The sequence below is a fragment of the Lagopus leucura genome, unplaced genomic scaffold (genome assembly GCF_019238085.1).
Source record: "Lagopus leucura isolate 7727_CA_CO unplaced genomic scaffold, USGS_WTPT01 Super-Scaffold_100044, whole genome shotgun sequence".
In the NCBI taxonomy this organism is placed as follows: Eukaryota; Metazoa; Chordata; class Aves; order Galliformes; family Phasianidae; genus Lagopus; species Lagopus leucura.
In genome coordinates, this window is record NW_024962291.1 from 4,014,891 (window position 1) to 4,138,344 (window position 123,454).

Here is a 123,454-nt window from a genome sequence, read left to right on the forward strand (position 1 = left end):
CAGCATGTTCTGAAGGTCTTTTTCCCACTTCTGTCCCCATGTGTGCAATGTAGCCAAGGGTAAGTCCTAGTTGTGGAACCTTGTGGGTCTTCTTCCACCATCAGGAACAAATTCAGTTTAAGGGAAGCTGAATCTGGCTTTTAATTAGTGATTCAATTCCCTTCCGTCACAAAATTAAGGGAAAGGAACATTTCTGTGTTTAAAGGGTATTCAAAAATCAGGATTTCTCAAGCACCAGGATGAAGAAGTAGTGATGCTTTTGCCCATGGTCTGATCTATGTCACGTGTTATACTGCATAGTGCTAACAGAAGCAGCAGCCTCCACCTCAGTGCTCCCCAGGATATCCATCACTGCAGTAAATTACAGAATCACAGAATTGTAGGGGTTGGAAGGGACCTCTAGAGATCATCGAATCCAACCCCCCTGCCAAACCTGTTTCACAAATGGCACTGAGGATGATGCCAACCAGCATATTCCAAAATCGGACACTGGGAATCCAGCATTTCAGTACAGGCTCTCCCATCTTGCTCCTCTCAGAAGAAATCTTTTGAGCCTAATGTTTTACATTAACATCGTAACATTTGCTGCAGAAATCGTCATAGAAACGCTGCCTTTCCAGCGGCTTGTTCTATGATGCTGGCAGGCACCAGGTGGCGATGTAATTACAAGATTAACAGCAATGTCACAAAATCATGCTGTAAGACAAGTGTTAAAAGATTATTAACTAGAAAATTTCATATATAATTATTGATGCAAAAAAATTTCTACCATTCTCCAGCAACAGCCTGATCTGATATACACTAATTGATCCTATGTGACAGGATAGATTAGACATTTAAAAGACTAAAAAGGTTATCTCTATATGGGATAACTGATAGATTTCAGCAGGAGTTTTTGAGAGAGAAAGGTGGGTTTGCTCACATTTTTATATGCACATGAGCATTTGAGTTTCACAAAGTAGGAGTAAGTTGCAAATGGGCAGGATAAACTCCTTCTGCCCTGCTCTCAGAAGTGGCAGACCTTGCAATCACTGTAGTTTGTGATGTTTCTCCACTGGGGCAGAAGGGGAAAAAAAAGAGTGCGTAGAACACGCGTGTAAGGGCTGACTCATAACTAGTGTTCACTTAATGGAACAAACAGAGGAAAGTAATAAGACAATAATGAAGATCCCAGCGCACCGACTGGAGTAGCTGGCTCAGAACTGTAGCACTAACATGCTCTTTAGCTCAGGACCAGTGGCAAACAGATCTTCGGTCTGGTTTTCCTCTCATCAGGAGTAGCACAGTACAGTCAGTAATGCTATTCTGACATACATTCCCATATCTGGATGCCAGATGGGAAATAAGTAACACATTTTTAAGAAAGAGAATGACTAACCCTTTGAAAAAAACCAGAAGGGGAAGCAGAAGATTCTCAGCCTTCTGAGCCCTAACTGGCTGCTTGCTTTTTGCAGGCTGTGTTTTAGTTCTGCAAGCTCACTGCAAGGACAGCAGCCTGATCTGTGATTAAAGATACATACTCTCAATCTGGCTTCAAGTCTTGTTAGTCTATAGTAGTCAAAGTAAATGAAGGGAGATTTGGGCCCTCTATTATTGTTCCTTAGGTTGGTGCCAGTACCAATCTTCTGGTGGAAATATTTGCAACACAATACAAAGTTCATTGTTTTGAAACTCATCTGCTGATACAATCATATCATTTGAAATTCACATTAGCTCATCTGAATTGGTTACAGTACAAGTGAATTTATTTTTCTTTTGGAATAAATATACCTTTACTCTGCACTGTGACTTTGGATAGTCAAGATTAAGCCTAACTCTCAGGCAAAATCTATGACTCCAACACTTTTTTGCTAATGCACTCCTGCTTAGTTCTACTTTCTAGCAAGCTGCTACATGCAGGTAGAATTTGCTTCTCCCTACAGTAAAGTATTGCACTGGAAGATAAAAATAATAATCACAAAGATTATTTGTGTATGCAGTTTCTTCCAGAAAGAACAAGCTCCTGTGAGCTTGTTTTTCTTGGGAAATCATATTAAAGACAAACTTATCTCCAAAAAATGAATACAGCTTGTCCATGTGTCCTCAGAGAAATATTTACCTCTAGTTGAAACATGGTGCAAGACGGACCTATGCTACTGTAACTGGCAAGACTGTTTTTGGAGAACTTCATCAGCTGATTTTTTTTAAACAAGTTTTAGGTGAACCACGTTTAGACAAATGGGTTAGATTGTGCTTACATTTCCACTGCTTTTAGGCAAAAAAGGGGCATGCCACAAGCCATAAAGGTTTGTTCTAATCCAAGTAACTCCAATAATCTAAAACATGGAAGTCCTAAGGTGTGTTAAATGGTGACATTTTATTCTTGGTGTTTCATCTTTATTCATCTTTCATTATTCATTATTCAGCTATTGCTGCAATGCATCACATTTTGATTAATGCAATGGATATTCAAATGAATCTGCCTTTATGCCAGTTAAAACTGTGTTACAGAACAATACTGGTGTAAGTATGTGAAATAATGCTTCCTTTTCCAATTACACACTCAACACATCACAGAAATACCTAATAATCTTCTTGTCTGTTCATAAGTTTCATAAATCGAGTAGATTAGAACTCTTTTTTACTGCAGTAGAGATGAAAAGCTCATTTTCTTATGCCTTTTAAATGTGTAGATGGCTATAAACAGTTTGTAAATCTCCTGTACACATCTCCAAGGCCATCGCCAGTCATCATTGCCTTGAAAACTAAACTAACCTGATCACAGAATCAGAGAACTGTAAGGGTTGAAAAGGACTTCTGGAGGTCACCTAGTCCAAGCCCCCCGGTAAAGCAGGTTCCTTAGAGTTACACAGGAAAGCATCTATGTGTGTTTTGAATGTCCCCAGAGGAGTCTCCACAACCTCCTTAGCCAGCTTGTTTCAATGCTCTGTCAACTTCAAAGTAAAGAAATTCTTTCTCACACTCAGATGGACATTTTTGTTCTGGTTTGTGACCACTGCCCCTTATTCTGTCACTGGGCATCACTGAAAAGAGCCAGGATGCAGTGGTTCAGGATAGTTCCAAGACTCCTAACTGAACTACATGCAACAAGAAAAACCACCTTTTTGTTGCTGTTTGCCAGCAAGACCATTTTAAATCACTAGGCCATTTTGTCCTCTCAGTAAAGTCACTGAAAGCATTTGGGGTCTTGTTGACTCCTTCCAAAGCCTCAGCTTTAGGATCCCAAAATGTTTGGGCCTTTCTCAATTTTGAGATAAAACAAGAATCTACATAGATGTCTTTCATGGATTAAGTAATGTTTCACAGTCAATATGGTGAATGAATTACTCTTGTTGTTTTGTAGTGCTGCATGAAATTGATTTCTGTTTTATCATTTCTACTCCTGCCTGAGCATCTGCAGGCTCCCAGGTGGTGGAACCTTTTTTTCTCTTGAACAGAATACGTTTTGCTGTTTATCTAATCACGTACCCAAATTAAGTACTTCTTCATCACATTCTCCTAGTTTTTCATATTTTTCCTTAAACAGGATTTTAAAACATTGTTTCAGATTCATATTTGACTCTATTGCACTGCACCAGAGGTGAAGTTCCCTGGCATAGGCAGATACTTCCTCTCTTTTCAGACAGTGGTACACTTATTAAGCACAAACAACCAGTTATTTCAGTAGAGCTAAGCTTAAGCTGTGTTTTCCTGGAAAAATATATTACCAAGCAGCAACAAACACAGCTGTGAGGCTTTTGTTTTGGGTCAGGTGGTAGATCTGAAATTCAGTCTCCACAGTTCAAATTCTGAATGAAGATAGATAATATGAAAATCTACTACTCGGGGAATTGTAGTATATGTTATTTTTACTGCATGCCATCTAGGGAAAAGGTTTAAGTTCTTTTACACCACTGTGAATTCATGACAGCTTTGTTCTCAGTGAGATTACAGTGCAATATATCCTGGTACACCACATTAGGATATGGCTCTATCCAAATGTAGAAGGCAAAGTGTGAAAGATGCTGATTACTTATTAACAGTTAGGCAACAGTATCATTACCAGCTGATCTAATCTGTACTCTCAACATTTTGAAGTGTATTTTAAAAAGTTTTTCAGTATATTAAAAGCTGTGTTAAGAGAATGGAAATTCTGAAGAAAGCTTCCTTTTTCCTTTCCTGTTTTATTTTATCCTTTCTACTTTAAGAAACTTGCTCAAAACCCAAGAGAAAAGCACTGTCCTGCTCAGTACAGCGTTCAATGCAATATACAGTGTGCTACCAACTCTCTCATCTCAAACCACTGGCCTAAGGATCCCAGCAGTCAGGCCCTACAGCCCAACCCGTCCCTCTCCTAACTTCAGTTTCTGATCTTTCAATTCCACTCCTTTGTTGTGTTACTTAAACTTTAAGCTGAGTAAGTACCACTGTTTGGGGCAGTTTCAGAAATGCCTCTAGTAGGGATCAAACAAAGCCTATGTCAAAATAGTTTCCTAAGATTTTCTAAGCACAGTTTCTTTAGGCAGGGCTTGCCTCCATAAGACACAGCCAATTTCTAGCTAAGCTGGCAAAGACTCTTGCAGATACTTCTTATATGATGACTGAAGGAATTTCTCTGAAAGCCATGTTACATTGAGGTGCTTTCTTCCCCTTCTTCCCACACCTCCAGCTGGCAAATGCTCTAGCCAAGTACTGTAGCACAACCTTGACCTCAGTGTATTTCTTTCAAATAGCAAAACATGTAATAGAGATCACTTGTTCCCAAGCAATAAGCAGGAGTCTGATTACAGAAGACAATATCTCTTCAACACCATCAAGTGGAGATGTGTGGTGGGACAGCAGCACAGCCCATACAGTAAAACCTTCTCCAGCACATACACAGCTGCTCCACAAGGGAATCCAAAGTGAAATTCTAGGGTGCTTTTATAGAACATCCAAGAGAGTTGTTAATTGAAAAGATTGCATTTATGCTCCAAAAATCCCATTTCCTTATTCTTCTTTCCCCTCCCTACTTGCCTCATTCTGACATCGTTCCTCCTTATCCAGTGTGTGTTAGCAGACCTAAGTCATTCTCTGCAAGGATATAAGAGAGCCATTTTTCTTACTTTTATTTTTCTTTTGTAACTGTCCCAGCCATTTTGTAGGAAAGTTCCTAGCTTGAGAGAACAGTGCATGCTTGCAGTGGATATTACATGAACAGAAATTATGTGGTTTGGATTTGTGAGAGTTCCAGGAGAAGGCAGAATGTTGCAAATAATCTCCATAAATTAGAATATTTCCTGAGCTTTTTTTAAAAATAATGCTTTAGCTGGCAATACCCAAGTAGAAATTCATGAAGTTCACTGACTCCTAGTAAGTATGTTTGCTTAAGATGTAAATGAAAAAAATATTGTGATACTGTTTAGATTTTCCATTTTGTCTCTCCTGTCCAGGCACAGTTAATTGCTGGCAACTCTTAATTTGTACTATTCAGTTTGTCATCATCCAAACAGTCCCGCTGGGGCTACAAAGTAAGTGGCTAGGGGGAGATAGGTACCAACCAGAGAACGGTTAGGGAAGGCTGGAGTGAAAGACTGGTGACATCTATAGAGCTGCGGAGTTACTGCAGTTTCCTTTGCCCTTTGCTTTCCTCAGTCATTCAGACTGATAAAAAACGACCAGACTTCACTTGAAAAGCTGTTCTGATGGTTTGTGGTCCTGTGCTGCCTCATCACCGCAAAATACTGCCTCACATGACTTATAATTTTTTCCTTAAGAAATGCTCTTTTCTGGTGTATAGCTGGACAGTGAAGAGTCAGGATTGCTTAGTTCAAATCAGTGATGAGTATTGGGTGGAAAGGAGACATTCTCTCCAATGAAATACCTGTTCCAATAAACAGGTCTGAAAAATCTAAGATAATATTGAGCATCATGCTTACCAACTAGGGGAGTAGTTTCAGAACACCTGCGTGAGGATAATTTATCTTGTTGCCATCAGTCTTTGACATCCAGAATCTTGTTGGAATGAGCTGTGAAAAGAAAACAAACAAAACTTGGAGCACAATAATAAAATCTGTGAGTTCGTGATCATTTCCCTTACTGATCTTCCCTAAAGCTTAAAGACAATAGGGGATGAACTGGGTTTGAGAGCTTATGCAGTTATAAAACTGATGATGTAAGAGAGTTTTATAGGAAGAGAACAATTGTCTGCAGTCAAATCTTCTTGTTTGTCTCTCAGGTAAGTTTTATTCCTTTCAATAAAAATTCATGTCTTCACAAGTAAGTCTTATTCAGAATATAAAATCAATACTGAGATTGTGTACCTACTATTATTTTTACTTCTATTTTTATTGCCTGAGCTGCCCTCAGAAGGTCTGGTTATTTATTTATTGACAAATGGCCTCAGTCTGATACTCTATTACAAGACAGAGAGAAGAATATTATCATCCTTGTTACCAGTAGGAACCGAGACACGTGGTAATTCGCTCATACACTTCAAAAGTCTGTGTCAGAGCTGGAATTTTAATTTACATCTCTTGAGTCTCTGCAGCACTATTTCAAACGTTTCAGCGAGAGCAGACATGAATTTCTAACACATTTCTGAAGGCAGTGGTTCTGACACAGGCCTTCTTCAGCTTCCATAGATGACTGCAATGCCTCAGAGAGTTGTTCTGAGTGACAGGAGGCACTTTCTACCCATGCTGGCAAGAGGCACAAAATGTGTTTATTATTTTCTCAACTTGTGTTTTAGAAGGTTACTTATGCAGGCTTAGAAGTTCACATGTGACTCTTTTGCACTAGTCCTCAGTCATGATCCCTACTGCTGAATATTTGTAATGCTCTTTTAATCCACAGCTTTGAAAAGAGATTTATCAGAGAAAGGGAATTGCCACAGCTGTCTTTTCTATAAGTATTTATTTATAAAACCAGATGGGAAAGGCGCCTATCCTGTGCCCTAGGCACTCCTGATGGTTATTTAAAAGCACAGCATAACAAAGACAAAACCAGCAGATGCACACAGAAGCAACATTTGCTTAGAGCCTACATTGGAAACGACAAAGTAATATAAAAAAGGAAGAATATCCAGACCTCCAGGGAAAGCAAACAAAAACAAACCCACACACTAAGAGAGAGCCATGTTCCTAAAAGCTCTAGAATGTGCTAACTCCTAAATCAGGACCAAATGACAACAGATTGGGGATTTCTTCACAGAAATGATATAAAAACAGCCAGGTGAAGCAGTATGAGCGCCACAGAACATCCAGAGTTTGGTTTATGTGTGGAAAAAAAAACCACTAATTTTTCTTGAGCACTGAGTTGCTTTTCAAGATCCTTACCCAGAATGTTTGAGCAATTTAGATATGACTGATCACAGATTTTAACATCTGCATATACAAATTCCTCTCTGTCTCTTGGTCATTCTAAAGGTAACATATATAAGACCAGAGTGACTTCACAGACTCTTCCAGTATAATCACATTTCAAACAGGATGCAACCATTTACTTGAATATCACTCTGAAGGAAAAAAAAAAAACAGCAGAAAAACAAATGTCCTTCCCACTTTGCACTCCTGAGTTTCTGAAGTTATTCAAATCATTCAGTGCTATTCATAGGAGGCTGTTTTCTGCCAGGTGGTTACAGCTGCCTTGAGAGAGTATTCCTGAAGTACCTTAAGTGGCTTTCAGAGGAAGCTCTGACAATTAGATCCAGGCAAAACTACGAAGTTTAGAACACCTCACTGGCTGAGTAGCTGACAGATGAGCACAGATACACAGCTCAGGTTGCCTTGGGACAAGGAATTAGACACCACAGAGAGGAGGCAGGAATTAAGAATCCATTTTCAAACACGTCCCAGTGAATCACAGCCATTCCACTTTCTATTCTTTTGCATTGTGCAGCTGAGTAGGCATGCAAAGATAGATTCTGTACTGCAAGAAAATACATTGCCAATTCCCTTATGAACTATGCCATCTATATTCCACTTAGGCATTTATTTTCTAGGAGATTAGTTGTTGCAAGTTGTGTACTATATTCAAGCCTTTTGAAATATTTCTGCACTTGGCATGAAGGATAATACTGGGACAGCACAAATGTTTACTGCTTTTACCTTTACTATAGCTTATATAAATATCTGCCAACTTCTTACTGACTCTTGTATACTGAGGAGAGTTTGATAAATTTATTGATACAGGTTTTGCAAGGCTTTCACCTGATAAGAATAAAGAGTGGTTTCAGGCATCATTAAACACCTTAGCCACGGGGCTGTACAGGAGTCTGTGACGTAACTGCAGTCTTCTGGGACTTTATGTTAACCAGTCTTTCTCTCCTGAGGCACAGCCATTTCATCCCATCCAAGTCTCCACACTTGTATTAGAGCTGTCCTTTCATACTTTGTTTCACAGTTGTCCTGCCACTTATTGTCCCAGAGCCCACTCTGACATTCCTAGTGTGAACATGGTGCTCAATACCGTGGATGAAGGGATTGCTTCAGCCTTCTGATGCCTCAAGGCCTGACCTTCACTCCTTTTCAGTGATGAACTTCAGACTGTTGAACTGGGTTGAAAAGTTTCTGAGTCATACAAACTTGTGTCTGTAGACACCGCTTCAGCTGTTCCTATGAACTGCAGTACGGCTGTTTGTACTTCTCTTCTCTCTCCCAGCTACCCAAGTTCTCTTGGTGATACTGAATGGAAGCAAGGTTTCACCTGATGCAGAATGCCCTGCACCTATCTGCTCCTAAGCGATTCAGAGAAATCCAGTGTGTTGGCACATCAATCCCAAATCATTTCACTGTTAAGGGTACAAATCAAGCTCAGTTCAAATCAAATTGTTTCTTTTCTTGCTCAGGAAACAACATCACAACAAATACATTTTTAGAATATAGAAATAGTTGAATTCTTCATTGGCTAAACATTATTTACTGAAACTTTCCAACCTACAGAAAGCAAAACATCGGTATTACCATGTTTGGCCCAATTCCCAATAAATATAAACTTTCAAATATCAGAATTAGATGTGGGACAGAATGCTTACATATTCTCTTACTACAGTAGTTCTCTTACTACAGAGAGTAGGAAAGAAGGCCTGAGCATAAATGTCAACTTCCAGATTCTTTTTGCTTTCAGATGGAAAGACAGAGTATACAAAGCCTGACCTCTGACTGATCCAAGTGCATATAGCAGTAAATCACCCAAATTACTTCTAGGAACCAAGAATTCTGATTCTGCCCATTCCTGCAGTGATTAGATGATATGACAGTCATGACAGAAACTAGGTAACAGGAGAAGGTAGGTGTTAAAACACCTGTAACTGGCACCAACTAAGCTAATCATATATAGTCTGTGTAATCAGAATATTTAAAAAAATACATTTGCCAACCCACACAGGAAAATTGTATCACTCCTTACTCCTACGATGCATTGTACTGTATTTCTTCCTGTTAATACCGTATCAACAGTTTGTGTAACACTGTTAGTAACACTTTCTTAAATTAGAAATAGGAAGTGAGTAAGGCAATCAAGAGCATCTCTTTTGTTATTTTTGTGCACACAGTATATTAATGGTATGTGTCACTACTCCAAATCAACATGAAAGATGTTAGATTGCTTGAATCCTGAGTTGCCTCACTTTGAAATAGAAGGTCATCCTTTTGTTGCTCTCAGGAACATTTTGTCAGTAAATATGAACAGGAGTTCCATGTTGTAAAAGTGGTCATGTCCATAGCATCAGCATTTAAATGAACGGACTAAAATGCTGTAGATCTATCAAGCAAAATGGATCTCAGAATTTACTTTGAAGTTTGGATCTGTTCATGCCTCAGCATTGCTCTAAGCAAGACTCTCACCATCACATTACAAAGGAAACTGGGAAGGGAGATTTCAGGTCATACTTCAGCAAATAAACACTTCACTTTCTTGTTTCTTAGCTATCAAACAGTTTCAATAGATACTTGAATCCAAAAATCCTTAACCAGTCACTTAAAAACATGAAAAGAGATAATAAAGCTCTAGGTTTTTTGAGACTTGATCTGCTCTGGATATAAGCAGACAGAACTTGCATAAGCTTCAGAGAGAGTAGCCCTGGTTTATGCCTCAATTGAGTCTGACCTTCAAACACATTTGTTTCATACATTAAGTCAAATATGCAGGTATAGGTTGAGAACAGCACATTTGAAGTGAGGACCCAAGGGCAAGGGGTTAAGAAGAGCATAAGGCAGGCTTTGTTAATGATGATGTCACCGTAACAACTACAAAAGATCAAAGTAGAGCACTAAAGAATTCGAGAAAGATATTCTGGTACTTAATAGTTTTGAACTATTTAGTTTTAGAAGGGATTTTTCTTACATTTTCATCTAGAATTGCAGATATTTGAATTTGCAATTACAGTAATACTGCAGTCTCAGTATCTTGAGCCTCCAGAGAAAGAATGAGAATCTCCAGGCTCTGAGGGCTTTTTCTCCCCTCCTTTGCCATCCTTTCCACAGATGAAAGTCCAGTTCTCGCCATCTAGGATTTCAGAACAATTACTTCAGTAGAGCCCCTGCCTTATTAGAGAGTATGTTTCAACAAAACATTCTGCCTGTCCTTTAGTTGTGACCCTCTGGCCTCCACAGGTGAGTATTGTCCTAATAACTGTGCAAAGTCTGGAATATCACTGAGAAGATGCAAGCACAGTCCAAGAAAGAGCCATTTCCATTCCCTTCACCACCTTGATGCCAGAACTGAGAGGCCATATGACTTCCTTGCATGGTTCAGAGCATGACGTAAGCTCTGCAAAGGAAGAACTTTGGGGAGGTCTGTGCAAGAGACTATCTAACAGTTTAGTCAGAGCAGAAAACGGCATGGAACAAGGATACTATACTACTAAGTGCTATTAACTTGTCATTTCACTAGTGTTCTGAACCACACTCAGGACACTGACTTCCCAGAACTTACTGCTATTTCCTATACTTTCTCTTGTTTTAGCTGTTGTGCCCTGTCTAGACAAGGGGGTAACATCCATTTGTAAAAGCTGCTGGTGTTTACAACTGTAGAACCCTACTAAAGCTAGCATTCAGAGAAGTGCTAGGTCAGCCCATTGAATCTCATGATTTTATCTTTGTCTGCCTTACTTCAGATTTGGTCTCATATCTCCTTGTAGCCAGTCAGTCTGCAACCATGAAAATGTCATGAAAAATAACTAACCCTGAATATTTAAGAACATTAACTGTGGTTCCTTTTCTTTTTGCTCTGTGTTTTGTTCCCTGAAAACTCAGAAGAGGAAGAATATCTCACTCATTAGCCATGACAACATTACGCACTGCCAGACCTATTATTCTGTAATGGGCTGCTGTTTCTTGACACTACCCACCTTTGAACTCTGTCATATTGCAAACACCGACTCATGGGAACACCTCTCTCCTGGTCAGCTCTCTAAGATTCCTCCCACAACAACAGCTAACCAACAATTCTAAGAAGTAAAGCTTCATCAGTGTTTCAGAGAGTGAAATGCTGAGAGGTTAATACTCAGAATCCTTCACTCTTTCCATGCTCCAGATGCAAACTTCAGTAACCTCCCAGCTCCAGACTGAGCTGCTACCTGGGCATGTTGTGTTTTTTCCCCTATTTTCTTTAGCTGACAGCATAATTTATGTTGGGGAAAAAAACAGGTGGTCAAATGACATAGGGGTTTTCAGCCTGGTTTCCTGTCTTAATCGCTGGTAAAGCCTGAGAGCACAGTGAGTCACTGAGCACCTTTTGCTATTTGTTTAAGTCTCCATAAGGGTTCCATGTCACCACAGGGAAGTCAAGCTCCAGAGCTCTGTGGATACAGAGTCTGTTGAACTTGCAGTTTATCCCACTGACAAATCCAGTCAGATGGAGACATTTCTCAACAAGTAATAGCTAGGAGGCACTGTGTTGAAATTAATTCCACCCTTTTCTTTCTCAGTACTAAACAGACAGCCATTAACAAGTCGGATAAAACCAAAAGTTTTTAAAAGCATGCTTTTAGTTAACCAGGCCTTATTTCCCTGGCAGAGCAGAGTTTTGCAGCAGGCCTTTAATCACTATTCTTCACGGGTCTGAAGCTCATTTGTTGCTTTGTTCTGATGACATTATTTTATGTAGGAAATAGATAAAAAAGATGGAACATAACTATTACCACAGAGGAACAAAGCAATAACTGAGTTAGCTCTGAATCTTCTCTCTGTAACTAGCTTATACAGGACACATTAAATAATTACATGAAAGGATGAGAAAGTGGAAAAAAAGACATACTTCCTACCTTTTTCAACATCATTACCTGGACCACTTTTAAGAAACTTTGCTCCACTCCACCTGCTCATGAATCACTATCCTGAAACTGGAAGACCGTCAACTGTGTGGGCTGCGTATCTTGAAGGAACAGCACCTTTTCTTAACCCTTACCTCCTTGCTTTGAAGGTCTATGGCAGTTCACTCTGCTTCATTTTGAGAATGTACATTAGCAGGTTGGGGATATAGACTTTTTTTGTGATATGACTGTTCATCACAGGTAATCCTTTTTTTTTCTTTTTTGTCTTAAGATAAAGCTCAACCTTCAGTTTAGGCTTGGACGGCCTTGCAGGTGCTGAATTCTATGTTTGTGTACCGTGTAGATCCTACCCCACTGATTCCAGCCTTGAGTAACACATTCATCTAACAGCGTGCATAACCAAGCCCTAAATAACAGAAAATGCATACTACTTTCTCAAATACTGTTATTAAGAAAATTAGAATTGTGTTTCTTGCAGTACATAAAGTTTAAAAGTTATCATATTTTGCATGTAGAGAGGTACTGAATTACGTGGCAGACAGCACCGTTAAATGAAAGATAAAAGTTTTTTAAAGACAACTCTCAGCTGATTAGTTACAATAAATGATCAAGTTTTTGAACGTGGACATTTATATCCCATTTTATTATATTTATATACACATTAAAAAGAATGACACTAACGGTGAGCTCCTGCACATATCTTGTAAATTGCATCCTAGAAAAATGATTAGTTCCATCCACTAATAAAGCTCTACACAGAGCTTTAAACTTGGTGTGAAGGGAGGTGGGGGTGTAACTGGGGTCACTAGAACGGGCTCACCCTTATGTAGGAAGAACACGAAGGTCAGTGTGAGGTTGGTGGCTGTGGAAACACCCGAGTATGGTCATGAGGATATTAGGGCTACTGCCTCTCAAAAGGAGGCCCAGCTCAGGAGCCTTTACACTAATGCACGCAGCGTGGGTAATAAACAGGAGGAGCTGGAGGCCATTGTGCAGTCGGAATGCTGTGATATAGTTGCCATCATGGAAATGTGATGGAATGACTCCCACAGCTGGAATGCTGTGATGGATGGCTACCGACTTTTCAAAGGAGGTAGGCGAGGCAGAAAAGGCGGTGGTGTAGCCCTCTATGTTAAGAAAGCATGTGAATGTGTGGAAATTGATGATGGTGACAATAGGGTTGAGAGTTTATGGGTCAGAATAAAACCGAAGGCCAATAAGACTGATGTTACTGTGGGAGTCTGCTACAGGCCAACCAACGAGGATGAAGAGGTGGTCAAGACATTTTGTAAACAGTTGGATGAGGTCGCAAGGTCACTCCCCCTTGTTCCTGCGGGGGACTCCAACTTCCCAGACATCTGTTGGAATTATAATACAGCAAATAGGGAACAATCCTAGAGGTTCCTAGAGTGTGGGAGATAACTTCCTGACACAACTGCTGAAGGAGCCAACAAAGGGAAGCAAAATCCTGGACCTGCTGTTTGTTAACAGGGAAGGTCTTGTGGGGGATATAAAGTTGGAGGCCGACTGGGGCACAGTGATCATGAGATGTTAGATTTCTCAATCCTTGTTGAACCACGGAAGGGAGCCAGAACTGCCACTTTGGACTTCCAAAGGGCAGAATTTAACCTCTTTAAGACCATGTTTGAAATGGTCCCTTGGGAAGTAGTTTTGGAGAGCATGGAAGCCCAGGAAGGCTGGGAATATTTTAAGGAAGCTATTTTAAAGGTACAGGAACTGACCATCCCCCAAGTCACGGAAGATGAGCTGATGGGCAAGGAGGCTGGACTGGCTGAACAGAGACTTTTGGCTGGATCTCAAGAACAAAAGGAAAGTTTACCGTCTCTGGAAGACCAGGCAAATTACTTATGATGATTACAGGTATATAGCGAAGCTGTGCAGGGCGAAAATTAGAAAAGCCAAAGCCCAGCTAGAACTGAACTTGGCCGCTAAGGTAAAGGGAAACAATATATATTTTTATCAACAGCAAGAGGAGGGCTAGGGAGAATTTCCATTCCTTGTTGGATGCTGAGGACAACTTGGTGACCAAGGATAAGGATAAGGCTGAGTTACTTAAGGCTTCTTTGCCTCAGTCTTTAATAGTAAGAATTGTTACTCCCTGGGAACACAGTCCCCTGCGCTGGTAGATAGGGATAGGGAAAAGCACAAGCCCTGCATGAGCCACAACAAGATAGTTTCGGACCTGCTCTGAAAGCTGGATGCTCACAAGTCCATGGGGCTGGATGGATTGCACCCTAGAGTGCTGAGGGAGTTCGCAGATGTGGTTGCCAAGCCACTCTCCATCATTCTTCAGCAGTCCTAACTGGGGATGTCCCGGCAAACTGGAGACAGGCAAACACGATGCCCATCTTCAAAAAGGGCCAGAAAGATGATCCTGGTAGCTACAGACCTATCAGTCTCACCTGATGCCTGGGAAGGTTATGGAATGAATTATCTCAGGAGCCATCATGGACCAATTAAAGGTCAACCAGAGGATCAGGCCAGTCAGCACAGGTTTACGAATGGTAGATCCTGTCTGACAAACCTGATTTCATTGTATGACAAGATGACTTCCTTGATGAGGGCAATGCTGTCAGTGTGGTCTACCTGGACTTCAGTAATATCTTTGATGCTGCCCCCCACTACATTCTCATGGAGAAGCTGGTTGCCCATGGTTTGGATGGGTGTTCGCTCTGCTGACTGGATGGCCAGCCTAAAGAGTTGTGGTCAACGGAGTTAAATCCATGGCTGCCAGTCACAAGTGGTGTCCCCCAGGGCTCAGTACTGGGGCCGCTTCTATTTAACATCCTTATTAATGATTCTGATGAGGAGATTGAGTGCACCCTCAGTAAGTTCGCAGATAACACCAGGGTGGGAGGGAGTGTTGATCTGCCTAAGGAAGAAAGGCACTACAGAGGGACCTGGATAGACTGTCGATGGGCCAAGGCAAACTGCATGAGTTTCAACAGGGCCAAGTGCCAAGTCCTGCATTTTGGTCATAACAACCCCAGGCAACCCTACAGGCTCAGGGAGGAGTGGCTGGAAAGCTACCTGATGGAAAAGGACCTTGATATGGACAGTCAGCTGAATATGAGACAGCAGTGCGCCCAGGTGGCCAAAAAGGCCAATGGCATCCTGGCTTGTATCACGAATGGTGTGGTGAGCAGGACCAGGGAAGTCATCCTGCCCCTATAATTGGCATTTGTGAGCCTCACCTTGAGTACTGTGTTCAGTTTTGGGCACCTCAGTACAGAAAGGACATGGAGGTGCTGAAACAGATCCAAAGAAGGGCAACTAGGTTTGTAAAGGGCTTGGAGAATGCGCCTATGAGGAGAGACTGAAGGAACCAGGGATGTTCAGTCTGGGAAAAAGGAGGCTGAGGGGAGACATTATTGCTCTCTTCCAATACCTTGAAAGGTGTTTCCAATACGTGAAAGCAAGAGTGGGGTTGGTCTCTTCTCACTGGTGGCAGGACAAGGGGAAATGGTCTCAAGTTGTGCCAGGGTAAGTTCAGGTTGGATATCAGGAAAAAATTCTTTACAGAAAGAGTTGTTAAGTACCGGAAGAGGCTCTCCAGGGAGGTGGTTGAGTCATCACCCCTGGATGCATTTAAAATTCATTTGGATGTGGCACTCAGGGGCATGATTTAACAGAGGGTTGTTAGAGCTATGGTTAGGTCATGGTTGGACTCAAGGATCTTTAAGGTCTTTTCTTATCTGAGTGATTCTATGAGTTTATGATTCTACTGCAAAAAGAGAAAAACTATCTATATAAGAGAAACATCAGAGCTGCACCAGAAAACTTTCACCTGACAAAGTCAAACGCTAATCAGTTTTTCTTCACTGCCATTCTTTATTTTCAGTATTTTCCAAATAGGAGAAAACTTAATTCATAAGCTTCCTTAAATCAGAATTCAAAGTAACTTTCAGCATTGCCTGATAAACCAGGCTTATTTCAATAGGCAGAAAGGGTGCTGCTGCTGCTGGCAGTTCAGTAATGCTAAGTGACAACGAGACTGGGAACGAATACCAACTACAAGAATTCAAAGAAAAAGCTTGAAAACAGCTTCAGGTGCCAGACAAAGCAGTCTTGCACAGCATATGCCAACTTCCTCTGACTACATGCAATATGTAGGTCCTTGGTTTCTTAATCAAGTTATTTTCAGCAAAAAGATGTATAACGTCTTTATGATACTCTGCCATGATATATACAGTTTAAAGTTCTTAGCTGATTATATTCCCTAAGATGTAATTCACCCAGAGCATCCCATCCTTCTTCGGTACACTGAAGGTATTTTGAAGATACCAGTATTAAAACTAATAAATGTATTTTCCATGGTGATAGTCTCTTATAAATATGACACAGATCTTAACTTTGCCTAAGGTATTAATCATAAGGCTCCAATTAATGACACTCCCCTGGTTTTACATTTTGGCTCACTCTATGGTGATCTCTTGGGGCTATCACTGTTTATATACATTCATACATACATTGGATATGAACACATAATACACATACCAATACATATTTCTCTGTGCAGTCACAACTGCTGGTATAATGCTGGTGTAATGCTGTAACAATGGAAAGTGCAGCAATGACAGCAGAGCAGTAAGGTCCTAGGCTACAGCAACTGAGAACTCGCTCAAACGCAACAGCCGTAAGCACAGAAAAAAGGAAAGAAGATGCTTACTTTCAGAAGGCCTCAGGTGTACAGGAATCTCTAGCAAGATCATCTTGTCTCCACTGCCAACCCTTAGGCCTGGGAAGGGGTGAATCCTGGTTCCATTCTTTCCAGTCAGTTGCACTGCATGCAGCTGAGCTCCCCTGGGCTGGCTCTGCCTTCCCACCAGGTACTCAATCACTGGTTCAGGCTGTGACTTAGCATTTCCACTACAACTGGCAATGAATAAAATTCAGCAGCAGGTATATTGATTTGTCCCAGACACGCAGAAAGCTTAGGAACTATCACAAGAATAGTTCTCTGAAGAACAGCTTGAAAATAAGGAATTCCAGATATTTGTGACCATGGCAGGACTACTTAGAGTCAGAAGATATTCTGCAGGAAACATGTTTTGCAGGGCTTTTGGATCAAATGCAAATGGCCTCTTGCTACAGAAACTTCTATTTCTGTTCCTAAAAATGATTTTTGAACGTTAATTTTTTTGAACCTGGAGCAGGAGGACTAGAATCAGAGAGATAAGCAGGTAGATATACTTAGCCAAACTCAGATACATAGATTTGAGCTATCTGAAAAGTCTATCAATTCTGCCTAGCGGCAAGGCTTGCTGTGAAATGCTTGTTTACTAATATTTGCAGGACTACAACAGATGTACAAAATCAGTTAGGCTACAGTGAACATTAAGAAAGGACAGCTGATTGCTTAATCTAGAGAGAGAAACATTGTTAGAAACACCTCTAGCTGTTTGCTGGCATGGAAATTCTCTGTAGTCAAGAGGCAAGATTCTTGGTAGTGACAGCCTTTCCTTTCACATTTGTGCTTTTGCCTGCTCTGCCACCCCTTTCCCTCTGAAATCAGGGAACTGAAGGTGGACTATGGATTTGCATATACAGGGAGATCTGGCTGGTGATCGCTGTAGTTTTTGCCAAAAATTTTCTGATTTGACTATTTCTATGTGAAGTATGCAACAGCAAAAATACAAAGTGCACACAGAGTCAATGTTCTGAATGCTGGATGTGGACGGGAATAATCCTGCAGAGGTCAAGTAAATTTAGGGATAACTGGAGCACATTAATACCGAGGGAGTTCGACATTTATTAAAGTGCAACATTTTAGAGTCAACAGGATATTTCTCATTGATTTGAGCTCTTTTGGGTGAGGTTTCCACATCAGCTACTAAGTTGTATTCTGCTTGTTGGTCAATGCTACAAACTTCCATGGGCTGTGAGTATATCTACAATACACTTGGATTGCACTGTTATTTGAAAGAAACAGAAAAACACAACAAAAAACCTGATGTCTTTTGGCAACTAAAAATACAGCCTGAATAACTTCGTGCTTTTGTAAGAGTCCCATACACTGTATTAGAATTGGAGCTTGTTGAGTTAATGTACTGCAAACGAGCAAACTGCAGGCCCCGGGAACTTACTACCCAATTCAGAAAAGATACATCAGTAAAGTATAATAAGAGAAGGAAGAATAATACAAGTAATAAGATCAAGTAATTATAGAAGCTAGCAAAATGATGTTTGATTTTAGAATTTCCCCATCAAATCTTCACACCTAGCACTTAATTGATCTTCTTTCCATCTCTTCAAAAATCAATCCTGCACCAAGTGAACAATCCTGAACTAGGAAGAGTTCCAGAAGAGAATCTGAAGTTTTAAGTGTACTGAGTTTAGGCATTTTATCTTCAGCTATTCTCCAGGACTTGACACTAACATCATACAAAATGCCTACCAACTTCTTTAAGCTGTCTTGAGCTGAGCAGTTACTGAAACTGAGCACCCCATAAACATCAGTTCTTTTGAAAATACATGCATTGCCTGTCTTATTTGTGCTCCTCCTCATTCTTTACATAACTTGTCCAAAGCTCTTTCACCTCTTATTATCAAACCATTTCTAAAGCTGTATTTTCACACAGGATCAGGGTGTACATTCTCTCCTTCAGCAAAGATATTTCTCATGCTGTAGTTGCAGAGGTCTCTTCAAATGTGATCCCTTGAAAGTGCACTGCCATCAGTATATAACTTGTCCTCAAACAAGGAACAGCAAACTGCTACTGTTTTCCTCAGCCACGTTCTTTGAAGTCTTGAAAGAATCAGAGTCAAGTCATCCCTTGCTTTTCCTGAATCTGAAGTAAGATAACCTCACAGCCTTAGTCTTAACATCTTAGATCTTTTTTTCTGACCCCTGAATAAATTGAGATTTTTACCTCAAGCAGAAATTAAGCTTCCAGGGTTTTGAATACAACATTAGCCTTCTGCAGTGCATGCTCATCAAAATAGCTGCTGGTGAGAGAAGCTGAGAGAGAGGAAACCCCAGGACACGTACCATATGTTGTCAGGGACAGCAGAAACAGCAATTACTAATTAAAACAGTTCTTGATTTCAAAATGGCTTTTCTACAACTACTGAATGATTTTTCCTTATGACTACTTAATTCGGAATAAATACAGTTCTTTCTCAACTTTGGAAGAAGTTGTGTTGTTTTTTTTTCCCTTCTGCCTTTTTTAACATTTGAAATATAAGGAATATTGTAGTAACCATGGTATCCTGATGACATAATGGTTACCATGAGAACAAAGCTGAAATAGAGTCATCAGAGCCCCTTATCCCTGCTGTGTGTTGAGTTTTATATTTAATAGAGATGGCCAGACCGCTGCCACCCAGCCTGACCAATGCTATCCTGCTTAACTCGGGTTTCAAAGCTTGCAAAAAGCAAGCCTGCCCTGTTCTGCTGCTTTCTACTCAGCACAGTTAGTTTTGCTTCAGGGAAGCTACGTCAGCAGCTTATAAGTCTGCAAAAGACAGGTAGGAGGTTAACTGTGTTGTAGCAGATTCCTCTAAGACAGTGGCATTTGTCACATCTTTAGGACATACTCCAGTACAACCTTTGTCCACGTATAAAATGGATATGCTTGCTCCTTGTCTGCCAAACAAACAAGATTAAAAACACATTTCCTTAATTATGCTAGAAGATTTCTGTGCTAACCACACAGCGTCACTGAGTGCATGATCTCCTGTGGACCAGTGCTGTCCAGAGAGTGCTCCTCTTTACGTCCAGAGCTCTGCTTGGCTTTAGGGAGCACTTGCTAAGTGCAGCGAGGCATCCCATGCAGCCAGTTACAGACAAGAGTTCTGAAGCAGGCACTCAAGACAGCACCTGGATTCAGGTTGCACACAATTTTTGAGATCTCCTGAACACTGGCAACTCAGAAATTAGTTCTGATTCTATGCTAACATCAGTGCAACAGTTGTGAATGCCAGTACTCTCCCCCCAGGATTGGTGTACTCTATGGCTACAGGGCAAACAGGCACTGCCAGAAAGCTACACCCAGAAGGCAGCTCTAGATAAGCAAAAGTTATTCCCAATTAGTTTCCCCAGAGAAGCTCTACTTTCCTTTACTGCAAGAACCACTGGACATGACTCATTGCATTTTGTTTGTTCATTTTGCTATATATATTTCCCAAACATTATTTTTAGTCACATTTCTCCCTTATGCTCCTACCACATTCACTGCGCTAAAACAACTCTAATTTTAATTTCATATTTAACCAAAACAAGCGTGGCGTAGTTCTGCTCATTTCAGTAAAGCTAAGTTGGTTTGGATTATACATACAGACACGAAGAAAAGTGGTCAGAGGGGAAGACAAGGAGGGTACTGAAAAACAGAGGAGCAAATTTACCTGTATAAAGCTCCCATATTTTGCCTGTTTAACGAAACACTTTCACATTAACACAGCTAGATTCCTGCAGATGGTTAGATGGGTCACATGTATTTGCTTCTTCCTCCAACAGAACCCACTGCATAGGTTTTCCTAAAGCTTTTGGCACAAAGCTTCCATTGCAGCTTTTTTAATTTAATTTTATTTTTTTGTAGCTACTATCTGACATTTCTACCCTGCTCTTTCAAGCAGCTCTCCTGTTTCCATGCCTTATTTTCCCTTCTTGGAAAAACAAAAAACAAACAAACAAACACAACAGTATACAAATACATCGCCAGAGACTAATTGCAAAGACTCACTAAAGCCAGAGAATAATTCAGAGCAGAAGAGACTTCTGGAGGCCATCTGGTTCAACTCCTACTAAAAAGCTGAACCCACTTGAAAGGCACATGAGTTTGCTCAGGGCAATGTCCAGCTGAGTTCTGAGCATCCAGCTTTTCTGGATAGCCTATAGCAGTTTTCAACATAGCTCTCTGCAAACACAGCCACAGTTCCTTTACATCCAGAAGGTAGCCAAAACTTTAAAAAAAAGTCAGGGAAGGGGTGGATCCTGGCTCCACCCCTTTCCAATCACTCAGGTGCATTGTATGCACCTGAGCTCCCCTGGGTTGGCCCTGCCTGCCTACCAGGTGTTCAATCACTACTTCAGGCCATGACAGCATTTCTGCTACATCATAACAGCACAAAGCTTTGCATCAGCCTCTGCAGAATATCATGATATTTGTCAGCCCATTTCCCATCATCTTGACGTCCTTCTAAAAGGCAGCCCCATCCTCTAGCCTACAGACTGCTTCCCTACTTTTGTTTCATCTGGGAAATGCGACTATATTCCATACCCTCAAGAAGGTGTTTAACAGCAATATTCCCAGGAGAAAACTGCTTATAACCAGTTACTGAATAAATTTTGACTTTTTGATCACTGCCTTTTGAGCCCTGGGACTCAATTTTTCACTCACCTGAAAGCTCATATTTCATGCCATACCTCCACAAGAGTCTATAAGGATGCTATAGGAGACAAAGTCAAAAGCCTCGCTAATGTCAAAGTAAGCAGTTACTGCTGTCCTCTTGGTCTTCGATTTTTGTTGTATAAGAGAATCAGATTAGTCAGGTACTGGTCTTCCTGAATGCTCCCAGTCACCATCTTCTCCCTTATTTGCCTAGAAATTTCTTCCAGGTGATTTTCCTTCACATGCTTCCCAAGAACTGATGTAGGACTGACTGGTCTGCAGTTCCACAAATCTTCCTCCTTCCTCTCCTTTTCACATGGGCATCACATTTGCCCTTCTCCTGGGGTCTCTCTTAGTTGCCACAGTATTTCAAAGATAGGAGAGACTGACTTTGTACTGACATAAGCCACTACCTTAGCATTCTTAGATGCATTCTGTCTGATTCTATGAACATTTATCTGCCTTTATAAATGAAAGGTATTGTAATAAAAATTACAACAGACCTAGTGGGACATAGATCAAAATAAACTTAGCTATGAATGCAATACTTCATGATTTTTTTGGAATAGATTTATAGAAAAACCAAACCAACCAAAAAACCAAACAACAACAACAACAAAAAACACCTCCATGACCAAATAACCTGATTTTGACAGTTTGATACTTGGACACAGTAAGTCCATCTCCTTCACCTCTTTGTTGCCTCACCTCAGGGCCGAACCAAGATGGTACAGGTAGCCTGAGTTTTAGGCCAAATGTAAGCTGTCCCTAATACAATTTGGAAAGGTGTTTTGTATGACCTCATATACCTGATGAAGCACTGCTGAGCTAAGATAGAAATGTTTCTTTCATCAATGTACGATGAACTTCAGCCTCTTTCTCTGTCACTTCTAGTTGGAATGAGATCTGTCCTGTTTATAAGACATATGCTGATGATCCCATGAGAGGGAAAAGAAAAGCAGGAGCCTGCCAAGTTCCACTGGACTCTTCCCACTGGAAACATAACTAATGTTTCCTTAAACTAGCAACGTAAAATCAAATGGATGCAACCCAAACTTATCAACATGGCCAGATAAATGCACCAGGCTTTGCTATTTTGAAAGAAATGAGCTATTTAGGAGAGGAAACCAGGGTTGTTGCATTATTTATGAAGAGTTACTTTCTCCCAAGACAGCAAAAATCCACTGGGAACTGTGTTATTTTATGTGATACATTGTGAACAGGACTATTTTCCTTTTTAAAATGAACAGCTGAGAGTGGCAGAAGAAAACACGAGAGCTGCAGGTGAAAAACTCATTACTCTTCTGAGGGCATTGCCTTGGCATTTACAGAAAGTTTTTGTGCAACAAAACTATTCCTTCTCTCTCAACTACAAACCCAGAAAGAGGAGAGGAGAGGGGAGGAGAGGAGAGGGGAGGGGAGCCCACGAAGGTCAGCATCTGTAATTCCCCATTACTTGCTCTTAACTCTAAGGAAAACTAGGCTGGTGTTAAGGCATGGTTGCTAGCACAGGTTATCTGCCTTGCTGAAGGTGAAACATAGGGAAAATAAGACATTTTACTACTGCAAAACCCAGGAAATACCTTCAACTTAGTGTGTTTATTGTATGGGAACTGTTGAGTCATGGCCTGAAACACTGATTGAGTACCAAGGAAAAAGACCTGGTCAGCCCTGGGAGCACAGGTGAAGGCAACTCATCTGTGTGGCTGGGAGGGGTGGAGCCTGGCTGCACCTCTCCTAGACTTCAGCTAAAGGCTGACTGCCCCTAGAGAAGGATTTCTTTCTGGAGATCTCTCTTCAGTGAACTTTTCCATATAAACCTGAAACCTGATAAGGGTGAACAATCATCTTCTCTTCCTTTATAGTACATTTCTATCATGCTAGTCTCTCTGATATCACACCTTTGTTGTAATGCCTTTCCCATCATATTCATCTGCCTAATTGCTACAGTTTATCTTGTCATAAAGCTAAAACCTGTACTGAGTTTACACCTGTAACATTGATTTACCCTTATCAACATGAAGTTAAAAAAAAGAAAAAAATCTCCGTTTCTTGCCCTTATGGCTCAGCACTATACCTGATCTCAAAGGTTGGCCCCTTTTCTTTTGAAAATGGAGGGGGAAATAGCTGGCCAGTTGATCACAACATATTCCGTATAGCAAGCAGTTGGCAGATCACAGGGAATCCAAATTTTAGGATCCCAAATTTCAAAACCATTTGAGTCATGCTATCCCTCAACTTCTCACTGCTGCTTGCCCATCGTGTAGAGCTGCTATGCGCTATGCTATGCAGTGAGTGGCAGATGGCTGGCACAGTAGCTTGGAGCATTTGGGACTCAGGAGAGCTAAATCCCTGTTCCACATGAGTCTTTCTCAACTCTAGGAGGAGTTCATGCTACTGAGTTTTGGAAGGGGAGAGCGGAGTCCAGTTTTGCCTCTTGTACCAAACTCTGATTCACCCTGCACTGATACTGACTTGCAGTACTCTCTTAATTGGGAAAATCACTGGGATAGTACTCGCTGCCAGAATTCTGGGTCATAAAGTCATTCTCTGACTCAGAAGAAGGTTTACAACAGCTGTGGCTGTGATACGTGCTCTAGGTGAGTCATATTGGGCTATTAGCACGAAGAGAAGAGCCTCATAAAACAGAAAGATACATACAGAGTTGCACTCACCCATCTAAATTATCTTGCATTTGTTATTCTATAGCAAAGGACTTGACAATGTTTTGTCATGAGCTCAGTTTTCAGGAATGCAACACTTAAAAAATGAAGTTACTGAGACATGTAGGAATCCCAAACTGATTTTGAATTTAGAGGGTAAAAGTTGGGCTGAAATAAGTTTTCTGGCAGGTGTTAAACTTGTGGGGGCATGCTGATGTGAGACGTCTCAGAACCTGATCCCAGAGTCATGGGGCAAGAGCTGTGGCACTGACTTGGTGGGCATCCACTGCCTGCATGCTGAATCCTGTGATGAACCAGCCCCATAAAGCTCATACCACAAACCAGTGCCAACAATATGGAGCATGTGGATAACTCTGCTCTCCGGCCACAGGTTGAGATGTACGTGCTTGATGAGTTACAGCCTTCTAAGAGTTGGCCACTCTGAGGACCAACCCTATGAAGTGGCTGCCCCACAGCACCATGTTATCACTGGAAAAACCAAGGGAACGTATATCTTTGGCATCCTTTCCTCCTTCCTATCACACCAGGACGAGGCCCCTCAGGCACCAGGTGTTGGGTTTTTTGTCAGTTTGGAACAGGCTGCCTTGTGCCGGAGAAGGGCGTTCATCGATGAGGAACGGGCCTCCGCGCCCACCCCTCAGCCTCGGTCAGCCCGCTCTGAGGGCCACCTGCCCGCTCCCCACGGGCGGTTTCCCGCCAAAAGCGGCTGGCAGGGGCGGCCACCTCCGCTGCAAAGCGCGCGGCCAGCCGCGGCGCCCGGAGGACGCTGTCGCCTTTCGCGCACAGGGCTGCTACGAGCGAGTGCCGAGGCGGGCACCGCGTCTGCAGCCGCGCCACATCCGCGCGGGGCTCAGCGTACGCGGCGGGCAGCGGAGGACGCGTCCGGCTGCGGGGCCTCACCGCGGCAGCGCCGGCTTGCCCCCGGCTGCCGCTTTCATTCATGCTTTCTCCTTCGCCATCTCCCTCCCTCTCCGAGCGAGTGAAAACAGGAGTGTGCGTGGGCGGCCGCCGAGCGGCTCGCTGTCAGTCAGCCGCCGCGCTGCGAAGAAGGCGAGCGAAGGAGAAGGAGGGAACCAGCTTTCCCCGGGAAGGGGAAGCTCTGTCGGCGCTGCCGCTGCCTGCCGGCCTCGCAGCTCTTCCCGGGGGCATCCGCAGAGCCGCTCGGCCCGCGCTGGGGGAGGCTGCAGGGAGGCGGCTCCTCGCCCGCTATCGGCACCTGCCCCCCCCCCCCGCCCCTGTCTGGCGGAGGGGTCCGCGCCGCCGGCGGCGCGCGCGTGTGTACGTGTGTCTGCCAGGGGCCGCCGCTGCGGGGAGAGGCGCGAGGCAAGTCGTGACGGCTTCAATGGCCGTAGCGGCTCCGGGCGGCCGCTGAGCGGCGGGTGCGGCGCGCTGCGGAGCTGAAGGCTTCGCGGGGCGGGGGGTGCGCGGCGCTCGGAGGACCGCCGACCCCGCCCCGCCGCAGCGAGCGGCTCTGCCTTTGTGCTTCCTCCGCACCTGAGGTGCGATGCCGGGAGGGGAGGTAAGGCTGCGCGGCGCTTCTCCGTCGGCCGCTTCCCGTTTCGTTCTGGGGAAGGACGGAACGCGGAGGGGCGAGAGGCGGCGGCGGCCCCGCTGACGGGCTGGGGGCTGCGGGGCGGGGGAGGGGCTCGCTCGGGAAGGAGCGGGCGGTTCGGAGAGGCTGCTCTCGAAGCGAGCGGGGCCGCGAGTTCGCTCCGGCCGGATGTTAGCAACAGCTTCGCCGCGCCGTCCCGGAGCTGGCGGGTGAGTGGCGGCGCTCAGAGCGCGGGGCCGGCGCGGCTGGTAGCGGAGCGCGGGGCGCCGGCTGCTGCAGAGGGAGGCGGCTGCGTGTGCGCCCCGAGAGCTGGGCTGAGAATTACGGCTGCGAAAGGGTTTGATTGGGCAGCGCTCGCAGCCGGTGGGTTGCGTTGCGTGCTGGGGTTAGAGACTGAAACGAAGTGCGGCCGTGTCGTCCTCTGTTCTGACATCGTAAGCGTTGCGTGTGCCGAAGAAGCGTTTTGGGGGTTGATTTGTTTTCTCAAGCACTTGGAGATGATTTTTGCTGTGTGCGTCCTATAGGGCATTCCTAGGGGGAATGGTTTTAAACTGAGACAGGGGGAGGTTTAGGTTACATATTCGGAGGAAGTTTTTCACACGGAAGGTGGTGAGGCACTGGAACAGGTTGCCCAAGGAGGCTGTGGATGCCCCATCCCTGGAGGCATTCAAGGCCAGGCTGGATGTGGCTCTGGGCAGCCTGATCTGGTGGTTGGCGACCCTGCACATAGCAGGGGGTTGGAACTGGGTGAGCATTGTGGTCCTTTTCAACCCAGCCTATTCTGTGATTCTTTGTAGTATTTTTGTCTGCGTGGATTTCTTTTTTAACTTCTCATTCTGTATTACATTTATGGATTAAGGGCTGAGCTTTAAAACGTTTTTCATTATGGTGCAGAGAGTTGTCAACTGGATGCCATGCTTGTAAAACTAGAACAGAAACCTCTAAATGACAAGATCAACAATTTCAGGGGGTCATTTTAGAAGGCACAACAGAAATGTCAACCCGAGTGTTTATAGGATGCGTCTTCTAATATGAATGTATAAAACAGGAGAGCAAATGAATGCATTCAGCTTGAACATATCTAAACTTCTTTGAAATGGAAGGGTTTTCTTTTGTGGGTTTTTTTTTTTTTTCCACTTTGGCATGCAATTCATGCTTAGGAAGAATTTTATTAGTTTTGGTTTTGTTTGTCTATGGAAAAAAAAAAAAAAAAGCCAGAAGGGGAAGAGGAGTTGCTTAGCATTTATGGATTTTTTTTATTTTTATTTTTATTTTTTTGGTGGTGGTTGGGGTTTGTTTTGTTTTCCTGGGATCTCAAAATTCCATTAGGTAGTAGTAACATCTGGAAAGGCAGATGTTGCTGCAGCAGGGGCAATTACACTGACTTGTAGCATAGGAAGGGGTGAGGAAAAAATCCTGTGACTCCTTTTGTTTCTGTATAAAACATCAGTCAAATATAGAGCTTTAAGTCCCTCAGATAGTCAGACTGTTGGAAGCAAGAATTTAGTTCTGTGGTGTCTGCTCTATTCAGGGCTTGTTAACAGAAGAGATTAGATATGCAAGACAGTTAAGTTCAATTAAGAAAGGAAGTGAAGCTAATGCACAAATTAAGAAATTTCCCTTTGCAGAATAAAATGAGTTCATTTGTCACATCCTCTGTTAAAGAATTCTACCTACTTGGTTTTACCTGTAAAGCTGTCTGCAAACCTCACCAAAGGTGATTTTTCCCAGGATTTGTTGATTGTTGGCTGCTCAACCAAATGGCTTTGACCTGTGTGCTGCTGAATCAGAAAGAAGAGGCAGTTAGAGTCTTACAGCCTGTAGGTTTTCTAGAAGAGGTTTTCTGATTGATATCTTTGTTTTTTAAAAAAAAAGTTCGCAAGGAAATCTCATCCTTGCTGAAATCACTGAGAATTCTTTGTTGCAATTCTTCCTAGGTTAGCTTATTTTTCTGCATAGACCACAGTCAAGTATGACTGATGTGACCCTAGGGTCAATTTATGATGAGATAGAGATTCTGTGGTTAATCTATGAAGAATTTATTTCTAGTTTTTGAATATAACATGTTCCTACTTCAGAGGATGTTTGAGACTCCCTGCGAATGAAACATGCAAGTGAAAGTCATGAACTGAAGACTTGTGTTAGCTTTTAGCAAAGCAAGGCCAGAGGAGATACTGAGTACATCCTTCAGGCCCTGCTTATATATTGGTTTGATAAATAAGTTCAATCTAACAGCAGGAAGTGACTCAAAATGGCAAAAAAGGAAGCAAAAATCCCTTACCTTTGAGGTATTTGTTCACCTGCTTCGTGTCAGGCAGACGGCACATGGCGGGGTTTGCATCTTTGGGTCCTTATAAGTGTAGTAGGTGAGCCATGATATGCGGGAAAGACAGTGGTCTCCAATGTCTCTGGAACACAACAGGATTTCTTAATCCTACTGTAGAGTTTAGGCAGTTTTTTGGCTCTTCACACTATGTTAATGGTATAGAACCAGTTTGACTATTTTGCTACCATTCCTATCAGTAGAAGTGTTAATGCAACCTTCAGCATTTTTATAACAAAGCTGACATGTAGATGCCACTGCATGCGTTAGCAGTAATTCTTGGTTTTGACATAATTTCATCCTTCAGGTATAAATAACTCACTTGAATTAAAGGGAGACAGTGATCCTCGTTGTAGAACATCAGATAAATACCTTCCAACAAACACTGCTGTATAATAAGTCTATTTAGATCTTTTTTTCTACAAATAATGCATGTGATGCAGGGTTTGCATAGCAATGAGTTGTGGAAAAAGTGCTAATCAAATGTATTACATTTTATGCGCATTAATTTGTTTAGGTTGTTACCTATTTTCATAATCCTTTGTACAAAGCTGATCGTTCAGATAGACCAGAGGTTTGAATGGGTTTTGAAATCTTCAGTGAAAGGTTACTGAGGGCTGCTAAATGCAGACATCCCAGTAGTTTTGCCCATAGTGATGCTGCTGAAGTATATCCGTGTGTATAAGCTATGACAAAGCTAGAGTTAACTCTCTGTTTTCTTAAATCACTCTTGTTTTCATGAATTCAAAGTTCTGAGTAATTTATATCTTACTAGAATTGTTCTTTTGCTCACTCTGTCCACAGATCATGTTTCATTAAAAGTGCTGACAAGAACCCAGAACTCTGAAGACAGCGGTTTTGTGCAAGATAAGAATGTTAGAATGTTCCTTAAAGAAGCTGATGGAGGATAGAGCTCTGGCGGTGCAAGATGACACCATAATATAGTCTGAAATTGTAAGTCTTGACAAAGGCTAGATGTCTTTAACTTACAAGAGATTTTTGCACTCAGGAAACTTAATGGTGGGTTACAGTCTGCTTTCAAGACCTATGCAGACTTGTTTGGGTTTTTGGGGTATGCTGATATGGCTATAAACAAACTAGGCTTTCCTCAGTGGGTCAGATTCTCTCTCTACACAGATGAGAACTGAATCCCTTTCCATGAGAGAAAGTAGAGTTGATTCATCCTGTTGAGCCTGAGATCTGCGCCTATCATTTTTCTGCTACTTTGTTTTTAGAGCTGCTAGGAAATCTAGGAAGTTGCTGATGTAAACTTTACAACATGGCTGAATTTATTACAGGAGTCTCCATTTCTGAAACTCTGTATTCCTAATGAACTGGTTTACTTGCAGAAGGCTGTTTGGAACCTGTAGTTACCATCAGTCATGAAATCATCAATGCTATGAAACATACAAAATATTTCATGTGAATTTTCCAAAGCTTTGCGAAGTCTTCTGTTATGACTGAGACTTTTTGCAGTATAGGGATCTGTCATTAGGGAGCAGGTGAGGTCTGGAAGATAGATTATTGACAATTACACTTAAAGTACATCACATGGTTGCACTATGACATTAAATACAAAAATAACACTATACTTCTCAGATATGAGATAGATAACTAAAACCGGGGAGGAAAATCAGTATTAATAGATATTTTCTTGGGAACTGCAAGTCCAACAAACTTAGTTTCTTTCTGTTTCAGAGAGTGGAAGTATCACATCTCAGGCTTCCATCTACTTTTACCTTCATCACAGTTCTTTTAAGAAATTTAAATGCAATAAGCAGTCTTGCAGAGTGTGTTTCTATTTAGCAGTAGGCAGAGAGCAAATCCTGTCATTTATTCACATGTGACAATGAGAGATGCAGGAAATAATGTTTTTGTTGAGAAATGGAGAACTGATTTCTGTATGGAAATTTACTACTATTAGCTACCAAGCTTATTTACTGTACGTACACGCCTTTCTACAGAACAAGATGTGGAAAACGAAATCATGCAACTACTCTTCTAGTAGTTACCCCAATTAAACTCTTAGACATAAATTATAGTGTAGCCATGTATCGTTGTAGAAGTTGGGAAAATTGTGTCTAAACCTGGAGGAAAGGGAAAAAAGCAAACAAAACAAATGCAAGATGAGTTGTAACAAAAGCATGAAAATCCTCAAAGCACGTGTGCTTTGATAAAGGTAGATATTTTTATCTGTGAAACCAGTGTGTGAAGTCTAGGTTACATGTCCTTTTAATATCCACTCCTTTGTACTGTATCTGTGTCTGGTGGATAATGGTAGAACAGTTATTTTACAGGTAGTGATGCATTTTTATAAATAATGAAGAAGAGAACTGGGAAACTCATTACTTCTTGAAATGCATATTTACTGAATTAGAAATTAGTCTACCTTGATCCTGCCAATTCTCTGTGTGCCTTTTCAAGAAGTCCAGCTAAAGGTATTGTCTGTGATGTGCCATTAAGAACTAGATGCTGCAAAACCGATGCTGAAGTAACACTAGTCTCTGATCTTAAGTCAGTGAAGTGTAAAATTGGCCTGTGAATAAAAACATACTCTCGTTGTGACTGAAATTAAACAACTTAAATGAATTCAGATAGTGAAATCATTCGGATGAATGCATACCTCACTTCAAGGAGAGCGTGAAGAGAAGTGGAATGTTTATTTTATTGCTCCTATATATCTCCCAGTCAATGCTTTGGGTTCCTTCCACTGGACTTTAGTCATGCAGATGTTTGTTAGCAGGCCAGTGAGTCCTAGTGTTTAGCACTGCAGATTCTTACCCAAGGTTGATCCCACAGCTTGTGTGCTGACTGCAGCCAAGCAAATGGAGGAAGACAGGGATCTTCGCTTTCAGTTTTGTGTCATTCACTCTGGAGGCTGTGCTCCAGACAAAAAAATCCCACACGACAAACTAAAGCCAAACACCAACAGTGCCATTGAATTCATAGCATTCCTTGCAGCCAGATGCTTCCTTCTTCGTAAGGCCTCAGTTTCCCTCTTCTCAACATAGGTCTCAAAGTTGGGTTTTACTTCTCTGAGCCAATTTGTCTTGCATATCATTTTCTTGTTTGTCTTTAGACACTTAAACATTTCACACCTCTTAGTAGTACAGCAGAAGTATTCACACTTCTGAGTCTCTGAAGGCTGAGCTTGAAGCTGCTTTTTCTAATCCAGAGCATCCATATGGTTCTGTGTCAATGACTGGAGTCTGACCTAATTTTGTCCAAGGAGGAGATACTTTGTCTTACATGGGGAAAAGTTAATGTTTTCCTGATGAGCTAAATCTTTTTCTTTTTTTTTTTAATCATTCTTCATCTCTCGTTTAACACTGATGTTAGACATGCTTGCAGACAGTCAGCTGGCAGTACGGAGCATTTTTATTGGTCTCTGAAAGGTGATTCTGTGAATAGCAAACATAACTCAACAGGAACCATAACCAATCCATTTTACACCATTCCAATTCCAATTAATGCTATTAGCAACTTGAATATCAGTATCACAGTTATTTCCCCCTCATGTTGGAACCAGTAAGCCTTGCAAGCTATTATAAACCAATGCATTTGGAAATTCAAAACATCTCTTTTGTTAGAGAACTACCTGACATTACTTCACACACAGATTTGTTCTAGAGACTTAATAACCTTTTAATGCCAAGCTAGCTACGTCTGGTGTTTGAAAGCTTTGACTTCTGGTTGGTATTTTGCCTTGTGTGCAGTGAAGGCATAGGAGAACCACTGGAGTGCTGGTGGCTTTTTAATCTCACTAGACTTAGAGACCAGGGTTATAGGAATGGCTTTGGCTACAGATTCCAGGCTATTTGTAACAAAATGTTTTGCCTTTCCAAACTGAGTCATTTGTGGACTATTTATAGGAAGCTACACTGGAAATATTTAATTCCTGAGGCTGTGATTACTACTAAATGTTATTTATGAATTCTTTCTTAAGTTGAAGTTTACTCTAATATGAAATTCAGTTGCGTGTATACAAGCCTGTCCATCTTGATGCTTTCCAAATTAGGCTTTATTGCATTTTTCCTTAACTTCTCACTCCAAAAAGTAACATTCTTAGCAGTTTCTACCGAGAAAAACACATTTTTCCCTACAGATAGTTGCTGCTCCCTTCAATGGGAGAACATGCTCTGTTTGTAACACCTGCAGTATCAGTAGTCTCTAGTGGCATGTTCAAATTTGCTAGGAAATACAAGTGCAACATTTTATAAAGATGCGAAGAGCTTTATCAGGAATTGTTGTATGAAAGGAAAACTGCTGAAAAAGTAAGCTCAGAATTTTGCATGTTGGGGAGTCTTTGTTCTGCACTGTATCTTGTAGGTGCTATAAATAAGTATTTTTTATGACAGATGATGTAGCAGAAATGCTAAGTCATGGCCTGAAGCAGTGATTGAGCACGCAGTGGGAAGGCAGGGCCAACCTAGGGGAGCTCAGGTGTATGCAAAGCACCAGAGTGACTGGAAGGGGTAGAGCCAGGATTCACCCCTTCCCAGACCTCATTTAAGGGTTGGCAGTGGAGATAAAGGAGTTTAGCTGAAGATCTCTGTGTACCTGAAGCCTTCTACAGGTAAACAGCTTCTTTCCTTTTTTTTTCCTGTGTCTACAGCTGCTGCATTTGAGCAAATCCTCACTTGCTGCAGCCTAGGACCTCTCTACTCTGCTGTCATTGCTGTTCTTTCCATTGCGTCAAAGGTGATTCGCAGTCAGTAAAAGCAGGTAATTCCAATTGCTATCTTCTTTCTCTTCTTGCTGCTTCAATGGCAGGAGATATTTAGCAACAAACAGCATTACAGACTTCTTTAAGGATGTGAGATAAGGGGAAGGCTGCATTGGAGTATAATAGCTAAACAAATAATACATAATTTTCTAGTATAATAGCAGGTTAGATACATCTGGAAGACAGGATTCAAAAAGCTGAGGTGTGTTAAAAGGACAGTAGTAACCAACTTTTTTTTTTTTTTTTTTTTGTCAGGCAGAAGCTTGCCTAATTTCAGTCTTGAAGAGAAGTTGTGTTTTGTAGCCAAGTTCCTGTGCAGACTGGTGGTCGTAAGTGTATGATAAGAGGACTAGGAGAGGAGAGGTTGAGAAAAGTAGTGAGGAACAACGCAGTCCTTTGAGTCTGCTCACTTCTCCCAGCTGTTCTCTGAAAATCAATTTGTCACAGTCAGTCCATGGAGTGTAAGCTGACAGTTGTCATGGAACAGTCATGACAACATGCAAGCACTAGAAACTTTTTTCATGCAGCTACTTTGGGAGTTATTCTTACAGTTCTGTTCTTGAGTAGCTACCTGCTCAAGAGATACATAGGAAAACTAGCCTCAGTACATTTCCTTTGTTTCTCAGTCATTCATGCCAGTCTGCATCTCTGTAGTATTTTGGGTACAGGTGCACACTTCCATAAAATGAATGATAAGGCAGATTCCTGCAGGCTTGCTAATGGCCACGAGTGTCCTTACCATGTTGAAATTTAATTTGTCTCCACTCTTGTAAGATTTAGGCCATGCTGTTTAGGTAGGGACAATTAGAAGAAGCCTGGCACCTTGGTTCAACCTCTCTGACCACTGCTCTCTCAAAGATGTTGTATGAGGTGTTCCCTTGGACAGGTGTTGCTGCTTTTAAATTTATTGTCAGTTCACTGAATTACAAACAACTAAAAAACAGAAGTGTGGGGTTTTTTTTAATATACTTGTAAGCAAACTTATTTTTTTTTTCTAGCATAACCCAGAGGCTCTGGGAAAAAAATTCATTTCTTTCTGTTGGAGAATTACATTTTTCTGAAGATTCCAGAAAACCCTTTTATTTTTAAGAACAGAGATTTGCTGCTTCCTTCCTGTACCTTGATGTGTTGAGTACAGGTAGATTTATTTATTTTCTTTTATGAAACATCTGCTATTCAGTACTCCAAAGGCATGCGTTCCAACATTTTCCATCTCAGTAATGGTGCATATTACCAGTCTGGAGCTTGGCTGTATCAGTCTTTGTTAGGAGTAAAGCATTCCCTTGCTAGTGCAGATCACAGCCACCATTCCGTTACTCTGACCAAAAAACACTTGCTCTTTAAGTTTGAGAATAGCAAACCAGAGAGGTGGAATAACTTAATTGGTTTGTTTCAGTTCTCTTCTAAATATGGTAATCAGAGCTTGAAAACATTCGTAAGATAAAATGTTGGCACAGACATCATTTCTGTGAAACTGCAGATGTGACTATATTGTTATGAAACTTGGGAGATCTGTGAATTATTGTAACAAATCCCATGACTGAAAAGAATGTAATGGCTGCTTTATTCTGCTCATGATTGTTTCTGTGCTTCATTTAGAAGGACCACATAATTAAAATAAAAACACTTTCTTTAAGTTAAAGGGGGAAACGTATAACACCTAACTTGTTCTGATACATGTGAACAGTTGGATGCCAAATTCTGTGTGTATTTTAACCTATTATTTATTGTCTTAAACTGTGTTTTCAGACCTTTTAGGGCTCTATTCTTTGTGGTAAGTTTATTGCAAGCATGTGTCATGTTTTATAACATCTCTGGGTGCTTAATTGTGTTGTTTCCAACTGAAGCAGGCACTACTATTTGTAAGTTTTCATTTATTTTGAACTTAAAACAGCATGTAAAGCAGCATATGTCCTGGACTTCTTAGGAAAAAAAGAAAAATGTTCCCTTGAATTTTCTGTATGCTCTCCAGCACCCTGGTCCTTCAAACTCTGGGTTGGAAATAATGTAGTAGAAATCTGTAGTAGAGCTTGCTGCTGAATATAGTGCTGGCTGTTTGCCATAGTTCTGCATGTTGTCAGTGGGCAGCGGATCACAAATGGAGGCTCGCTGCTGTATAGTTTTGTAGTGATGCTAGATAATGAGAGAATCAGCAATTAAACAGCAATATTTTATCTGCAGCATATTCTGTGCAGCTCGGAACATCAGTTTTCACAGTCTGTTATCCTTGAGCAGATAACATTACGTTATATTTGTATGTGTTAGATTAAATTGAGAACTGATATTCTGTGTTAATCCTGGGTATGACTTTAACATTACATAAAGGTGTTTAAACACAAAAATTGTCAGTGGTGAGATACTGGTTCAGGCATAGTGCTGGAGAGGAGACAATTACCTGTGTACCCAGGGTTTGGAAAAGGTTCTTTTCTGCTTGGAAAGTTACCTTAAAAATTGGGTCCAGATGACACAATCTGTGGCTTTAGTGTGGTTTGTCACAGCCTACTGGTGCTTGTTTATCTGGTGGATTTGTAAATCTGTACCTGTGAGATTGCTGATGACACTGGGAAGAGTAGGGAGCCCAAAGCTAGATGAAATAGTGCCTGCTGTCAGTTGGGAACTTGTTTTATGAAGGTACCCTGCTTGCTCTATGGGTTGTTGATACTGAAGTAGAAAGAGCAGATCTCCAAGCTGACTTCTTGTCCTTAGAAGTAGGCATTTTTTCCAGTGAGCTGTGGAGTCACCCAGCTGTGTCCATTAAATTTTTTTGCTTAATTTTTTCAAACTATACCAACCTCTGCTGCTCAGTGGATAGCTCTCACTCTTTCCATCTGGGTCTGTCGTTTCTTCTAGCCGTGTATTTCTTTCTCTCACAAAGAGCTCAATAAGCTTCTGCCACAAAGGTTTCAAACCAAAGTGTCTTCTTCGCCCATCTCATTTTCTCAGATTAGCAGTTTCTGTTTAATGTTATCCCAAGCATGAAGGTAGGTGCTTTTCTCTGGAAGCTGTATTATCACCTATGTTAGTAATATTTGAAGGTGCATCACATTACCAATAAATTGAGTGAAGAGCTTAGCTGGGAGTATTCTGTATTTAGCATAAAATCAATAGCAAGTGTCTCAGCAGAAACAAATAGCCAAGCTAGTGTTGGGGAAAAGTTACAATGAAGTTCAAAACCACTGGAGAACTAATTACCTGTATCAGATAAGGTAAAAATCAGAGGGGTTCAATGTGTGATGGCCAGAAGATGAACATGCCCCAGATAATTGGGAACAATATGTAATGATGTGATCTACGCAGATTATGTAGAAATTATTGCATGCAACTCCCTCAAATATATTGGTATTTTTTTCTTAGTCCTTACGTGTTGCATTAACACAGTAGATGACATGCCAACTACCCTGAATTTTGGGGAAAGTGAGCTTTGGTGGCTTTTTATAGCTAGTGAATTAAGGAAATAGCATGATTTAAATTAGGATCTGATTCTGTGGTTCTGTTTATTTCTTTAGCCCTTTTATCTACAACATGTTTTGTGTTTCTCCTTAAGCAAGGTTCTCTTCTGGGAGTTTGTGGACCTCGCTTGGATTTGGACCAAAAAAAAATCCCTTTTGAGGAGTACTTGTGTTGAACTTTGTTTTTATGACGTTCAGTATCCTTGGGATGAAACGTCTTAGAGGCTAGAATATTATTAGCAGACAATGAGCTGACTGTTGATATTTCCTTGTCAATATTGGGGGACAGAACAGGATGGAACCTGACATCTTGCTTATAAGGAACTTTATCATGAGACGAAATGAGCTGGTGGTCACCACTGCCATATATGTAAAATCTGCTTCTGATTTTTGTTTCTCTTTTGCAACTGATCCGTATGGATGTCACCCTCCCTTACTTAGCAGGTCACAGTGGCTATTCAGAATTATCTTCTTTAAGCCAGTATTGATCCAAGAAATGGTTGCAATGATCCATCCAACTATTTCTAGGTCAGTTCCTGAAATACTGAACTTACACTTTGTGTCTACTTGCTTGTGATTGTCGTCTTTCTTTGCTTCAGTTGCTGCATGATTTTAATATTTGATATTCATTAGGTTACCTAAGCTAGAGGTGAGTAGCACTGAGATCTTCCTGACAAGATGGGCTATTTAAAGCAGTTATTACAAATCATAGTCATTTACATTATAATGGTCCCTTGTCCTAGAATCATAGAATTGCTCAGGTTGGAAAAGACCTTAAAGATCATCAAGTCCAACCACAACCTAATTGTACGACCCTAACTCTAACAACGCTCTGCTAAATCATGTCCCTGAGCACCACATCCAAACAGATTTTAAATGCATTCTGGGAGGGTGACTCAACCACCTCCCTGGGGAGCCTATTCCAACGCTTAACAACCCTTACTGTAAAGAAGTGTTTCTTGATATCCAGCCTAAACTTACCCTGATGAAACTTATGGCTATTCCCCCTTGTCCAGTGTATTATCAATGAATATATAGATATCATAATTATGAAATAAGAGGGTTTTGGCTAAGAGATCCTTCCCTTCTGGTAGCCAGCTCTTAAATGGGTCTAGGAGAGGTGGAGCCAGGCTCCACCCTTTCCAGCAGCACAGGTGAATTGCCTTCACCTGTGCTCCTGTGGCTGACTCATTGCTCACCTCAGGTGATTAATCAGAGGTTCAGGCCATGAGTCAACAGTTCCTATACATCCTGTCACCAGTAAGAAGAGACCAACCCCGCTCTTGCTGTAAGCATCTTTCAGGTATTGGAAGAGAGCAATAAGGTCTTCCCTCAGCCTCCTTTTCCTCCAGATTGAACATCCCCAGTTCCTTCAGTCGCTCCTCGTAGGGATCAGGTCTCACACCTTACATAAGCATAAATTTTAAAGCTTCTCTGCTGTAGTAATCTCTTATGCATTTAGGAGATGTTAATGGATAATTCTGAGTGTTTAATTCATTTTGTTTGAGGATTTCTAAGCCTTGGATAGTCAGTCTGTCTTTGTGACAGTGGTTGATGTGGGGAATAATTTTTGGGAAGCAAAGGGATTGGAAGGCAATCTTTTGAAACCATTTCTTTCTGACATCTTTTGTGTGCATTGTTGACATGAAAAGAGCTGGAAAAGGTGAGACAGTGTCTGGTATTTCTACTCCCCTCTACACCTGCTAGGCATTCACATTTAAGGTATATGATGCAGAAACAAAGCCCTATTTTGAGAGATAGTTCCATGGAGAAGGGACTTGACAGAAATGGCGTTGCTGACCACTGTTTCTGTGTGTATGCCATATAGTCTCTGTGGGCATGTTGTCAAGCACTGAGTAGAAAAGGAAAAGTGAGAAATCAGGTCTTTGTAAGCCCTCCTTTAATTATATGGAGGTCATTATTTCCATGCAGTGTTTAGCATCTTCAAAAAAACCTTGGTTCAAGAAAATCTGAGAATGGTATCGCAAAATGAAGCTGAATTCTTGTTTGTGTTGAACATGGTGGCCGAAACACTTCAGATGGAGGGAAGAAGATTGGATTTATATGATGATGCTATGCAAGATGTAAAACATGAAGGTCTGTGCACTCTAGCACTGGTGGTTTTCTGTCTGCAAGGATTGTGTTACTCTGCTGTGGTGCAAAACCTGTTACTCCATGTTGAAGTGATTTGAAGTAACCAGAGAGAATAGAATAGTATTGGCAGCAGCTTCCTTTGCTTTGAATACTACATCTGTATATTCCTTAGAGAACTCATTAATTTTTAAGGCTGCGACAGCAATAGCCGAAGTGCATACAGCAGTGATACACTGATAATTTGTGGTGCTGCATTCACTCCTTTGGCATAATTGGTTCTGCTCCCTTCAGTGGTGTGAGGGCACCCCAAGACTGGGAGAATTCAACCCAAGAAGTAGGCTACTTAGCCTACAGGACTATGCCATTTGATAAACTAATAGACAATTGTCTGATCTCTGATGGAAATACTTCTTAAGATGAACTTTCTGTGCTGACAACTCAGCCTGTTGGAAGGAATTGTGCAATAAGATCCTGCTCACTACACTTTATGATGGAGATACGTCAATACATAAAAGGCAAAGTTATGAGTTACAGTATGATTTCTATTCAGTGATAATGAGCCTAGATGAGTGCCTTGTGGCATCTGTGATGGTTGTGAAATGTCTGTCTGCTCCATCCACTAACATTGCCTAATGCTACCTTTCCTCCTCACTACTGCAACCCATTTCCAAGAACCACAGGCTCCAGCCAATGGGATTGGAAACTGTAGGAGCTACTATGCAGTTTCTAATCAAAGAAACAATATGAAGAATCTATGAATATGAAAATGTAAACATGGGGAAATAAATGCTCCATTCCAAACAAAAGATACTTTGTGAATGAAGCTCTTATGTGTATTGTGTATTTCATGATGTTTGGATGTTATTAATGCTTATCTTCCTGACCCTGAACTAATACATATAATCAGCCCAGTGATGGAAGCAGAATAAAGCTCTGTAAATCAAGAATAGCAGCACATGTACAGGTGGGGTCCATACCCCAGGAGCAGCTACGTACTTTGACCCACTGATTTAGATGGATATTTTGATGAAGGTAGTCTGTCATTTTCTGGGGGATGCTAACCACTCGCACTTCCCACTGAGGGTAGAGCTGGGGCATTTACCATCTCAAGCCTGCGCCACACTCAGTAAGTTTTGGGATTATTTTGCTGACATATAACTAGGGATTTATAATGGTGACACAACCTTAACTAGCCTATTGCAAATGTGACATCGTTAATGAAGGGCTCTCGAGGGTGCAGTATGCTCCTTGGTGGGTGAGCATCTTAGGCATTTAATGCCAGTTTGCACATTGGCACACAGTTCAGCCTTTAGTCTATCTCATGATACTGTACAGTGGAATTCTGATTCCCATAAGACTATTTTATTTTGTTTTCTTTGAAAGACATGGAAGTAAGTATACACGTGTATCTGTTGTATCATTCTGCTGTATTTTAGACAAGAGGATGAGTCAGCTGGGGAAATCCCTGAGATACAGTCCAAATACAGATTGCTTTGTCTGTCTTCTCAGTGTCCAGTTAGTCTTCTAGAAATTAAGTAGATTATTCATAATCAGCTATTAGTAACACGTCAACTTAGTGTTCATGTTGGTAAAGATCACTTAAGTTCAGAAAACAAGATCTTAGATTCAAACAAAATCCTTCTGTTTCTGCCCAGGAGTTTTATGCAAATGGCGATTAGCATTATAGGATGCTATTAAATTTATTTCTAGTATATTTGGCAGCTAGATTGTTTTATGTCTCAGAAAGGCATTGAGTTACTTTTGTTTGTGGCGTAGTTCAGTAGTCTGTACTTAGAGGTTATCCATGTAACATCACTGTGCAATAGCTGTTTCTAAATAACTTCATGCACTGATGCAAAATAATTCTGGAATAGCTATGCTTAAAATACCCATCCTACTATACTCTGACATAATGTGCATTTGTAGCTGAGTTCATACGTCTTTACCTACCTATTGTGTACTAACTTTCAAAGTGTGACACCCTAAAAATTTAACATTTTGTTTTTGAGATGTTGGTTTTCAAATACTTTCCAGCCACTTGATTCAAACATTTCAGAGAGAACCGAACATTTTTGTAAAACTGGACCACTTGTCTATTTGCTCTTGGGCTTGCGGGGAGGAGCGGGTTCATTGAAGTGCTTCATTGTCCCTTGTGAAGCAATTTTATAGACACAAAATACACTCCTCACCAAAATTAGTAGCATTAACCATGGAAGTAGCTTAGCTTTTTTGAAATTTCAGAATGCTATCCAGAACAAAAACTTATTAGTAATGACATGTTCTTCTGTGCAGTCTACTGCAGGTTGAGTGATTTGTGAATGTACTGGACCTATGCTATTTGAACTCTGCAAATGCTAGGAGCCATGAAAATTTTGGCTACCTCTCCTCCTGCCATATGCTTTACTAGCATGATGCTTGCTCATAAGCTGATCAAGCTGTTTTGATGGAGAATTAGTGCTGAGAGATCATGAATCCACACTAATGTGTAATGGCAAAACAGTCTTCAGAGTGATTTCGTGTATGAGGGCAAAATAAATCTGAAATGAAATAGAACTCTGCAACATCTTTATGAATGGATTAAGAACATGCTGTGAGCTTACTGGATCATCTTGAGCAACGCTGTCAACCCCACTTATGTCAGGTTGTGAAGGAATACCAAGTAGTTATTGGTCTCCAGGTAGCTCATTTCATGCAGAGGGTAAAACTAGCTGGGGCAGTTAGAATCTACAGTGCAAATATAATTGACAGTTGAATGAAGTCAGGAATGCCTCTGATTCTGTCAAAGTTAGACTGCTATGGGGAGATTTGTTTGCTTCAGAAAAAAATGTCATGCAAATGAGCTTGATGCAGAGTTCTTAATGAATTTAATCTACCTATTAAAAGTGCATTTTTCTGTAGTGTTTCCACAGAACATTTGGCAAGCTCTCTGGAATTGTGTTGAATTGAGAATTACAGCACTTGGATATGGCATGTGATCTCTCTCTGCCCTTTGTTATTTATGGCCTGTACTCTGCCTTACCCAGAAGCATACAAACATTTGCTTACCTGAATTTGAATTTCATAAGCAGTGCTGCACTACTTGGATTAAAATTTGTGTGGGAGGGAAGAAGCATTATGTCATTTTAATCCAGCAGTTAGCTTAAGGGACAAAAGGAGGAGGAAGTAGTGGTTTTACAGAGGTGGGAATGCAGACCAGAGTGGAGCTGGCTAGAAGGACTGTGTGGCAGAAAGTGATTATCTTTTTCATATCAGATTTCTTACATGCAGCTGCAATATGTGTCACCTGGTGCAACGCTAATGGCTAGAAGACAGTCACCTCCTTTATGTGTATAGGAAGTTGATTTTAAGGACAAGCTTGAAAACTGGGCCCACGTGAACCTAAAGAGGTTCAACAAGGCCAAATGCAAGGTGTTGCACTTGGGTCGAGGCAATCCTGGATCTGTATAGACAAGGAGAACTCACTGAGAGCAGCCCTGTGGAGAAGGACTTAGGGTTCCTGATGGGCAAAACATGAGCCAGAAATGTATCTTGTAGCCCCAGAGGCCATCTATATCCTGGGCTGCATCAATAGAGGTGTGGACAGGAGGAAGATGGAGGGAGGTGATTGTCCTCTCTACTTTCCTTTTGTGAGGCCCCATCTGCAGTACTGCATCAAGACCTGATACAAGAAAGAAAGCTGTTGGAGCAGGTCCAGATTAGACCACGAAGAAGAGGGCTAGAGCAACTCTTCTGTGAAGACAGTCTAGGGGAGCTGAACCTGTTCAGCATGGAACAGAGAAGGCTCCAGGGAAATCTCATCGTGGCTTTCCAATACTTCAAAGGAGCTTATGATCAGGAGGAAGACTGACTTTTTACACGGTCGGATAGTGATAGTACAAGAGAGAATGTGTTTTAGCTTAAAGAGGGGAGGTCTAGGTTAGATATTATGTGGAAATTCTTTACTCAAAGGGCGGTGAAGCCAGAGAATTTGTGGGTGCCCCATCTCTGGGGATGCTTAAGACCATGCTGGATGGGGCACTGGGCAGCCTAATTTAATGGCCAGCAATTCTGCCTATGGCAGAAGTTGAAACTGGATGGGCTAAAGGTCCCTTCCAACCCAAGCCATTCTGTGATTCTATGACTCTTGGATTTTCGTCGAGTTCTGATAATGGATTGAAACCTGTGCATGCACTTCTGTGGAACTGGTATTCTTAATGCTCCTATAAGAGTCCTAGGCAAAAGAATGTAGTAATTTTGGTGCTTTCTGATTTTCATTAAATCCACTGAAAGAAATTCTCCTTATTGCCCAAAGATGGGTTGCTGAGGAGAACATTACGACCACTTGTAGCTGCTTGTTCTGCTACGTGGGAGGCTGAGGTTTCATCAGAGCAGAGAATTTAATTCCCCATTTCACTGAGGTTAGATTTTTACAGAAATATAACTCTGTGCACCTTGTAGAATCTGCAGGAGAGCTGAGCTGATTTGTGTTGAGACAGATCTCCCACACGGCTGTGAAAACAAGTGCACAAATTCAGAGGAGCTAGATGTAAATCTGAAGTAACTGTCATGAAGATTGATATTCTCTCTAGGAGTTAATCTAGATTTACATCAGTGTGACTGTGACCAGAATCTCTCAGGGTTCATTTTTGCTAGATTTTAGTAGCTTACTAAATTAATTGCTAATTAACTTGAGATGGTTGATTATAGTGGATGTTTCCCACATATTTCTTCTGTTTTACCATCATAAAACTTAAAGGCAGAGCTCCTTTAGATCAGAGTAGACCCTGTATATTCTGAACTGCTTTATAAAAGCTGTTTCCTTTTGCTAAGTACTAACCTACAGATTGCAATGAAGAGATGTTATGCCAAAGTACTGCAGCTGTCAGAAGTCCAAACTTGCATGTCTCTGGAGAATAAACATCAGAGACATCTTGTCTTCGGTATTTAAAAGTGCAAGGAATGGTTTAGGAGAGGTCCTGCAAGGCAATCCCAAAATGCCCTTGAAGGCTGGACTGGCCAGTTTCTGCAGCAAAGAGGTGCAATGTGAGACTTCTTGCTGTAAACACAGTAGTCAGTTCTAAGTGGATTCACCACTAAATTATCTAAGAAACAGCCTGAACTACCTTCCCTGAAAGCATTGCTCCCCTTGTGTGTCAGAAAGGAGTTGGATATGTGTGGTGTTAATTTTATACAAAGTAGATTGTAACATGAAGTATCTCATAGTAAAATATTTTGCAGCGCCCATAGCCATTAGGAGGGGAAGATAGAAGGGCTGCTTCTTTAAGGCCTAGCAGTATCGAGATGTCTGGAGATTCTGCTTCCCTCCTTTCCTCTTTCATCCTTGTTATTAAAAGGGCACAACTTGTATTTGTTATACATGGTGTAAGTAAAATTGGGATGCTGGAAGAATGAGATCTTTGTGAACCTACCAGGTATCTTGTTGTACTACTACTCGTGTAGTTTGGTCAAGGAGATCTTATGATAACCTTACTTGAAAACTGAATTCAGATCCTACTCCAGCTTTGAACAGAATGGAGACAGAGGAGGATAGTTAAAGCAAGCTAAGAACTTGTATTCCCCCTTAAGATGGTAAGAAGGCCTATGTTGGTGTTGAAAGTAAAACTGAATTATTCTACTGTCCAAAGAAGGTCCTTATTCTGAAAATGAACACCTTGTTATGTCCCACAAAAAAAAAGTCTAAGCAATGTGAATTTAAAATGCTGTTCTTGTCTTCACACTTACCAGCTTTCCAGACTTCGGGCCGTGCCTTGAAGTGGTATGTCTCCTGAAGTTTGTAATTTGAACTGTGAAGACCTGGTCATACCGAAGGATGAACATGCAATGAAGGTGTAAAAATACAGTGAACTGATGATCATCTTTCTTACCTGCATAAGAAGGAAAAGGCATTGTGCCAAGCAAATAGGCACATTAGATGACTAACAGAGCTCCCACACTGTCAGTGTAGGCAGGGAATATGCAATGCAGCCACATATGTGTCTCAGAACTATACTGAGTGCTTTTTATTCCTTATGTTTGGTTTTGTTTTTAAATATGATCTCCTATTCTTGAGCAGGATGTTTATCTCTGTGCACAGAAAACAATATTGGTCGTAGTTTTTAATGTGTAAGGAAGTCTTCTAAATCACCAACTGATACATCTATTACAAGTGATGTTAGAATTTCAAGCAATTGTTACAAATGTTCATTAGGGGAGCCCTCTGTATCTTACGTAACTATCCGAGTTGATTTGTTTTTTTAACTGCTTTTTCAGTGGGAAAATGGAAAACTTAGTATTTAACTGTTCTTTTTGAGGTCTGATCTCTTTCTTTGATAAAATGTGAGATTTTGACAAAAATAGCGTGCCATAACAAAGGAATTGAATTTCATTTAATACTTGCTCACCCATGGTTTTAAAATATGCATGCTGATATGACTGAGCCAATTACACAGGGAAATTCTATAAAGCCTGGTAAAGAAGATACATTTCCACATTGCATTTAAACTAATGGAGAGCTTCCATTGAAAATGGTCCCCTTTTTGTTCCTCCAATGATGACTAATCCACACTCCAAATTAACTGGTTTTCCATCAGTTTTTGAAAGCTAAAGCAGCAGCCCTATTGCTGCACAGAAGATGAATGGAGGGATGTGATGCAGTGAAGGAGAGTGAGTGGGATGAAACATTTCTTTCTGCAGCAGCGTTAGGTTAGATCAGCTTAAGGTTTGTTTCATGTTGCATTTAAGTGCTGGTTGTTTGCGTGATAGTGGCATTTAAATTCCCCAGGGAATACTGAAGACACAGTGAGCTGAGAACTCCGCAAATGTACAACGGGAGACATCTCTGTAGTTAAATCTTTAAAATAAATAAAAACGTAGACAAAGAAAGAGACAGAATTGCAAACAAAGTTCCAGTTCTGTGACCCGACAACCAAATGATAAAGCATTTGATGGAGAGATCTCGATTTGTTCCAAAAACGAATGTTTTGCCTAGTTTTTATTATACTTTTCATTTATCCCATAAGAATACACTGCTTGAGAAAGCAGGATTCTACCATTGTGGAAGTAGAGAAAAGCAGAAGTCTTTGCAGTTGATCCAAGACTTTCATTGACAGTGGCAAAATCTGTTAGTATTCTTTTAGCTGTAAATAACATTCCATTTGATGACAAACTAATTTCTATGAATTAAAGACCGGTAGTCAAGGAAGCCAGATTTTACTTAAAGCTATTTAGTAACCTGTGTAATAGTTTGGTCTCGGTTTCCTCTGTCCACATTTTAAAAATCTTCTTCTTTCTTGATCTCTATGAAAACTGGCATCTAGATCTCATACCAGTTCCTTCACTTTTACTCACAAAAATTGCAATTATTTGGACTAGCAGTTACAAGGAGATGTTAGGAATGCCTGGAATGAGAGTCTGCAAGTAGCCTGCATCCTATAAACTGTGCAGTACACTTAGCTGGTTAATTGAACTTAGTTTTCTGGTCCCAGATCAAGAAGTACTTATATGTGCACTTCATTTTAATATCATATGCCTGTTCATCTGTCCCAGGAGACTTGGCTCTGTCTTTGAGTTTCTCCATTCTTGAGGTGAAGAAAGTGAATGTAAGGACTAAAGATCAGAGAGTGTGTGACTTCATGTGGTTTTTTGGGAAACACCTTACACCCTTTTAAAAAGCCACTTGACTTTGTTGAGATATCTGTATGAAATAATAGTAATAAAAATGTTCTCTTGTCTGATACAAAGTTGCAGATAAAGAGGTAAACTTACAACACAACATCACTAAAGACTGCCTGAATGATGAGTTCGTTGGAATAGATTCTGTCCTTTTCAGAGCAAAGGAAAAAGTGAACAGTAGCAGTAAACCATTACATCATTTTGTTCCATTCTCTGGATTTGTGTTTTGTGATGATGCTCCTGCACATCAGCCTTCTTTGTTGCTTTGTCAGTGCCCACGTAGTCATATACATGATTGCTTCTGTCTAGGCAGATTGTGGCAGTTTTCAGCAAAATTTAACGTGGTAGCTTAAAAACAGGGGATCTTGATGGTACAGAGCACATGACACAGTCACTCCAGCTTCCTTGAAGTAGTCTGAATGTGCTGCTGAGTGCTTGCTACCAGTCGTTCAGCAATTGCCTATCGGTTTTCCGTGACACATCCTCTAGAGATCTCACACAGAGCAAAATGATGCACTGAATTCTTCGTTTAACTCAAAGCCTGATTTTGCTGGCACTTATGCACATAAGTAAGTGTTCCTGTGACTGCTTTTATCTGCTTGTGTCAGTGTAACAAAGGGCATGCAAGAGTTTTAAAAGCAAGGGTTTGGTTGTGCAGCTTACTGTTTCAGGTGACTAGCTGTAAAACTACTCAACCCTCAAGGTTTTCTCACAGCCATGGGCACATAGCAGAACATTTCACCTATATAACTGCAAAGTAGGTATTAAATGCTACCAGATCTAAGTATTGTTTTCACATCAGTTACGATGGTGACTACAAAATTTGCAAGGCATTTGAAAATAAGATGGTGTAAGTTTTCAGAGATAAAACCAGTTCCAAACCATCCTTGCTTTAGTAGTACTTTCTTCTAAGTGCTCACAGAATGATGGGGCAAGTTAGGCAATAGGCAGGTTTATTTCTTTCAACAGTTTAAAAAGACACATGTTCCTAAGTTATGTGATAAGAGGAAGCAAAAGATGAATGCTTCAATTCAGAGTCAGTGAAGAGAGAGGAATTAAGTGTGGATTTTGGCAAGGTGTCTTCACTGAAAGCTGACCGTAGCAGTTGCAAGTTGTTTAGGAACAGTGAACTCTTTCTAGAAGTTGCAGGATCTAGAGGTATAGGCCTTGTGTCTGCAGTTTCAGTGTTAAATCTTCATTTGGTCTCTCTGGAAATACAAAGAAAACATTTTTATACCAGCATTTGAAAACTGTGGTTAACTGCCAGCATTAGGGAAGGTCAAAGAACGGCATTTGGGACTGCTGCCATTGCAAACAGCCTTATGTTAAAAACTCAGATGTGTGTGTAAGTTGGCTCATGTCAGCTGAACCACAATGACTACACGTACATATTCTTAGTCTGCTTTTGTAAAAGTGCTAAGCAATTTTTCTTGAATTTTAGCAAAATTATTCTGTTTGCAATGAACTGAAGGCATGCCGAATGCCCCTGCACTTAAATGAAGTAGTAACTTTCTATACTGGTTATAAATGTTCAGACAACAGGGCCCTTTGTGTCAAGACAGGATAACATAAAGAGAGCTGTGCAGAAAGTATCAGTGTTTTTCATTATATTGCTTTATAGAGTTTGAGGGTGAAATTTGACCATCAGCAGTGAGTCATGAAATCCAGTTACTTGTTGGTAACTCACACACAAGTTGTTGGATTGGAATGAGTGCATTTTACAGAAGGCAGACTGACTTTTTACCCTGTCTGATAGTGATAGTTCAAGGGGGAATGGCTTTAAACTAAAAGAAGGGAAAAACCAGGTTAGATGTTAGGAGGAAATTCTTTACTCAAAAGGCGGTGAGGTACTGAAACGCGTTGCCCAGAGAAGCTGTAGATGCCTTGTCCTTGCAGGCTTCCAGGGCCAGTTTGCATGGGGCCAGGGGCCATGGGTGGACTGATCTTGTGGTTGGCAACCCTGTCTATAGCTGAGAGTTTGAGCTGATTGATCTTTAAGGTCCCTTCCTACCCAAGCCACTCTAAGTGAGTTTCCAAGTGGGCTGTGATTTACTAGTGTAGTCAGAACTAATCTTTTCAGTTTTGAGTAAGATAAACTGTGATTTCAACAGGACCTCTGTAGGATGGGTTAATTAGAGTATTTTGGCCCTTTTTATACTCCTGTACTTCAGGAGACATCCTGATTGAGCTTGTGGTGCTAAGTGTGTTGGTATCAATAGAAAGAGTTGTATTGGCTTCTGTGGGCTTCTTATGAAACCAGAGGAACTGGCTAATGTGCGTATTGCATGGATGTCCAACATTTTGCCTTGCCTGGGCCACAGTCATTGAAGAAGAGTTGCCTTGGGCTGCATGTAAAGCAAATAATATAGTTAATGTGTATAAGTAAAAAATTTTTTTTTAATATTTTTTTAATTAAAACGTAAGAAAGAGAGCAACAGAAAGATAAAACTAGTGGGATATTTGATGTTTTTGTGAAACTTCCATCTGATTTGATGGAAGTGGATGCAAGTCTTAGTGAGTTCTCAAGGTGTTCATCAGAGATATTAGAACTATTACTCTTTCTGTGATTCATCCTTGAAAACAGCACAAGATGTTATTCTCTGTTAAGATAAGTCTTATAAAAGGATACTAAAGACATATGATCAATTTTTTCTTTGAGTTGAATGTCTGGTTGATTTTTCTGAAATCTTGAAAGCTACTCTTAAATTCCTTTATCAAAACTGAATGCAAGGCTGTATATTTTTTTAACATTTAATATTTGTTCACAAAACTATGTGTAGTCAAAATATCAAAGTGCATGAAATTATTTGCCGTAACGTGAGCTTGTCATAATTTAAGTTCCATTTTGAATGCTGTTATGGTTTGAAACATAGCACAGATAAATTGATTTTTGCCTTCAAGGTGCACGTTTAACTCACTTAAATATGAGTGGTCAAATCCACCAAAAATGCTAAATCAATGAGCCATTTTTCATCTTCAGGTTCTGGAATAATTTTTCCTTTTGATTTTTATAAACGACTTGATTTCATTTTACAAATCATAAAAACTTTTTAGCATTTTACCCTGACTTAATCACCTTCCTACAGAAAAGTAAATGATGTCCCCATAATCAGTCTTAAAGAACTTCTGGAACTGGCAATGATTCAGTCCATTGGATTTCATGAAATTCACAGCTTTGATGACAATTTGCATGGCATTATCCCCCTCTACTCAGCTCTTGTGAGGCCCATCTGGAGTACTGTGTCCAGGCCTGTGGCCCCCAGCACAAAAAAAGATGCAGAGCTCTTGGAACAGATCTGGAGAAGGGCCACTAAGATGATCAGAGGGCTAGGGCACCTCCCTTATGCAGAGAGGTTGAGGGAGCTTGGTCTTGTTTATCTTGGAGAAGGCTCTGGGGAGATCTCATTGTGGCCTTTGAGTACTTGAAGGCAGCATATAAAAAGGAGGGAGAATGACTGTTTATGTGGATTGATAGTGATAGGACTAGGGGGAATGGTTTTAAACTAAGATGGGAAGATTTAGGTTATATGTTAGGAGGAAGTTTCTCACACAGAGGGTGGTGAGGCACTGGAACAGGTTGCCTAAGGAGGCTGTGGATGCCTGGAGGCATTCAAGGCCAAGCTGGATGTGGCTCTGGGCAGCCTGGTCTGTGGTTGGTGACCCTGCACAGAGCACAGGGTTGGAACTGGATGGTCATTGTGGTCCTTTCAACCCAGGCCATTCTATGATTCTATGATCGTTGAAGCTTTCACACATAAATTTTCTGTACATGTACAATGCAGGGATATTTCATCAAATGTGAGATGCTAGTGGCAATTGCATCATGTTCTGTTAATTTTATAGGTCCCTCTTTTTTTTTTTTTTCTTTTTTTTTTTTTTTTGCCAGCATTGCTGGGGTGCCATCAGTAGCTGTACCAGGTATGTTGACAATAGTTTGAGAAAACTACTTTAATGTAATTTTTACTACTTCATACAAATCAAGAGATGTAGTTATGTCTTTTAATGGCACCAAAGATGCTGTTTCTTCAGTGACAGTATTTCATAATCAATGTCTCTAATCACAAGTTGACCTATGTCTGTGGCATCAGTACTTCCATCTATTACCAAAGCATAACATTTGAAATTAGCAGCTGTACTCTCCAAATTTATCTCAGTAGATTTTCCTGTTTCTTCAGTTCATTTGGCTGCAGTCTGCTGACACAAACTGATTTTAGAACAATCCATTTTTTAAAATCAGAACACATTATAGCTGCCACACTTTTCAAACATCTCTTCATAAACTTGCCATCAGTAAATGGTTTTTGATTTGTTTTGCAATCAGATTTGCTACCACGTAGCTAGCTTTTGTAACAGAGTCTGCTTGACTTTTAAGGTTTTTAAAAAGATTTTGTTGAGATGACAGACCTTTTTTCAGTTTCACTATTTTGTCTTTACAAAGGATTCCTTGATATGAACCAAATTTGGCAGCATGTGTTTGCAGATAATGTCTTTTCAAATTGTAATCTTTGCAACTGACAGAGTTTCCTTACAAATTAACCATGGTTCCATATTATTTGTTTTGACAAAAAAGTACTCATCTGTCCATTTTTCCCTGAACGCTCTTCCTTCATCCAGGATCTTTTTGGATTCTCTTTTCTACTGAGATGCCATGGAGTAGGTTGAAATATTCCTATTGGCAATCACTGCATTTTCTCAACAAGCTGCACAAGCGCATGTCATGCATAATACACACAGAGTTCAATGTGAGCGAGCATGTGATGAGCACGAGAGGCAGAGTCTGCACTGCACCGCAGCCTCCCCATGCCCTGGATCCAGCATGCACAGTGCTGATCACACATCAGTGGCTTGATTGTTGCTGAGCAATGGGTGTGAACCCAGGGCAAGAGAGGGCCACACTGTGAGCTCTGCTGGGCTGCTTGCAGGCTACGGGTTGAACGTACATGGCATAGTGCTTTAGAAGTAAATGGCAAACTATATAAGCCTAAGAAGCAAAGCACTGTATCTTCCAAACAAAAAAATAAATACAACTCTGACCATTCTCTTTTTAGATCTTGTAAAGAAGGAAGAAGTCCTTGTAGTTTATTAGTGGTGAGTTTCTTACAACATACTTACATGATCCTGTTCACCCATGCTTTTTGCTGTGCTTTGAGTGACTAATTGTGATCTGAAGTCTCAGAGGCTACGATGGGCTACATTTTTTGTTCAGTTAAGCCCAGTGTGTGGCAAGAATGATGCATGCAACAGTCTGTAACAGTTAAGTAGTGAAGGTCTCAGTCTTGTACACAGACCTTTGTATGCCCTTAGATTTTAGTGAAATCTGTCATTATTGTGGATGCCCTCCCTGGAGGTGTTCAAGACCAAGCTGAACAGGGTTTTGAGCAGCCTGGTCTAGTGGGAGGTGTCCTTGCCTCTAGCAGGGAATTTGGAATCAGATGATCTTATGGGTCCTTTTCAACTCAAAGCATTCTACGATTATGATTTCAAGTGAAGGTTTTAGGTGAATCCCAATTCCTATAAGCAAGTAATAAGTGAACAAAGATGGATCGACAACGTGGGAGTATGCTTCATGTTTTTTTTGTGCTTCCCTTGACACCCTCACTTGCAAAAAGCTAAGCTAGTCAGTAAAACTACAGTCAAAAGCCCATCAAACATGCTTCCAGGCAGAACTGCTTTCGGGCAGTACTTCTCGCCTTAGGAGAGGTCAAAGTACAGATGGGTGAGCTCCCATTTCCAGCTGTTCAAGGGATTTGCAGTCTAGTGCCAGGCTGCTCTCCAATAAGCTGTTCCATGCAGGGGTCTGGGCCGAAGAAATGATGATAAACATGAACCATAAACACTGAAACAAACTAACAGTGCTATCATAATATTAAAGGTTTTTTCTTTTCATTGATGTAATTTCTTCTTCTGCTAGTTTCGTATCAGTAGCTTGGTAGTTTATGGGGGGAAATCACATCATGGTACTTTAGAACTCCTTTTTGATTAACAGGCTGTGTTTTAAAAAAAAAAAAAACAAAAAACCAACAACAACAACCAAAAAACTCTGATGATTCTTGAACATCTGGTAGTGTTAAAGCTCAGACTTTTCACTTATTTTTTTAGGATTCTAAGAGCATAAAGGAGGTAAACAGTAATCTTAGAGGACTGCCTGTCCAGGAGCAGACATTGGAACTGAGATATTGTGTGACTAAAAGGACTGAGTGCATGTCATATGGTAAATAAGGCAAGGAAGATCAGATTATATCACACTGTGACTTTAATATAGATAAAAAATGTCATACTCTTTCAGAACTTATCCTAAGCTTGTATAATGAAGGGAACAAGAAACCCAAACCTTAATGCAAGTTGTAAATGCTTTACAAGACCCAGTTAGCATGAAAGATATGATTTTACTACATCTTTTCATTATGGTAAATATTTATTTTAGTCTAGCTGTGGATCTCATGTTATGCAAAGGTTCCATTTGTGATCCGTTCAAAGGCTACTTGATGTCTTTGAACCTCTTTTTAACTAGAATTTCTCAGGAGGACTAAAGGATTGAGCTTTTATTGGTGGTAAGCATAAGGAAGTAGCTGTTGGATTATTTTTTTCTAAAGTGGTGTTAGACCAGTAGGTGTCCAGTTATCATGGACTTAGTTCTAAGCATATTCTGTCCCTTAGCTAGAAAGTGTTCCCTTTCTGCATAACAAAGGCTCTTTTACAAAGGCTGGACTTTCAGCCAGGAATTTGGTGCAGCTAAAACTTTATTGGTTAGAAAGCTGTTCTATTTATCTTCTGGTTATAGCATAAGAACACCTTAATGCTGTGCTGGTCCAGCCTTCCATACCATCTTGTAAGTATGGATGTTTTGCAGATTATTGCCATCCATTGCTGTTTTTATGGTACAGAAAGCAGTTCAGCTGGTGTGGGTGAGCCTTTCGAATCAACTCCACTCTGTGAAGGAAGGCCCAGCTTGTGGAAAGAAGATACTAGAAACCCTTACTGGGAAGCATTTGGAGGGCAAAAACATGTTCTAGATGTGAATGGGTTAATTTCACCTACTGCATGCTTTATTTCAGAAATGCCTCTTTATGAGCTGTGACCTATTCTTATTTTATGTAAGAACCACAAGAAGGTTTGGGTACCCTGCAAACATTTCTGCTTTGTGTTCCCATTCTCTTTACAGATTAGATACTAGCAGTCAGCTTTGACTAGCTGATAATCAATGCTCGTTGTTTATTTGATAGCAGAAAGGATATGCTTTCCTTTCTGTAAGCTCAGAATCATGCTAGTGTTATTTGCAGAATTTATGGTATGCAAATCTTGTTCAGGTCCTGTGAGGCCAAGTAAGTGGAAATCTCATTTTCTTAGGACTTGTTCACACATACAATAAATTGCAAACAGGTACTTCTTGCCTAAAAGCACTTACTCTTGGTAGCTGAGAATAATTAAAACATAACACTGCATGCTATCTCATCTTTAGAGACACTTTACATAAGCTTCAAAGCAAGATGTTAATTCCGCTGGTTGTATGAAAAGTAGATTCAAAAATTACTTTATAGAGTTGATCAAATTTATCCCTATGCTAAGATTTGGAAAGTACATAGTTAAAACATGAGTGAATTTGATTCATCTGCCAACATAGACACCACCAAGTCTATTTTTCACTCTTACTACTAGCTAGCCTTCTTACTGGGTAGTAAAGGTGTGTATTTATGGTATAACGTTGGTGTAAGTTACTTGAAGATCATAGAATCATAAAATGGCTTGGGTTGGAAGGAACATAAAAGATCATCTATTTGCAATCCCCCTGCCTTGTGTGGGGCTGCCACCCACTGTGTGAGGAATACAATTAAGATACTGACTATGTTCAGAGCACTTTAATAGTTCACTTCCTATTCGCTTTCCATTGATGTGTCTGCTTTGGGAGAACATATGAAAGGCTCTGATACGGTAATGCTTTTCTTTACAAAGTTAATATGGAGCTACACTTCTATCCCTTCTATTTTTGCTTAGGCTTTTGCATTGCCCTAAAAGAAGTTTTCCCCTCTTATTTTCTCTGGAGGTAAAGGAGGTAAAGACAGTGAGAAAGTATCAATGATAGCAATTTGAGTGACAGCTCAGAAAATGGTATACGGAATGCAAAGTGTCTTTAAAGTTGTCAGAAGAAGCTTTGAAATAAATGTTTTGAAGTTATTTTCTATGAATTGTCATAGGGCTATAGACTGACCCTATGCTTCTGGTTTGGCAAAGAAATTGGTATCATTCTGCTTGCTCACAAACATGCTAATGAACTTTCACACTGGAGAAAATGCTGTCTAGAAAGCAGCTGCAAGTTCTTAGTATGGAGTGGCAGAAGGAATAGTCATTTTGAGTGACTAGAAGGCTATTTATTTCACAGAACTGTCTCAATGCTTTATTTTGCATCTCATATCTAACGCTGCACGTTTTTTGCTTCATGCACTAAGTAAAACTGGATGGTGCTCCTGGAAACTTAAAAAGTTTTGCTGTATTGCCATGCTGTGGTACAGAGGGAAAAGAGGATGCAGATAAAAGGGATCTCATCAACCTCTGGAAACAGGCAAAATTAAGCATCGTAACTTGGAAGGAGCATGCGCTTAGGGTAGCAATTTGAAGCTGAGGTCATTGAGTTCAATCTTTTTTAAAGCAAGTTTCTTCTGCAGAATGTGTGTGAAACTCAACGTGGTAGAAAATGGAAGTGATGAAAATCTCTTTCCATCTCTGAGCAGCATCTCAAATTCAAAGAGATGAAGAAAGCAAGACAGTTTGCAGTGCCAAGGTGCACCGTATCTAAAGGTTCACATATATAAGGGCACTGATTTCAACAGAGTTAAATTTAAAATTAGTCTATCTCTGACAAGTATCAATTTGGTAAATTACTATGTGCTAGTTTTAGTTATCTGGTCCTTATCAGTTCAGTTTATCTCAGTGTTATATAAGGAGGTTTGCCTTCAAGGAGCTTCTCTTTGAGAAAGCTGCAGACGTGTAGTATGTGAGAGCATAATTGTTGTTTCATGCGGGCTAGGTTGTAACCCATATTTCTTTTGTTGATGTGTTGCACTAATAATCCTGATGAAATCAGAGAGATTTCTCACAAGAATAATGAAGGAGTGAATAAGGAAGTCTTAGTTTGATACTGTGTGGCTTATACTGCTTCTGTTTGAAAAGTAAAATATCATGATAGACTCTTAGTGGAAAGAATGCTCTCTTGGGAACATAGTTGTTTTCCTTACTGCATGATTGGACAAATACAAATTTAGAGACGCTGTACAATTAAAATTGTGCTTTCATTAAATGGACGTTCTGCGATCTTGTTGCATTTCTAAACAGTGGTCAGTATTTCATAATGAATACTTGATTTATGGTTATTGCTTGTATAGTAATGTGAACAGAGTTTTACTAACCATATGCAAATAGAAAGATGAAAAAACCACGCTATCTTTTTTTTGTGCTAGGTTGTATTTCTTCCTGTTCTACTACAAATCACAAAGAAGTGCACAGAAGGTGAAAGAGTTGAAAATGCCACTTGTAAGAAGAAGCATCAAAATAAGTTTAGCTAAGGTTACCAAGTTCAATGTTTACCAATTGTTTATTTGCATAAATTTCCACATCAAAATTCTGCTTTTGTGAAGGTCTTGAAGCAAAGGTAGTATTTGAAAAACATCTATTGTGTGGCATATCTTTATGAAGGGTTAGACAGCTTTTGCTGGACAGGCGACAGGTGAACTGTCTTTAAATTCTTCTTTCTTGTTCTGTCCCATGTATCAAATCATTTTCTGCTATATACCATGCAGGGGGTATAACTGATATTCTGACATTTGTAATTTACTGAGACTTATGCCTGCTAAGACTCATTAGTCAGAATATCAGAGATATATTTTTGTTCAATAGCAAAGATAGTACTGTATTATTCAGGCTGGAATTCCAGAGACATTGAAGGAAACTGATTATAGGAAATTGATTTGTTTTCTACTGGAGTTCTAATGGAAGTTGGCAGCCTTTGGCTATCTTTCAGTCATCCTGCATAAAACCAGAAGCATTGCGTTTCTGGGATGGTCTTGGATGACAAATTACTTTCTAAACCATTGTGGAAAGACACTGGTTTTCCTTGCATCACTATAACCATGAGATGAAAACTAGAAATAGGATAAGTGGGCATGAGTGACAAGTAAACAACTTTAGCAGGCTATCTTGAATAACAGTCTGAAAGGAGCTGTGAAGTTGGCTGGTCTCTGGCAATTCTGAAAGCTTGGTATTGTTGCAGTATGCATTTTCAGTTTTGAATTGCTATTAAGGCTTACAATGAATTTCAAAAAAGCATAGTAGGCCACATGAACTGGATATGATACAGATTTCTGCAGGCAGTGGTTTATAGTAGTGTATGTGTTGTCATCTTCAGTGTAACATGCCAGGTAACAAGATAAAATACGTGTGCAGATTGATCCAACAAAGTGTTTTGGTGCAAAGCTCCAGCTTGTGATTTGGGTTTCCACAGCAAGATATCTTAACCACTCTGCTACTGCTACTTCTCCAGTAGCTGTGAGTTTTTCCTAGATTTGTACTGTGTCTCTGCACAGTACTGCACAGGCAGGAAAATAGTATAATGACTGTAAACCACAGACTGTCACTCTCCTCCTGGGGTTATTCAGGACTATTCTGCCAGTTCTGTCCTTTGCTGTTCATATTAGGACGATCTTCCATTCATGTGCTCTTGCCTCTCTGCATGCAGAGCTTATGTTTTAACCTTTGTCTTTAAGAAGCGCGAAAGGTATATTAGGCCACGTCAGAGGGAGGTCTGAGAGGCATCATCTTGAAGGAGGCAGAGGTATATAGTCTTGAGAAGAGATGTAGTAGCCTACATGTACCAGGACAAAAACAACGGCAGACGGGACATAGTGGGATATTCCCTGGAATGGTATTTCTTGGCCTGTCATGTGGTATACCTGTGAGGTCATTTGCTTCTTCAGTGAAAGCTTGTAGAGCCAACGTTCCCTATAGCCCTGGCTAGTACTATAAGACTTCCCCACTTAGAATTTTTCCTTATGATGTCTGTGCCAAACCAAACATTCCTGCAATTTGCAGCCTGGAATGCTGGGCTCCCAGACTGCCCACTATGTAGCTGCTGATGCTTTCATGGCTGTGCAAGATTACTTAATTGTCAGAGACACATGGACATGCATTTGTGTGCTGTATTTGCAGACAAACAGTTCAAGAAAGCAAAAACATATGGTCATCAGTAGCTTGAAAAGCCTGCCAGCATTCGTTTCAAGAGCAACTGTGCAGTCTTTTCTCATTGTCTTTCAGTGTGAAATAGACTGAATGCTTTTAAGCTATTTTTGAAAAATGGAACTTAGGCCCTACTTTTGAAAAGGGATTCAAATTGTGTGAGATCCTGTCTCAGCAGGACTGTGAACTGAGGATCCTGGGAATTTCCTAGACCTATAGAAAATCTGGTTTATTGATGTTCTGAATCATTTAGGGGGTGGTGCTCAGTATCGGATTTCCCAGTCCAAAAAATAAATCAAGATCTACTGATTCTGCAGCTTTGCCTTTGAAAAATTCCATGAAGATCTCACAGTAGCAATTGGGAAATGACAGCCATAGAAAAAGCTGAACTAGATCATCTCATGCTTCAGAGTTTTGGTTCTAATCTGTAGATCAAGGGATTCCAGAAGAAAGGCGGGGAAGACTCTCCTGTAATTCTGAAGTATTTAATCTCCACAAGGAAGGAAGTTTTCAGTATACTGCTCCCCTTGCATATGCTGCCTTGTTTGATTTGAGCTACTGCCAGCTGCTGTTTTTAGTCTCCCCTCAGTCCTTCTGCCAGGCTTCAACACTTCTCCTCCTGCGGGCTTCTCTTCTATAGCCTTGTATTCATTTTCCCTTTCTCATCACATCCTCATTTCCATTATTCCCAAAAACTGTCAGCCCTTCTTTCGTCTGTGCCTTCACCTTTATTTTATCTTTTCCTTTTCGCTGCTAGACTGTTGTTTAGCTTGACTTTTGTCTTATGTTACCTGGTGCAGAGTGTTTTTGCAGGACCTGGATTAACATCATAAACAGACATTTTAGAGGTCAAAAATACTGAAGTACCTGTTTCAGGAATCTGAGACCTAAAACAGTGCAGCATTTTTTGGATCTGGCATATTATTACATATCAATTTTTTCACATGCCTCACTGTCTGGGTTGTAGACTTGTCTGAAAGGCTGATTGGACACCTGGTGTGCATTAAGCCCATCTCACATGCAGATGATGCACTGATTTATTGCAAAGTTACACATTTGGATCCTATGTGGTCTTCCACCAAAGGTAGATCCTCCAGGATTTTTGCAAGCTAGCTAGATGTGCTAATTAACTACATGCTTTCAAGATGGTCCTATATTCAAAGACATTGCATTGTGAGTAAGAGTTGCTCTGCTTAATTACTTAATTATTTCAGCAGTTTCAAGGATGGTCATCTTGACTTAGATAAAATACATATTTGCTATATGTAAGGATAAATTTACAAGGGTTTGAACAAAGGTTAGTACTTAGTGACAGCAGACTCAATGACGAATGGGCAAACTAGTCATATAACTACATCCTGAGATAAGCTAGAAGTCAACCTGGTAAAAAATTCTAGCCATTTTTGAGAATCTTGCTGATTTTTGAGGTGAAACAAATCACCCTTTGCAAGTCTAATGTCTCATATTATGGTATTTTAAACTTCTACCGCTGATTCATTTTAAGCAGTCAGAAGACAGTTTGTAATCAAAGAAAGAGCATCCATTCTGCTTTTTGCCATCAGTTAACAAAGTCTGCTTTCTTTTGTCCCTTAGAAACACTCCAATGTTGAAAAGCACAGTACTTTTGAAATCATGCTCTCTAGACTTCTGTCTTACCAGCAGTTTGTAGATTGAAATTTCATGTCTTGTTTATGCTTGCTGGTAGCTTTTCTAAACTTAGCAGGGAGAAATGCAAGAAAACTCATTGAGAAGTTTTCTAATAAGGTTAACATTAAGAAGAGAGTGGGAAGGTAATACCATCCTCAAAAATCAGAGGTATTAGTGATGGAATGATTTTTTTCATTGTGTCACAGCTCTCTCTCAAAAAAGAAACCTTGAGAACCTGAGACTTACTTTGTCTCTTTTGCATCTTCTTATCTCTTTCCTCCCACTTGTGATCTCTGATCTTTGTTAATCTTAACTTGCTTTATGTGTTCGCTGGGAGGGGAGGGACTGCAAGGACTAAAGTTAGTGTTGAGCAAGTGTTGAGTCATGCATCAACTCTTCAATAGCAATGAGGAACAGTCTCCCAACCCTGCTGCCTGAGAAGTGTTGTCAAAGTAGGGGTGGTAATGGCATGGTCTCGGTTGGTAGGGGTTTTCAGCCACAGTAGATTTCCAGCTGTAGTTCGATCCGTTTGAGACTTCAGTTGAGTTGGACCTGGAAGTTACCCATGGCTGTTTAACCACAAAATGTGCCTTCTGAGAGAGATCTGGTTGCTTTGTAAAAAGCACCTAATTCAAGCACGTCACTGAGGGAATGAACAGGAAAGAGAGTCTGTCTTGGTGCGCTGTGGTTTAACTACATGTATTTCCCATACTTATTTCCTTGCATAAATCAAAGGCGTTTTAACTTCCCAAACAAAACTGCCAGCTTATGGAAATAGAAACCTAATAAACTAAATTTCTTCTCATATGTCTTGCCATCTTAAGCATTCTGATTGGCATCAAAGCTTTAAATGCACAATGCTGTTCATGTTTTGTATTGTGTTGTATTCTATATAATTTAATCTCTGAAATGGTACCCACAGCTACAAAATGTACTTGCATTGGGCTGTGAAACTGTTTTCACTGTGGGATCTGAATGCCTCTGCACCCCATGCTGTGGTAGCAGGGTGCCTGGGTGTAACTATGTTGTGATTCTTACACTGCACCCACCAAAGAGTTGTGAGCATTTATCAGGTGTCCTTAATAGCGCGAATCTGACTTTGCTTTATTTTCAGCTGGTAAGCTAAGATAATATGCTCTTTAAAAGATAAAGCAGTTTCACCTGAAAGCAAATGCCCACAAAGAATTGTATTTAGTCCTGACAGCAGAGGCCAGTTGCTGTTGATGATTGCCATCATGGCATGCTTCAAGTAAGAACAAACATACTACTTCCCTCCAGTACACACAGACCTTTTTCCTAACAGATTTATTCATTAAGCATATGCTCAAAGACTACAGCTATTGCCGCATTTAAATAGAACAGTTTTTTCATTGCTTTTCTTAGATATAGCACCACAGTGCTATGAAAAATCCATTAACATTCTGGATTTAATTAACAAATTCTATCAAAGCTCCTTTCTGTGACAGTTTATATTACAATAGACAGATATGTATATGTATACAAAAGACGGATAAATAGTGTGTGTTTGAAACTAATCTTCAAATGATGGTCCAAATTTGCTACTTTGCAAAGTCTTCAGGAGTTTCAGTACCTTTTCTTCTCTATATGTATCTTTAACAAACAAACAAACAAACAACCACTTCTGAGCCCAGAAACTGACTGAGGTGATAAGGCTGCAGGTCTTGATCCTGACTTCCTTGCAAAGGCAGTGTTCTTGCTGAAATGGGTAAAAGGAACAACAAAAGAAAAATCATCTGTCCAGTTTTGCTGGCTGTCCTGAAGAAGGCTGATGCTCCTGGAAGACACTAAGTGACTTCCATTTTTCTTTGTCGTTATTGTGCAGGGGCTCTCAAAATGGCTCCTTTAGCAATCTGTGCTGCCTTTTACTGCTGTGTTCTTTCTGACACTGTCAGGTTCTGAATCTCTGTGGCCAGGACACAGGAGCCTGCGACATTTTCCATGGGTGCAAATGCTTGTGCAGCAGCTCTTAGATGAAGCTTCCTTTGTTCTTGAGGTTTTTCTGTGTGCTACTAAATTGCTATTTCTAGAGGAAATGTGTGAATTTGGTGATTTTATAGCTTTTCAATTGGCAAGATTATTTCAAGATCTGTAAAGGTAAAAAGTAAGTACGTAGACTGCAATGTTGTAATTACACCCCCCCCCCCCCCCCCCAAAAAAAAGAAAAAAGGTAGAACTTGAGATCTTGATTAATCTTCTGTGTCCCCATTTATCGTATCTGCTGTAGATCACAGCACTTCTGCCTAAGCCAGTCGTAAAATCTTTCTTTAAGCTCTTTAAGCTTTCTTGTCCATTCTGCTTATGGTGTTCCCAGCATAATTAATGCCATCTTCAGTAAAAGTGGTGTAAAGAATGTGTTATGCATATCTGTTACCAGGAGTTGAGAATTACAAGGGGAAAAAAAAAAAAAAGAAAAAAAAAAAAGAATCTTTAAGTAGAATCTAACCCTTGTGGAAAACAGAGTTTGAAAAGGTATGGAAAGTTCTGCATTTGTCCTCAAAGCTATGAATTCCAAGATTGTTTAGTACAGATTTTCTTCTACTGTTTGTAGAAGAAAAGAGTGCATCTAAGTGTGAGAAGAGTATGAAGAATCTGTCATCTGTTAATGCAAATGGAGTACTCTGGATAGAATAGCAGAAATACAGTGGTGTGGATGAGAAGTATATTGACACATACCAGCAGCCACATATCATTAAGAGTGCACTATGGTAGGTGATTGACTATATGTACTTCAAAATACATTAAATCCATGTTTTCAGGAACATCACAGAAAGCTGGCACAGCACTTTCAGCATTGGAACAAAACAGTGGGATGACTTCCACTCCATTAGGATATACTTGTTGCCTTTGTGATGACCTGTATTATAAATATTATGAAATCAGGAGCTCCTGAAAAAAATAAAAATGTCCTGATTAGGACATGATAAAACAAGGTTTTTGAACAGCTCAAATTTGTGTTGCATAGATGAGGTGTTTAAATGACTTGTTCTTTCATCTTCAGAATAGGGAAATGATGTGAGACCTTTGATACCTGTAGCAATGTGAGATTTTAACAGCATACCTCCTTGATAGCTCTGCCTCTCACAAAAGCATCAGGTGTTTTGCCTGCTTTTGGAACATCAAATCACATTGAAATCCTCTTCAGAATGATCTCGGTCCAAGGTAACCAAGAGCACGTCCACACTGATTGCTGGTGTACAGAACAAAACTCTATAGGCTATCTGGTACCAGCTGGAAGCAGACATGCAACATTGATGCAGGACCCAGATCCAAAATGGTGTCTTCACACAGCTTTGCTTACAGCCTTGTGGACCTACTGATTAATGTCAACTGTTGCTAAGATAGGTTGGCATGAGGCAGTGACATGTAAGGGGCTGACATCTTCTTGGATCAAACAAAACTTTGGGATGCAGGCACCTGCAAGATTTTCACTGCTTTAATTTGTTTTGTAGAGGGAGTGAAGCTCTTGACTACAGACAAGTGGTGCAAAATTCTCCCAGAATAATTGCAAAACTTATCATAAGCATGTGCTTTTTTTCTCACCTACTCTGACATAGATCCATAACAACTTGTGTGTGTGTGTTTATATATCTAGACAAAACATTGCCCTGTGCACGTTTCTATCTCAGGGAAGAGGATGAAAAGGCAAACTGTTGGGGCTTTTTGTGGGTTTTGTTAGCTGCTTAAAGCTGTGTATCTATGTGATGAGCACTATATATATACATACACACACACGCTCTTGTAGATTGAACATAAATAAACACAGTGAACTGCTACCTTCTTCTAGGAGTAGTCTTTGATTTTGTGCTGTTATGTGGTTCATTAGGAGAGGTTAATGGGACTGTTATGCATCTCACCGTGTCCCTAACTTGAAGATTCTGCAATTACAGATGTAGGAGAATACAGAACTGGAAGCAATGGCATTTGATTTTGTAGGTTTTGCATTTGTGCCCATAATGAAAGTGGTAATAGAGATAAAATTAAGTGTGGACATCCTGTTTCTAGCTGTTTGTGCTCCTAACTAACCAAGTGATTATTCTGGAGCATAAATGATAATTTCCAAATCATACAGTTGTTTCTTGAGGAAGCTAACCAGTTCAAGCATAGGCTTTTAAAATCCATGAAAGAAAGTGAAATGCAGCAGTACCCTTGCAGTAGTACCCTTGAGGCATATATAAGATTTGTGACTGAAGAGGATTGTTAAGTCTGCTCTTGATACGATTTACTTTGCCAGGGAAGAGTATGTCATTGGAATAAATGTTGAATGTGATAGTGGCTTTCCTAAACGTTTTTGCTGAAGGCTCCAGGGCATACCATTTTAGTCACTTAGTAAAGCAGGGCTGTATCTAAGTGAATGAAAAGTTAAAATCGTCGTGTCTGAACTTGGCAGGAGGCCAGCATATTGCCCAACGGCTTCAATGTCATACCCCAGAGCAGGAGATGGGTACGAGACCTATGGGACAGCAGGCTAAGATGTAGCTCAAAAGAAATTAGAAATGCAAAGTGGTATTTGCATTACAGCTGCAGAAGTTCTTTGCATGCAAGAAGAAATATGCTTTTGTGGGTAATACAAGTGTGCTAATGCCAGTACAAATGATGGTATTAGCAAAATCAAATATTTTCAGAAGTGTGTGAAACCAGAATGCACTTTTCTTTTAAATTTCTAATTGACTCTAGTACCACAGAGCTGTTTGACTGATATAAAATTATTGCAGCTTTTTTTGTTGGTATTTTGCTTGTTTTTGTATGCATTGAGGCCCTTCTAAGCCTATCGTGCAGTTCATGGGTGTTCTTATTAAAATTGTAAAAAAGAAAAAAAAAAAGAAGAGCAACAGAAACATAAAACTGGTGGGATATGGGACCTTGTTTTTATGAATCTGATGCAGAAATGTCTGATTCGATGGAAGTGGTAGCAATTCTTAGTGAGCTCATCAGAGATTTCTGATGAAATTTTACTCTTTTTGTACCTGACATGCAGAGATCAAACTCTATAGCCAGATTAAGGATATAGAGCAGGTATGTTTATTTCAGTGGTGCACATAAGCTGGGTGCAAGGGGGATAGATCCGCCTGACTTGCACATGGTGAGGAGAAAGTATGCGAAAGATATAGGCTGAACTAATACATAATTCGGATACATAGTCATTAGATTTCTGAGAACCCATTAGCATGCAGATCCTCCCCGTCCCACATGTGTACATGGGGGTCGTCTCCTGGTGGTCTTGGGATGAAGAAACATAGTCTTCCTCACGAAGGCTCGTAGTCTTTCTCACTGTAAACTTCTGACCCTGCAGGAGGGGCAGCCCCAGATCCAGTTCTAGCCTGCCCTGAGGACATCTCATCACCTCCCTGCTGGGCGTCCTGGGCTGTTCTCAAACTCTTAACTTTATGTTCTCTATCCCCCCCATTGTCTCAGTGCCAGTGGCTGCAATCATCATTCTTCTAACAACCTCTACATATTTACTTCTGGAAGCTATCTCTATCTCTATCTCCAGTTCCCGTGAAGCTCTTTTCTCATCTTTTGCTGTGGGGCCCTTCTCTCATGCTTCAATACTATCAAAAAGCAATGACATGAATAAGAAGTGATTGAGGCAGATGAGGGATGAGAAGATAAGGGGTATTTTTCTATTATAAAAGTCTGTTAAAGAGACATGATCAGATATGTTTTTTTTTAATTGAACATCCAATTGCAACTATACATTCATTTCCAAAAAAGTATTTGTCAACTTGAAATGAAGTTAAAACTTTAATGATTTTTCTGACCATCTTGTAACCTGTTCTCAAATTCTTGAATCAAAACTGAAAACCAGGCAGCGTATTTTTCACTGTTCACAGGACTATGTTTAGCCAGTATCTCAAATCATATAAAGTTATTTGCCATAACCTGAGCTAGCACTTCACTGTGCCCTCCCCGTGTCCCCCCCATTTCGGCTCATCAGCAGTGCCAATTGCACGTTCATGTTTGGTGTTGGTGAGCAATGGGTGCACGCCCCAGGGCCGGGCTGAGCCACTCAATGGGGGCAGAGCCCGTGATGGTCAGGGTTGCCATGACAGTGCAGGGTGAGTGCCCGGCTGCACCGTGTGCTGTGCTGGGCTGCATGTGGCCCATGGGCTGGACGTGCCTGCTGTGGTAAAAGGCACGAAAGCAATCATTTGGATTTGAGCTGGGAGAGTTGATTATTCTGCCTCGAAAGAGGATTAAACCCTGTGCAGCTAAATCTGCATTTTTTCTTGCACTGTTGACAGTTCTTCCCAGCTATGTTGCCCATGCAAGCCTGATCCATTAGTAGTCTAAGCAGTAGATCTTGAGCTATAGAATTACAGAGCTGCTTTGTGCATTTCAATTTTTGCTGTTAAATGGTGTTTTCTGACTGGCACACGAACTCAGCTGAAAGTCAACTTGCAGTGTGCTTGTAAAAATCCAAATACATGCCCCCCTCCCCCTCCCCACACTTTCTCCCTCAAAAAAAAAAAAAACGACATTTATTACCATGCACTTGAAAAACTTTGAAGAAAACACCATATCAAAGAAATGGTTTTTTATACATGTTTCAAAAATGCAGTCAATTGTTAAGCAGTAATCAAAAAGAACTTCTGTAAAGGGGTTAATAGGGATAAAAAGGAGAAAGCCTTGTACAGAAAATAAAAACCAACAAAAGAAGCTTTGAATAGAGCCCTGATTGAAAGATAGCAAATGCTAATTATGTGTGGGTGTGATGGAAGTTAATATTCACAGCCCCTGCCCACCAAGGGTCTGCATTCACTTTTCAAGTGCAGCAATTTGACACTATTTAATATTTTAATTGTTTTGAACCAAACACTGCTCTAGGAGCCCTAACTGCCATGAGAAATAGTATATCTTTTAACTTGACAGGTTTCCCAGGAGAAAAGGACGCTGCTTAACAACACATCCTTTCCTTAAGACCTGTGAGCTTTAGTAGATCTTTCAGGAAAGATCTCTTGTGTATTTGATTTAATAGTGGGAGTAAGATTTATGTGAGGGCAAGGGCATAACTAACTTTCCATTAGAAATTCAGAGAAACTCCCCCACTATCAGTAGAAGCATAGTGATTTATATACAGTACTGGAGGAAAATGAGACCCGAGCAGATGGTACAGTAGCTATCGTATACTTTCCATTTGGTTCCTCTATTTAACAATCCATTATTTCTGATGGTTCCTAGTGTTTCATCTTTGCTGAACTGAAAGGCCTCTCTTTCTAGAGCAAAGAGCTGATAGAGCAAAGAACTTTCCTCTCAGTCCCGTGTAAGAAGGGCTTACACCTGAGCTAGATTCTTATCAGCAAAGGGTGTTGTGAGCTGATTTGCCCTTTCAACTTCAATGTAAATGATTACAGACTAGAGATCGGGTGAGATGACCAAGAATTACCAGATGATAAATTTATCATACTAGATGGTCTTGTTATATTAAGCAGCCAGTAGCATCGTGCAGGGCTCTGCCTTTGGAAGGAGTGCTGTTTTGAGTATCTGATTTTACCTAAGGCAGGAAGAGTTTGGCAGCAGCCCAAACAAGGTTTCTGAGTCTCACCATTCCACTGCAACAAAGTCTCTGATGACAGAATGCATCTTTCCCTCTTCAGCAATGACTTCATAGACCAGAGAAACTTTAATTTATTTGAAACAACAGATTTACAGAAGCAAGGAACTTTGAGAACATTTTTGAGTTTTGCTTTTCTCTTTCGTGTATTTCTTTTCCCCTCTGTCATATTTTTTCATGAACAATTTCTCAAACCAAACGATGAGCCCATGAACTTAGGGAAGAGTTCATACAGAAAGGCGTATTGAAACGATGTCACTAAACTCTTAGATTGGGAAGAAGAAGAACCAGAAGAATTACCAAGGGCGCAAACATTTGCAAAGAAGAGACTTTCTCACAAGTGAAACAGTCTTATTTTCTCAAGCACTAGATCTGCCTTAGAAAACAAAATTATCTAATTCTTAATTTTTCTACTGGGTAGTCTGAGAATCATAGAATTATATCACAGAATGGCTTGGGTTGAAAGGGACCTCAAAGGTTATCTAGTTCTAACACCTCTGCCATGGGCAGAGTTGCCTGCCACTCAATCAAGCACTAGATCAGGTTGACCAGGGTGCCATTTAGCCTGGCCTTGAACACCTCCAGGAATGGGACACCCACAGCCTCTCTGGGCAGTCTTTTTTCAGCACTTCACCTCTGTCTCTGTGAAAAATATCCCCTTGACATCTAATCTAAATCTCTTCTTCTGTAGTTTAAAACCATTTCCCCTTGTCATATCACTTTCTATCCTTGTAAAAAGTTGATTTCCTTCCTTTTTATAGCTCCCTTTAAATATGGAAAGGTTGTAATTGAGGTCTCCTTGAAACTTCTCTAGACAGAATAAACCAAGTTCCCTCAGTCTGTCTTCATAGGAGAGTTGTTCCAGCCCTCTGATGATCACTGCGAGCTTCCTCTGGATCCTTTCCAAAAGCTTTACATCCTTCCTGACTTGGGGTCCCCAGGCCAGGGTGTAGTACTCCAGGTGGTGCTTCACAATTATCCTGGTTTAGTCTGAAAGTCGGTTTCAGAGGTGCTTTTTGGAACAACTTCTGAAACTGGATCTTCTGGGATTTTATATTTTTTTCTGTGTGACATCAAAAATTGCAGTGTTTAAAAATCCATTTAAATTAATATGGAAATAATATTTCTTTAAATGTATCTGTTTAGCTGTACTACCTAACTGTACTACCTAACATAGTACCCATACACCTGTACCCAGGATAGCAATGATAAACAAGTATCTCATCACTGGTAAGTCTCTTTTTCACACTGAAACTTATCAGAAAGTAAGTGGTGTTGACTTCTGTTGTAGCTTTCATAGAAATCAATCACAAAAAAGTGGCTAAGATTTTTCTCTTCGTATTATTCAATTTAAAGAAGAAATTGGAACTGATTGACATTTCCATGCAGCAGCTCAGCTAAAGATAACCTTCGGAGCTGGGATCTATCCAGAAGGTATTGGCACTTGTCATTGTGGCAGTTCACTGTGACAGCCAGGCAATTGCTTCGCAGTGTCTGTTGAACCGTTGAGAAAAAAAATCACAGCCATCTTGAAAAGTCAGAGAAAAGGAGGAAAGCCTTAAGTTTGATATGAAGCCCCACATTAACAGAACAAGTCAGCAGGGGCATTTAATCAGTGAGTGATTGGGAATCAGTTGAGATCTGCCATTTGTTCACTGACCAATCTCTTGTGGAAGAAGAAGAGAGAGAAGCAGTTTATGTTGCAATCTGATGTTTCTTTTCTCCATCCCTACCTAGCAGCTAGCAGGCTTGCTCACGTACATGACCCTGCAGTATTGTAATAATGGTCCTGGGTGAACATTTTTTTCTTGCTTAACCTCTTTTTTTCTCCTCCCACCCATTCCAGATGAAGTGGCAGGTGGACTGAGTGGGAGCAGTGTGAAAATGAATGCAGAGAAAATGTGTGACTCAACAGTTCAGCAGGGAGCTGCTGAGTGGAAAGGCAACTATTCTCCCTGCACACTCTGGTAGCAGATTCCTGTTCTTTCAGATATGAGAATAAGCCATTTATGGATGGAGCTTTGCAGCTCACTAGCAGGGAAAAGGCCGTGTATTCTTTTAACAGAACTTATCTCAAGTAGAGAAGAAATTTGTCTAAAAGTCATTTAAAAAGCCTTACCAGTGAAAGGGGAGACATGGTGACCTAGAAATACTCAGTTTGCTGCATGGTTTGATTGCTTTTGTGTTTGACTTTTCTCCTTGTTTTCTTTTCTTTTGATGTGTCTCTGCATTTTGGTCATCATTTTGCTTTAAGCAGTATTCTACTAACTGGCCTTGAAGTGTGCAAATCTCTTGTGCTTTACCTGACTAGTAGAAAATAGCCGTTTCCCTTTCTGCACTTCTGTCTCAAGAACTTCAGTGAATATCAGCCTTTCTCAGAATGAAAGCTACTGGCTTTTAAATGCTCTAACTACCACTCACAGGCAATCAAATGCAAAGGGAAAATTATGCTTTTTAGGGATTATCTGCTATCATGTAATGGTAAACATTTTCCCCAATGTTTGAGAGGGGCAATGCAGTGTATAAGGTTTGGGGTGTTTTTGTTTTTGTAATGGTACAGAAATGGGAGATATTTTATCATCAATTTCTGTGTTTTTCATTCAGAAGGAAGAACTGAAGCACGGTTCTTCATGGACTAAGCAATAAGAGATAGGCACTTTGTATTTGTGAACATACTCTCTACAGGCTTGGTTTGAAATCTGTGGTTTGCATAGTCATCACAGCATTTTCCACAAACTTCTCTTCTGGTGTTTGATCTTTCAAAGAACAGATGAACTCTTTCATTTTCAGCTGATGCAGGTGATGTGTGCATGCACACACACGCACACAGTCAGCCCAGCTTCATGGGGTGGTATTTTTTTGAATCTGTGGAGAACCTGAAACAGTGTCATTAAGAGCCCAGAGCAGTTTCCATTCTCTTGATGGGCATATCAAGTTAGGAGCCAAACACACCAAATTAAATACCACTGCTCTTGGTAACTTCCAGTGTGATCATTCTAGCAAAAGTGTGCATCTTTCCCACGTAGAATCCCTTGATGTTACACATTTTCAGTTGTTCCCCACTTATCTGTGAATGCCTACAGCTTGGCCCAGATAACTGTAATGGTACAGAGCAGATACGCTTAATGCAAACAAAAAGCATTGGAAATCAAAAGCTGGATTCTTCTGACTACGTAAGAGATTGAGTCCCAGTGAGCTTTCCATTCCTCTGTGTTCTGTCAGAGGTGGTAGCTACAGTTGTTTGGACCTCTTACTTGGATTTGTCTCTATAGACTCTGTCACAGAAAAGAATGAAACATGAGATTGCAGTTTGCTCTCTTTGAAGTGTTAGATAAATCTAACTGGCTTCCAGTTAGATGCAAAAGGGTTTTTGGGGTTACCTGGGTGCCTTACAGAGTTGGACACATACGTGTATCTGTTAAAGTTAGTGTTTGAGTTAAGCTGCATAGTGTCTTCCAAAATAGCTCTCTGTGTGGTTTTGCACTACAAACGTAAGATGTAGCAATAACAGTTTCATGGCAGCTAGAATTTGGACTTTTTTCCAGAGTGGAATTACAGGTATTTACTTGAGTGACATTGTTGTAAATCCCTTCTAACTCCAGGAATGCAGTAGCAGGTAATTATAAGGTGCTCTAGAGGTTGTTATTCTTTGCAGGTCCTAATTGGGCTACTTTTAGGGCCTACATGCTGCTCTTCCAGTGATTTTTTTATTCTTTATTATATTTTTTTTATTATTATTTATTTGGGAAAGATAAGAATATGAGGCACTTGGAAACACAGCAGATCAGTGATCAAATAGAGTAGAAGTATCTTAGTGGAGACGGTACAAAGAAAATCAATAATAGAGGAGGTAGAAAGAGATGCATTCTTAATATTACTACAGGAGTATGAAATAGTATTCCCACTGCTTTCAACACAGCTGACTGGATCTTGAGCGTAGTTTTTAACGTAACTTGTCAGATGACTTAAGAATGCAGAGGATGTGAAGGAAAAGCAGCCTTTCCTGCATATGGTGAATTGTATACATCTATAAAGAGTTATGACATCAGCCATTATGTTTATCTACTTAATGTGTGAGATTACCAGCTTGTAAAGAAGTTTAGTAAAAGTTTGAGTTGTAGGTTAGTGACCTCACAGCTGATTTCCTGTGGAGAGAGGAATGTGAGTACACAAGTTTTCTGCTATGTAAGTACAATACTTCTCCTTCCTCGTATCTGCCTTCTCCCGTACTATTGTAGTGCAAAAGAAATGTTTGTTTCTTGGTCCAGAAGCTTATTATTCTGTTTTCATCCTTCTCATGCATCATGTTGCAAGCAAAACAGAGAATGTCCTCTGAACTGGTATCTTTATCCTAGAGCTCTGTTTCGTGAGTGGATGAGTTGTTCTATTGTACTCCAGTGCAAGCTACATCATGTTCACGTGCACTCTGAAGCAGTTCATTCATCTTAGAAGTGTCTTGACATTATCTGGATTTCCCTGCAATCAGTGTCTCATGACTTTCAGATTTAACAGGATGTATGAAGTGCATAGCCAGGACTGTGTCCTGCATATGCCGTTTCAGTGCCTGTGAAAATGATCTTTGCTGGCTCATCTCAGTAGAACGCGTTCATTTATTATTCTCTAATTGATGGCAGGTCTCCCTAGCAGCTGGATGGAAATCTGAGACAATAATTTCAATGGATTATTGCATGTGGATACTTAAAGGTGGAGAGGCTATATGTAGATTTAGGTCTGTGATATACAGTGTTGATAATTTTGCTGACTATGAGGCATAGCCGGCACATTCGTGGTTATCAATGCTTCCTGACTCCAGACCCATTGTTCAGTGTGAATTCTTGCCAAACACAGCTGTCATGAAGATGTAGGCAGGTTTGGAGGGACATGGATCCTCCTCACACATAATGCATGCTTGGGACAGTGCAGTTGAGCTGCTTACAGCTTGCTGACTGCTGGAACTAGAGAGCTGGCAATGTAGGTGAGGCCATTTCTCTCTTCTAGTTTGCGCATCTAGGATGTGACTCAACAGTTCATTGATTCCCTGCCTATTCCTATCCTGCCCAAAGATTCCTGCCCTTAGTGTAGGACAGCACCCACACTAAGAAGTGACCCTATTTTTCTTGGTGATGTCTGCCCTGAAATAATGATTTCTTAATCATTATGAAGTACAGCCTAGATACATGATCTTGGGATTTATTTTTGGCGACTTGTACTGATGGCTGTGTTTAGGAAAAGAATGCAAGATGGATGCTTCACTTAGTTTGACTGAAAGATCAGGAGTGATGTTTAAGTTCATGGTGCTGTTCTAAAATTTTAAGTTGCTTTAATAAGCCATACACTTGATATAGATGTCTGAGACATTTTGGTTCTTCCAATTGATTTTTCTAGCAAATATAGCCCTGTGTCAAAGGAGAAGTATTGGTGGAATTTGAATCCATATTTCCATGATGTAGAAATTCATAAGGCTATCATGTGGATGTTGCAATTTGCTGTCAATCAAATCACTATCAAGTAAGGCTTAATTGTTTTTTTCTGGATGGGGTGTCATTCTTATCAGCTGTCTCAAGACCTTCACACTGACCTTTGTTGATATCTCACTCATATTACCTAAACTGTGCAGTGAAAGAAATTATAGCCTGCTAGAGAAAATAATACAGCAATATAGGATTGTGATATCAAGTTTGATAATTGAAATATAATTTAAAGCTGATACAGTTAAATCAGTACAAAATCTTAGGTAGGCATCATTATGTTTGTAAAGATCTGTGATTTGGAATTGTAATGTTTGGGGGTTTTTTGTGAACTTGAATGAATCCAGTTTTAATTCTTTGTTTGCTGAAGACAATAATCTCAATATGTATGTTTATCATAATATGTATGGATTCTGACATTTCTCCATTATTTGTGTTCTTGACTTGGTGTGTCTTTTTTTTTATTATTTTTTTTTTACTGTATTAGTGAAAGGAAACTGCTGGCAGCAGATAAACAATAACGTTTCAGCAGAGCAGGAGTCCTTGGCTCTTAGGTTCATGGAGCAGATTTCTACCTCAGAGTAGAAATGATATGAAGGACAATAGATTACTTCTATTGGGCAGCCATAAGAACATGACTCCTACAATTGTACATCTGTTGCTAGACAACACTGGAATTCTGGAAATTAAGCTTCTTGGCTCTGGAGGGGCATAGATCTCCATGATTACAGATCCAGAACCTCCCTAACTTTGACGTCTTTGTTCCAAAAGGCCTGTGGTCAAGTGGCCTTAACATCGTCGTTTAGTGTCAGGGTTCTGTTTCCAACTTAGGCAGAAGTGGCCTTGTAAAAATCTCAGGCTCTAACAGGTACGAAATGTAAAAATTCTATTTACCTGCATAACAAAGTGAATGAGGTTTTGGTCTGTTAAAAGAAAAAAAAAAGTCTTTGAAACTTTATGAATTTATAAGAAAGAGTTGAAAGCTGAGCTTGGAATCTGTGTTCTCTGGATGTCTTCCAAAAGGTATTTTATTTCTGCTTTGCAGATATTTTAGTGAAGCTTTTGGAAAGTGCATCCAACAAAAGCCATCACAAAGGCTTAGAAAAACAGTAAATTAATGGGTTTATCAGCCATGCTCATGGACTGAGGTGCATTATTTAATGCTGATGGAGGAAAAGTAGGACTTAAAACGTGTTTGGTAAAAACAGAAGGTTAGAGACTCGAAGTCACAATAAAGTATTTAGATAGACAATTCTGTATGTTTATCTTAGCCACGTGAATGTCTTCCTACATGGTTGGCAAAAATAATTTCTAGCATCAATTTTCTGTCCCCGCTAAATTTCAACTTCTAGTTACAAAACAGAATGACCATTCCACAAACAAGCAAAATCAGAAAAGAACTGACAGATAGTAACAGGGGTTTTCCCCTTTGTTCTTGTCAACATTGAAGGTGTTTAGGCAGCCATGACTAGAGACATGGCTGCTATGTTGTCATCTTGGCAGTCATTGAGTTTAGCTCTATGTGTCATGGTATCAGGGATGTTAAATGGGTAGTCAGTGTCTGTGGACAAAAAGGACTGTATCTGGGCTCTGTACGTTTCTTGGAGGGGGTGTCATCAGACTCTGTTCGTTACTGGCTGGACCCTGAGGGATGGGCACAGATTTCCCTTGACCTCTTCAGCTGTATTCCACAAACTGCCTGCTTTTTATTAACAAGTGCTACTTTATAGCTCATGTCTTCCAGCATTTGAGGTGTACAGATGAAAGTGAAGAGAAATTTACCACTGTGAGAAATACAGGCTGGAATTGTTGTTGTCTATTTTTACCTTTTTACTTTCATCTATTTCCATGTTTTATTGGCATATGTTTAATATGAAAAAGATGGTATTGGTGCTGATTGCTGTGCTGAGTCTTCCCTGGCTAATAGTCTATCAGTTAATTCCACATATACCTATGGTGTACAGCTTGTATAGCTGAGTGTGTGTATCTAGATGTGCATTTTCATACTTCCTGAGAAATACCTGCAAAAAGATGGTGAAAATAACTACCCAGAACCACTTAGACCCCTCACAGCCTTCTTAGGCTATTCCCCATCACAAACTGAGTGGAGATAGTTTGAATAGAAGAAACAAGTAACCTGATGTCTTGCATAAGTACTGGGTAGTACACACTGACGACCTTTTTGGTTTGGGGCAGCTAAGGGAATAGAGAGCATTGTAGAAAATCATTAATGTTTCCCAAGTGCCTTGTTCATTTATGCAGGGATGTCATAAGGTCTATTTCAGTGAAGGGAGAGAAAACAGCCACAGAGTGGGAATAAAAATCTCTTAGAAATTAAAAGCCCGTGTTCCTGTCCGCTGTCATGATTTAGAGATTAAACAGTGCATTTCCCTGAATCTTTGTCATACCGATGTCCAGACTGATGCCATGAATGTTTCATTTGCCTAATTAGAGTTGTGCCTCATTTATGAATGCTTTTCTGACATTATGACTATTCTGACACATGGAGAGAAATACCTGAAGGAAGCATTCAGTAGAAACCTCACCTCCACAAACCACAGGAAGGCCAACAATGTTGCCATTACTTGGGGCACTCATGGCTTGCTTTGGCTTAAGGATAATATTGTGGATAGGGCAACCTTGGGATTTTGCTCACGTGGAATGATGTAGATCACTAGTACTTACTTCAGATGGGTCTGATCTTTTATCTAATTATTATCTTAATTATTGTCTACGCATTATGTTTAAAATAATGCTGCTGAGGAGTTCACCGCACCAGTGCATATGTCCATTAAATGAAATAGCACTGCAGTGTTATCAAATAACTCCTAGATACAAATCCAGCCAAAAAGTAGGTTATTATAATTTGTCCTTTATTAGTGCCATAGGACACCTAGCCAAAATCCAGAGCTACGGAGACACATGTAAGCATGAGTCTCTATCTCAGAATTTTTTAATCACATTAGGCAAAGAGAAATAATGGGAAAGGAAGAAACTGAGGCAGGGAGGAACAAAATGCCACCATGTGGCTGGAACTAGAAAGTAGGATAGATGGTTACTTTAAGAGTAGAAAACAAAAAGGTGCAGCAATGTAAATGAGAATGTATTAACAACAAAGCCTAGGATCTGCCCCTCTGGAAAGAAAGAGGAAAATAATTTATCCACCCACACTCGCTTTTTTCTGACAAAGGCAGGTGAATACAGCTATGCTAATAGATTGTGACGCTCGCAACCCTGAGCTGCACTTAGTGATGCAGAACTGAGAGGTACCCATCGTCTTTAGGAAAACAATAGCTCCAGCAGCATTCGCAGTGGCTGCAGGGTTATGTGCTATTCATTCCCTGCACGTGTTGTTTTCATGTGAAGGTCTTTACAATCCAGCTGTGATGGAGTCAATGGGTGAAGCTCAAGAGCAACAAGAACAGCTGAACAGGAAGGAGCAGTCGCTGAAAACCACCCAGAAAACTGCACTGCTTGCTTGGGCTGCCTGGTGGAATGGATTAATGACTGGAGACAGCATGTATCTGTTTGTCCTCTCTCAGATACTGGTAAGGAAGCTTCTTGTCGCTTTGAAATGATGGGACGCTTCTTATAAGCTTTCCTGGCTTTGCAGGATTCATGGTGGACATAACAGTGGATTTAACTGTAGTTGTCTTATTTCTGCAGCCACCTGCCTCACCCTTTCTTTGCTAACAGCCCCTGCTTTGGGTTTCCCAGTCTCTTGTCTCATTCTCTTCCCTTTTAAAAATCTCACCATCTCACAACAGATGAATCTTCTGCAACTGATTTATATGAGGGTAAATAACAGTCTCATTGAAAAATGGTCTGAGTAGTGCATCCTTTTTAAAGTCTTTTGAGATAGGAAGTGAGTTCTGTGAGAGCATTAAATATAATGTTATTGCTTTTATTATTTTGTGTTAATTGTGTAGTATACGGCAACCTTAAGTGATTGAAATGAAATGCTTCAGTATGTGTGTTTTTATAGGGATAAGTATTTGGACAAGGCTATTTGTGAAAGTTTTGCATAGTGCGAGATATACATTTTAATAATATAAAAAGTTCACTGAATTCCAGTTTTGATTTAAAAGTAGTAATTCTGAAAATTCAGAAGTCAGAGGGGTCATTGCTCTTTAGAGGTACAGTCATTTTGCTAGTGTAGATCAGAGTAAGCTTTCTGTTCTCATTGATAAGCATCTAGATCATGCTGGCTGAGCATTTATCACTCATCTTTCTATTTTTGTGAAATTAGAGTCTGGAAAATACCTGAATTCTTAAAGCAACAATGATGATCAACATAAACTCAATGACAAGTAAATTAGTTAATTATGCAGTCTTGAAAAGAAATGTATAATGAGGAGAACTCATTATGTTTTTGTCTGATTGATTGCACAGCTTCTCTGCATGATGCTGTGGTACAGCACTTATGGGACCATCTCAGCAGCTCAGAATGCCTTTGACATGCTGTTTTACTTGCTTGCCCCATTTGAACAGTTTTTGTCAGATCAAGGAGGGGTAAGTGTCTTTGCTCATCTCTCTGTTGGGATGGTTGTTGTCAGTAGCCTTAGTTGATGCTTATGTCTTTGGACTAAATGTGTAATACATCTGTGTTTCTAATAATGTAGTGATTGTGCATTGTGTGTGTGTGTTCTGAAATAGTGGAAAATGTTTTCTGAAAATAGATCCGTATTTTGTCTTCAAAAAACAGGGCCAGATTTTTGGCTATGATGTTAGATAAACATAGGAATTTTTTTCCTACTGTGCAAATTATTGCAAATGAAACAAACCAATGAGAGATCAGCCTTATAATGCTTCATCTGCATGAAGGGAGAGCGTGGAACTCCTTTTATTGGGAGAGATAGAAGCTTAAATTCTTGAAAGAAATGGATGAATCCACACAAAGGATGCAAACTGTGAAATGCTCAGTCACTAAATTCTGGTTTTATTCAGTTTAAAACATATCTGTACGTGTAAAAATATTTCAGGTATATGAGGAGTACACGTACAATTACATCTACAAAGCTACCTCAGTAAAATTGCTTAGCTTCTCACTATGGCATAATGACACAGATACCAGTATGATTCATTTGATTAATTACTGGGCTAATTATACCCAGTGCAGATTTTGCTATTGTGGACAGAGCATTAATTAAGTGGTGAGCAGCTACTGACAAAAATCAGATGAAATATAATTGCCCTCAGAATGTTGAGATTCATTGTATGTAATCTTTGTAAAGGAAGCTATGCAGTACAAATAGGAAATCTTACGCAGTACCTCTTGTGGCTGAAGTACAGTGGAGACTGCTTTCTGTATTCCCTTAAGTGTTTGAGCTGCATGTCACTTGCTCTTTTTATTTAAAAGAAGTGCTTTGTCCTTTCTCAGTTGCATTTACTATGATGCATAATCAAAGCTCGTTACAGAGCACTGCTTATTTCTTATTTTCAGTCAATCTATCATTAACAATTTCTTTTTCTTGCATAAAATCACTGATTTATAAGATTTTGACTTAAAATGAATGTTCTGTGAGTTCAGCATGGAGGAAAGTGATTTGTAGAAAGCACCACAGGAACACCCAAGTGTGCCTCTGTGCAGATGTTCATGTATATCTTTAAAAATTATTTATTATAGCATTACTCACCATATAAATTTAGACTTGAAAACAGTAAGGTCAAACAAATTTGACATTTAAATAAACAAGAGCTCTTAACTATTAATTTTCTCTAGCATTACTGGTAGATCAGAAATAGTAAATTTCCTTGCACACTAAAGTTCATTAAAATCATATTTTACACATAGTACTGAGAGTAAGGATGAACTCTGATGTGCCTAAATATGACCAGAACTGTGGAGTGAATTTCACTGCAAGTGAAGTGCTGTGAATGAACCTGATGACAAAGTCCTCTGTGCCTGGGTTTTATGTAAGAACCTATAAACACAGAAGCAGTACTAAACATAGTTCAAAGCATTCTGCCAGGGAATAAAATTAAATTGACTGGGGCAATGTAACATGGATCCAGGCTGCAAAATCCAGCAGTGATTCCGAATTTCAATTTTGGGAATATATAAGGTGAGGACATGTTCATTGTTCTGCAACAGTCCTCACAGTGGAAACCACCTTAAGATGTGGTTTCAATTTGAATCTTCTTGAAAGCCTGGCATTTTTCTGTTGGTGGTGTTGGAAGCTTTCACAGATATGATTGGTCTACATGGAAAATCCAAGAATGGTAAATATCAAGAACACATATGCAGATGTTATACTGTGTCTTAAAGCACTTCATGATATCAATTCTGTTGTTTTGCAGGATCTAACTAGAATTGGGAATGTTGTGATATCATATATCCTGCTGTCCTTAGTTTCTCTAGGACTGCTACTTGTTGGATCTCTGGTAAGTACAGTACTGTGCAAGCTGTTTCATGCACTTTTTCAAGTGAGTTTTTATAAAATGTCTAGTTTACTGAAAGTTATTGATGTTATCCTCAGGATGATTTTAAGGCAACACCTTCAGGACTATTTCTATAAAATTACTGGCATGCTTTACATAGAGGAATCATGACTACGTTTATCCTTACTCAATTTCTTGATTAATTGTGGATTACAGTGATGGTTTTTATTTTCTCTATCTACAGATGGGCTGAGTGTTTTCATTTAGAATAGAAAGCATGTGGTCCAGTAAAGGAACCATCTAAAATTGCTGCCTTATGCAGAGCATCTGTTGACTGAAATGGTAGAAGGAGCTGTTGCAGAGCACCAGTATACCTACCAGAGTAATGCTTTTGTAGATAGATATAGGCCAAGACCCCAGGTGCAGGACAAGATTAGTGGCATGACCATTAACCTAATTAACTGACAACCACTGTGGAGCAGGAGGATTGCACTGCTTTTCTCCACTGTGTAAATGTCACAAAGGTGTGCATTAGATGGAAAAGCTGGGGAAAATTCTTTCATTTTAGGGAGCTATAACTAAATATGACATTTCTTATCCCTCTACACTGTTCTGTTAGGATGGAAATGCAGGTAGAAAATAATCACCTCCTGTCCTTATAGTAGAATATTTTCAGGCCACTCAGGAAGCTGAAGCCATGCAATGAGGATGCAGTTTGACTGATATGCAATACAATCAATTATATCTTAGAATCACAGGTTAGTTGGAGGGGAGATCTGGAGTTGAGTTTGCCAATCCAACATCTGGTTTTGAGACGGGGCTGCTGCCAACACTTAGTAAGGTAGCCAAACACTTTTCTACATGGGTTTTGAAAACCTCCAGGGAAAGAGATGTATCACCTCTCTAGATATCTAGATACTATGCTTTAACCATGTGGCACGCTTGGGGAAGAAGTTTATTTTAATGTCTGATCTTAATTTCCCATTCTGCAGCTTGTGGCCATCATATCTTGTGGTTTCACCTCTGTAGCTGCTCTTAAAATTGCAGTCATAACATTGGAACACAGTACACGTCCTGTGCAGTCAGAGCAATGGTCCATCTTTCCCAGAATCTTCTCTCTGATGGTGACATTAGGAGGAACTGTTCAGAGAGCATATGAACCTGGTCTCTTCCTGCTTATTATCTTGGTCTCCTCTTCGCAGGTCATGCTGAGCAGCAATTTGAAAATGTCTCTTTGCCAGTGTTTAGGGAATAAGTGTAAAATAGTCATTAGCAGAACACTGGAAATGATGTAGTGATGTACCTAAGCAGGATTTCTGAAATACTAGCCACATAGACAACAGACAGTTGCATGAAGACTGTTTTCGTCTTTGTCTCAACTAAGGATTTTTTGTTTCATTTTGCTTCTTGTTGTTGCTGTTTTTCCAGTGGTTTTTTAAGTGATGTGCTGCCTAGAAGCCTCATTGAAGAGGTGTTTTACATTGAAGAGTGCCGTTATAATTAATTTTTTTATTCCTAAATGTACTCTTCTTTCTTTATAGATGGACCTGACCCACTAGTCCCTCGCTACCATGCATGCTAGATGGCATATCAATTAAAACACCTTATATATTTTCTTATTCAGTAACTGTGGTTACTTACACTAAAGCCCTAGCAGTTACCTGGAAAAGGGAGGAGAAATGCCTGTTTATAGAGCTACTTTGTTGCCTTAATCTTAGAGCAATAACTATTGGGACACCTAACAATGCAGAGAAAAGGATTTTCAGAAGAAATATGAAAAGAACTGGGGCTCTGTCTTGCCTGTGCACATGATAAAATTTAGTTCTTTTTTGCATCGGGCAGTCTGTGACTATGATACACATGGAGCAAATTTTTCAAGAGAGTAGATCTCAGCTAAAGTTTGACGCGCTTCTCTGAGAATGTCCAGACACCAGAATGTATTGGAAGTTTACTGGTCACAGTGGAAATAACAGGCTGGGTAGCGTGCTTGAGGTTTGCGTTGGTGATGCTATCCATTTTCTACATTATGTAGCAGTCACGTTTCTCTTTGCTTTTGTAATTGCTGCTTGCTCTGATCAACTGAAACAACAGCATTGTGATTGCAGTAACTGTTGAGTGAATACTGCTTTTTTGTGAGAGTCTAACGATCTCTAAAACTCAATGTAGACAGAAGTGAAAACTTGCTTCACTTTTCATTCTGTAGACTCAGAAAAATAAGAGTATGTAAAGACACGTGAAAAAATTTCTGCTGAAAACCCTGTGCAAGCTAAAAATTTGACCTTTTATGTCGGCACATTCTCTAATTTCAACTGCCCACTTAAAAGCCATTACAGAAAAGTACAGAAGAGAACTTACTTTGGAAAATGCAACTCGTTCTTCTTAGTTTCAAAAGGGCACGTGTCTGTGCAAGACACTTTTCATGACACTCAGCCTGAATGATGCTTCTCCTGCTTCAATGCTGGAGGGATGAAATTGGCCTTATGTTTCAGGTTTTGGAATTCAGAAGTGAACTCGACTTTTTTATCCGAGGTCTGTACATAGGATTAAACAATTAAATGATAATATCTCAAAATCATTCAGCCTACCACGCATCCGTGTAAAACAATATGGTAGAATATTTTCTTAGATATACACCATTTCAAACCCCTAATTAGTATATAATACAAAATTTTAATACCGCATTTGTCCTAGAATTTCTCAGGATTTATTATTATATGACTATATCATGTTTAAATCTGACAATTACATTGCAAAACATGCCTCACTAATGGCCAAAAAATTATTTTGGTGTTCTGAAACTCAAAACAACTTGCATCAAACTTTAGACCTACAAAAAATGATGGACTTATGTATGAATTTAGACTAGACTGACAGATTATCAAAGATGCGCAGCTCAGGAAAATTGCGTTTACCTTAAATCAAGTGTATCTGCATTTTAGGTGAAAAAGAACATTAATTGAGGAGAGGTATTTGTAGTACATTCTGATTTTGCAAACAAGTCTGTGAAAGGTAAGCAAGTGAACAAAAGGGCAGTGGTGTCACGTTGGCTTGCATGTGATGATCACAAGCACATTCTGCTTCCGCTGTATTCCTGAGCCTGACCAGCTCTGTGGAAACCTCTGTGGCTGAAAGCAGATTTGAATCCTTGTAACACATTACAAAGCTATTCCTGCGTAGAACATTCCTGTCCTCTTTGATACTACCCAATTCTGATGTATTATAATGAATTGGGATGCTGTCCTTGTGACCCATCCTCTAAGCTGTGTGCAAGGACTGGCATCAACCAGAAAGGGTTTTTTTAAATGTTTATTTCCTCCAGTTTTGGCATCTGCTCAGAGCTCGTCCAGACCCCCCCTTTCCGCTCCAGGAGGACAGACGCCAATCTGTGAGCCGACAGCCTTCGTTCACGTACTCGGAGTGGACAGAAGATAAAAATGAGGATGACTTTCTAGACTTGGATCCTGTACCAGAGACCCCAGTCTTTGACTGTGTAATGGACATTAAAGTGGAGACAGATCCAGCTACTCTAACAGTTAAATCCGTGGGCTTGCAAGAAAGGTAGGGTAGATGTCCTGAATCAGGGGAATGCTTGGTTCCAGATTTTCTGGCTTAGTTCTGTGCCTAGTAGTAAGCTTTATTACCCTCATGAATGTCATTTTCAAATGTGGTTTTGAAGCTAAGCTGCTGCTTTATTACCTGTCTGTTTTCAGTCCATTCCTGAATATTAAGTGTGTTAATAAAAAATCATGCAATTTCTTGATAACACTCTACAGGTCTTATGCAGAAGTGTCACTTGTTCCCTTGGTAAGATCCATTTGTTTGATCTGTCTCTTGCCATTTCCCAAGATGGCAACTGCATAGCATGAAATCCACTACAGAGCAGTGAAATCTTTTACGACTGAAAGATGGATCTTGTTAATTCTTCTTTGCTGCCACTTGTACTGAAGGTTTGGTCTTCACTCCAAAAGCAAACCATAGTACAAACTATCTGCCCTAATTCGCCTATAAATTGGGTTACTCAAAAAGTGAATGAATTGCTTTGAACTTAACCCAGTCATGGAGTTTTAGGATGAGCTGATGTTCACTTCTTAAACCAGAAAGCAACAGTTTCTTAGAGAGATTCACAACTGGGAAAGAGCAGTTTTCAGACAAGAGGAAGACAGGAGTGAATCAGTACTGTTTTGTATTGCATTTCTCCATCTTTGCTCATACATATTCCAGAAGGGCCACTGATTTAACATGCCTGCCCTTTCTTATTCTGGGGACCACAGGAGAACTGAGTTTACATTGCTGGCAGCCTGTATTTTGTTTCTATGTTATGCTTTCAGTTGTCTTTGTGAAGCAGAATGAAGATATTTGGGATAGAAATCTCATACAGAAATTCTTCAAAGGTGATGTTATGGATAATTTTACTGCAGGGTCCAGGATAGGAAAAAATATCACCTTTCTTTATTTTCAGTTCTTCCATCTTAATTGGAGTGCTAACCCTAATTCTCATGTCTAGAATTTAAAAGACAGAACTTAAATGATTTAAAAACATATGGTAAGTTTCCAAAGGTCCACATGACACATTAAGAAAATGTTTTAGCAGAGGCTTTTAATTGTAGTGTAAGTTTAGAATGTTTTTCTCACACTTTATTTTTGTTTACATCCTTATTCCTCGAATGTCTTACTTTTTGCATTCTTCTGGTTTAAACAAGATATTCCAGTTTTGCTGTTCTTCACTATGGGCAGGATTGAAACGTACCAGTCATTTGAGCTCTGAAGTATTCCTAGTATCTTTCCATCCCTCTCTTTTTAAAAATGCTTGCATTTCTTCTTGCGTGGCAGCTATTCTTCAAGAAAGATGCTCACTCTTTCAAGGAAATCAGTGAATATTAAAGTATTGAATTACAATTAAAAATCAAGGAAGAAGAGATGTGAAGTGGGATAGCAGTTTCTTGAAGCTCTCTCAGTAGGTAGAATGTGTACACTAAGATGTAAAACAAACTTTTTTTCAACATATACAGGTGCTTGTGAAACCAGACATCATTTCAGGTTTGGGCTGTGCTCAGGCAGATTTCATTTACATCAAGCATTGGTCCCTCTTCCCTTGTGGTAGTGTTGTGTTAAATTATCTACCTACCCCTCTTTTTTTTTCTTGTTAATCCATCCTGCTTCTCCATCTTCCTTCCATCTCATTCTTAACCACCTACACCATTAAAAAGGGAATTAGTTACTAGCTGAGTTCAAAGAGCACTGGATGTTATTCTGGAAGAGACAATCTCATTTCCTATGCTGAAGTAGTACTAATATCTTTGTGTGTAGCCTCTGCTACCTTAAAAGAACTTAAAGCATTTGTTATCAAATGCAGTTATTTCTGGGGAGGGATGTAGTTAGCTGTTTAAAGCATAGGGGAGGATAGGTCAAAATATTTTGAAAAGGGCCACGAAAAGTTCAGTGTTTACCACTAGTGGTCATGTTTCATCCATAATCATTTACCCATAACTGTGAATCTTAGCAGGAGGCTGGCTGCACATTCTTTTGGAAAAACTCCTGAATCTAGAAAAGGGCTATGATCCAAGTAACAACTTCTACCCATTTCTCTGTGAGCTGGTCATCCTTGTGTGTGTACATGTTTTTTGAGCAGCTCCTGCAAACATCTCCCAAGTAGATTTTGCCAGGTGAGTGAGTCATCGAAAATAGGTCTACTGAGTGGATGTATAGAACATTAAATCCAGTAATCATTGTACTGTGTGATGTTATTATGATAAAGATGTTTGCAAATAGATTCCCTGATGGCATTTGTGTCTCTCTTTGTCTATGACATGAGATTGACAGAAACTCAGAAGTGCTTTACATATTTTCAATAAACAGTGCTGGCATTCTGACCTTTTTGTTTTGTTGTGTAGCTAACTTGCATAAATGCCACTAAAAATTCTACATGTTATAAACAGAGATGCTCTTAATTGTTTAAATACTGGGACTTCCTTTTTACCCTTCTCATGAGATACTGTTGTGGAGAGAAAACTTTTTAGATCGAATAATTATCCAATGTTATTTCTAGCATCTCATGTATTTATTCATGTTGAACTGTAATGTTTATTCCAAGATCTTACCTTGCTGATATTGTCTGAGAGACTAAGAGAAGGTTATTCAGTAGGATCTGGCCTGAAGAAAACTAATATATCACAGGTGAAAATCTTGGTCCAAATTGTCAGTCTGTTTTCAGCTTTTCAAAAATATCGTGCGATTTACACAAGTACGAAAACTTTCTGCAGTTGTCTTCTCAGTGCCTTTGACTAACAGGTTGCTTCAGTTTGGGTAACAAAATATAGTTGCCTTTTTATGGACGATGCTTTGACAGTTTGGGCTTTTGACAGTATTGACCTTCACATGCCAGTGTACAAAATGATCTTCTATTCTTATCTACGCAAGAAGCGTCACCAGTTTTTCAAAGTTACTTTTGTCAGAACTCTATCCATTGCTGATGTATACTGGCAGTGATAGGTCAGCCTATACTGTGGTAAGCAAATTGATTGCTCTGTTTTGCAGGAGGGGTTCCAATGTTTCACTCACGCTAGATATGTGTACCCCAGGCTGTTCTGAGCAAGGTTTTGGCTATATCATGTCACCACGGGAACAGTCAGCGCAAGAATATCTCCAGACAGCATCAAACATTCTTACTGAAGAAGAACTGCACAAGAAAGCTCTGGATTCATTCATACTCCAGGCAGAATTCTTTGTGAGTATCTGACTCTTCTAGGAGCATCCAAACAATAGAATGTTGTGTGTTTTTCCTGAGCCCTGCAATTATTTTCTGCGGGACTACAATAAATATATAGAAATTCCATCAGTGAAGCATTAAATGAAAACATTAAATGAAATTCATCATCCATCAAAATGGTGATGCCTGAGAGCCTGAAGTGATCTTGTCACATAAAAACTACAGAATTGATTCTGGAAACAACAGCAGAGTGTTATTTTCACCAGACTTCTTCCTTCTTTTCCTCAATATATTACTTTCTGGTGAAAAATCAAAATCAAACTTTTTCACTATATAAGAAAAGCCTAGTTTGCTATAGATGTTGCTTCTTGAAATTTTGAGTCACCTTAGGCATTAAATTAGTCCAGATGCATGCTCTCTGCTGTTGAATGCTTCGCGTGAAGCTTTGTTTTAAGTAGCCTGAACATTCTCCAGATGACTGAAGCACAGAATGGCTAGGTCAGTCAGCTAGAGTCTTAAAAAGTAATTTTTCTGCAGAACTAAAACAAGTATTTTACTAGCTGTAAAGTGCTCTGTTGGTTGCACTTAGGATTCTGAAGTATGCATGTTTCCTTCTTTCACTCTATCCAACGCTAATTGAGAGAGAACTCAGCCTTATTTGAGGGCAAAAAAAGTGTATCTACAGAGACAAAGCAAGGAGGTGCAAATTCGATTTCTGCAATCAATTAATTAGGATAAAGACCAGATATATTTCAATGTAGTGAGCATGCTAGCTTTTTGGATCATTGCATTCCATCTGCGTCTCTTCCCTAACTGCTTCAGTCTCCATTAGAGTCATTGTTTGTAGCTAACAAAATAAATGAATAAAGATGCTGCAGAGCCCAGGAGTGTTATGTCTACCCTAAGCAGGGTTGCACAAGATGGGAGGTAACCAGGACGCAGTCTGCATGCTGGGGTTTTTCAGAACATGGGATCAAGAGCTGCTGCAGCAAATGCTGCCTGCTCAAATATTCTCTTAAGCACAGAATCTCAGTAGAGTGGGAGGAAGATAATGTTTTGCAGTATAGCACCCCTTTCAGCCTGCCTCCTCTATGACTCTTCAAATGTCACTTGCTCTTGAGACTCTGAGATGAGAGAGATTGAACTGGTGTTTTAAAACAGGCTGACAGATATTTGTGGTGTATAACTTGCTTAGTGTGTTATGCAAGATGAAGAAAAGCGGCTTTTGGGTAGGCAACTCCTGATTCCTTTAAAGTAAAGTATGTTTTACTTGTTCAAGGGAGGAAATACTCACTTAGTAAGTGTATGAGTTGATGGCTGAAGAAATCCATGTGCAATTTGACCAATCTCACTATGGATTTCAAGCAAAGAAAATGATGTTAGAAGTAGGAGAAATGTTTCTGTTCTTTGACAGCTTTTGAGCGTGTTTTCCTTGTGTAGATAAAACTGCCATTTAATCACAACTTCATTTCTGTAAATAAAAATAAAAACCTAGTTTATATGGAACAGTTATCACCAGATCTGTGGCATATGTTTTCAATCTATGTCTAACCTGCTTGGTTTTTAAAGTGTAGATCCATGACAAAGCAAGTGGCTGTGTTTCACTTTGGAAAAGAAGTCAAATTTGTCATTTGCACAGCTAAGTCCTGAAATTCTTAAAACATTTGGAGTTCTTACTTACTCAGGCAAAGTTCCTTTGATTTTAACAACAATTCAAGTGGTGAATGAGTAAGTTCCAAAAAGAGACCATAAAGCTTGACTCAGGTAGATTTTTTTGGTGACTAAGTACTAAGTAACAAAGAAGGGAAAGCATGAAGACCTCATTCCCATGCAGCTCCTCAAATTGAGAGGAAACTATATCCATCAGATGTTTTATCATTAATTGCTTCTCTTTAAGGCCAAGTACGCTCAGTACTATATGAGACAGAATACAGATAATCTTCTAAAGTTTCAGAATTTAACATCTCTGCTTATCTAAATTCCCAGACTTCACCACCGGTATGTTCAGTACTACTGGCCTCTCAAATCATGTTCTGCAACTATACTGTTCAGCTCTGCTTCCAAGCTCTGTGATCTACTTTTCTGTTGAGACTGACTTATGCATCCTATCTTTTCACATGCCTACTGTCACCAGCTGACGGAAAGTCTTGTTTGTCCCTGGCTGTCAGTGGCCACATAAGTACAGAAAATGAGCACTGGAGAATAACAAACCCCTCTAATTTCATGTTTCCTTTAGAATGGCAGTATAGAGAGCAGGTAGTCTCTTAACACCTTGCTCATGGAGCTGTAAAATGTGGTGAGCAAAAAAAGATATACACCCCTGCCTAGCTCCATAGCGTCAGGTCAGTACACCTTATTGTCATAGTGTGTGTCATCTTTTGTTGCTTGTGAGTGTCACTAGCAGATGAGTTCCTTCCACCTTCAGAGAGGAAGGAGTATGAGTCAGAAAGGGTGGTGTCTGAGGTCCATCACTTTTGGAATAAAGTGTCTTACGTACCACGTTTAGCTTAGTTCTGTGCCTACACTTGCAATTCAGCTCTAATAATATGAAGAGCTAACATAATGCTGTCTCGCATATTACTTAATGAATTAGTCACTATGAGCATTTTTGTATTAAGGATTTTAGAAAAGAAAGCCAGTGACAATAAAAGGAAACATCACTCATATTTTAGTGATAAGTTGTTAGAAGTACCGTACCATATGTCCCAGTTGACTTCATCACTTTGCCTCCCTAACAGACAGGACATAATGGTTTTTTTTAAAATTCCTCTTGTGAATCTAATGACAACATACTCTGTGTTGGTTTTTTTTTTTTTTTTTTGAGCAGGAAATTCCAATGAACTTTGTTGATCCAAAGGAATATGATATTCCAGGCCTGGTGCGGAAGAATCGCTACAAAACAATTCTTCCAAGTAAGTTTCTGCTTTTTTAAGACACTAAAACGTGTTGGTCTATTCCATGTGCTGAAAGGTTTTGCAGTCTCCTTTCCAGGATACATCAAGTGTGCTGTACTGTCCAAAGGCCATGTTTATGAAGCAGCAACATGTCTTCTAAGTGTAAATCAAGTTTCAAAGGACATACAGAGCATGAACAACCTAAGACTGACAAAACATCATTAGCACTTAAGTTTTTAAGTTGTGAGGATTACATCATTTAATGCTGTTTACAATCTCTGTCCAAGAAATTGGCGTGTTTATTCAAGTGCTACTTAGTGGTTTCTTTGATAAACTCGTGTAGGAGGACTATGTTCTATCAACGTTATTTTCTTGAGCAATGTTTTTCTGAGACTCATGCTCTCACTTGGCATTTTGAAGTATCAGGAGTTGATCTGGTGGCATTAAGATATTGAAGAAAATCCAACTCTTTATTTTCTTTTACATTATTTTTATTTGTAGCCAAGAGTAGGAGTTCTGAGAATCATTCTGGTACAAAAATTTTTAAGAATCATGATTTTCCCTGGTGCGTTAGCTGAAGATGCAATTAGATGTCATGCCTCATTTTTGTTGTAAGCTGCTGTTGGAAAATGCCACTATTAGCTACAGTTACCTTTATTTGCAAAGACCAAATTGTTCAGTGTCACATTAGTGAAAATCAGTTCAGAGAAGTGAAAGGCGTGTGTTTACCTGTTGTTTTAGGCAATGAATCTGGATTGGGAATAGTTCCAGAAAAAGTGGTGGTGGGTTGGGCTTTTTGTTTTGTTTTTGTTGTTGTTGTTGTTGTTTCTTTCACTCTGGATTTACAACTCCAGCCAAGTGCAGCCCATGATTCCATGTACATTACCCTTCTGATGACTTTGTACTCCACCTTAGATCAGAAGTATAAAGCACCCAAATAGATATTTCATAATTTCTGTGCTAACGACTGAGATGAATAATTCAAGAATTAATATGCTGCTTTCTCTGGAAAGGGAAGATTGCAGAAGTTACTGGTGACTATGAATGTCCAAATATCTAGATTTTAAAGTGCTCTATATATTCTGAATTTGCTATCTAATGTGTACTTTGAGAGTTGGATCCACTTTAAATATTCTGTATTGTATTTTTAAACTCAAAAAGCATATTTACTACCGTTTTTCACAGATTCTTCCAGAGATGTAAACAGATGCCAACATACTACCATATATTTTTAAGAATGATCACTCCAGAAGTCAATTATTTGCTGGAAACTTCATCTCAGCCTTATGGATAATTGTGGCAGACAATGCTTTTGCTTTGATCTCTCCATATAACTAGTTTCTACTCTACTGTGCCTCCTAGAATTAATAAACATTCCATGCTTGTAATTTTTTTTTTTCCTGAATTCAATAACCATCAGTCAGTGTGCAATGTTATGTTCCTGTCTGTGACCAGGGGATGGCTTGTTGTATTTGAGGAGTGAAATGGGCTGATCATGTTCACTTTTATCCAACTACTTCCATTTTGAAGGATGTGCCAGTGCCAAGCATTAAAAAAAAAAATCCTGTTTATACTTCACAATTAAAAGCTGGTGATCCCACTAATTTGTTCATGCACAAGGCAGGAGGGGGAATTAAGGCATGATGAGGGGGAAGTTCAGTGCTTTTCATATTTCAACCATCCACTGACTGGTTTCTGAGTAGCCTGTACCAAAAGTAGCCTGCTCTGCCTTGTGTATCAACCTAGTGCTCCTCCAAGCTCTAGATGCAGGCAGCACTACTGGCAGGAACTGCTGAACGATTGGCAGCACAACGATCTTGAGCAACTGATTATCCTATGGAATAGCTTGATTGACAAACCAGATTCAAAAATTCAAACCCCTAATACAAAAACCTGAAAATAACTAAGATTCCTTTGCCAGCTACATATCCAGAAGCAATCTAGGCTGTTATCATTACAAGGTGAGCAGTCACTTATGATAATGATATGTTTCTTGCAACCCTCAAGATAATTGTAGTAAGTGAGAGACATGATAATAGTCTTGATGTATCAATTAGATGTAATTCATCTAATTTATATTTATTTCATAGTAAATTCTTTCTGCAGATTCTCAAATCTCACAACTGGTAGTAGAGAGAGTTAGTAGGTGACTTTTGGATGACAGAAGGATAGGTCTGGAAAAATGCCAAGCTAAGAAGGTTGATGTGGATATTTCATAAGTTCGAAGCTGCTTGTTAGCAGGCAGTCCTCTTCTGGGAAGAGCACTGTGTAATTTCCTTGAAAATTATAACTTTTCTCTAGGGCATTTGCAGGCGCTTTTTGGTCAAATAGAGAAGAGCCTTGTGACAGAATCCACTATGTGCTGGACAACATATTGCTGTTCTTAGAAGGGGGAAAATCATGCAGTCATTACCCGAGCTTGAGCAGGCTCCATAAAACCCACACAAAGATACTTTATACAACAGTCTTCACTACCTAGTCCAGTAAGATCTAAACATCTGGCAATTAGTGTTGCCTTTTAAAGGCGCAACTTGTTGTGGGCTTTCAGAAGTAGTCATTAAAAAGCAGACCATCTCCTGTCTCGCTATCTCCCCAGTACTAGGGAGGTGAATTGGGAAGGAACTGTATTTCAGAGGAACTCAGTAGTTTCAGTACTTCTGTTTTATAAAACAGTATCTCTGTTAATATATTTGTTCTGTAGATCACATAACACTGTGACTCTAGTATCTTATAATAGATAACATGAATCAGATCTGTCTGAGGACAGTGTTTATACTGAGTGTGTTATAGTATAGTAGAAACAACTGTGTGCTTGGTTCTTTTTGCTTGACCTAATATCATACCATTTTTGCTTATTTATTATTTTGTCCTGGTTTTTGAGCAGGCTCCATTTTATTTTTAATGAAGATGTTATCTGTTGTTTGTTTTTATATTCTCTTGGTGGTGCACTGTTGCTGTTTGCTAATTAGTACTGAACAAGGGAATTGATACTGCTCTAGAATCACGGTGATCACTGATTCTACAACAGGAGGAATTAAACAGGCTTCAGAGTGGGTAAAATTATCAGAAAAAGTTGAATGACTCCCAGTCACTCTTCACCTTGTTTTGCTTTAACGTTTAACATTGGATCTTTCCAAGGTCACTGACACCTGTTCTGATGACCATAAATGTGTGTAAATGTCTCTCTGTACAAAACTATCTTGTAACTCTCTTTCTCCTCTGTCAGCAAATGATAAACTATTGCTTATCTGTTTACACATTTCAGATCCTCACAGCAGAGTGTGCCTTACCTCAGCTGATCAGGACGACCCCCTTAGCTCTTACATCAATGCTAACTACATCAGGGTAAGAGCTCAGCAATCTGTCTGCCTGGCCTCTATCAGCCAATATTAATGTAAACAGATTTGCAGCATCCACTTACTTTTAAAGGCATTTTATCTCATCTGATTGCTCTCTCCTGCTTTCGTTATCTGAAAACTAAATCTCTAAGTGCAATTTTACAGGTTCATACCAGACAAAAATACAATTCTGCCCTTCTTGATGAAAACTGCTTGTCAGTTGATCTGAACTGCATGCTGAAAGATAAGCCTCAGTAAGCGTGTTGACGTGGCTAGAGTTATTTCAAGGCTCTGGACTCTCATTGCTGGAGCTATGACAGCATAGTGCTTTTGCGCTACGTACATATGTGCAGGAGAGAAGGGAAGAACTGATTTTGCAGAGTCTTTATTCCAACCAGCTTTTAAAAAATGAACCTTCAAGATTGGGAGTGGACATCGCTATTAAACGATATTAACGATCTCTTGTCGTTCTCTTGGCAGGGCTATGGAGGAGAGGAGAAGGTATATATTGCTACTCAGGGACCGATAGTTAACACTGTCAGTGATTTCTGGAGAATGGTGTGGCAGGAGCGTTCTCCCATCATTGTCATGATTACCAATATAGAAGAGATGAATGAGGTAATGGTATTACATATAGTATATATTTTTCTGTACTCTGGATGTATTTTGGCACAGATGCTAACTGAATAAGTGAACTGAACTTAGTTCAGTGGCCTCTACAATCAGAACAAGAATTAAATTCTTTAGGACTAGAGAAAATGTGGGCTTCTCCTCTTTCAGTTTAATTTACTGGAAGTCTTGTTTTTGTCTCTGACTTAACCTACTGCTGGTTTTGCCATTTTGCCTTTCCCAGTTGTCCTGAAGTCTTTCCAAACTGAACTCCATTTGCTCACTTGAAGTTTTCTTTAAAGGACTCAAAAAGGATTCTGATCTACCTCTGTTTGGTCTAGTCTTTGATCAACAGTGTCTGTGTTTTTTTTTTTCCTTGCATTTAGTATGATTCAGTGTCTATAGCCACCTTTTACACCTGTCCCTGACTTGTGGAAGTTGGTATTTATAGTAATCAACAACTAGAGCTGACGTGGACGTGGAGTCCATTTTCCTGAAACATGTCTAGGAAATAGTGTTGAAATATAAAAATTAAAATACAGAAATGTTATATTTACTTGTAGAAAGTAAAGTGTCACAATATTTCTGGTAATACGCTTAACACAATTTTTATTTGTAGCTTAAAGTGCTACTGACTTGCAACTGTTCATTACTAACTCATCTACTAAAATATTTGGCCCATAGTAGAGTGTGAGCAACTATGTGTTTGGACTTCAGTTCACAGGTTAGATGACTGATCTTCAGCCACCTTCATTGCCAGCACAGAATGTCAAACTAGGGTCTGGGTGTGTTGGACTTTACATCTTCTTTCACCTCTGGCAGTGAAATGTAGTGGAGAGATACAAATGGTGTTTCCTAAACTGCAACAGCGGTGTTTGTCAAAGCTTGGCCCTGTAAACTCATTAGGAGTTTAAATGAAAGGCTTTCTTTGGTGAAGATGCTTCAGACACTTAAAAGCCCAAGAATACAAACATACAGACAGTCTTAAGTGCAAGCTGAAAGCCTAGTGACAATCATTGTGCATTTGCAAAAACCTTTAACTTTCACCAGGTGTGGAGTAAATCACTTCAGCATGATTTTTAGGGGGGTGGGGAATAGGTGTGAACAAGACTGATACAGAGTTAACATGCTTTGCAAGTTAAAAATAAAAAGCATCCTTAAAAGGTAGTGCTGAAGTAATAACTTGCTTATTGATCAGAGTTGCCAACTTGTGGCAAATAACATGTTGAAATGTTGTGATATAATGTACCAAAACTGCTTTCAGGTTTGAGAGGAAAAAAAAAAGGAGAGGGAGACAGAGGAAACTTTATTCCTGAATGATATATTTGTTAAGAATTTCTTTCACTATAGTTTTCATAGCAAGATTGAATAGCAGGAATACAAATTCCCTCTTATCCTCACTGTGGAAAGCAGTATAATGCAGCATTGTTGCACTATATATCACAGGAGCTTGCTGCAGCCTTTATATAGGAAGAGAGCTGATGAATCTTTTCTGATAACTTTAGTGTCAAAAATTAAAAGGTGTCAAGAATCTCGACCATAAGTATAGGATAAGTCATGTGAGTGTCTCCTATGTTCACTTCCTTTTTTCCATAATGCATATTAATATAATAACAAGTTGCAAAAGTACAAAGATTCAGCACCAAAACCTCTGTTCTGCTATGGCTTTGTGTTCCTGCTCTGTTCAATGGCTTTGCTAACGTACATGTGTGGATTTCTGTATCTCAGCCCTCTGTCACATCTAATGTGAACTGACAGACAGCCCACAGAAATGAGTGGGCAATCTTACTCCATTCCTTTAAGCACAGCAATGTCTGTGCTATTGATAGCTGCTTGACAATTTTTACAATGGATTCTGCAGTTTGAGAGGAGAGGAAGTGAAAATGCAATCTGCGTAAATAATTTTACAGAAACACAGTGGGCCACATTCCCAGTAGGTTATTAACTGGATGGAACAGCACTGTTTCTCCCACTCAAATTTTGACTCAGTAATGTAGCAAGATACTTCTCTGTTGTTAGTCTTTCTCCTGAAATGGAATTGTTTCTGATGGATGAGGGCAATGTGTGATTTAACTCCCTTCAAGATTTTATGCTGTCATGTAGGAAAGGAAGCTTACTACCATCCTCTCTAACTGGGTTTGTCCAGCAGCAGGTTCTCATTCTCCTATGATAACAAGAAGTTTCTTCTTCCTTTATCACACGGGAGCCTTTTTCTTAGACCCTTCCTTGTTCATGTCATTTCTTGTCCATGAAACAGTCCCTGCACCATGTTGAGGTGCTTGTCCCTTCTGCATATTGATTGCCTTAGAGAAAGCATGTAAAAAAAAATATGTTTCAGTCCTTCCAGGGTAAAAGTAGTTACAGATTCCCATCCACTTGTGTATTTTATAAGTGCCACAATTCAGATTTACAAATGAACCAAAGTTTCAGCTTCTCTAATTGTCACTTTTTTTTCTAGATGCATCTCTGGCTGTGTTTTAGCAAAATCAAATGTAGTAGTCTAATATATCTCACAGCTATTGCATCCTTTTGGTTACTTAGCTCTGATGCAGAATTCTCAAATCATGTTCTTTTGTAGAACTCTTATGCGCACGATCATACTGAGAGAGCAGTGACCCTCCAACAAAAGTATGAAAGATGTATTTTGTATTTTCTTGTCAATTTATGCACATCACAGAAGCATAGGTGACAAGTCTGTACTGTACTGATCATAGTTACCTTAAGAAAATAACCAATCTAAAAACACAGGCTATAATAAATATAAGCAAATTGCTTCTGGTCTTTCTAGTGAAGCTTCAGAATGTTTATAAGTTGCTTAAATATAAGAGTGTATATATTTCAAAGAAATGGTTAGTTATTTGATTTGTACATTTTGTCAGGCTATCAAGCTATTATGAATGCAGCAAAAATCACTATAAATGTATTCCCTGTATAGAAATTGAAAACATGTACTTATTATAGAAACAGCTATCATTCATATTCATCTATGCATGCACGAATCCAATTTCAGAGAGGTAAAAATGAGCCTCCCTTGATGTCTGCTTAACTAGATTTATTTTTTTATTGCACATAGAAATGCACAGAATATTGGCCAGAGGAACAGATCACCTATGAAGGAATAGAAATCATAGTTAACCAAGTCATTCAAGCAGATGACTACCGTTTAAGGCTCATCACCCTAAAGGTAAATCGCTAAAATGTACTTAAAATAACTCTGCTATCTAAACTCTTAAACAGGACTGCTAATAGAGATCTGTATAGAAATCTTCTGCACAGTATACTAATGTACAAATTCTCACTTTTAATTACTGCAGCTCTGCCCAGTTCCTCAAAGACTACAATAAGTAGTGTAAGATTTAGACTGCATATATACAATCTGAACACTTCCGGGCCAATTGTAGTAGTATAGGCTTTACTCAATGGAAGAAATTGGTGGCTCATTCTGCCTCTGTCTTCTGCATTGTCTGATCACTTCTCTTATAACAGCAATAGGACCCAAAGGAACAGCACGAAGTTGCATCAGGGAGGGTCTGGTTGGGGATTTGGGAAAGATTTTTCATTAGAGTGTGGTAGGGCACTGGAACAGTTTACCCAGGGTAGTGATGACAGCACCAATGCTAGAGTTCAAGAAGCATATGGGCAGCAGTCTCAGACATAGGATTTAGATTTTGGGTGGTCCTCTGTGGAGCTAGGATTTGGACTCCATGATCCATGTGTGTCCCTTACAACTGAGGATGTTCTGTGATTCTGTAATTTATAACTGGTAATTTATAGTGATGTGTTGGTCCACTGAGAGCTTCTTACCAGCATTTGCAAGTCATAATACAGACAACACATGTGGATTTACCCACTGAACTCTTTGGTGGTGTTCTGTCGAATTCAGAGGCTTGTATACTCTTTGGTCTGTGGACTTATGCAAGGGGTTATTGATTACTAATAGGAAATTTATATTTGCATAAGATTTTATAATTTTTGTAGCAGGAGACCACTAGGAAACATTGACTGTATTTCTTTATGTGCATCATTAAGATGCTGGTAGATACCCACCAGCTGTTTTTACCTAAAATGACTTCTGTGCTGCTGACAGGATGTGAGGGTGTTGAGAACTGATAAAAAGATTCTTGTTGCCATTGTTTCTTCAGCTTCCCTCAGAGATAGGATTACTGGCCTGCATAATATATCAGTAGTGTGGCAATAACTCCTGCTGTTCACCATGGCAGAAACCCCTTAAAAATCTTTGAGCAATTTGGCCGACTTTGAAGATGTTTTAAGGGATCATACCACTCTCAGATACAAAAACTGTCCATGACCTTTATAAACACTTTTCACTATAGCATTCTATATGCTTATTTTTCTATGTGTAGTATTTTTCCAATTATTCATGTAGTTTTACTTACCAGAAACAGTTTGGTTATCTTGTGGATAGAGAGGTTAAATGGAATTTACTTAAGTGCTCAGATGCTACTTAGCCTGAAGTACCAGAGTCCTATTTTACAACTATTTTAATTGCTGGATTTTAGAATCTCAACCTATGACTTTTAATAAAGACAGTATATTTACATAACCTCTGTATATCCTTCATCTACAAAATCTACCCCTGACCTCAATATAACAATGCAATTTCTTTCCAAACTGAAAAAATCTTCCTTTTACCAAACATTTTCAAGTCTCTTCAGCCACATGCTAATAGGCAGAATGCCAGGATATGAAATCTCATGCTGGGACTGGGACTGTGGAAGATCTATTGCTCATGCATCAAGGAGAAAATCATGCTTTCCAGCAAGCAGAAAGTAAATAATAGTTACAAGTGTGTTGCAGACTTGCCCTGACCTTAAATAGAAATTATTCCAACATGCAGTGCAACAGCAAGAACAATATACAGCTTAATTCTGCTGGAATGCTGATAACTCACAAAACTGGTCACAGTTTAATTGTGTGTTAAGACAAAGGGGAAAGTTGATCCATTTGAAAATGAAGATTTAATTAGATCGCTTCTTCCCTAATCCATTTTACAGTGAAGCTATGCAAAGTTTCTCCACCCCAGGAGAAGAACGGAAGGTGGCAGTCATGGAGCACTTTTGTCATCCATTGACTAATAGTCATGGGGTCTTTAGAGTCTAGATGACAAAATCTATTTCCAGTTCTCCGTGTTAAATTTGCTGTTCTTTTCCCACCTCCACCCATCCTAAACTTATTTGGCCTTGTGTTTGAGGAAAGGTCGTGGAAACTAACACATAACTTTCTGGACTTTGTGAAGATATTTTGCATAGCCCTGTGCCAACCAGTTTATACAATGACTGAGCTGTATGTTACTGGTTGGCACCTTTAGAAATCAGGCAGAAAGACGTCACTTTGAACACAAAATCAGAAGCACTGAGTGCTACTTGGCACTCAGAACAGATAAAAGGCACATTTGCTATATTCATGTCCATGCTTGAAACACAGAGGGAAGGAATCAGAATTTGTATCTCATCAGAAACCCCGGACTGCATCTAGATATAATTCTTGCCTTCCAGTGAATCTGTCACCATGTCAAAGAGAGGAGTGTAAGTGACAGGAAACTGATAAGAGTCTGTCTGTCAGAAAAGAGAGAAAAATAATCTCCCATCTCTTATCCCTCATCTAGCTAGCTAGCTATCAAAGACAGAGATATGATTTCTGGCCCTCTGCCTGTCAAATATATTATGAAAGCAATTATGTCACGAGTACAGCTCCAGCTCTGCTGAATGAATCTGTCAAGAGGGAACAGACTGTTTTGCACACAGCTCTTGGCGCTAAAAGAGCAGAGTACTTTGGGGAGGTGGGGGGGGTTATTTTTTTCTTGAGGCAGTTTGCTGAAGTGTAGATGCAATCTTTGAAGTCCAGATTTTTGTGCTGTGTGGCTTGTCATTTGCATCTGTTGTTTCCTTTAGCATAGATTTAGTTTTCAGTATGACTTAAAATTGGAATTTTTAAAAATGGTGTTGTCCTGAAAATGTGATGTTTGTCCTAACTGCATTGCAGAAAGGAGAAGAAGTCAGAAACCTGAAACATTACTGGTACACATCTTGGCCAGACCAGAAGACACCAGATCAAGCTCCTCCTCTGTTACAACTAGTACTGGAAGTGGAAGAGGCAATGCAGAATGCAGAAGAGAAGAATGCTCCAGTGATTGTTCACTGCAGGTGAGTAAGCATTGTATGCTGCTTTGCATACAGTGGCTCGCTACAGGTGCTGTCATTGTTGAACCATTGGTCAGAGACATGCAAGAGATCTGGTCCAACTACTTTAAATTTTCTTGGAACTTCTAAAATTTAATAACAGTTTTCTGTTGCGCACAGATACAGACTGATCTGTAGACAGAAGTTGTTGTTGTTGGTTTAGTTATAAGTTACAACAACCGTATTTCGTTTGCTTTACCAGAAATATATGCATTTAATGATCTTGAAAGCACTACTTTACCAAAACTAAACACACAATGGGTGAAACTGAGTAGGAAGATGCATGCAAGCAGAAAAATGAGAACATTTAACTTAAAATAATAATACATATTTTAAAGAGGGCTTTAAACAAGTCTTGTTTTGCTAGCATTTAGGAAGATTAAATGTGATTACTTGAATACCACAACTCAATCCTCAAAACAGTTATTGCAGGTAAATAAAGGGAAGTCTGCTAAGTAATGTAGTAATGCTACCAGGATAATTTTCCATAATTTCAGTAAAAGTACATTTTGCCAAAAATGCCTTTGGAGTTTCTGTAAGGAATTTCATCTAATTCTGCATAACGTTTTCTAGGAAATGTCAGATAGCTGTTATCTGAAAACCGTGGTAAAGAGGTTATTAGACAACAGGAACTTTTTTTTTAAAGTCACTCTAGCATGAATGGTTCATAGCCCAGTGTTGTCAGAGATCCACCTATCAGCAAATACAGAGAAATCATTAATAAAATGATCATATAATGCTGCCCTAAATAGTGTTGGAATCAGATATTTTCAGGTCTTGATTGTTTGATGAATTGGATTACTTAGAATGTGCCTTTTAGTGCAGCTAATAACAAGATCATACATCTAGTATAAATAAATGGATGTTTTACTCAGGACTGATTTCCTGGAAAGAAGGCATCTCAAAAAAAAAATGACTTGGAGATTGGATCAGTTGGTTATGTGGACTCTTTGTATAATGTTGAACCCAGGAGGTCAAATACAGTCTTTCAATCCAGAAAAGGAAAGTCAGTAAGGAATGTACGGTTATCATTTCCTCTATATGTACTACTGTCTACTTTTTCTGCTCGTGTTTTAAACCAATTTTTGACAAATAGGGAAGAGTTCAGAGAAAAATAAGAAATGGCTTATAACATGGTTCCTTTTGCAATGGAGTTCCCCAGTTCAAGAAAGACAGGGAACATCTAGAGAGAGTCAAGTGGGGGGCTACAAAGATGAGGGGCCTGGATAATTTCCCTTTGAGAAAAGGTTGGAAACCCAGGACTGTTCAGTCTGGAGAACAGAAAATTGAGAGGGGACCTTACAAATGCTTGTAAATATCCAAAGAGTGGGTGTCAAGTGGGTGAGTTTTTGGTGGTGCCCAGAAGGACAAGGAGCAACGGGCAGTAATGGAAACACTTGAAGTTCAATTTGAACATGAGGAAAAACTTTACTTTGAGGGTGACAGAGCACTGGAACAAGCTGCCCAGAGAGACTGTTGGACTCTCCTTCTCTGGGGATATTCAGAACCTATCTGGATGCTTTCCTGTGTAACTGTAGGTAACCTTTTTTAGCAGGGTGGCTGGGCTAGATGATCTCTGGAGATCCCTTTCAACCCCTGCTATTCTATGATTGCATGATTCTGTGAAAACCTGTGATTCTTTAAGAGTTCGTTTGAGAAATATGGTATTTGCTGCAGGTGAAAAGTCTGATCACCACAGCACTCTTGATTTGCATATTTGCCTTTTCCTCTTATATGGTGTCATGCCCATGAATCCATCACAGTATGAGGAAAATAGGTCATTTTTATGTAAAGTAACCACAAATAGACATGGTGATGAAGCTATGAAGTATTTTGTGATAACTGAGGACCAGTGCCATTTCAGATTATCCTCAGCTGCAGGTATTTTCTCCAGGAAGGAATTTAATATGTTGCCTCTAATTGAGAGTGGTGTGTGCAAGCAAGTAATTGGGTGAGGTTTGGATTCTGCACAGTACTTGCAACTTGTTCCTTTTGCTGCTGTGGGAGATCCTCAGCAGAACCATAATCATGGTGATTTTGCCCCTCAGTGATGTTAAAAATGAGTCTGATCGTGAAGAAATTCTTAAAAGCATCTTCATTAACGGTAGACTAGGAGTCCAGATGAAGTCCTGTGGATAATGTTGAAGTCTTGGAAGAATTATGACTTTGTCTCATCCACTGTAACTTGGCCTGGGGCAGTGATGTCTCAGTGCTGTTAGATTTCTACAAAAATGAGTGTTGTTCCCTTTCCTTGCAAGATACCGAGATCTATAGAAGGGAACCTTTATACAGTAGGTATGTACTGTTTGATTATGGCACTCTGAAATGTTTGAAATTTTGATAAACAAAAAAATATATCAGGGCATGAGGCACAGAGAGTTGAAGGGACAAAATCTTTAGATCAGGTAGATACCACCATCACAGTTATTCGAAGGCTGAGATTCAGGACTAAGTTCATCCAGCAGATTTCCACTGAATTGCCTCAATCATTCTGTAATATAAGTTAAAACAATTCAAATGCATCTGATACTAGTGCAGGTTCCCTAACAAGTATAAACATTGAATTCAAAGTCTATACATACGAAGAAAAACAGTATTAAGAGTTTGCTAGCAGCAGCCATCTGTAGACTCCGTTGTTGCTTGTACATTTGTTACCAGTGTTCTTGTGTTGTGACCTGAGCACAATTTAAATGAAAGCAGGAATTCTTACAGAGAATTATAATTATTTAACACATAAGAGGGACTGTCAGAATTTGAGTTTTTTATAAGGTGATAAGAATTCACAGCTTTCATAACACTGTGCCTTTCAGAATGAAATAAATTCTGGTCACTTACAAAGACTGAATCAAATACAGAAGTGTTCAGAAAAGATGAATTTTGGTGAATTTGTTCTCTCACTTTGCTAATTCAGAGAATTAATAGACTGCAGATTGGAGAGCAAATGTAATTGTACTTGTCATATTGCTGTTAGCTCCAATAATCTAACCAAGAGTTTTTTTACTGTACACGTGAATGAAAGTAGTTTTCAAGAAGCTGTTAGGGTTAAGAATCTCAAAGCAAAGGTTGCCCTCAAAATAATGGTTGCCTTCAAAGCACATCTAACCAAGAAATACTATTTAACTGTTTATTTTGACAAGTTCAATGACATTAGGTGAGACAGTACATAGTACATTTTTATCTCTCTGTGTGCAATACAAAAAGCTGAAGCCTTTTGGTGTGAGTAGCTCACAGTGTGAATTATGTTGTTCCATTGGAGCTATTACCTTTTCCTAGTTAAGGCTTCATATTCAAGAGCACCCATCCCTCAGAGTTTGGAAGGAGGAAAAAGATAATGGGGTTTAACTGTTGGTTTAAGGGCATTTGTTTAACAAGAAAGATTCCAAAGCCATTCTAACATCTTTGCTGCCTCTCTCTCCTTTTTCCTCCCTTAGTGCAGGCATCGGGAGGACGGGCTGCTTTATTGCAACTAGTGTCTGTTGTAAACAGCTGAAGAGTGAGGGCATAGTTGACATATTGCGAACAACTTGCCAGTTACGGTTAGACAGGTAAGAAAACCCATTTCCTTTCAGAAAAATAAAAAGAAAAATGTTAATCTTTCCCTTTGCTTAAGGAGGAACAAATGGGAAGTGGAGAGGAACAAAGGCCAATAAAGGCTTAGAGAGAGAACATTCCTGGAACGAAGCAGTCCTGTTCTAAGCAGCTTTATCTTACTCATGTTATTAGAGAAGAAAACCTTAACAAATATCCTTAGCAACTGAGCTAGGTTCATGGTTGGCATCAAAATCTGCACAGCTGTGCAGACTTCAGTGCAGTAAGAGATGACCGTTTTCACCAGCAGAGGAGTTGGCACAATGTTCATAGGGCTCAAATGGCTGTTGCATTTGATTCAGAGCTGTAGAACAGCTCTTTGCTCTCAGGAAGAATAAAGAAAACTGGCCTCACATAGTTGGAACTGTGGATGCTGTTGGCAGGGCATTGCTGCTTGAGACATTGCGGGAAAGGGAAGAGTATACTTAGGTTGGAGTGTTTGCAGACATGTGAGAGGAGCTGTGAAAATCTCCAGAAATTCAGTGGCTTCCACTTAAGTATTTCTTAACACACCACCTTGAGTTTGATTATGAAGTAAACAGATTTGAATTTGCACCAGTGATGTTATTTTTTTTTTCCTCTCCCACTGGTTTCAAGTGCCATCAAAACATGTCTCAGTGTTCTTTTCTAACGATAATGATAAATGTAGTCAGAAGAAGAAATGTCACGAAAAACATACCAAATATTTTTCTGACAAAAAAAAAAACCCAACAACCTCAACCCCATACTGAACTTTATTTCAGATGAAAAACTGTGCTCGGTGGGAGGCAGAAAACAAATCACTCGCTGCCCTACTGAGGCTCTGATAGAGACCTGCAGGGGCTTGGAAATTTGGCTATTTCAGTGGATTTCAGACCTGACAAGGGAAGACTTCTTGAGGGAAAAAAAACACTAGAATGTGATTAAGTGAATGCTTGTTGGCCATGGTCCAGTGAAATATCTGGCAAGGTCTAACATATCTTGTGTTCATTACTAATGTTACGCAGGAAAACAGCCATACAGTGGTCAAAGACACCTTTAAAAATATGCTTGATACAGAAAATAAATTAAAATTACTCATTTTTTTTTTTTCTAGGAGAAGGAATTGCCAGTTATTTGTAGATACTGGATAAGGGAGATTATGCTTAAGGGATGCCACAGAGCAAAAGGAAGCCTGCAGGTGCTTCTTGCTGCCATGTACATCTCAGTAGACAGATGGGACATGAAAAAGCTATTTAATAACACGAGAGGAAATACTCATGATGGAAAGCAGACAAATCACCACCTTGCTGTAGGAAAGTGTGATTTTTTTCAAGTGGTGAAAAATGGATCTTGAAGTCATATTGATATCCAGTGTCACAAAAGCTTTGAGTGACTTTGGATGCTACACAAAATGAGCCAGCAGCTATGGGAAGGATCCTATCCATCTTCTCCCATCTGGTGGCCACTGACTAGAGAAAGCACATGAGAAAAGCAGGTTGGATGAAGGCCAGAGCAGATGCTTAATTGGGTGTACCTCACTGCTTTACAGCAGCAGTGATGTTGCCCTAAGAACCCACTTTTAGGATTCTTTTGAGGGGCAAAAAGGTCATGTTTCATTCCCTTCATTCCCTCACAGATTCCCTTTGCTACAAATCTGTGCAAAGAGCCTGGACACAAGAACCTGCCGTCTATGCTGTATATGTGGGAAAGGGAGGAAGCTACCATATAGCAAGGATCTCAGTGTCCACGCTAGTGCTTCTGTTGCTACAACTTCAGTGTGCAACCTCATGTTAATAGATTGCATGGGGAATTATTCCCAGATATAACTTAACGTTCCTTGTTTGTCATGGACTGACATAAATATATTTAAATGCTTTGCATGACATGGAATGACTCAGTTTGCCTATTTGTATTAAGTAGAGCAGATAGAGAGGATTTCCTAAGAAATAGTTTCTTTAAAAATGCAGTTTGTGTTTCCCACCTTTGCTTATTGAAGAAGAATGAAAAGAGTAAAGTGAAGTCACTGATGAATAGGAAAAAATAACAGGCAACGGAAAAGTGGGATAATAAAGGAAGAGAACAAAAAAAAAAAGAAAGTGATGCAAAGTCTCTTACCTTCTCCCATGAAGAGATAAATACCTAGCAACTCCTCCAGTAAAAAATAAAAAATAAAACTAAAAAAAAAAAAAAGGCTAGTAATCTAACTACTCTCTCCTCTGTTTTGTTGCTGAGCAAGGTGTTGAATGGTCTCTTTGGTCAGTTCTGATTATCTGCCTGATTATCTTCCCACTCAACTTCCTGCACATCCCTAGTCTATTCAGTGGGATGGAAGAGTGAGAATCAGAAAAGTTCTGACACTGTGCAAGCACTGTTTGGCAACAGTCACAATATTAGTGCATTGTCAACATTGTTTTGATCACAAATCTAAAACCTATCATCATTTGAGGTGCTACAAAGAGAACTGCATCCCAGTCAGACCCCCACGAGTGAGCATTCCTATGACTTTGTCTGGCTTTCTTAGCACTCCTGGACACAGGACCTCCAGAGTAACCTGTGGCTTCATCTCCATCCATTGCTGGTTGTTCTCCTCCACTGCTTAAAACAGTCCCTTAACAAAATAATTGCAAAAGGTTGAAGGAGGAGGCTATTTTATTACCTCATCTTACTTCTGGCAACATTACACAATTGTTAAGCTGAGCTCCATAGAAGAGGGCAGTCCCTAAGGAGGTGCTGCCAGTCTGCTATCCATTTGGCTCAGAGGCCCCAGTTGTTCTTTCATTTCCTCTGGTGGGAATTTCTAAGGCAGTGTACACATATGCCTTTTCTCAACCTGATACAGTCTGGTTGGCGCTGGCCGCCCATGGGTTCCCACATCCTCAACACCACTCATCATTTCAGACTTCTTTTGACACTGCATTCCCCAGATCTGTGTACCAGCACTAATGCTGGCACAATTTTGCATAAACCTTTGAATATGAGTCACAGGTTTTTATTTTCTTCAGAAGAGATAATCAAGAGATTGTATCACTATTGATGTGCTACTCTTAGCAGAATTAGGTGGTGTTCTTTTTGTTCGTGTTTGTCTCCTGCTGTAGTACTTGTGTTCATTAATATGCTATTTGCAGAAATACAAGGGCTAATGGTACATAGAAAAGAAAATTGTTTTTCTGCTCCTGCTTGCAGGTCTTTTCAGGTTTGCAGGTTTAAAGAGAACAGTAAAAGCTGAACCGAAACAGACTTCTGTGCTTGGAGACTCTTACTAGTCAAGGTGTGCATGGCAGTTAATTCAGTTACTAGTTGTCCTTTGTCAAGATTTCAATATCTGGTCCACAATCCTGCTGCGCATCACCTGGTTCCCTGGTAATCTTTCAAGAGCACAGCCTTGGATGGTGCAGAAGAATGATCCCTCCCTCTTTGCAGACTGGGACAGTTATGTGTTGCACAGATTTTCTGAGCTGGCGTGGCCTGGCCGTCTGTAGCCCTGAATTTGCTCTTGCATTCAGGCCGTAGTGCAGCTTTAAAGACTTAGAGAAGCTGCTTCAGCTCTTCATGCTCTCTTTTTTACACCTGTCTTTTTAGGGCTTTGGGATATGAGTTGCTTTTCACCATGAGATTTTAGTGAAATCACTCATTATTGTGGATGCCTCCTCCCTGGAGACTTTCAAGGCCAGGCTAGATGGGGCTTTGAGCTACGTGCCTTAGTGGAAGGTGTCCCTGCCTATTGCAGGGGCTTGGAACTAGATGATCTTAAAGGTCTCTTCCAACCCAAACCGTTCTGTGATTATGATGATGTTAAATGGTGCTTAGAGTACAGGTGCTATAGTAACACAAATGCAACAAATAATGGTGGTGTTGCCTTACTGGTTGAGTGCCTCTGCTGTTCTCATTCTGATTACCTTCTGTTACTTGTTAGCAGAGACATTCAGAACAGAGCTCAAGGTCAGACTGCAAGCTGGTTGCAGTTCATTGGCACTTTCTCATTCGTTTCAGTAGGCTTTGGAATAGAACTGTTGTATTTAACACCAGCTTCATACTAGCTGTGCCATTTCCTAGGATGTTATTTATGTGTAAAACGGTTGCTGTTTCCCTCCCCTTTTTTTTCTTTCCTTTTCAGGGGAGGAATGATCCAGACTTGTGAACAGTATCAATTTGTCCATCATGTCATGAGCTTGTACGGAAAACAGCTTTCTAGAGCAGCAGAAGAATAAGTGTTCATGATATTCCTAAAGGCTAAAACCAAGAGAACTTTTGACTGCATTCAGATATATTTCAGATCTAATAAGAGACACGTGGTAACCTGGCTGTCTTAGCTGGACAAAAAGATATATTTTACTTTGATATTGCTTTTATGCTCTTGTTTGCATTGACATTTAAGAGCTGAAGTACACCTGGTCTTAAACATATGTGACAGGACATAATCTTCACCAAAAAAGGCTTATTTATTTTGTAAATAAGAACAGTAGCTTCATTTGTTACAAAATCAAAAAAAGAAAAAGAAAAAAGAGCACTGTCTTCAGTTTGCTGTTTTTAAAACATAATTGCTATTATATCAAAATACAGTGTGAAACTTTTTGAATTGTCATGCTGAAATATGTGCCGTATGTTGACTAAGCTTGAAAGTAACTTTTTGCCTCTTTCTGATTGTTTTTACATATAAAATTACCGAATACTGTGTATATCATAAACCTTCTGAGCCTCTGCATTGAAAGACTCAAGTAGATTCATGTTGAAATAAGGATTCACACATCACGTTTGCTTGGTTTTATTTTTTTAAAGCAGTCCATCACTGGTGTTATCAGAACTATAGGGAAAAAAGTATTTCACTGATGTGAGACAAATTCTTGCCTCTAGTTCTTACCAGCAATGTTACCCTGCTATCATGACAACTTGGATGAATTTGTGGTGGATAGGGGAGAAGTTGAAATAATATTAATTCTTCAATTTTCTTTTCTCAATATGTTGGCATCTGACTCTGTAATCAGATTTGATTTTTGAAAGTGTTTTGTCTTTTTATGTGGTCATAAAAACAACAATCCCAGTAGTTTTGCCAGAAATCGGAGGTGAGGAATTTCTTTTTATTTGAATCCATCTTTATTTGAAATGTAATAATAAAATCACCCATATTTTGAATTTAAACCTGTTCCAAAGCTTTAAAGGAGACCAAATGGCCAGTGTCCATTAAAATTAATATGACTGGAAACGCAAATCCCATAAGCAGCTTAAGAAAAAATGATCACGCAATGTGTGGCTGCTTCTTGATAAATTTCCCCTCAAACTAAGTTTTGATAATGTTATCCCTTTGTAATCTCTAGCCCGAGCCGTAGTATTTCCTTTTAAATAATGGAGACTACTTCCCATGCTTTTGTTTTTAGACCTTAGTCTGGCAGTGAAGGCTTCAGTTGGTGTGTTCAATGCTTGGAGGTAAGCACGTGTTGAAGTTCTTTGAGCAGTGATAAATGGAGATACACAGGACCCTTTACATCAGAGTGATTTGTGAATGGAAGCTGTAATCATTTACTGGAAGTATTTTTGCTTCTCTATTTGTAACGATAACCAAAACTCACTGCTTTTGTTAGGGCAGAAGATTCTGTGGATTTACTTTGCCTCTTCATCAGGAGAAGGTAAAGCAGCTCTCAGAACAATAAGGGCTGATCCTGCTCCTATTGAGGTTTTGTCATTGACATCGACAGATGCAGGGTAGGGCCTGAAATATTATGCCTACAACTTCATCGCTGTGGGGAAAGTTTCCCAGTATTTTAGTACACATCCTTTGTGTTTATTCTGTATCCATGAGCCTGTAAAAATCCTATCAGCAGGGTTTGCATGACTATGTGGCAAAATGTGTTATCTTGAACTACTTGATTTTATTGCTGTATTTAAAATATTTCCTTCAGTGAGAAGCTAGCAAGAAGAACTGGCAATCTTTTTAAAAATACTGGCAGTAGTCATTAAATAGAGCAATAAACTTAAGCTTTTGAGCATAACATGACTGTTAGTTTTATGTAAACCTTGCTAGCTATATTCTCCCTATTGCTACTGATTCCTTTGACAGGGCAACACTATTCCATCTAAGTACTCCTTAGAAATAACAGAAGTACCAGAAATGTTTTGAATAGTGTTATAAGCGGAACTCTTGATAATGTTTTCAGCTGTTCAGTGCCCAACAGTGTCAAAATTAACTCAGTTAATAAAGTAACTTGTTCTATCATCAAATTGCTGTTCATCTACTAAAGAATATGTTGATGGTAGGATAGGATTGTGCAAATAAGAGAGAATTTGGCTCCATAAGTTGCCTTGTGTACAAAGAGGCTTTCTAAAAGATAATTGTTTTATGGCAAATAAGGTATGACAGTCTCTCACATACTGACTTCGAGGTGCGTGCAGAGTTCTTCAGCATGTATTAGTCAGTGGTGGTTCATTGACTTCAGTAGAAGTAAACAATTTATACTGCTGAGAGAAATCTAACCTGCTGTCCGCTTCCGTTCTGCATACATGGAATGTTTTGAGAGTGTGGTCACTGGTAAAGTCAGGCTGCTTTGCATCAGTTCAAAGCAAGTAGCATCCTACCTTATCTGGATATAAAGACTGCACGTTTGCCATCTTGCACTAGGCAAGTGCGATCTACTCACTCAAGATCAAAATATTCAAATGCCTCTTAAAGTGTTATTCTGTCTAGCAGTTGGAGTTAATTCTCCTATTTCTACTACAGCCTTATTGTAATTAATATAATTAACATATTTCTCTTTTTTTTTAATAGAATTTGAGGTCTGAAGGACCTTATATCAGCTTCTGATCTCTTCTGATGGCAGAGGTAGACTTAAGAAGCGTTTAGAACTAGCAGAAAGGAACTCTGGCCTTGAGATGAGTAGCACTTGAGATGAGTGAAACTGCCTCTTCTGCTACTCAGGAGATTTGAAACTGAGTTGACAATAGAGACTATGCTAAACTGTGTGTCTTGTCAGGCTTCCCTTTTTACTGGACACTCTCTAAGAAAAGAAATAATTTCTAAAATATTCTACCTGCCCTCTCCATCTTTCTACCCTGGTCTATTTATACCTGAAATAGCAGTACTAATACCTGCAACACAGTTGTTTCCCAGAGGACTGAATTCCTCTCTCCAAGTGTGTTAGCTTATAATAGCCTGAGATGATTTTATTTAGAACCAACTCCCCTGTCTCTTTCAAATGGCTTTTCACACTTACATGAAACATTGAACATGGCAGAACATAGCCCAATTTCTTGTTTGTCAGTCATTGGCCATGACGTTTATACAGTCATCCTCTTCCTCTCATGCTAACAGATCAGTGATGCTTTGTCCTTTTGTTAGTACTCTGAGATAGCCAGATATACAGCTTTACATAGAAGTAAAATCACTGAAGAGAGTGCAGTTAAGTTTAATACAGAAGAGCTTCTCAAGTTTGTCCTACATGTAATTCCCAGTAGCTCAGCTGGTAAGATTTATTCCATTCATAATGAAGCTGAACAGAGAGGCTAAACGATTTACTCAGAATTATAAGTCATATTGGCACCATAGCTGGTAATATGTCTCAGAGCATCTAAAGGATATCTAAATCTAAAGGATTTATCTAAAAGATAAAGTTGGTGAAGTATTCAGGTACTGTAATTCCTACCCCTCCTTTCTCTACAGTGGACCATGCTAATCAATTTCTGTTTCATATTTCTTCTTTCTCTCTGCCTGTTGCTTCTTAGGCTTAGAATACAGTAAATAATTCACTGCATTGTACATATTTTTAATCCAAAATGTTGATAACCAGTGTGTTTGAGGGAGCATCCCTCGACTCCCTTGAGAGAGTCTATGTTGCCAGGGACCCTTCCAAAGGCTTAGCATCTTCTGGCCACCTTTTGATCTCAATACATCTCAGAATTTTGAGGATGAAAACATCTCCAGTGGATTAGGCAAAAGACATTTCTGCTTTGGGAAATGGTAGTTTTTGCTTGAGTTGGATATTTGTACTCAGTATCTGTCCTTATGTCAGTATCTGTTTTCCTCTATAAAGACTAAGGCAACACTTTTCTCCAGGGTTCAGAGAGAAACGTTCCTGCATAGATCCTTTTGCTCCGATCTTTCTCCTTTGCATGCTTAGCTTATTTGTGTCTGAAGAGGATGGAAGGAAAGCTGTCAGAATTGAAGTCAAAATTAGTAAGGCATCACAGAACAAGAGAAACGTCTCTCTGCTTTTGGGTCAAAAGAAGGAAAACCAAGTGGGATTGGTTTTACTACGCCCACTATCATCTTGGTCTTCAGGCTTTTGGGAGAAACATAGAGAGCAGACAGTCAGCCATCACAAAAGTCAGGGTTATGAAGAGATGCGGTCACTCCTTCTCTTCTTAAGCTCCGTGTCTGGCAGCGTAGCCAGATTTATCAATCCAAACTGCAAGATCTCATTCATATGCATTGTTTTTCCTCCTACAGCAATATGCACGTATGTGTATTCACATGCCCACTCTGTGCCAGAGTAGCTGATCTAAGAACAGAAGTGTGAGGGAGGACTCATCAACACTGTGAAATGAACATGGAAAGGGACTGCCTGGCTTTAGAGTCTATTTGGAATGGTGGGTGGAATTGGTTTGGGTTGTCGGTTGTTTTGGTTTTGTTGTGGAAAGTTTAACTCTCAGCCCAGATTTCTCTGTGTCTAAGCTGGGCTCTTGTTGGGCTCTTGTTTCTGAATTATGTTATTGAAGGGGTAAGTGAAAGTTGGTTCCTTGATACATTTATTAGACTCACCATTCGTGATATCTTATTCACCTTACATCTCATTTCCACAGTCTTCTGATTTGATAAGTGTGTTTGTGTTAACAACAACTGAGATTTCTAGAGAAGGGATCACAGAGCCCCTATCACACTGGAATCGCTCTTTAGTCTGTGAACCACAGCATGTGATTATTTTTGTATGCAGTGTTTTCAGCTCATTGAAAAAGATGACAATGTTTCAGCCTTTGCACATTTTTTTCTTGATTTCTGTTTGTTTTAAATTTTTCTTTCTTTTCTTGACCAGTAATCTAATATCATCAGTAAAAGTGATATATTCCTGGGGATTATGCCATTGTTTTGTGTGGAGTTTACCCTTAGAATTATTTCTGTCAGCCTCTGGAAATTGGCTAAATTTTCACATTCTTTGATTTTCTAAAGTTCCTGTGTTTTGTAAAGTGTAAGTGGATTATTACTCTAGTGCATTCTGTAGTAGACTCCCTACTTGTTTGAATTTAGCCTAAATACAGAATACATAGCACTAGTCTGTTCTAAACAGAGATCAAATGCAGTCAGTGAAGAGAAGCAATTTATTGCCACTAGTTCGCCATCTGTCACAAGCAAGATATGTAATTTTTGTCCTTCAGAATGGATAGGTCTGTACTGATGCAAACTGGCTTATTTTTCTAACAGAGCACTTACTGGCCATAAAGTAGTCAGATGGAAGGATAATAAAAGTAGTAGCCTAGCATTTCAGAAAAAAAAAAGAATTCTGATCAGTCATTTCTAGTATATAGCTGGCGCAAGCTGCTAGATCTTAAACTGTACAGTTTTCACATTCAGAAAGTCTAAGGTCAAAGATGAAAGCTTTCATCAAGTAAAAGAAACACAAGTAAAGGGAATTCCATTTGAAGGTGAAAGGTGGAGCCATTTGAATGGTGGTTTGGTGAGTGGTTTTTAAACAATGTCACTATGAGTTTTAAAGGATTTGAAAATCCAAATGCATTCAAAAATAGGCAAAGGACTGGGCAGTAGATCAGGTGAGTAATGGAACGTGCTGTGTGCCTTCTCACTTTATCATTTGATGCTGCTGATAAGAAGTTGCCTCATAGTGGCTGAGGGCAAAATATACTTCTTACAAGAATGTTTGGGATTACAGAATAACATCTCTCATCTTTTCCTAACCAGCCCCATTCATTCCTGTCATCCTCATTACTGACCGTTTGGATGCAAGAGAAGAAAGAGTGAGAACAGAACAGCGAAAGTGAGGGCAGTAAGCAGAAGAGGATAAAACCCCTTTGGGGCAGGACCAGGCAAAAGTAAGAGTGATCTTTCTCCTGGATTCAAAAATCATATTGCTATGAGAAAAATTCTTGAGCAGAAGATGAATGACAGCAGTGTCTAGAGATGCGTGATATCCCTTTGTATTTTTTTAGAAGATACAGTGAGATACGTAGGCTATAACAGAGACTCTTTAATTGTTTTCTGCAAATAAGGAGTCAGAGAACATTCATCTCTTACGCAGGCCAAGAAACAAAGGCCAGCTCCACAAGAATACCAAAGTGTATGTATTATGACAAGGAATAGGATCTCCTTGGGTAAATGCCAAAAGAGAGCACTCTTGCTAAAGCTGTAATTTCTCCTGGCAACGAAGCAAAGTCTGGAGGTCACACGGTCTTAACATTGTCCTCTTTGTTGATTGTGTCTTCTAGATTGCAGCTTGTAACTACAAACTGTATCAGAGTTGAAGCCTGTACCCCTAACTTTGGGGAAGGTTGTGTTTTGGGTTGCCTTCCTTCTGCCTCAAGAGCCTTCAGTGAGAACACAACTGTGTCAAAGTTTCATTTTATCTGCCTTGTCAAGGGACACTTTCTAAAACTAGGGATACTCTATTTCTAGATGACTAGCACCTATAACTCAAAGACTAGAATTCAGTAGTTTCTCTACTCCAACTCTTTCCTCCAACTCTCTACTCCAACTCTCTACTCCAACTCTTTCCTCCAACTCTCTACTCCAACTCTCTACTAGTCTTGGCACAGCAGTAGGTAGCAGATGCCCTCCTGGAAACGGGTCATATGCTTCCAGAAATTTCTCCATTTAGCATAGATGCATAATCTTTTCAAGTGATGCATACCAAGCTAGTTGTTGTCTTTAGGTGTAAAATGTGTAGTGAATGGTTTGGGAGTTGAAAATTGGTCTAAATGAAGGGCAAAGGAGGGCTTAGTAAAATTTAGAAGGATAGACTAGTATGTCCTAATATGTCTTTTGATGCATCTAGTTTTGACACCTTTCTTGAACGTTTAACATCAGAGCATCAAAGCATCTTGTAGCACCACTATGCAAGCAAGGTAGCCCAGTTTTTCCATTATGCAGATGACATAGCTGGGACACAGGGAGAGCAAATTACTGGCCCAAAGCCTCACAGAAAGACTGGAAAAAAATAATGAATTGATCAGCACTCCCTGTGGAAAGTCAGCACAGTACTTGCTGCAAAATCCTTTATGTGTAGGGGTTTTAACTGACCAGGCAATTGCTTATTTATCTGTTGTATTCCAGGGCTTCTTGTTGTATCCTTACTTTCCTGTTTCTGGTAAATAAATTTTTCAAACAACATCTCTCTGTTCAACTTGATTAACACGTTTGTTCCCAACCAAAGAGGTTGTTTTTAGGAGGTCTGTGCCATATAGGAGCATTTTAGCATGGTGACATGCTCCTTTGTGATGCTTGCTTGCTGGAGAAAATATTTCTAAATTTGTGGAAAAGCCTTGTCCACTGACAACACTCAAGGGTGAGTAACAATTATTTCTGGTGAAAGCCAGTTCTCTACCTAGTATATGACAATAGCTGACTGCATTTTCAGGTGCTCCTAGATACGTTCACCCACTATGTGCAAGTAAACATGGTTCATCATGTTTTACACATGGAGGAAGTGGTTTGAAAAAAAAAAAAAAAAGAGCAAACCCTATTACTCATCCTTACAGTTTCTAGAGATTTGGGCTGGACCAGTGGGAAAGGTACAGTTCATTTTATCAGCTGGAGAGCAGTCTTTACTGATTCAAAGTCAGGAGATCCTGTTTAAGCAAAAGTCGTGAACAGATAATGTGGGGCTGAAAGAATGTGACCTGAAAAGACTAAGTAAATAAGCTCCCATTATATTCACATATGATGGATCCATAACTATATAATGTAACAGAAAGATTATATTAGCCTTGATTATGAATCACAAAAAAAAATTACAAATAATTCCTGTCAGTCTGCAGAGTACTTCTAAAGAACAAATTTAATTCCCAGAGTAATGTTTGTGATGTATGTGAAGCCGTATTAGGTACAGTAAGTAAAGTAAAGCAAGGTTAACCTAATCTCCATGAAACAAACATTAAAAATAAGCCCAGAGTAACAGGTCCTTTTTCCACTTCACTTATTCATTAATCAGTTCCAATATTTCTTCCTGAATTTTCAGGGGCATTCAGAGCTGAAATGATTAGTAAACCAAATCCTAAGGTAACATGGAAAGGAGAGGGAAACTTTCCTAAGGAACATGGAAAGTACCAGTAGAGGGACCCAGAGTGTTGTTCACAATATCACTAAGGAATATTGGTAACACTTTTTGCTTTATTTATTTATTTCCACAATAAAACTTTAAATAAGAAAAAGCTAATCACTATAATATTTATCAGTAGCTAAGAAAATGTCCCAGGTTGCAGTAGTCCTACTGCAGCACTGCTACTTGCCAATACTGTTGAATGTTTGTAGGGCATTGTTTCCAATCAGCAGCAAACAACACTAGAGCAAGAACTGCTATTTTTGTTACTTGGTTATGCATTTATTGTAGTGCGGCACTAATGCCCCTTGTGTGCCTTTCAGGCAAAAATAAAAAAATAAACAGTGCTAAACCTCAATAATTTGTAATATTATTCAGGACTTTCTAATGTGACTCTGGAGGCTTGCCAGTGTGATTCCCATCTACAAGAAGAGTCTAAGGAAGATCTGGGAAACTACAGACCCATCAGCCTGACATCAGTGCCAGGAAAGGCTACGGAACAGATCATCTTGAGTGAGATCACTGGTATTTGCTGGACGATGGGGAATCAGGCCCAGCTAGCATGGGTTCATGAAAGGAGGAACCTGCTTGACCCGCCTGATCTCCTTTTATGTATTGTTAGCACTTTGGCAAACTCCCAGCAGATGGGCTGGCAGACAAGGTGGTGGGAAGGATTTCTGTAATCTGTTTTCCCAGCAATGACCATCTGATGGGGGAGCATTGAGATCTCTATCTATGTTCTCTGATGCTATGAAAACTTGTTTGGAACTGCATGAATCCCTCTTCCAAGAGAGGTCTAGATATCTCGAATGTTATAACATGACAGTTGCTTATTTACTTGGAAAAGAAGCATGAATTTTTTGTGAAGTGCTATGTGCAGGGGACCTCCAGCTCTGAGGAAGAACGTAAAGAAGTTGGTGGTTGAGGAGAAAGAAACATTGGAGATCATCCCTAAGAATCTGGAGAATTTAGAGAAGGCCTGTGTGAACGTCTCTCATTTCTCAGGAAATTGAAAGAGGTGAAGGAGGAAGTGGAGGTTGAAGTTAGTGTCATAGTACCTCAAGACCCTTGACAGAGTCAAAAAAAAAGCATGCATCCAAAAAGACAACTGTGATGGAAGACAGTTACACATCCCAGATGGAATAAGTATCTACATTTTTTTGCAGCTGGACAAAAGCTGGATATTCAAAGAAATGTGAAGAAATTGTGTCGAATCCTGACAAGGTAAAAAATGTTTTCAGAACCTCTCTTCAGTTAATGTCTCTAGGAAGATCTTTCACTGGAGATGAAATCCATATCAGATCAGATTTATGGTGTTAATGTAGCACCCTAATAGACTACCTAAGGTCTGCAATCCAGTATTCCTTAGGATAAGGCATTCTGGATGCCTTGGACAGTGTTGGACTAGTCCCTGCCCAGGAATTCTACAGTCCAAATGAGGTGTATAAAGGACATAGTAATGTTTCTATTCTGCCAAGGAACAGTTGGTAGAAAAATCCAGAAAATTATCCCAGATTCCATGGCTGTGCCAGATAGTGGACCAAATCTCTGAAGTCCCTAATGTAATTCTTCAGTTACTTAACAGCAGAATTTCTGAAATATCTGGAAAGCAGGTAAAATGTTTGCTTTTGAATACCAAAGATGGCAAGGAAGCTGAATATAGGAAATGTAATAAATAAATAAATAAATAAATAAATTGTAATCATAGAATGGTTTGGGTTGGAAGGGACCTTAGACATCTTCTAGTTCCAACCCCAGTGCTGTAGGCAGGGTTGCTACCCTCTAAAAGAGGCTGCCCAGGGCCCCATCCAATCTGTCCTTGAAGCAGATGGGTAAGAAATATACACTGTGCATCACCAACATAAAAAAAAGAAAAATAGAGCTGGGTGCCTACAGAATTTTTGTGAGAGTCATGATGCTGGTGATGTTGGTTACAGAATTACAGAGGTTCTGTGTATGAAAACAATATCTGAAGAGAAAAGAAAAGAGGGTCAAAACTATGATTTTGTAGTTTCGTAGATTTTTGTATCAAAAAGTAGCCCAAACTATGATCTGCTTTCTTATTTTTCTAAATGTCTTTGTAACATTCATATTACTGATGTTTTAGGCTCAAACAGAAATCTAACATTCAAGTCATAGACTAACCCACAATTACCAGAGCACTCGTGTGAAAACACCTTTTATGAGATAGCACATCTCAGCTTGAAGCCTGCTTATTACACATAATAAGCTAGGCTGACGTCAGTGTGGCAGGAATGTGAGTCACTACTGAACTTGGACCAGTTTTAGAGGAAAAATGGGAATGATAAACTGTACCTCAGCACTTGATAAAAATGATGCTGCCCACCTGCCTTACCTTCTACTGCAATAAGGCCATCCCTTAAAAATAAGCTTTGCCAGAAGTACCATTCTTTAAGTGCACTACTTATATGTGCTAGAACTACTAAAAAAAATATTATTTGGTAGAATAGCATTACTTAAGCCAAATAGCAATCCTTGCCAGGCACAGCAGCACTCTTAGCAGATAACACAGAAAGATATCAGTCTTCTTTCTGCTTCCCAATCAGTTCCAGAATATGCCAAATAGTTCCAGGTATCTCATCAGCAGCTGCCTGATATCATGTCCTTTACAATGACATAGAGTCAGGAGAGGGGAAAAAACAAAACTAAGGCAGAAGAACTGAACAGAAAGCAGCGTGTCGTTAGGTGGTTGGTATTGTAAGATTGCATGCAACTTCTGCTGAGTATTTCAAACTAGTTAACTTAATTTCTGCTGAAGTTGAAGGACTTAACTGATCTTTCTGCTATCATTCAAGAAACAAATCAAAATGACTTCACTAGTCTTGTTATGTAGGAAATCAGAGATTGGAAACTAAGCAAAACAAAAAATTGTCTTTTTGGTATTTTAACAGGTTAACCTGTAACATTCCTGATAGAAACAAAACCACTGAAAATGACCAAAAAACATTGCTAGCTATGATGTTTGAAATGGGCCTGCTAAAGAAAATGCCAAACTTCACGTGGAAATTCAATGGGCAAGTGTGGAAGCAGGACAGTATGTATGAGGTCATTGCATCTGATGATTGTACTGGCCCACACTTAGGATATCCTGTCCTGTGAACTTCAGAACTCAATGCTGAAACTGGAGATACAGAGCGGAAAGCTCCATTCTTCATTGATCACAGGTAAATCAATGTAAGCTTCTTCAGGTGGTAAGTAAATCAAATGTGTTACAGCAGTATTTGAGCTACGAAATTCATAGAGCTAAAGTGCAAATCCCCTAAGCCTTGAGCCCGCGTTGTACCCTGAAAAAGCAAAACTGCCTTGTTTGATTTGTGAAGTGCTTGCTGATTTGTGCCATTTTTTTTTGGCTGTTCCTCTCCCCTTTCTTAGAGGTTACAGTTCAATTCATCAGCAAACCTGAGAATACCCAAAGGAAGAATGGAAAATCCTGTCTGGAGTATGTGCTGATTTTGGAAGATGTCACTCTGAAAGAGATGAGGAATTGATGGGTGATTGAAAGATTTCAAGTACACTAGGAATCATGAAGGGAAGAGAGCAGAGCTTATCATAATGTTGATGAGCCAGTGACTCAGGAACTTGTATAGGCATTGCTGTGTGAGACAGTGAACCTAACGACTGCTACAGCAGCTCCATTGTAACTGGGAAGGTATGTATGATTGGTCCAAGGAAGGAAAAGAAACGGTAGCAGCCTTTGTACTGTTCTTCATTGTAGAGCAGTAGTGTTGCTTTGTTATAACAGCCACAAAACTGATTTGAGATAATGCTGATCTGAAGTCTATTTATCGTTTAATGTGGAATAAGCCATTAGTCTGTGCTTTGTTTTGGTATTAGGAAGATAATAATTAAGGACGTCCCTTTGCTGTAGAGTTAGAAGCATAAAGCAGTAAATCTTCCATCTAAGTCCTTGTTTGTACCACCTGAAGCAGCCTAGTAAAGTATAGTGGTTTTCATTTTAACCAGGATTGTCATAATGAATTCTTGTTCTTTAAGGTGACCCATGGGATGTTTGAATGCTAAGGACCAGGGGCACAACATGAGACTCTTGGTGTAGTAAATATTTAATATCGTGTTTATATTTTTAATTAATTTTGCAGTAGCATCATTGATACTATAAACTTGTACCTAAGATCTATATAGAAAGACACAAGGCTGCTGGGAGGTGAACGTTGGCAAAAATCTTTGTGCTCTCATCATGGGCTGGAGAAGAATTTCTAAGTTCTTCCTCACAGAGTGGATTTTAGTAGCTTTTAGTATCTGTGATAACTTCTGTTTATTGTAGACAAGCTTTGAGTATGCCCAGATGCCTTCCATGAGAAGCATATCATTTAAGACCATTTTAAAACAAAGTGATTGGAAAGAGGAAACAGTCATATTAGCATATCTTTTGCAGGTTCAAGAACAACAGAATATTTAGTTGGTCAGATGGTATGAAGGAAACCCCAAGGACAAAGAGGAGCTCAGCTGTGAGGTCAGGCAGATTTTAGGCGGTTTGCTGCCCACCCTGACATCTGTTTCTGAGTCTGGTTTGTCTCTACTAGCTTTGCGTTTTCTGCATCAGATGATATCCCACAAACCCTGGTTTGACTTGATGCACAGACTTGGGTGGAAGTCACCCTATTAGTAGCATTTTGTCCCAAAACAGGACAGATGAAAGGAGCAGTTTCCCAATGGCAGCCCTTAGCTTTCCAGGCATGCAGCCTTATGAGGAGTCCATGGCCAAGGTTGAGATTGGCTGGCAGTGAGCATGGAAACCCCAACTCTTGGAGGATGGGTACCAGTCCTAGAATGTGAATGTGGCAGTGTAGGGACTGTGTGGGGTGGGAGGATTCTCTGACCTTTCCTCCAGTGAAGAAGCTATTTACATGTTATAGGTAACCTGGAAAGCCACGGATGAGCTGCCTCTCCCATGCAGAGGTTCAAAAGGCTCCTACCAGATCCTACACACAACGGAATTGCAGTCTGGTATCTTTTTTATAGGCTCATATTTCCTTATGCAGAGTTCAGGTTCAGATATAAATGTTAGAAATGTTGCAGAAATGTTTATCTGGTTTGAAAGTTCTTTTGGACCAGCTGCGGATCTAGAATAGTGCAAGAGGCTTCTTTTCTGCTTCAGCTTTTGGGTTCCTTGAGCTGCTTTCCCTCTAGTGGAAAAACACCCATGAAGACGGATAAAAGCTATATAAGAACAGGCTCTCTTTACCCCCATTTCTTTCCCTGATGCGCAGTTTACCATGCAGAGATAATAGCCTTCATCCTAAGGGTTTTTGACTAAGGAGAAACAGGCGGACAGATCAGACAAGGACTGATCTAATCCTTCCCAGTCTTCCACAATCTCAATCCTACTAAGTCTAGACTTTAATTCTTCACTTTTTCAAATTTTTCCTTCCTGGTCTCCTGTGAAGGTGCCTATATGATTTCACGTTTGTTAACATATTTTCTCACCCTGTAGACACGCATTCATTCCCGAAAGGTTGGCTTCTCACCATCCTCTCTTCTCTCTCACTCAGTCTCAGATTTTCAGAGTAATTAGTGAATGTATCCTTTGCATGCTAATACATACCCTTCATTACATGCCATGCAGCTTTTCTAGGCAAATACATAGATCACCGCCCACGGAATTCATTCTGTCCATAAATCACAGAACACTGTGCCAGATAAAGTCTTGGAAATCCTGATTTCTTGGTCATCTTAGAGCAGGAAATTCTGAGGTTCAGGGACAGGGTCAGAGAAGGTGTTTGTTGCAATGGGTGTTGTTTTATGCCTCAACCTTCTTGTCAGATTATAGCCATGAAAGGAATCTGGGTACTGTAGTAGGAAGCAAACTCATCAACAGTTTAAAAGAGGAGCATGAAGAGAGGCATATGCTCAGCCAAGGTGACAGGGGACAAAGCAAGAGTTGACACTGCAGGCATCTAAGCCATCTCCTTACTATTGTTAACACTAACACTTGCAGAATCTGTGCTTCATCAGGTCCCTTCAGCTGGGGCTGTACCATTTTTAGGCTTATCTGTCTGCGTGAGCAAAACTTTTCTGCTCCATTGTCTCCATAGCCAAGGGGAGAAAATTGAACAGTCATACCAACTGATTTTAAATGAAAAATACAGGTTTCCATGTTTATGAATCTGTGATGGAGAATTTTGGCCTTAACCTTTACTTGAAACGTTGTCACAAGCAACGAGAAAAACACCTTTTCTGAAATTATACATGATGTAAATATGTGTATTACTCAGCTCTTGGCAGCCAGATGGCGCCAGATGGACTTTCAGAATCATCTGCAGCATGGAAAAGAGCCTCTTCTCCAAATAAAGGCGAGATGGATGGATACCGCTGCCAAGACAGTGGGACAAATGGAGCAGTAAGGATGCTGTGGCTGCAGCATCAAATATAGATTTATAGAACCTGTGTGCAGTGAAAACACATCCACAGCAAAGCCTTGGTACAGGGAATGATTTTCCTCCAGTCAGAAATATTGACTGTATTTTTATGACTATTTCAGCAGGTTGTCCTTTGTAATCGTATACCTGACAAAAGGAAAAACACAAATATTTAGGAACTTGGTTATTTTTCTTTATTGTGCACAGAACATCCTTACCATTTTCCCATATAGCTCTAACAACTATGGAATGTTTTGTTTACAAGCAGTAAACTTTGATTCCAGCATCTTTCTTGTGATTACGGCTTATCCAAATGGGGTCTTAGGAAAGAATAGCACAAAGGGTTTCCTCTTTTGCCCTCAAAACTTAAAAACTGCCTGGAAATAAATCTCAAGGACCTAGAGAACTGCGGAGCACTTGGCAATTGCTATTTCTTAGAACTCCCTCCTTTTCTGCTGAGCTGAACAACTGAAGGAAATCAGCCAGGTTTCTTGTTCAAGAAACAGAACTAAACTGCCTGAATCAAAACACACTGAAGATTTTTCATGTCCTTGAAAGTTTTCAAGGGGCCCAACTTTGGACTACCTTTGGGAACTAACAGACACAGGAAAAATGGTAGGGTGTATTTGCAGCTGCAGCTTTCAATTGTTTTCTTTTCAGATTCTCCTGTTACTGAAGCTTTTAGCTGCACATAGTGTAACTATGAAGAATGAGCATACTGAAAGTGCCTTTTAAGCCATAGGCATTGTGTGAAGTCATGTTTCTGAGATGGTGTTAAATGGCAGAGAAAGAGGTGATGGAGAAAACCAGTGACTGTGTTACAAGCAAACGCTGTGTAAGACAAGACAATGGAGCTGTTAATGCTGAATCTCAGAAAATAACTGGCTCAGATTTGGACAGTCTTTACCTCAGCATTGTTGGTAGGGCCTCATATTAATCATTTTATAGCAGGCATGTCACTAGCAGACGTGTTGGGCTGCAAACACTAATTCAGAATTTCTCTTAAAAAACAAAACAAAACAAAACAAAAAAAACCCTTGCAGTGGTTTCTTGAGTGATTCAAGTCCAATTTTGCTGTAATCAATAGAACTACCTTGATTTACACTGTGGAAGGATATGACCCTCTAAGTAAAGGCCCTCCATGTCATTCTAGTCAGCTGTACACACTGCAAACAATCCAAAATCTCCACAGGGGAAAGCAGAGTTCCTGGAACACACAGAGAATATGCACTGTAATGAAATGGAAAGCACTCAAAGGCAATGGAGGAAAACTGGTAACTTGCTTCACATCAAGAGGAGAATGGCTAGGGAAAATATCTTGGATCAAAGTAGGGGTGGTGTGGAGTGGTGGAAGAATTTGGTGTGGAGAAGGTGGAAAAAAGAAAAGCATACCAATTCAACTCTGAGGGCGTCAGTATCCCCTGGAAACAGAAGAACAGAAATTATTGCCAGATGACCTATTGGGTAAGCATGTGCGGATCTTAGACCAGCTGTTTTTAATGTAGTTTCAGTGTCCTGCTTCCCATCGTTTTTGTCCTCTTCCTTCTTGCCAGTTCCCAAAGGAACGCTGTCCTCATGCTTGAGGGACAAATGAGAAGGACAGGAGCTTAGAAACTGTTTTGTGCTTGGACTAAAACCAGGGCCAAACAAATAGCAATCCTTTCACTACCAGTGCTTGCAGACTCATAAACCCCTCAACTGGCCATGAAAGAGGACTGACTAACGCTCTCTTCTAGTGTCAGTTACATAAGCTTAGTAGAATATGGCAGAACTGAAGTGTCTTTGTCTGGAAAATATTGTGGAGGAGAGAAGATAATTTAAAAGGGAATGCTTAAAAACATTTTGTTTTGCAGCCAAGAAAGAAAATATATCAGCCAAAACCTAAGTTAGTTAGAAAATTCTACTGAACTATGTTCTGGGACTTACAGTTTGGGTACCTCCTGTGCTTGTTTTCCATTATGTACTGGGATCCCTAGAGAAGCTGTTCGTCCTGCCATTTGTAGCTCTCTTTTTCCCAGGATCAAAGTGTATCACAGAAGACAGTGTAGACAGTGGGTCTGGCCTGTTGAAGCATTTCAGAAGTAAAATTTCCAAACTGAAGTAATATATGTCAGTTCTCACCTAAAGTGTTGCAATTTTCCATTTTTATCCAAACTTCTTATGGATTAAGGAAAGTGTTTCTGTGCAGCTCTGTAGCATACTGCAGAAAGAGCTCATTTTTGGAATAAATGCAAGCATTTAAATGTTTCAACCTTTGAAGTGATAAAGGGAAGTAGCTGGCAAAGTAAGAAGCTGTAAAAAAAAAAAAAAACCAACAACACACTGGAGCCATGAATCAAGTAAACATGCAAGTTATCCTTGACTTCTTGCTGTAGGTATATGTGTACGTATGCACACATACATGCACACAATTGGAAATCCATGAATTCTGTTTGTACTGTGCTAAACTGATTTTTTTTCTCTGTGTGGAGTCTCTTGAACAGGTGTCACAGCCTTAAGGAGTAAATGTCAGGAAAGAAGCTGTCACCACCACCAGAAACTCCTCAGTCCAGACTGGAGGTTCCCCAGAGCTAGGCTATGTCACAGAAAGAAGGAAAAAGAAGGTAACAATCTTTGTGTCCTAGGCTACAAAGATCCAGTCCAAAGTCAGATCAGGATTATTTGTATGTTTTATACAGCCACATTAAAAGCAAAATAGGCTTTGAATAAAAAGCTGAATACTATTGATTGATCGAGGAAATGGCATCTAGCAAGATGTATATTTTGATGTGCTGTTCAAAGTGAGATCCGCTTTTCAACCCTCAAAGACATCTGGACGCCTACATGCAACAGTAGCACAGCAGAACACCCAGCATGTCAGAAAGTCACCCATGGATTTGGTTGTCTAATTTCAAGCACTCGTGTTTTGTATTTCCCCCTACTTAATTTGACTGCCTTTTCCTGACTTAGACCAGAAATGAATTAAGCAAGTGACTGATTGTGTTGTATCCATCAGATAGCAACCATATGATCAATGCTTAGTACAGCTTGCATAACACATGGGAATGTTCCTGTCAGCAGCAGCATTTGACTAACAAGACTTTTGCTTTTCCTTTTCTGCTAATATTTTAGCTCTTGGATTCTTTCCTCTGTCTCAGTCAACATGTTGCATTTC

General features: G+C 39.7%; 1 protein-coding gene and 1 long non-coding RNA gene across 3 annotated transcripts; both read left to right on the forward strand.

The window, feature by feature from the left end:
- The first annotated feature begins 25,716 nt into the window (after positions 1-25,716).
- Positions 25,717-107,635, forward strand: PTPN5 (protein tyrosine phosphatase non-receptor type 5). Of its 2 annotated transcripts, none has more exons than XM_042884538.1 (14): positions 25,717-25,788; positions 28,949-29,098; positions 75,341-75,522; positions 76,367-76,486; positions 78,275-78,358; positions 81,675-81,913; positions 84,890-85,079; positions 87,889-87,973; positions 91,221-91,300; positions 91,774-91,911; positions 94,976-95,086; positions 97,906-98,066; positions 101,534-101,647; positions 105,766-107,635. In XM_042884538.1, the coding sequence occupies exons 3-14, from the start codon at positions 75,361-75,363 to the stop codon at positions 105,857-105,859; spliced, it is 1,578 nt and encodes a 525-aa protein (XP_042740472.1). In that variant the 5' UTR covers positions 25,717-25,788; positions 28,949-29,098; positions 75,341-75,360; the 3' UTR covers positions 105,860-107,635. The 2 variants fall into 2 exon arrangements, with proteins under 2 accessions (XP_042740472.1, XP_042740473.1); XM_042884539.1 differs by lacking the exon at positions 25,717-25,788 and adding an exon at positions 25,963-26,030.
- A 7,363-nt stretch (positions 107,636-114,998) lies between these two features.
- On the forward strand, positions 114,999-117,562 carry LOC122187268. Its single transcript, XR_006181270.1, has 3 exons — positions 114,999-115,126; positions 116,815-117,087; positions 117,296-117,562. It is a non-coding gene; the product is annotated as an uncharacterized LOC122187268 (long non-coding RNA).
- Positions 117,563-123,454: the final 5,892 nt, after the last annotated feature.

Coding starts and splice junctions, on each gene's coding strand:
- PTPN5 (XM_042884538.1), top strand. CDS start 75,361: ATGGAGTCAATGGGTGAAGCTCAAGAGCAACAAGAACAGCTGAACAGG. Junction 75,523..76,366: donor TTGTCCTCTCTCAGATACTG/GTAAGGAAGCTT, acceptor TTGATTGCACAG/CTTCTCTGCATGATGCTGTG. Junction 76,487..78,274: donor TTTTGTCAGATCAAGGAGGG/GTAAGTGTCTTT, acceptor GTTGTTTTGCAG/GATCTAACTAGAATTGGGAA.